Source organism: Hippocampus comes, unplaced genomic scaffold, assembly GCF_001891065.2.
Source record: "Hippocampus comes isolate QL1 unplaced genomic scaffold, H_comes_QL1_v1.1 scaffold487, whole genome shotgun sequence".
NCBI lineage: Eukaryota > Metazoa > Chordata > Actinopteri > Syngnathiformes > Syngnathidae > Hippocampus > Hippocampus comes.
Genome location: NW_017805352.1, coordinates 8,749 through 152,927, shown reverse-complemented (window position 1 = coordinate 152,927; position 144,179 = coordinate 8,749). Strand labels below are relative to the sequence as shown.

Here is a 144,179-nt window from a genome sequence, read left to right as displayed (position 1 = left end):
TAAAACACACACACACATACATGCGGTGCTACGTACATTTTACCATTGACAATGTAGCCATCAAGGCCCTGACATCACGATAGCTGCTCATGTCTGCTCACTATGGTGCTACTAGGGCATCACACCTCCATGTTGTGTGCTCTTGCTTTTGTCGGAATGTTGGGATATAACTTCAAACGGACGCCGGCATAGCAACAACACACGCTTCATTCTCGGATGTCTATTTTTAGCCTGTGATGAATCGGCAAAAGTGCACTTAGAAAGTTCAACTGTACAGTACATTTTCTTTTTGTATTGTTTAACGGAATAATACCACGATCAAACCAAAAGCCAACACAAGTGTTGGCGATGCTGGTGCTGTGGTTGACACCTCATATAGTTCTCGCAGTGCATGACTTCCATCTACAGTTTAACGCTGCTGTCATCAGCCTGTTTCACCCTTTCGTTAATTTTTTTTTTTTTTAAGCACAACATGTCGGAGATATCTTTGTGATGCAGTTTTGGAGCAAAACACTCAAGTGCACCTTAATTGTTTGTAAATATCCAAAATACTTAACATTTACTTTGTGTTTTTTTTTATGTAAATGTACATAATCGTTTTACCTTGATTATCCTTCAGACTACAATTATTGTATAAGTTATTCATTTTTGTATTGGGAAATATTTAAATAGTATTCCTTTTTTTCTTGTATTGTTTTATGAAAGGATTGTACAGCGAAACAAGTCACAGCATGCAGTTAAGTAAAGAAAACAACACATTTGCTGCATCAGTGATCAACTCAAAAACAGAGGGCATTGCTGCGACTTCAACAAAACAGGAAATGTTCCGCACTGACTACAAGCTGTTTATGCAATGAACTGCTCTCTTGCTTTGAAATTGTGAATAAAATGGTTTAAAAATTGTCTCCAAGGTGTGGTGATAACCATAGAATAGGAAACGGATGTTATTGCATTCATTTCAAGTTAGCTCTAATTCAATAAAATGAATTCATAACTTTCACCAAACAGATATTAACATGCAAAACGTATACCTAAAAGGCTCGAGGCTTGGTACACCCTGGGCTGGTCATGAGGCAAATTGCAGAGCACAAGGAGACAAAAACAAACACAACTATGGACCATTCAATGCTAACATGCGTGCCTACGGATAGTGGCGACTCGTGAATAACTACCTATGGATGCCATGAGGTGGCAGCAAAACATTGTTTGTCAAAATGAAACTCCTCAATTCATTTCAGCATAGTTCCTTGACAACAAAACGGTGCCAAGCAAAACATTGGCGTGCTAACCACTAGCCTACCAAGCTCCCCCACTTTAGGTCATATTTGTTCAAATAAAACAACCTGTATGCCACATATTTCTTTGCAGAGGATAAAGAATGTATCTCTCAGATGTTCTGTCTACGTGTGCTGCTCCACTGTTTGTGTTCAAATATCCATTGCGCAAAGGGTCGCAACCCCAACACATACATGCCATTCATTAGCATGCTATGGCTTTTTTCCCCATCAATTATTAGCATTAGCATTAAGCTAGCTGACTCCCCAGGCTAATATGCAGTTGCTTACAATACACAGTGCCGTTCTCTTTTAGATTGAGAGTAAATTTTGGAGTGGCGACAAACAGCTTTGAGCCTCCTCTTTCAAGCAATGCTCACTAATTCTATCTGCCAAGCAGCTGCCTGTTGCGGAGTGAGTTGAGCTGACTAACATCATGCAGCGCTCGTATCTCAAGCGTACACTCGCAAGTTAAAGCGGAAACTCGTAAATCTGTATCTCTAGGTGCCACTCTACAGGTAACAGGTTATGAAGTGAGGACAGAGTATGCGTTTTTGGACCAATAGTAGATCGAGGTTTTATGAGACCGGAGTCTGGAACGGATTAATTCATTTTCCACTCTTTCCTACGGGGAAATTCAAAGAGCGTCCAGCGTCCGAACGAATCATGTTCGACCTGAGAGGATCCAACTGTATCAACATTAAGGCTAAACAGTCCAACATCCTGTGTGTGTGTGTGTTGGGAGCAAAGAGGAAACACGGGCAGGTTTCAAGGGAGCCTCTTGTCTGAGTTTGTCCAGGGAAAGCTTTGACCTCAAAGCGGAGCGAGGCGGGGAGCAGACTGGAATGTCAGAAGCCGCAAAGAGCGAGAATGTCTGTCACCTCCAGGCACACAAAGCGAGACAAAAACATCATTTTCTTGAATGTTTCATCATTTTCAGAACACCTGAAGACAATGACAAGGAAAATAGCAGGAGCCTTGTTTCAACGTGCAAATATGAATGTTTTTTGCAGATGTTTCTGCTTTTTTTTTTTTCTTCCCTCCTCCTTCCCCATTTGGGATTGCAAGGTATGTGTCTGGGTCAGCCTGAGCGTTGGCCCTGATGTCGGCAGACTATCAAACAAACAAACAACTCGGCCAAATGTTTTATTCATTAGCCAAACACGTGCAAGCCCAGGTGCTCAAAAGACATCTGCGCAGGTGGGAATGTAATCCAGTTTAACGCAAGCGCTTTGCATCGTATGAGGGACTCAATCCATTTCCTGCACTTTGCCAATGCCTGGAATCAAGCAAACTAGCGATTTCGAGGAATCGGCTAGTTTGCGTTGGAAAGCTCTTCAGTGTGTGGAGCCAAACAAAAGATTGATGGCTTTTTCAAAGGCACAATCAGGATTCAATGGGCAAGCCTGCCGCGCACTTAGAGCGGACATTTTAGACAGCTGTACAAGCTCAAGCTGTAGAAGCCATCCAAATGGGATGATCATGAGCAGGAACACTGATGTTCTGAACTCAAGTAAGAACTAAAATCACTTCATATCTATTGACTAAAACAGAGCCCCAACAAGCCTATGTTGACATTTTGACTGTCACCTCTTTATCCATCACGATTTCAAACTCCTTTCCGGTATTATTTTGCCACTCAATGCAAGAAGTCTATTGACTTTTAATAGCGAACACAACATTGCCCAAACAGCTGAAGCCAAAGGTCAAATCAGTCCAAGTATATGGTCGCCCCTCAACAAGTCACGATTAAGCCAGTCGGAATCCAGACCAATTGTTCAATCGGTACGCTCACTGTCACATCTCAGTCAGTCTGGTTTTAAAATCCGCTTCAATCTATCAGGCATCGCGGCGTGACCAAGGCAAGAATCCTGCTGATTTTGAACAATACCCGATAAGATGGCAGAGGTGGCAAAAGATCAAATCAGTACGTGTTCACTGTACCAATCATAAAATCCAAATCAGGCATTTAGGAGTACCTCAGGGCAAAACATGTCGTCACTTTGAATAGTATACGACACAGTGGCTGTGACCCATCTTGAATTGTTTACATGCTCAGCAAGCACAAAAGTGAGTGACGTTGTCCAACCTCCACCAAGCAGCCCATGTTTTCTACTCCCCATGTTCAACAGTACTGCATTTATGTCCCACACTTAAGCGTGGAGCAATATGCGTGCATTCACGTGATCGTGCTGACATATGTGCTTCCCAGAGCCTTATGTCAGCACTTGAATGTTGGTCCAAGCACTTTTGCAACCATAAATCTGTCAGGGGCAGAACAGCTTACAGTAGGGACACGTTTTTACACCAATGCTTCTGGTGCCTCTTTAAAGATGGATTCCTCCGACTTCAAATAGGGAGTAAAAAAATAAAAGTTTTTCATGTACGCAAATCACTTGCAGGGTCTCAGGTGTCTATTTTTGTCCATTGACCTTGTTTGGTCAGGACATATCGGCCCTAACATTCAGGAAAGTGTATGCAAGTGATACACACACACGCACACGCACGCACACCCACGGAACAGGGCTGGTGAGTTGACAAGACATGAACAAGGGACACAAAAAACATGACACAATCTGAAACAAAATCATTTTTGACCGTCATCGAACGCCAGTGGAAATACTTTGAAAAAGTGACATTTTCCTTTCCACGCGTTTAAGAGTGAATGAGATCCAGTTTGTGTGGTGGCCAGGCAGTTGTCTGCCATAGAATGACATCACAGTTACTGTGATTATTGCCATTCCAGATTTTTTTAAATCTACTGCACTGTTACTGTATATCTCCATATAGCAGCTTGAAGACGAAGTCTTCACGAGCAGATTCTGGACCAGACCCCTGGGGTCTCGGAACACAAACTGAACCAAAGGTGGCCCACGCGCCCTGTTTCCCCTTCGTATTCTTTGTCTTGGATGAGGCTCTTTCCAGCCTCTTTACTGTACGGGGCCCAGCAGGGACATTTGACGAGACGTGGGCCAACATCATCATCGTCAGAGCTGGGAAAGCGAGGCCTTAATCAGACAAGCTTGCCCCCTTCACTTGTTTATTTATTTATTTGGGTCAAAAGGTTTATTGAAGCTTTGATGTTTCACAAAGGTGCGCATTTGACATGATGCATTGCAGCGTTATTCAAAACAGAACGGCATTCAAAGCACAGTTTTACGACATTGGCTCACGAAAACACTTACATTCAACGTGGTCATAGAAATTTATTACATTGTCAAAAACGAAGCCAATCCATTTATCAACCAAAAGATATTGTTCAACTATTTGAACTTCGCATGATAAGCATTTAATCAGACGCACCAGATGCACAAATAATGCAAACATTCGGAACATCCCCGCTATCTCCAAATGCAAAGAGAAGACCACAATAAAGTAAAATAAATTGCTGACTAAAATACATTAAATGGCATTAAAATCCTTTAAACACTTTATAAAATGGAAAAAAAACCTTGCATCACTAATAAATAAAAACTGAATTCATGCCTAAGCCTCGCAGTAATATTCTAAAATACGTGACATGTATTTTTGAACAGTGAGGTATGTAATTCCCACAAACTGATGTTTTGAAAAACACTGACACTTAGTGGTGATCTGAGGTCTATGCATTAAAAAAAATGCTTTGCTTTCATTGTGTTCACTGCAGTTTAACATACTTTGTGGCGAACAGCGCTCTCTATCGGAGTAACATTACTTCTGTGGCATTTTCTATCAAATGCACACACTTGTTCTACTAGTACTACAAACTAGTCGTTCGACTAGTGTGGTGAAGTGTCTTTCTCGTGAGAACAAAGCGTGTACGTACTAACAGGACAATGAATAAACGCTCAAGCGACCTTCTTTCCATTGCGTCTGCGACATGGACTGTGCACTTACACCTTTTCACCACAAGGGGGTAGAGGCAACTAAGCCATGCTGTGTGTATTTGAGATAGCCACCCCCTGCCGACAGCCTCATCTGCTCGATGACCTTGATGTCCTTTCCTCTAAGATCACCCCGATGCTGTCTCAAAGAGCTCTGACCTCAGTCCAACCCAAAGCATTATTTACAGAGCACTGTAGCAGATAAGGCGGGCCAACAAAAAAAGTGTTGAAGTTGCGGAAGCTTTCGACAGGGTTCTTGGGGTTGAATAGAGGGGAGAATGAATGTAGGTACTAAACAGTGGCTACATGCATGATATAAAGAACATCTGGTACAATTTGGGGTACATTGAACACCCGTTTATCGTAATTTGAAACCCGGTGAATTGGCTGATGGAAATCACAGCAATACCAAAACCTTCAGACAACTCCTCATTTATCACACGCGGAGTAGCAACGCATACAAACAGAGCATGCAACAATACTGGTAATGTATTGAAACATGGGTTTGCCATCTAAGTGGCTCCCTCTTGTGTTGTTGTTTGGAATAATTTTCTATGGTACCTAATTAGGGGCTCAATTAGGATCTGGAGTCGATCCCATTTGACCTGTGAGAGGCAGTTACACCTCGATCCTGGAGACAAACTATTCACACTCGGATTCACACAAACGGACAAGCTGGAGTCTTCAGTTAACCAACCTTGCATGATTTTGGAATGTGGGAGGAAGCCGGTGAAAACCCATGCAAAGCAGGGATGGAAGACTCAAAACCCACACAAGAGCTGCGAGCTGAGATTAGAACTGCGAGGCAGACATGCTAACCACTCCTCCATCATATTGCTTAACCAAACAAAAACAGGAGCCAAAAAAAAAAGCCCTTTCATACGAACTGAACTGAGGTCTCGTGAGATATGTCGAGGTCTACAGTGGTGGGACGCATGACTGTGCCTCTGGTTCTGGATTTTTCTATGGCTTGCAACATTGTCATATTCCGAATTGTCGGGTGGCGTGAATCCTTATGCGGGCAAGCATACAAAAATAAATGCGCCGCGGTGCTAATTCCACCGCAAGAGAACGAGCGTTTTTGGTTTCTTCACACTTTCCTCTGGGGAGTGCAGAGCAAACCTTGAGTGTTGCTTTTTCGACGGCTGAGGTGTAAGGGGAGAGAGTGCACTTGTACCGGCTCATATTTTCAGAAGTAGGTTAAATAGCTGAGGCCAACCAGGTATTAAAGATTGACATAGATATTGGGGATGAAAAATGAGCTTGTGTATTCACTGAAGACGAGGAGTGTCCTCAAGTGCCGTACCATGCGGCCACATTTTTCCAAGAAACTCGACTGTTTCATGTCATGGAAAGTCAGCACACACGCTGAGGCCCCGTGATTGGCTACCGTTTCCACATGTGCCACATGACAAAAGACAAAATGTGCCTGTTTCCATTATGTCGCTGGAATTCGCTCTTGAGTGTTTGAGAATGGAAGCGGGCGAGGCGGGGGGATGACGACAGGTTGGGCCTTCGGAATTAACAGAGTTGGTTTGTGTTTTAGTCTATTGCCCCCGTGAGAAATTGGAACTAAGAATGTTTATGTGAAGGCTATTAACTGTGGTCAAATTCCAAATGAATAAAACAAGGACTGCAATGCAGGTTAATAACATTACAATAAAATATGGTATGTACAACCTTTCATTTGTTTCCTGCGTTCAAGATTGTGGAGAGAGCTGGACCGAATTCAAACTAACTTCGAGTGAAAGGCAGACATCACCTTTGACTGCAAACATACAGACGCCGTTCACGCTCACATTCTAAACAGAATCTGTCCAAGTCAATGAGTGGACCACCACACACATTCATCATGACTAAATCAATACATATTTGCTTCATCATAATACAGAGTCAACTCACACACGTTGCGTTTTTCTGTCAGAAATAAACACGAGGAGAATGTTAGAAAGTATAAATTCAGAGGCAAATCCAAAAGTGCTCCGTTCATTTTGGCAGCGGGCTGGAGGGGCGTGGCCAGAGACGGCTGCTTGCCGAGAGCTGCTGCGTGCAGGATAAAATGTGGGGAAGCGATGCTTGAGGAGGCTCTGGTGCACAGTGGACACAAAGGCAAGCAAACTTTGGTGCGCGTGTCACTCTGAGTCCCACATGAGCTCTTCACGTCACTGGAGCTTTTCAAGGTGGATTTCGAACTAGGTGCTGCAAACTTTATTTGTTGCACACTGACAGGATTTCATTCGATGGACTGCAAGTGAATCCATTTAAGGTAAGTTTGTCTGAGTGATACGTTTGGCACAAGGAGTCACTTTGATCTTTGTGCATGCTCATGTTTGCTGATAAGATTTGCTTTGACTCATTACACTCTTTACTTTTGTCACATACATGTGCTCATGAACATGCGGTTATCTTTTAGTCTAATAATTATGTTAATTAGAGCAGAAATTCTCAAAATACGGTCCGTGGACATGGTGGTTCCCATAGAAAGTGGTCAACTGGTCCATGTAGCATTTTTGTTTGGGGGGGGGGGGGCTGAACAATTTCAACTGTAAAATATTCAACAAAAAATGTGACAGAGGTCACAGCTGTATTAGAGGTCACATTAGTTGTAAAGCTACCGTTATTTGGGTTTGAGAGACCTACTGTCATTAAGTGAACTATGTGCTGTGCTATGACTTCAATTGCCTTTCTGATATGGGTCATGACCTTTAAGCAGCCTTAACCTTTCAGAGCAGGTCAGATTCTCGAAAGCAAAGTATTATCGTTATTTTTTTTTCATGCCAGGTCACATAATCCAATGCTGAGGAGTGCATCTCCATCCTCACACCACATCCATCCCACCTGGCATTTGACATAAAAAAAAAAAAAAAAATGAGACTCGCATCACCAAACCGGCCAAGGGGCTTGTCCCTGCTGCCGCCGCTGCTACTACTGCTGCTCACCCAGAGGGCCGTTTCCATGGCAACACCTAACTCCACCGGCTGGCAGCAGATTCTGGACAAGTACCTGGACGAGGATGGCGAGTGGTGGGAGGCCAAGCAGAGGGGGAGGAGAGCCATCACTGACAGTGACGCTCAGCTCATACTGGACCTGCACAACAAGCTCCGAGGTCAGGTGTACCCCCAAGCGTCCAACATGGAGTACATGGTGAGCGGGCAGACAATCATCGTTCTCCTATATTTTTGTTGTTTGTTAGTGAGACTAATTCTTCAAAAAGGTACCAGCGGGTACTATGAAGTCGGTTGGGGTTCCATTGTAACATTTGAGAATACAGGCATCGTCACTGTTTTGTGGTCAGGTCAAGGCAATCAAAGTATTGCTTTGCCGCCATCTTGTGGCATGTTGCTATCAATTGCGGGTTTTCTTTCTTTTCTCCAGGACTTGGTCATGACACACTACTGCTAGATGCTTCACTATTATTCTCGATAGTCTCCACTTTGTTGCAGCTCTCCATTTTCATGCCACCGTCAGTCTCCTCTTCACTGTTGTAACCACGCAACATTGGAGAATTCAAAGACAAGAAAATTAAACACACATTACCTTCCCGTCATGCTGTGCCTTCGGATCATGCGCCACATTTTCCCCTTGGCTTTCCTGTTGCCCTCAATCTCCTCTAATATAATACAAGGAGCCTTGGTTTTTCTCCGTAGTTATTGTTTGTTACTGTGGATGGTTGCTACTGATGCGTTCAATACATCAGAGCCTGTCGCAGTTTCCCACCGTATTCTGAGGTGGAAAACAAAAAGTGCCCATTGAACTGAGCCGGTGCTTGGCAGTGGAAAAGCAGCATAAGTGACCCCAGTCTGAACTTGAGAAGTGTACTTGGGGGGCCATACAGCTCAGTGACCGCCACCAGAGCAGCTGGCACTACTCCCACTCAACACTTTTTTAATCCCTTCACGTGACTTTGGTTGGGTTTTTTTTCCAAAGAAAAAAAAGAAAAGTCCACCGCGTTGCCAAAAAATGCATAACTTCACTCGGATATGTTGGACCACTTGGTTGCCGTGCGTGCGTGCGTGTGGATATCTGCGTGCGCGTGTACTGGTGCACAATCTCCACGATCACTTTTCACCGTGCAATTAGAATCACGAGCGCGGCACCCCGGCTTGTGTTTTCCCAGCTGTCTCGCCCCCACCGAGCACGTGCACGCGCACACACACACAAACCACACACACCTCCTCCAAAGTCAAGTGCCCCACGCTCGGCCATCTGGAACGCTCGCAAACACGCTACACGTGTAACTGCCGCCTGACCGCCATTGTGAATGGCCACCAACGGGTCTGGGGCCCGTTAAAAATCAATACAGCGTCGGGAAAGTAATGACTTTTTTTATGTCTCACTTAAAGCGCTACGGAACAAAAGGCAGTATTATTCCACGGTGAAGGAAAAATAAACAGTTCCTGCTGGGGGCAATTGCTGGACTATGTAATTGTATAATTGAGAGTTTGGATTTGAGGACAGTGTGCGCGCGTGTGCATGTGTGTGTGTGCGTGCGTGTACGTGAATGAATTGGGACTTGGCAGGCCTCTATTTGAAGCACACTTTTGCAGAGAAATGCTGAGCCAGCAGCTAGCAGTGCATGGCTCCTTTCTACTGTCTCCTGTTACAGTTGGTTGGTTGGTCCCCCCGCCCCCCTTTTCTTTTCTTTGCTAGTTTTTCTTCTCAACATTCAGGGGCACCCAGGGGTGACTTATGGGGGAGGCGAGCACCAAGAGGACGTGAGGTTCGAGGAAGGGTTGGCAAAGAATAGGTAAACAGAAACAGGTCTAAAGATGATATACACAGATTTGAGAAATTGAAAGGAGAGAGGCTTTCCAAAGATTTGAAAGGCAGATGAAGAATCAAGTGAAGTGAGGAAAAAGTTAAAAAAACAAAAGCAATCATAGATTCTGGAAAGAAACATTAAATCAAAGTACATAGTGCAGTACTCTGGAATAAAATTGGATTTTATGCATATCATTATGTCCAACCGGGATACAATCGAGTCACAATTTTATTTGTGACCGTGTTCGCATTTGTGTGGTGATAAACAGCACTTCTTCGAGGGCAGATCAAAAATGGGAACGGCTTCAAACCTTCGCTTTGGTGGAATGTTGAATGAAACGAAATGACCGATTTAGTCACAAGGTAACTACCGCGAGGGAAAGTGCACTAAAGAGCCGTTTGCACTAAATGGGGCCATTCTTTGCCATTTCCAATGTTAAAATGCTATATAATAATTATTTCTATATTATATTGAAGCTTTTCCACGAGCAAAAGCAGGAAGTCAGACCTCCTTGAATTGTACTTCACAAACTCTACTTTGATGCATTTGCACCAAGCGGTACAGTTTGTTCTTGATTGCAGTCGATTGTTCAGAATCTCAAAATATTGGATCCGCACAGCCTTCATTTTCAGTACGACTTCTTTAGGGGGCCGTTTGCAGCGTGACGGCTTGGTGCGCTTGTAAAAGGCGGAGCTAGACAGATGTCCGTTGATTGACCGACAGAGGATTGTCTGTCTCCATTTGTGCTGCGATAAATGATGGACAGGTGTCCGTTTACGACGGTCATATTCAAAATGACGAGGTTCCAAAGGGCGCACGACTTTAGAATATGTTATCATACGGCATGTGAAGTTACACTTATTACTGCCTACTCTTGTATATATTTTACAAAGGAGCTATTTATGGCACACTGCACCGATAATACGCTATTGTCACACTCCTTTCCCAAGGCTAACATCGTTACTGCCATACTGCCCGGAAACTCAAGCCTGATGGGGGTTCACACTGTACTGTGGCAAAACAGAACTGAACTATGCTGGTGGAAATGTGCATTTAATTGTGCTTTCACAAATCAGTACAAGGCCATCATGGACCATTTAGTCGACGGCCATTCAGAATTGCATTAAAAAAAAGATATATTTTTGGGAAAAAAGAGCTGTTTTTGGTATCGCGAGTCTGTGGGGTATTTCATTTCGAAAAACTACGAAAACTCTTGCCAACATATCTGGCCCTCTCTCCCATGTTTGTCTCATTTTTGATGCCTGGTAAATTAAGCCCGCAGGCTGAGCATACCAAAAGTAATTTAAAAATATGTCTCTGTAGATTTTCTTGAGAAAGACCAAATACTGCCAACATCGAGAATCTGAATGAAAGGAAAACACCACAAGTACAGTTAAATAATGGGTGTTTCACGCTTTCAAAGCCTGTTCTTTGTCACGCGTGACGAACATTTACATTATTATGCCAGGATTGTGGCTTGGCTGGAGAGAGACGACTGCGTTTTGTATCAAAATGCAAAGGAAATGGAGCCAATTCAACTGCCAAACACTTGACATTGTGGCGGTCGATTTGAAAGCGCTTCATCTTGTTTCCCGACTTCCTTTTTTGGTCTGTGTTGTTGGAATGCTGTCACCGCTCAGAAAAGCTCACAGCGCCACTCTGCTGGAAGACTTCACGTGCCACTCCGCTCCGCCGGCACGCTCGTGCATGCAGATACAAATCCAAAAATCCCTCACACACATACGCACACACCCATCCATCCATCAGCTGCGTTAACGTCCGTTTCGGTATTAAACCGGAACCCGACTGACCCCGTGTGCCGATCACCTCTGAGACTGTAAGATAACATCAGTTCAAATCTCCACATTTCTTCCTCCCCCATTTCCCGCTCACTCTCCACTTAGCCCCCCTTCCCCCCTTATCCCCGTGGCTTCGTTCCCATTCTGTCACTATACAACACAGAAGGAAAAAAAAATATATATTTCTCAGAATAACAAAGAGTTCACACTCCTTAGCGATCCAAAAATCCTCGGTAGGGGACAGCCCCTGTGACTCTTTGACAATGATCTAATAAAAACAGAAACATTTGCTTTTGCCTTTAAAAAAAAACGAAACAAAAGACAGTTAACTTCGAGACAGGTTTTCAAATTTTTGTTTCCAAGCTCGTGGAGGAAGTCATGTCACTTGAGGAAAATGATTAAAAGTGATGAAAGACGGGTAAATTGGTCATGCATTAACATCCACAATTCAATATTCCTTTTTGAAAAGTCTGACACAGACGGTTCCTGTGGTTCCCGTGCGCATAAGGAGTCACTCGAACGACACTCAAATGGCCAACGGCTCAAATGGAGCATTCTCCTCACCCAGCAGGAAGGAAATTGACAGAGGCGCGGTGCCGGAAAAGTGAAAAGCAGCGGGTGGCTCCATTGGAAGTCCACGGCGGAAAATGCTCAAATGACCTTGACTCATATATTATTAATCATGAATGAAATTCATCAACGCTGCAAGTGTTGACATTTTCACGTTATCATGTCGACAACGTTCCTAGGAAATCACAATGTCTCATCAGCGGTGAGCTAATTTTTGGAACAGGCTCGTGGGCTACTGATGTGGTTCTTGGGGGCTCTCTGATGCCCACGGCCACTACACCGGTGACCCCTTTTCTTCAGTCTCACAAAGTTTGCCAAATGAGATCTTCAAGCTGTTTATTTGTCACTCTTAAACTAACACATAAAACAAAGGAGAGTTTAACACCGTATTTGATTTCTCCTACCTTGTTCAGGAATGGGACACCGAGCTGGAGCGCACGGCGGAGGAGTGGGCCGAGACCTGTCTGTGGGAGCACGGTCCTGCGGGTTTACTGCCACAGATTGGACAGAATCTGGGAGCTCACTGGGGGAGGTAAATAAAAAATGGCATCAATATAAAATCAACGTTGAAGCTGAGTAACTTAGTCAAGGAATAAATGTATTAAACAAAATCTGTTTGTATCAAATGTTTTTTAAAAATACAAAAACTGAGGGAGACAGCCAAGTTTTAATTGGACAGGGAGGATGTTTCTGGCAATGTGTACCCTTCCTCAAGGGTGGCATAGTTAAAAAAAAAAACTGTCATGGCAAGGATGTTTGGTTTGTGCTTGTGCGCTCGCTGGCAGCTATCGAGGACCAAGTGAAGGCTCGCAGGGGATCGAGCCTTTTCCCTTTCTCTGCATTCAATATTGCTTGGATAGAAAGAAAGACGGTGCCATCCGTCAGAGCCGCCGCTGAATCAAACAATTCATGTTGTCGTAGAATATGAAATGTCTCTTTTCATTCCCTGCAGGTATCGCCCGCCCACCTTCCATGTTCAGGCCTGGTACGATGAAGTGAAAGACTACTCTTTTCCTTATCCCCAAGAGTGTAACCCCTACTGCCCATTCCGATGTTCCGGCCCGGTGTGCACGCATTACACCCAGGTGCAGCTGCTACATCTGGACCCAAACCGTCTTTTCAGGATATTGAAGGCTTTATTATGATCAAAGACGTTTTTTTTTTTTTTTAATGCTCTGTGTTTTGCAGCTGGTGTGGGCCACCAGCAGTCGGATTGGCTGCGCCGTCAACTTGTGCTACAACATGAATGTGTGGGGACAGATTTGGGCCAAGGCCGTGTACCTTGTGTGCAACTATTCACCAAAGTAAGTCCATATGTTGTTCAAGTTGTTTTTATCGTGGCATCGAGTGCCCTTGAGCAAGTCGCTGTCCCTCCAAGCACACGGTTTGCAAGTCCCCTTTTTCTCTGACAACTCTCCAGGCATGTGTTTGATTTGGGAGCAACACAAAAATGTATGAAGAATTTCCCCTTGAGGGATTATAATGAGAAAAAAATGATTACCTCTGATCGTGTCATCATTCAAACTGAGCTTTATTGACTTTGTCTCGGCAGAATGTCCTATCCACTCTATAGCTCTGGATTCCGATGTCATTATGTGCCGGAGTTGTGGCCTGTGAGTGTCAAACAATATTTCAAATAGTTTTTGGTTGCTATGTGACCTAAACAGGGGGAACTGGTGGGGCCATGCGCCTTACAAACACGGGGCCCCCTGTTCCGCGTGTCCTCCCAGCTATGGAGGTGGCTGCAAGGACAACCTTTGCTATAAAGGTAAATGCAAATGTGTCCTCCAGAGGAAACTGCCAAAATGTTTGATGTGTGTCGATGTGACGATTTGTGATGTTTTATTCAAAGGCCACAATACCCACCTTGCACCAGAGGAAAGAGAAGAAAACAACTTTATCGAGCCGGAAGCCCCCCGTACGACTCAGAAGATCCGGCCCCGGGTTTCAAAGCCTGAGACTCCCAGTCTTCCTGCTCCCGCCACCAGGACCCCCACAGATGACCTGCCAAAGAATGAAGTGGTCAACACACAGCAAATGTGTACGCTGCCATTGCATTGTTTATCCCGGGTTTTGTTTCATTTAAAAAAAAAAAAAAAGACTTGCTCTTCAATGGTGGTCAAATATTGTTGGGTCAAAAGCAAAGCATTTATGAATGCTTGCTTGATTTGATAGCAAAAATGACTTTGAAGCACAAATCGAGCCCTTATGTGGAAATATGACTGACTCATCCTGACAGATTTTAAAGCGAGTCAACCGCGTCGAATGTAAGCACACTCAAATTCCTTTCTTACTCCTGTTTTGCAGCTCAGCTTGTGACCTGTGACACCAAACTTCGAGATCAGTGCAAAGGAACGACGTGTAATAGGTACGGATAAAACTATAAATGGCGGCAAGTCAAAGCCCTTACTTCCTCCAAGGCCAAAATTATAAACCCCATATTTCCCATGTGCCTGAATGTTGTCATTCAGGTTCATTAACCATTCGTACGTGAAGTAAAGATACTTTGATTTTTCTGGATATGCCCCAAATCTTGCAAACAGAGACAAAATTGCAATGAAAAATCTCCTTAGCAGACGTAGGCATAAAAGTGTAAGGAAGTACAAATTACTGTTTCTTTTTTTTTTTTTTTTTTTGGTGCGGTTTGTTTTTTATCTTCCCATCTCTGTGAACCCACAGATATGAATGCCCCGCGGGATGCTTGGATGCTACAGGGAAAGTAGTTGGGACAGTTTACTATGAAATGGTAAGTACACACAATGCGACACCGTGAACGTTTCCTTCCACCGTATTTGAAACCTGTCAGCTAAACATTCACATCTCGTTGATGTCATCTTATTTCTGCAGCAGTCCAGCGTGTGCCGGGCCGGTCTCCATGCCGGCGTCATCGATAATGATGGAGGATGGATGGATGTAACGAGACAGGGAAGAAAGGACTTTTTCATCAAGTCTAACAAGAATGGAGTCCAGTCACTGGGGTGAGACCAGCTCAAAGTGTTGAAAAAGACAAAAACTAGAACAACACTTTCAACTATAAAGTCAAAATGTAACATTCTCTTTGTCTCTCTGGGCAGGAAATATCAGAGTGCCAATTCATTCACAGTATCCAGAGTAGCAGGTCCGCTCCGAGTTTACACGTCACTGGTTAAGCTTTAATTTATCTTATCGCTCCATTTCTGTTGTGTCGTGTTGCAGTGAAATCAATCACCTGCGAGACCACAGTTGAACAACTGTGTCCTTACCAATGGCCTCCAAAGCATTGCCCGAGGTATTCGCCGCCGTAGCAGCCCCTCCTTGTGAATAATACGCATCTCACAAGGTTTTATACGTTCCCTTGATAGGTTATACTGCCCAAGGAACTGTTTAGAAGAGAACTCGCACATCTCCAGAGTCATCGGCACCAGAATATACTCTGATGTAAGTATTTTGCTCACGGAAGGATGCACACTGGAGCTTCATCGAACCAAATCGTGCGTGTCGCCCGTTCCTGTAGAAATCCAGTATTTGCCGCGCGGCGGTCCACGCTGGGGTCATCAGGAACGACGCGGGCGGTTACATCGACGTGATGCCGGCAGACAAGCGGAAACTCTACACCGCCTCCAGCCAAAATGGCGTCGTCTCAGAGAGGTAGTTGATGTTTGTCGAGCTTCAATTCATGCCCGGTGGTGTTTCAGGACTTAGGATGAGATCTCAACACGTAAAAAAATGGTAGAGAAATCAAAGTAGCCAATGTAGTGCCTTGAAATGAATTCAAAAGTGTTGCTTGGAGAGTTTTGCATGTTGGAGTAGAAACTGATGGCTCTCAGGTAAAGTGAGCACTTTCTTTGCCCACTTCTCTCCTTCGTGAATTGAATCGTTTCAAGGTACAGGCAGCTCATAACTTCTCCTGTTGTTCCTCTGGGAGAGCGGTATGCGGGCCTCTTGCTTAGAATTATTCATTTCTTGGCAATTACAGTCGAAGGAAAAAAATACTCAAGTGAATGCTCTGAGAATCACTTATCCGTTGATCAAACTTTGAAAATGCCAACATTCAGACACCTGCTGTTGCAGTCTTCTAACTGACATGATGTTCATGTGTTGCTGCAACAAGACATGTAAAAAGTCACGCCTCGCTTACATCCCTGGGCAATTCCAGTCCAAGGCTGAAATTAGACCAAATGGTGACAGAATTCCGGATTTTCCGAAATGGAACGAAAGACATGGAATCGGTAATCCTTAGGTCGGAATCGGGCTTTTCGAAATGTGGATACAAATCGTATTTGGGGGCATCTGTTTTCCGAAGCAGTTTGGGTCATATCTGTTTGTTTCCCGTCTGTCATCGGTGTGGGTACGTGGCGACGCCGGCGTCAAAAACCCAAAGTGCACCGTAATGCGCGTCCGTGTCATCTACGCCACTCAGCCTTAACCACACTGACTCTTGTCTTTCTCTCGTTTCCATCCAGTGTTCAGAATCCTCCCGGCGGGAAGGCGTTTCGGGTTTTCGCCGTGATTTGAGTGACTCCCTCGTGCGCACGTCAATAAGGACGACGTTGCCTGAACACAGAGCACATTCCCGCTTGTGAATAGTCGCTAATCAAAGCCTGCCGTCACAGTCGACGGCCGAAACGTTTCTTGCCTTTGCCGCGCTGGCGGGGGTTAGAGGTTGTCTCCATGACGGCGTAAACAAACACTTGACACGTACGTGAGGAGAAGCGGTGGGCACACACGCCAACCGCAAAGGATGCTCAGCTTTTGTGGGAAATAATCATGCTGTAAATAAATGCAAGTAGGGAGGTTTTGTTTTGTACATCACATTTGCTCGGATTGTGTGCCGTTTGAACAGCTCTCTCGAGAAGGATTTTATTTTTATGAAACAACAACAACAACAACAATAACAAAAAATAATGAAATAAAAGACATGATATCTCATTATAGTGGCACTTATATCATTTTGCTTGTCTGGCACATTTTTACTGGTGCTCTCGAAAAGATTTGTGTTCTATGTTGTACTTTGTTTAAAATGTGAGGAGGAGGGAAAAAAAAATCTATTTTTATATGATCACGCTCTCGATGTATCGGTATGGTGTATAAAGAATGCTGTTTTATGTTGTTATATATTTGAAATTTCCGCTGGCAGGAAGTATAGTCAACCTTCAGACTGTTTGATTGATGTTCGAGATTATTTTTGTTTGAATATTTGATCCCCGCCCATTCAACAAGCCATTTTGCTGTCATATCTGTAAAACCGATTATGTAACAGTGTTATATTGTGTATTACTCATAGACAAACTGTACATCACTTCCTCGCAGTTCATTTTACTTTGGTTTGTCACATGCGTTATAGTTCCTACCTCAGGCTATTGGGAAAAGTCTTTTTGCAATAAAATACGCCAATGAATATTTGTTGTTGATTATTGACTGAGTCTGATGATGTCTGAATGCGTGGCGACACGCTAGCTCTCATGGATGGGGTGGGGGGCTTCGACTGGCACTGGAATACACCGGCCATTGGGGGAACCCCCCTCAAATATTTCGGAACGCATCATCATCGCATGGATGTGGCGACTGGCTTGCTAATGACGCCAAAACTGGAGCCCTTGTTCACAAGCTGTTCTCTTTGCTCCCTTAACGTGTGACGGGGGGTCACGATGCCTTTCAAGGGTGGAAATGTGCTCTAAGAGCTCATTGCCAGGATGCTCTTTCACATTAGCTCCAACTCACTGGACTCAGTAAGATGAAATATCCTCTGGGAGTCATTGAAGTGGTCTGCCAGGGTCTGTTTTGATGACGACTGACTGCTTCCTTCACACGTCAACCCCCCCACAGGTTGACCGAAGGCTTCGGCACCTGTTCTCCAAGTATCCGTATGGATTATTCATCAAACCTTGGGGAAGTGAAGCTTAGAAATCCCAGCTTCCCTCCGGAGCTATGCCGATACCGCCGTCAATCCTCATTTGCTTCACAGCAGCAGTGGGCTGAAAGGAGTGATCCATATATTCTTGCGCCGTATTCATGTCTGTCACTGTCCGCAGTTTGTCGAATCTCCGACATACTCCTGGAGAACAACTGCTCAATCATACATGCTTTTGAGTGCGCATAGAGGAATTTTTCCACACGTTTCTACATCTACCTGAGGACTGAACTCTTGGAACAGCTCAGGAGAGAAATGGCTGCGGAGGGGATTGATCAGATGCCCATGTATACATTCACGCGATATCAAAGCGGTGTCAATATTCCCACGAGAGTGTGGCAACAGGGTGGGGCCCCGAAGGCATCTGAAAAAAGTGGGAATATGAGAAAGGGATTAAAACCGAGGGGAAAGGATAGAAGGGCCTAATCTAACGTTCACACACGTGTTCAAATCCGCTAACTCTGAGCTGAAATCATGCACAGCGAACTTTGAAACTTCTGACATTCCTTTGCGCTGAATGCAAGTAACTTAACGGGTGTCGATCCTTTCCGCTTGTTCCTGCCTTGAAGAAAAATGCCCCAAAGCTACTGTCGTCGTTCTAGTACTGATAAGATAATTTTGATGACAAGTGACTATTTCCTTCACACGTCAAACCCCCCGGGTTGACCCGAGACTTCAGCACCTTTTCTCCCAGAATCTGGATGGATGATTCATCACCGACCGCTGCGTCTGTTTGAGCGCAGCCCCCTTTGACCCCAAATTCATCACCGACTGTGTGTGACACCCGCAGCCTTTCGAGTCATTTCCCACCTCTTTGGATCCATAAAACATATGAAACACTCGAGCTGTTAGTCGAGAATCGCTGACTCACGCGCCCCGCCTCGAATGATCGCGGTGCGTCCGGGCATGGACGAGGACCCATTAGATTCACAGTGACAGAACCGCGGGCCCATTAGAACTGGGGAAAAAAGACAGATGGGATGAAAGACAAGCCCGCGGCCAGCGGCGACTCCGCGTGGTGCCGCCGCTGTTTTGAGAGTGTCGCCTAAAATGAGGAAGGCCATTAATAACCGCCTCACTGTTGCTGTCTGGCGCTCGGTGCGAGGCGCACGCATGGCGGCAGACTGTGTGAACGCGAACCCGAGGAGAAAGACATTGTATGTGCTTTGGCATTTGTGCACACTGTATGCTTGTGCAAGGCTTGTATATTTGCCTTTAATTGGGTAGAAAGGCTCTCTTTTCACATACGCTCGTGTTTGTTTATGCGCTATGTCTGTGCCACGGCGGTTGGGTGGGAATAAGATAGTAGCGATGCGTTCAGGGAACACCTCGGTGAGAAGTTACGGTTGCCAGTGGTAATGACTGTTTTCATTCTTGTCAAACCTTTACTTTGGCATATGAACAAAACATAAACTCTGACAGGAGGTTTTTTTTTTTTGCACCTCATGATCCAGAAATATGACATGCACATAGCCACACTGTGAATGTGTTTACCCAAAGATGAAGTGGGCACTTTGGAAACGGGGGGGGAGGAAGGGCTGGGGGAGGAGAAAAAGATCATTTTTTCCCGAGTGCCAAGGTGAGTCATATAATTATTAACTTATTTCAGACTTCCATGCTTTTAAGGCAAACCTCAGGCAGATCTTAGACATTTGATTCATATTAGCCATCCATACGCAACGGGACAAATCCACCCAAAATGTTGCCTTTACACTAAATTACAACTTCCATCCATCCACCCATTCATTGTCTGATCCGCTTCTCTTCGCGAGTGTCGCGGAGTCTATCGCAGCAGTCTTCGGGCAGTAGGCGAGGCACATGCTGAGCTGGTTGTAAATGACGAATTGAGTCTGCTCATTCAAATTTAACATCACGGACTTGAAATGTGTCTGTCAAAGGACAATGGCCACACAGAATCAAGTATGCAAATGCTACCGTTAACAGCAGTAGAACCAGTGTAGTCTAATCCTGTCTATGCGTTGGATCATTTGAGCTAATTTACAGCATGAGTCCATTGACATCTGTGGATGCCTCCCCAGCTGAAAGCAAAATATTTCCGTGAAGAACAAAGTTGACTTGTGCAGAATCCAATGCAACAATTGTATCAAATGGGGCCGACAAGGATAATAACGCCGACTTTTGTTTGACTCTGAGGCATTCAGTTGTTGATGGGTTGATTATTGTGCTTGTATCTTAGAGCGGTGTGCCATTGTACTGTCAGTCCGAACAAGCAATATCAGCAAGATGATTCGGGCTTTTAGACTGGTTATTATGGCTGGTCACAACAGTTCACGATACAATAACCTGCGCGCTGCTGAGTTTTCAAGCCAAAGAATAGGCATCACCCTCGAGGAGTCCACCCTTTAGATGCTTCCTGAACTCAAGTCTCATGAGGTCAAGCCAGCTTTGCAGAACTTAACAGGTATTCGACTTGAGGGGTTGCAACTTTTTACTAAATAAGTGAAGTATGATGACATGAGTATACGTCTAGTGTAACGCACTTTATGGCCAGTAAGTGACAAACATATGGGAATATTATTCTTTGCAGGTGATTCTAAATCCATGATTATAGCTGCTTAAATGTCACTGTTTAAATGTCACGCTGCGCGGCAATTCCAATGCCTTCATGGCCACGTTCAAACACTGCAGACTCAAGTCGGCACATGACTGAATCATCAGCCTTTTGCACACCAAGACGATACCGTACTCCCATTTGGCGGTGAGATTTTATTTTTTAGATATTCTGCAGGAGTGCCCATTCCCCGTTACGTGACACTTCATAACTAATTCATACTGTATATGTGCACGGGTGTATTGTAAACGCCGTAAGCACACGAGAAATGGTTTGAATCGATATTCCAAAGCAGCCCCGCTTTGACTGGGAGCGTTTCTCCGAGCCAGCTGCGCAAATGAGCCGGGACCTTCCCGTCGATCCTTCCAGATGGAGGTCAGCTGTGATTGTGTTGACGATCAAATAACAACAATACTGCGGCCCGGGAATGTGGCACCACAAAGCCGAAGATAACAGAGCAAACGGGCCGAGTTTCAAAGAGGTCGGGCCGATCAGCTGAACTGTGTGTAGAACAAGCTCGTGTTTGGAGAGGGAAGGAAAATAAATGTCAAGAGAGAACTGGAGCGGGGCGCAAGATGCTCTGCACGACAAAAAGGAACAGTTTGAAGTTATGTTGTTGGTGAGAAACAATCGGGCCTTGCATTGCCAATGGGCTCGCACACTTTTTTGGCAGTCGGTCATTATACAAGATACAGGACGTGGGACGGCTTTGGACCCTAAACTATGTTTTGTTGACATCCCTGCAAGCGTTGTGTTTGTAGGAGCAGGCACCTAACAATGCAACAGCTACGGTACAGGCAATGTCAAATGAAAATACTGTAGCGTAAAATGATTCATCCTTTGAAGACACCGGTGACTCAAAACAGCACAAAGACAGATCAAAACAAACAAAGCAAAAGGAGTTAACCATTTCTACGCTCGCTGGGCCGAAGTCGTGTGAATTTCGATGAGGTCTTGCGTGATGTCACATGCGACGATGGCTTTTGACTCCGAGTTCTGTTTGACTTTTGTGGCTCACGTTTGCAGAAATTTGGGGTTGAACGACTATCTGTGGCACATTTTGCGCTGGAGATCACAGAGTTCAAAAGTCAAAGAGTTGCAACAAACCAAGTGCCGGCAAAACACTGTAAAAAAAAAAAACATGGCGGAGGCTTGCTCGTGGAGTCTGACGTCATCACTGACCTTTTATATATTTACAGAGGAGGTTTCAGTTCCACTCTTTTTTTTTCCATGCTCACACATGAGGCGTTGTGAGGCCAGCCCAGGAGGTAAAAGAGTTGCTTTGTCCTAAACCTGGACGGTGAGCTCGAGACTGGTGCGCTTCTGCCAATCCCCAGGAAGAGCGCGTACAAGAGAAAAGTATCACCTGTTTTATATTAAACCTGTCAGATTAAATAAGAGGCCAACAGCATCGCCAGGGCGTGTTTGGGTAAATCTCAGGAGGACGTCCAAAACGGCAGCAAGGCACCACGAGGGCCGTTCAAAACCAATTAAAAGTAAATTTCATGACCACTTACTACCTCCTAAAAGTTTGGGTTGCCTTGGAAGCTGCTTACAATCGATCCTCTTTGCCATTTGCAGCTGTTTGGAAAAAGGGTAGGAGAGCAAACGCTCACGCGGACTGGACTAATGCATTAAATCAATCAATAAATAAACAAAACAAAGAAACCAAGCGAGGAATTGGCTAGCTGGCATCAGTTTTACATTACGAGGCAGCAATCTTGGCAGGAGAAGCAATAAACTGGCACTTTAGAGAGCAGGATCAATTTTAGCCTTCTACACAAGGTGCAATGATGCAACTTGTGTCACAATAACGATGTGTGCCCAAAAGTAAATGTGCAAAAACAACAACAACGGGAAAGCATGTTGGATAAATGGTCACGTTGTGTTCAAGTGACATGATGTCAAATGCAGCTCATTCCGCCTCATGACAATACATCGAGAGCAATACACTGCCACGGTCACATCATACCAGACTGCAGCTATATTAGGATATTAAACAGCCCCTGTCAAACGATTCCATCTATCACGGCAGACAATATTGCCCTCTACAGGGCGGACACGTTAGTCATGCTTGGCCTCTCCTTTTTTGTGTGTGTGTTTAAGCCGTGAGAAGAGGAACCAGCGCAGTGGGACTCTTACTCGGCAGCGGACCTCTTCCAAGGCTGAGCTAATCCCATTTGGATTCAACTGTACACCTTCAGCGATACCTACTTCTGTTGCTGTATATGCATTGTCTTTTTTTTTCCCATGCATAATAATTCTCACATCTATTTTTGGCGTGCCATGCATGGCCAGATGTAAACATATGCTTGATCTACAGAAAACGCTGTCAGCATCCCTGGGCCGAACGGTGATCAAATTGTTCTTGCATGGCCGGCATACGCATTCAACATGTCACCCTTTAGTCTGTTTGGGATGCTGGGGATCAGCATATATTACAGTGTGCTCCAGTTCCTGTTTCCATTCAGCAGCTTTGCGCGGTCATTGAAGCGAGGAGTAGACCGACATTCCACAGGCCACAATCAATAACGTGATCAGCTGTCAGAGGGAGCAGCGGAGGAGGGCTGCGGAACTCCGACACCCGAGAGACTGACTGGTTTTCTAACCAACGAGCAAACACAAAAACTAAACTTGAAGAGGTGGAAGGACAATTCCAAGAACTGAAGTGAAACACACGGACAGAAGTGTTATCCATATATGTTTGGTCCATTTTTCTTTCCCTCACGGCAACTGCCTGTGGTGGTTCAAGGTACTGCTCTTTGACGCATTGATGTGTCCCGCAAGCAGAAGCCACTATATTCTATTTAGTCATGTTTGATGATCAGTGAAGAGTAACTGCAGCCTGATGACCTGACTGGAAAAAGTAACTTGTTGACTGGAAAAAGTAACTGCCCATTTCGCAGTAACATGTTACTCGGTAACGCGTTCCTGGCATCCGTGCCCTGCACAATGGCAGTACGGTGTTATAATCTGGCATTAGACACCAAAAAAAAAATAAATAAATAATCATGTGAATGTGAAAAAGCCAAGATACAAGACAGGAGTTGAAATGAAGAGCGCTGGTTAAAACAAAACGGTCAAACAAATGGCCTGTTCACCGGTCCAAAACATTGACGAATCCAATCGCCAGGTCTCCAAATTAACTTTGACGTTAAGGAGGAGGGGGAAAATGGTGCGAAATGGCGAGGAAAACATCCCGTAACCTCTCTGGGGAGCGGAAGCTATTTCCTCTTTGTCCAAATGGGGAGACAACGAGTGTGATGAGCTCTGCTCTTTCAGCGAGAAATGCAAAAGCAGCAGAACATGTCTCAAGAGAAACGGCCCAGAGCTCGGAGTCACCGTGACATTGAACAGACCCCGATTTAGGACACAAAAGACCACCGGGAAGTGGATCCTCTCACCGATAAGGGTACTTTTACTTTTCTATTCATGGGTCCTCTCTGTCCTGCTTTGTAAGCAGCTGTTCAACTCGCAAATCACACAGGGGATCATTTCTATGTACAAGCGCCACGGTGTGTTGTTTGCGACTATCGACCTTTCTTTTGTCAATGGTCTCCATTGTGACGCAGACCCTCAAGAGAAGGTGAACAAGAGCGATGACTGACTCAGGGAAGGAAGAACAATCCTAATTTGGATCACAGTGTCTAGTGTCCAAAGCTGGAGTTCCATGCAGATGGTTGAGACGCTTGTCATTTGAGATTCAGGCATTAAAGTGTTTTTTTTAAAAAATGCCTGCGTTGAAATTCAAATGGAAAGAGACGAATCGTTGGATAGCGGCATTAAACCGGAATCGACCTTTTGTGCTCACTGACCTGAAGTCTGACAAGCAGTTGTCTCACGCCACACCCAAATTTAAATGATTTTTAAGACGTGACCTTTTTTTTTTCCTCCCAAGAAAATTTGGCATGAACTTGAAATCGCACCACTTTGGGGGCATCCGACTTTGAAGTTATCACTGCGGTGCCATTAGGCTTGCACACCCTCCTCGACTTGCAGTAAAAGGAGCCTTTCCCCATTACCCATTGTGGTGAAGGACACAGAAGCCCTCCAACCGTTTTTTTCAAATGATTTATTTCTTTTCTTCATGAAGTAAATCACAAACATGTCAAAAGAGAATCCTCTGAGATTTCAATCGACCTTAGCTGCTCCACATGGCATGACCAGCTGACGTCCTTCGAGTACACATGACCAAAGACCCACTTTTTGGCGAAATGTGCAAATCTACCTCTTTTTTTTACCCCTCTAGGCTTTAACATCTAATCAAAGCCAATTCCCAATGTACCTATGAACATATAACGGTGATGGTGGTTGCTGTAAAAAGCGTCAACATTACCACCACTCTGTCCAAGTGTAGGATCTCTTTCGATCGACCCTGCATACATTAAAAAAAAAAAAACATGCTGACCTGGCATCAAGATGTCTTCTCTCACTCAATCACTCCTGCTTATCTTTTTGTGTTCATTATTTAGCGGCTTGTGCTTGAAATTTTGCCAACTCGTGCTGTTGAGCTCATCATTTTGGAAATCAATCAATCAATCAATCAATCAGGGGTCCCATTATTGTGCAGTTTTGTGGCATTGTTGGCACTCTCTCTCCATTTAGACTGAAAATCAGCAAATTCCACCAGGTCTTGCTTAGGCCATATCACCTCCACCAGAATTGAATAAGAGCGCTCGGCATTTGTGACAACATTTATGAATAAATAAATAACATGAGCATCACTATTTCATCATCGGGTCCAGGCCTGCTAAAGTAACCGTCGTGAGCCATCGATGTTTTGGCCGACCAAGCGGATGCACGTTTGCCTGCTTTGCCCGTCACCTTGATGAAGGTCTTTCTTTCTTCTTTTGGGGGAGTCTCACACATCTGACCTTGTTGGCAGCCATTCATGTATGTCAGGGCCATATGCTGGGCTGGCTGTGTGTGCGTGTTCGTATGTGTGTGCAACTTATTTACCAAGCTCGAGACCGTTGCCTTAAGTTAAGGAGCCAAGGGGCCCACGTCCGCGGGATGGGATGTACAGGGGCCACTGGTACCAAACTGCATCACTTCTGTCTTCTTTTCATTGAAATTCAAATGTAGTGCCATTCGGGTCTTGATATTCTCATCATTTTCTTCGAGAGAAGTTGACGAGGTGCATGGTGGAAGCGGATGAGAGCCGCGTCACACAAAGAGGATTACGGAGCCAAAACAGCCTTGACAAATCTGAAGTTTGAGGACACTTCCGCAGAGATTTGCAGACTATCAGAGACAAGCTGTTGGACGGGTGGCAGATTGCTCCGCCCTTGTCAAAATGATACAAAGAAAGAGATGCAGAGTTGCACCTCGGAATACGTGACAGAATAGTGCTCCTCAAAAGGGCATCCGTGTGAGAAAAAACACTTTTTCAATGAAAAGTAGGCCCCGGCTCATGAATAAATGAAAGTGTGGGCGCTACAGGATAACGGCCAGCTTTCATAAAAGGCAAACTGTGGCAACCTTCATCGACAGTGGGCCTCTTTCTTATTGCACGATTTGAGAGTGTAAATGGAGGATGTTTGATCCGAGCTCAAGGCTGCTTATCTTACTCCATTCTATGAGCCATTTATCTTCTTTTTGTTTTAATCTATATAAGTAATGGCAGCCTGTCATATCAATACACGGTAGCTCAGCCATCTGCTGTCTAATGCCAAGAAAATTCCCAGACCATAATTCAACAAACTCGAGCCATTTGCTTTGGCTGACATCAAATGTGTCTTCTGTGCATTTATTTTAAGTGCTTTTTGATTGCTTGTCCGCAGCATTGTGCCTGCAGAAGCCGAACGCTGAGCGTTTTGTCGTCTTGGTTCTTGCAAAATTTATGTGATCATTTAATAGGGCACTGGACTATCTGCTTTTATTATTGGACAAATCAAATAACATCAGTTCAAAGCAGCCTCATGGAAAAAAAAAACTGCTCACACACGCGCACATCGAGACGGTCTAAAATTGCATTCCCCTATTAGCGGCCTGTCTGGCAAAAAATATGGAAATGATATTCATACTCATACAGGCAATAATAGAAAGGGAAGGTACGAAGCATGTTACAAATTAGCCACGACTCCAAGCTCTGTTGGACATTTGCACATTTCCTTTAATCGTGGGCGCGAAGGATCTGACTGAAGACATAAAAAGTTGCATTAGAATTTGTCTAAAAAAATAGCAACAAATTTTATAGTTGAGGAATCATTAATCATCTTTACCCAGACATACAGGACGTGCAGACATGCATTTTTTGACACTTGCCCATGCTATTGAAGAAGCTAAATTCACACTTGTGACCTACTGGACCGTCACACTGAGCATTTCCATATTGGCAACACAAGCGACAGTCTGTGGTCGTTAATATTTTTTTGTTTGATATTGTGCTCCTCTCATCAACCTTGATAAGAAGACCCTAACGTCAATTTGATGTTGTGCAGTATCATGCACAATCCCATCCACTCTATGGTCTCCCCAAGGGTTATCATCTTTGAATATGTTTCATGCAGCTCTTGCACTGGACTGTCATATTGCAATGAATTAATGACATGATTACAGTTGTGGACCCGCTCAGCACCTCGATTCGTAAACCCTTGCCTCACCCGCTGCTGTGTCCCAGTTGGTGCGGTCCAGGATTCGCGCGAGCGCCCCTGCTGCATGAATCAGCTGACAAAATGGTATCTCCCTCCTCACTCCCCTCTCGCCCCCCCATCCCCGAGTGGACGGCGTCGCTGAAGCCGGGCAGCCTGCGAGCTGACACGGGAGCAGGTTGCCCGACGCTCGCTTCTCCTCCTGGCGGATGTCTCGCGAACAGATGCTCGAGTGAGACGTTTCGCAGCAAAAGACGGGCTTTCTGTATTTTCGCAGCGTCCCCCACCCCCGCCCCCCTCTTCGACCATGGCATCCAACTTCAACGACATCGTGAAACAGGGATACGTGAGGATACGGAGTAAGAAACTGGGGGTGAGTACTGTTGCACTTGCTGACTAGCCAGCAGGAGGAGGAGGAGGAGGAGGAGGAGGAGGATGCGCTTTGGCATCAAGGGCATCTGGATTGGAAATCGGGTTTTAATTGCTCCCCTGGAGGACTTCCTGCTGTGAGGTCTTCGAGAGGAGATTAGAGCAAATGTCTCTCATGCTGGTGGAGTTCGGATGACTGACAGTCCAATGTAGAAACGACCGTTTTTATTATTCAGGAAGTTTACTGACTCCAAGTGTTTGCTTGCACGTGTAATTTGTTTGACAGGCATGAGGACATTTTCGATTACCATATCAATCGTACATCAGCCGTGAGGAATAGTTTTCCCCTGTCAGGGGCCATTTCAGTTGCAGTCCCCCGAGGGCCACACGGAGTGTATTGCTTAAAAAAAATGATGCCAAAAACAAAAAAAATTATGTGCATGTTGACTTGAATGTTTTTTGGATGCCCCCCCCCCCCAGTTCCCTTGAGGTTGTATTTGGTTTATTGTTCTGCTGTTCCTCAAGACAACCTTACATTGAAAAGCCACAAAACGAGGCACATTTCTGAATTTATTAAGATTACAAATACTTTGAATTCACATTTGAAGTTGATGAAGACTCTGCATAATATCACAGTTGTACTTTGCAGTGAAATCAGTTTATAATATTTTGCTTTGTTAGAAACATGACCGAGTCATCGTGCCATTCATGACCAGTAGAATGCTTACTCACATGCAAATCTCATCCTTAGCTCTCCTGTGTGGAGTTTTCAAGTTCTCCCCAGTGACATGAGTTTTCTAAAATAAACTCCAGCTTCCTCCCTTATGCCAAAATGATACAATGTAGGTTAATGATTGCGAGCGCTAACAGTATAAAATCTCACTCATATCAAATCAGTATCATGTAGTGTTCTTGTAATTCCACACCTCCGGAGCAGTCCAATTCTAAACACGCTGCTTAATGAATGCCCGTTAGACAGCGCCAATCAAAAGTGAGCATCATTCTTGTCTTGAAAAAGGCAGCTACTTTATTTGTGACCAGCGAGTGTATTTCCCCGCACAGACGACCTCCCGTGTTTTCTAATAAGCGTAACATTACAAGTCTGATCATGTTCCATTTTGCACCGCGGGCTACCGGTCTCATTAGTGAGGTCTAAGGTTGTAATTACTAACCTGGGGTGTACATCATCATTGTCACCAAGAACCTCTGCGTATTAGCAAGGCATCACACAGGTTAGATATAATGGCGAGCAATGGCTGGACTGCTTCAATGGAAATGAGTGACAGGCCGCCGAGTTATTCAATTATTTTGGCCAGATTGTCGAGCCATCCGCTTTTGCTCATTATGATGACAAAGAGGCACACCTTCCTTCTGTTGAGGTGCGATGATGGAGGCTGAACCGCTTCATTCCTCCTCTTTCCGACGCTCCCTTTGATGCCACAGTCACAGTCATCGTTTTTAACTTTCTCCGCATGGAGTGAGCGCAGAGCTGTTTAGGAGCAGACGGCGTTGGCTGTTAACATGCAAATCGGTGAATATAAAGTTTAAGGGGATTGATTTTTTTTGTTTTCCTGCATGGGCGATGAGCTGAATGCATTTCTCGGGAGCAAGTGAGGACGCTGGCGGCGTGGTCGCGTGGAGCTGTCTTTTCCCCACTTCCTACTCTCTTGGCCGTCTGGCGTAACGTCACGGAGTTGAAGCCCTGCCGACAGGGCCGCAGAGCATCACGGTGGCACTTTTACGCTTACGAGGTGTTATGCAAGTGTGTATTACAAAGAGATCCTGCAAAACTTCACTTTCACTCTGTGAAAAGGCATCTCGCACTCAGATCATTTCAGAAGACGCGTGATGATGTTTGGTGGGCTCCGCACGGATTGAAATCAGGGAGGAAAAACTACAACACTGATGTGACCTAAGTTGACTACGGTGTGTCTGTGTGTGTGTGTGTGTGTGTGTGGGTGGGGGGGTGTCTCCTAGCCAGCAAAGATCCAGCATTAACCCAAACATCATGTTTTATTTTCAAATGAATGGATTGCGAATCGGGAAAAATCATGATCATAATATTTTTTTATTATTCTAGAGTGCAAAAATATGATAAAGGAATTCGGTTGATTGAGGACAATAGCGGTTTGATGCCTCTTTCTCCAAAAGCACCATTACTGACAAAATTAAACACCCGCGCCGCGCAGATATTCCTCCTCAGCTCATCTTGATCCTCCCCCTGCTTTTTATTTCAGAAATGCAGTCACAAATTAACGCGAACATGGAAAATGCCGCTGATAAAGCCTACACAAATAAGCACAACTGACGACAAAGGCATCGAGCGAAACTTTTTTTTTTTCTTCAAATAATTGCAAATATTCCAAGGTAGTGTTCGTAGCAAATGAGAATTAAGTTTGCGTCCCAGAAAGGTCTTGGGTGTTTTCTTTTTAAAGGTCTCCTAAATATCACATTTCAAGGCAGTTGACCTTCTAATCCTCCCACCTTGCTCTCTAACGTAATGTTGTGCCATTCAAAATGTATTTATTTATTTAGCAGAAAGAACCCATGAGGCGTCATTACGAAAAATAAAAATGCATCGGCACGGTAATTGGTCATTAGTATTTTGCATTTCAAAGTTGCGACATGGCACTGATGTCAGCAATCTGTCGAGCCAAATTCAACGAAAATCTCGTCAGGCATGCCGACTTCTCCATCACCGTTGACAAGATGGGTTAATTAATCATGATAAATGTTTCATTAGCATGCGCATAAAAATGCACTTAATTCTTAATCAGTCCCACTGCTGCTGCTGAGATTGCTGCGCTTATATTAATGAAATCAACTTTCGGCAACTTTCCCGCCAACTTCAGAATCCTCTTGATATCTTGATGATTTTTGATTTGTGAGTGGGAAACTTCACGTTTTGCATCCGGACACCTGTTTTGCAAGTTTGCTTGATCCGGCACCATCGCCTACAAGCCGTGATTAACGCTCTGTGGCACTAGTAGCTTGTTAAGGCTTTCCTCCCATCATTTGTAATGCAAATGAGACTGAGCCTCGGAGGAGTTAAAAAAAAAAAAGAGAGAGATGGGTGTTCATGCTGTGCATTTTTCAGGGCCATTATGACGTGTTTTTCAGACCATGCATCCATTTTCAACCTCACTTGTCCTCACGAGTTGCCGGTGAGCTCGAGGCTCTCCCAGCTTAAAGGCGCGTAGGTACACCCACTCTCGTTTTCAGGAAATGGCAAAGATACTTGAGCAAAAGTTCACGTTTCGGAACAGAAAACAACCTTGCGAGATATTGCTTAAGTAAAAGTCTTACGATATCTGAAATTATACGTAGGGCGAACTTCAGTCGTATATAGCGAATGACAACCTAACTGAATCGGGTGAAAATATAGCAACGTGAAGGCAGCGATTGCTGAGGAGGAGGTTGGTGTATTCCATGACTTTGCCCAAATAAAAGTGAGTTTCCTGCTGAGAAATTGGAATGCACCAGAGTGGCGGCGAAGTTGCCGCGCCAAGACTTTTGGCCCAGCTCGTCCACGTCCGTCATTGATTGGCTCATTTCCAAACATCATCATGTGTGAAGGTCGAGGTCACGAGGTCAGCGCGCTATTCTGCGGAGCGATCAAATGATCAAACTGGACACTTTGTCTCCCCCTCTGCCGCCATTTATTTTCACCAACTTGACCGGAGTCGATTTTCTACATTCGGCAACTTTCTTTGTCTCGATGTGGGCAGAGGAGACAATGGTGCAGTGTTCTCAAATTCACCGTCGCTCTCACATATGCTGCTGCTTCTTCACCTTTCCTCCCGTTCTCTCACCTCCACCACCCTCCCCCCACCCGTGTCTCACCCACCGTACACCCCACTTTTCACAGCCTCTCATCTCTGCTATTTTATCTGTCCTCCTCTTTTCTTCCCCTTTATCTCCCTCCTCACCTTTCTGTCCTTCACTGCTTTACAGACAGCACAAAAGCATCCTATTCATCACCCCACACTGCACCTTCCATAACCCCAACGGGCTTTCCCCCCTGATACGCTGCATAGCCTCCCCCCCACACACACACACAAGCGCGCACACACGCACACAGACACACACACACAGAGGCAATTTGGCACGGCTCAAGAGTGAAGAATTGGCACACACATGCATCCAGCAAACAAGAAAACAACCTACTGCTAGAGGACAGTGTATAGCTTCTCAATTCATCTTAATCGCCTGGCTTTGTACCACGCGCTTTTCCTTTGCTACATATCTTGGCCACAAGATACAAAAGCAAGTAAATGGGGAGGAAAAACATTTAATCTGGCAGTGACACAGCAGAGGTCTCGGTGCGAAACAAGTGATGCTATCGGTGTTGCAGAAGCGCTGATGACCTTTGAGTCGTTTGACTTTCAGTCCAGGTACTCATTTGCCGGGTTTAGCGTCATTGGGCCGGATTGCAAAGGTCATCTTTTGAATATTTCCTCACAACTATGTCCAATCAGCCTTCGAGTCTCACATTGAATTAAATTACAATTCCGAAATTGGCAAACGCGGTTCTGAAATTGTTGCCCCCAAACATTGCTCCCAACAGATTCGTTGAGTTGTTACTCTTGAAGTCCTTTCCCAAGACCTCCCGTTGTTATCAGCTCTTTTTTTTTTTTTTTTTTAAATAACGCTTTTGTTTTTAGACTAACAAGTGAGTATTTATGCTCAATGAACTGTGGACTCAACATATTATCATGGTGTGCGTCTGCTCCCCTTTGTTGGCGCGGTAGCACCCGCCAAAAAACAAAGGGCAAAGAAACAGAGAAGAATGTGCCTATTGTCCCAAGAAGGCACAGCCGTTTAAGATAGGCTCTTGCCACGACCGCACGCTCACCATTAACAATGACAGGCCGTTCGGATTTGCGCACGTAAGGGAATTTTTCACCCCCGGAACTGTACTCTGAGTCAGCAGACTTGCAGCTGTTGGGACTTTGCTTTCCAAACAAGGACAAATGGCACTGAGGTGGTACAATAAAATCTGGACATATCCGTTTGAGAAATTCCTCCTGATCCCTGAGCTGCGGGCCACCGTTTTTATTTGCACTTGATCCTTCTGAATGCCAAGTAGAAGTGAACTGAAGAAAACCGCCTGGTTTCAAATAGCGATGGATTTTTTTTTTTTGGCATGACATCTCATATCAGCTCTGTTTTGACGCTAATGGAAAATGGGTTTTCAGTTTTTCTATCTTAAATGCTTTGACACCGTCTCCTCATTAGCATGCGGACGACACAACATTGGCGGTAAACGGGGGTTCAGTCTCTTGCTGAGGAATACATTATTGACAAGGATTAAACCCGCAGCCTCGTGTTGGGAGACTTCCCCGCCATCGGAGCCAAGCCACCCCGGTGGACTCATCAAGCGGGATACACTGCGGTGTGGTCATTTCGTGCTTTGTCACCAGGTTCTTCGATGAAACAAACACTTGACAAACTCCGCCATCGGAGCCAAGCCACCCCGGTGGACTCATCGAGCGGGATACACTGCGGTGTGGTCATTCCGTGCTTTGTCACCAGGGTTCTTCGATGAAACAAACACTGAACAAACGATCAGCCCTTATTGGCCCCGATGGATCGCATTTCTAACAGCATACAGGAAACACAATCCAAAAGTCGTCATTCTTATTGATCGATGCACCTCTCTTACAGAATCACTTTCTTGACTAAATCTGTCCAGTCCACACTGTATTTTAAAACTTCAACATGCCCAAATTGTTGACAAGTCATGAAATATCAGGGAGTTCCAAAAGGCAGTAATCTGATTTAATGTATGGGAGTGTTTGTTGGCCATAGATTGCCATTGTACGCAGTTATGAAAAGACCTCCTGCACTAAACCAAATGACATTCCAGCAAGTGACTTGCTGCTGAAAATAGTGCTTCCCTTTGCAGCTTTGAGCCAGATTTTCCATTTGGGACCTTTGCCCAAAAACAAACTCAAAAAGAAGAGTGTGTGTCTTAGATTTGCCTCGTGACAACAAACTTGAGAAACAATGTTATTACAGGAAGAATAATGTGTGGGTGATACTGATTTCACACTGTGAGTACAGCACGTTGGGTATCAAGGTGTCCTTTGGTAGGTGTTCCTAGTGCAGATATTCGGCTGGCAAATCTGCAGATCATCTCTGCAAGTTCTAAAATGTTAATTGCAAAGTAGGTTGGAAAAATGGAGTGTAAGAAATTAAATAACAGTGGACCAAGAATGGAACCCTGGGGGCACTCCATATGCTGATTAAATATGAAATGGTTTCCCGTAAAATAGCCAAGGAGCGTGTCATCTCATCTTTGAACACACTCGATTAGCATGTCATCAGTAACGAAAGTGCATTTCATTTTGATTACATTTCTTTCCTGTACCTCTTCTTAAGAGTCCTTGGCTCGATAACAGTCGCTCACAGTTTAACGAATGATGAATAATGTAGGCCGAGTGATTACGACAATGCGTTTTAGCTTTGACACACGCACACACACACACACACACACGCCTTCCCCCTGGGATTCACAGTTAAACTCATGTGTGCGTTAGTGTGCCTGTGCCCACATCACATTCTTGTATGTTTGCATGTGTGTGCCTACTGTAAAGTTGCAGACTTTGGGGTTACGTATGACATGACATATGGTAGGCGTTAATGGAAAGTACATCTGTTCTGGGAGGCGATCTGACGTCCAACTTATTCAGATTTTGAGGGCCAACTGTCACCAGAATATTTTTGCTAATGCTTTCCGGAACTTAAGTTGCAGTTAAGTCACAAAGTGCAAAACTGCTGCCGATTAGTAAAGACACTAAAACGTTAATTGCATGCCTCAGACAAGTGTAAAAAGAAATTAACTACCATCAATTGTACAAACAGAGAATGTTTAACAACAACGTAGTCTGACTGCGAGTCGGCTTACTTGCCACATGTAACTTCCAGTGCACAGTATATTCTTGGTCTCCTTTCACAAAGAGCAAACAGTTAATCCTTTGTGACACTCAGATTTTATGGCACCGAAAGACGTATTTTTGCCCGCGGCGATCGATATTAGAGGATATTTCAGGCAGGGATTTTTGAGACTGATCAAACAGTTTTGAATTCTGACTCACTGCAATTTGCAAACAGTCTACGGCATGACATTTGGGCGCAGTGAATCAAAAGAAACAAAAATACCCTCTCCCCTTTATTTTTAAATCACCTTTGGACTGTATATTGAGAGCCACTCCTGCTGTTACCTTTCATCAACCTGCTTGCCAAGCATATTCATGCGTAGCCAAATATAGCCTCAGTTCGCCTCTGTCTCCCTGGCTTTAATCCACTCAACATGCTAAACATTATCATGGTCCTGCTCGGGAAAAAAAAAAAAAACGAAATCCAAAATCTGTAAAGATAAAACCTGAGCTGCTTTACACGTGGGTAAATATTCTTGTTGCATCATGTAAATGTACCCACGCTGTTTATTTTTGACGCGGCACTAATTGTGAGGCCGTGTTTTATTCATGCGCTGGCAGAACCTTGACCTCGGGTTGTGTAAAAAGAAATTAACTACCATCAATTGTACAAACAGAGAATGTTTAACAACAACATAGTCTGACTGCGAGTCGGCTTACTTGCCATATTTAACTTCCAGTGCACAGTATATTCTTGGTTTCCTTACACGAAGAGCAAACAGTTAATCCTTTGTGACACTCAGATTTTATGGCACCGAAAGACGTATTTTTGCCCGCGGCGATCGATATTAGAGGATATTTCAGGCAGGGATTTTTGAGACTGATCAAACAGTTTTGAATTCTGACTCACTGCAATTTGCAAACAGTCTACGGCATGACATTTGGGCGCAGTGAATCAAAAGAAACAAAAATACCCTCTCCCCTTTATTTTTAAATCACCTTTGGACTGTATATTGAGAGCCACTCCTGCTGTTACCTTTCATCAACCTGCTTGCCAAGCATATTCATGCGTAGCCAAATATAGCCTCAGTTCGCCTCTGTCTCCCTGGCTTTAATCCACTCAACATGCTAAACATTATCATGGTCCTGCTCGGGGAAAAAAAAAAAAAAAACGAAATCCAAAATCTGTAAAGATAAAACCTGAGCTGCTTTACACGTGGGTAAATATTCTTGTTGCATCATGTAAATGTACCCACGCTGTTTATTTTTGACGCGGCACTAATTGTGAGGCCGTGTTTTATTCATGCGCTGGCAGAACCTTGACCTCGGGTTTGTGTCTGTGTGGGAATGAGGCAACCAGTGAATGTCACCTGTCCACGTGGGAGCTTTGTTTGTTTCTGTTTGTTGGGAGATTAGTTTGCACCAGACTCCCTTCCTCCCCTCTCTCTTTCTCATGGGAGTTCTTTTAATAGTAATGAGGCGACAGTTTATCTCTCTGCTTGGAGTTTGCTCGCCGCCCGGCTCCGCGCACCGTCTTGGTAACTTTGCAGCTGACCGCCAAGTGTCGCGGGCACCGCCGCCTTCACGTTTTGCTCGTCTCGCATCATTCCGACGAATAGAAATGGCCTCAAGTGTTGACGGCGACGGCTTTTTCATACTTCTGCAAGGGTGATTGTTCAGCCAGGGTATTTGGAGCAAGGTCTTTCCAGGGGGAAACGGAGCACACAATCGTAGCGTTGGCAGCGGCGCTGTGAGCGGATCATTCAAAGGTCACGCAGGAGAAGAAAAGGGCTCACGAGAGTCGTAAACAACTGAAAACAGAAAGCCGTTGGAAAAAAGTTTGCGAAAAAGGTCATCATATGCTTATTTGCAAGTAAATACTTTACATTAATTTGAAAATAGTCACGCATGATGCGTAGACTTTTGAATGCCATTTAAAATGTTTAAATAAATCCTGTAGAAGGAACGGATTATAGCCCCCCTTTTCAAAGGCCTTTAAAAATGTTTGTCCGACTGACTCGGCATAGGTGAATTGGCCACGTGTTCTCCATTCTCTTGATAATCGGGTTTCGAGTTGACATTTGGAAGCTGTTTGACTAGATGCTGGGAGACGGGATGTCCATGAAGAGCTCAATGCAACAGCTCATGATCCAAAGCGTACTACCTCATTTGTCAAACACGGCAGAGTTAGCCTGGCAGGCTCGGCGCGGGCATATGGACAAGCCCGTGGACAGAATAATAAAATAATCGACAACCAATTCAGGAATGTTCACACCCATCTCAGAGATGAGTTATTGAAGTAGCCGACACAACTTTTAAAAATGCAAAGACTGAAACAAATTGCACTGCCAAGTGTCAGTATCGAACCGCGCCAAATTGCACTGCTTGGTAAAATTGGAGCCCGTTGGGACTTGAATAAGAAAAGGACAAATTGATTAGCCGTGCATTGCTCATGACCAACTATTTTGAACTGCAAACCAACTTTTCCCCTTGCGATGAATACAGCGATGCATCCAAAACCCATCAGCCATTCATCATTCCCGTGGCAAAATAAAGCCTATTTGTTGCAATGAACTTTTCAGCCCCGGCGGTTTTCAGTTGGCCGCCCAGTCATTCCATTAGGACGCAGCACATTTAACAAAGGGGTGTTTAAAGTTCATTGCCCGCTCGCACGCAGCTCCCCTCTTATCTTCCCAGAGCAATATCTGTTGGCTGACGTGATAATGACATTCCTCTATGATTTCATGCTGGGACACACAGCAACACTGAATCGCAGCCCACTCCCCACAAAAGGCAAAGGCAGTGTCTTTTTTTTTTTTTTTTGTGAGGAAGAGAGACAAAAACAATATGACAAATTCCATTGGACACTCTTCTGTGACACCCAAGCGCTATGCCACAGTTTCTTCCTTCTCACACACGCATGCACATGCCCACACACACCCACACACACACACACCCACACCCACACACACACATTTATTTGCACACTGTCAAGTTAGTTCCAGTGAGGACACATGTCTCTTGCTTGTGAGCCAATGGCTGTCGCAGAGCGTGCGGCTTTCGCAGCGATGTGTATCAGAGGAGCAGACCAAACATTAGTAAACAAGTACCTCTTCAGAATTAATCCGCAAGAGGGGCGGTCTTGGTGGTGGTGGGGGGCTGCACCAAAGCGTGAGGATTACTACTTTTAGGGCCTCTGATTCAACTCAAATAGCTGCACAAAGCATTCTGAAAAACAGCCTTCATAAGTCCTGTTTCGTATTCAAATGTTTTTGTGGCGCAGCACGCGGCGGTTTCACAGACTTGATTGATAGGATAATCAGGTGGTCAGCTCATGATAATCAACCGAGGCAATTGGCGGGGTTGCATCATCTCATCGCTGCAAGAGAGCGGTCCTTTCATCCTCGGAGTGAGCATATTCTTCCTTAACAGAGGCTTGCAGGGTCTGCAGTACAAGCTTGGAACTTGACGCAAACATTCAGGAAGAACAGCACCCAAAATTCAAAGAAGTCAAAAATGGCACTTTCTTTGGCATTTGTAAACAACAGGAGAGCGAAAAAGCAGAAAGCGCCACTCACAGTTAAGATTGGCTGCAGGTTTATTGAAGGTGGACTTAAGGGAACGTATTGTAGCTCGAACACTATGTTTCACTGTCATGAGCAGTTAGTTAACTTTTGCCAATTACCGATACTAAAACGCCTTATTTGAAGCATATTTCATGCTTTGTGATGGCAAAAGTTCAGGGGTGCGCTGTCACTTTCTCACTTGTTGGTTCAAATAAAAATCCTCGAAGCCTCAGGCAATGCAAGTACCAACATGCTGCTGAACAAGCCTTTGCCCTCGCTGATTCCAAACGCGAAAACTATTTTCTTCCTTTGCGGCTGTAAATTGGGAATTTCTCCATTGTGAGACGAATAAAGGTTTTCTTCTTATTCTTATTATTATTAAGAACTTTGTGCTTTTGTGCATTTTGACGACACTCTCATCTTTTATGCATCGAGTCCAGTTGAACATTCAGCCTTGCTAAATGCTTCACATCAATGGACATCTCATCCAAGTCCATTTTTAAAGAAAATAACACCATACCAAATTGTCTCTCTCTCTCTCTCTCTCTCTCTCTCTCTCTCTCTGTGCCAAAGTCAAATCCGTCTTTGTGTGCATGTTATTGTCGGACTAGTGCATGGATTAAATTGAAATTGCTGCGTGTTTGGGTGTTTGTGTGCGCAGAGGATTTCCGAGTAAAGCAGTCATACATGAAAAGGTTTGGATGAGGGATGGCTAAAGAGAAGGCAGTTGTCATGGCGATGACTTAGAGGGAAATTATTCCTCTGTAATAATCTTTTATACATGCGTGCGAGCCCACCGCGGCCCCTTGTAAGTGTAAGCAAAAAAAAAATATAGATGGTAGCGTGGCTGTAATCAATAATGAATCAAATAGGTTGAAATAACTGGCGAAGTGAGGGTAAATTATGGGCTTGTGAGGCCCACGATGTATCCCTTTCTTCCCGCATGTGTCTATCTTCAGTAATCTGCGGTTTTATCTGACAAACCCAGCATAATAAACCAATAAAATACATCATCTCATTCAAAAGCACATCAAGAACTACCAAATCCAGCTTCTTTCATCTTAGGCAGCTGGATCAAGTCAAGGCTCTCCTTTGCCAAGAGCACTTTGAAACAGTCATTCGTCACATCTCGGCTGGATTACTGTCACGCACTTGACTTTGGAGTCAGCCAATCCTCCATGAAGTGTCTCCAGTTGGTCCAGAATGCTGCTGACCGCCTCTCGACTGGTACCCGTAAGAGGGAGCACATAACTCCTACTCTGGCATCCCGATACACTTTAGAGTTATTTTGAAAATTCTATTATTTGTTTGCAAATCTTGAAATGGCCTCGTCACGTTTGAGCTCTCTGAGCTCCTCCGTCTCTGCGCACCTGCCTCAGGTCTGCATGGGGCCATTCCTTCTAAAAGCATCATCCATTATGGATTCACGTATGGAGATACGTTCAATTGGAATTCCAACACGAAAAAGGCGCACTCTGCACTTGTGCGCTGTTTTATTTTGATGAATAATTCTGGTTCATTTGAACCTGGCACATTTTCCACTAATGTGGTCATCGTTGCTCTCTGGGTCACATTAACTCAGGACAAGAATTTAGAGATTCAAGAGTCGCAATTATCTTTGAAGCAATCAGTATTTCCTTCCTCTCCTCATTTCTTTCACGTCTCCTTTTTAGTTTGAGTTTCTTTTTTTCTGAATTGATGACCTGTCTCACAGTTAGTGATTTTTTTTCTCTTTAAAACCGTTTGCCCTTGTAGTCCTTGTCATACTGGACCCTTTTCTTTCATGATTTCATTGCCAGATGGTGACAGGGATCCTCGGTTTGTCTTTGAATTGTGCCCCCGAGTCACACCAAGGCCTGACCAAATGAAATCAGGCTTCTGAAATGACATTTTAGCCGCGGTTTGGCTCATGCATGTGAGATGAGAATGCCTAATCATGCATACAAACACGAGAGAGGAGTGGGCAACGGCAGAAGAGACACGGAGGATTCAAGGCTCGAGAGAATGTGAGCTGGGGGACTGTGTGTTCCTCTGCGTCTTCAGGAAGGAATAGGGGGGCAGTGATTGTTTGCTGCTGAGGTAGCACTGCGTGACACACAGACACACACACACGAGGATTTGGAATGGCCCAGATAAACTAATCTATGATTAACTGGAGCACGGCTGGCTCACCATCCTGCCAACAGCTGTAGTCGGGGGCGAATTACAAAATTACGGGATGTCCAAACATTTGACGCGCAGCGTGAAATATATTTAGGTACACGGGGAGGGTGTGTTGTTTGGCAGGTTGACCGTTATGTGTGAAGTCATCGGTGACAGCCGTACCTGGGGAGCGGCGAGCGGCATCGCAATTAAGGCCAACATATTTTGGGACCGCACAGGATAAGCTAACGGCCGTCATTGAGGTGGCCAAGAATCCTGCCCGTGCACACAAAGACAGGCTGAAGAAGTGACAACCTTTTAATACGGTTAAAAATAGCTCCATAATCGACATGCTAATGATGCGGGTTCCCATCAAGCCTCGGAGCGAGATATATTCTGATTGAAGTGCTCTTGTGCAAGGTATTTTCGACGAGTGCGGCAGCAGCCATCTTGAAATGAATCATCAGGAGGCTAAAAACCCCTTCCCACATATGTCAGATTTCCTTTGAAAGATCTAAAGAGGAGGCGGCACCTTTGTGCCTCCGAGGCAATGCCTTCACGTTTCAATATTCACCCGTACACTTGGGAGAGTCCAACGGGCTGCTGTTTTTCTTCTCCTGGGCGATTAGTCATTCACTTGAAGAGGGCCGTCATTGGAAATCATTCTCGGCTCTTTCGACAGCTCCTCACTTTGTCCCGAGAATGAGTGATTTGTCTGTTTGGCATGAATACGGACCATCAATTATTGAGGGGGGGTGGGGGGGAGACAGTTTCTCAATAATTGCACAAGTCTGTGAAGTGAATGAGACCTTGTGTTTTGGAAAGCACTTAAAAACGATGAAAGCCTCCAAATGGCTTGGAAATGAGACAAGCCACACCCTCTTCCATGTGCTCGATTCTGATAACACCCCGTAAGTGTAGCGGGGGCGGGGGCGGGGGGGGGCTAAACTGAGCTTTCGATGATTTACGGCCGCAAGCAACATCAGCAATACGGTACTGAAAGCAATCTTGTTCCGAACGCGCGAAAGGCTAAATCGTTAAGAAATTCGGTGGCTTGTGTGGAATTGAGTGTTGATTCATCGTGCTTTGAAGCAATTCACGCAAAACGCAGGACACGATTCAACTACAACCGGCACAGACCCTGTTGAGCTACTTGCGACTCTCAGACCGTCCAAAGAGGTTAACGATGTGACGTTTAGCGACGTCCAAGCAGACCGCCCCATACAATGCGAGCATCAAAACAGGAGTCAAAGCCACTCATTGATTGTTTATTTTCCAAGATCAAGGCAATGTCGTCAAAGGTCCACCCCCAGGATGTTTGCCTCATTGATTCCGCAGTGAAACCGTCTTCTGTCTTTGCTGATTTGAAGACTTCATTGACTGATGAGCCGAGTTGTCTCCTGGCTGCATCCTTTTTTCCTCCCATTCAGGTGAAACTAAGGAGGAGGCATCGCCCCCCACTTGCAGTCACGTTGAGGCCACAGCTCTCTTTTGGCGTGAGGCTCATTTTGTTGGTCGGGTCGACTCAGTTTTCGTGAACCCGTCCCTACCTTGCCAAATGGTGACTGAAGTGTTTTCCTTGCTCCAGACAGAGCTCGGCTAAAAGCGAAAAGATTGCCCTTGAAATGTTCTCTGCAGCTGGCTACTCTCACTGATGCCCATTTTACACGCTGGCAAGCTCGGCGTGCTGAGGTTGTTGTTTTTCCAACAGTGAAAAATCGTCCACAGATGCACCTCCGAGCTGAAAAATGGTTCCCTTAGCATTCAACCTACACCACGCAAGGTTTTAATCATAATGTCTCCATTTTTGTTTCAATGCTATCTTTAGTTGTTCAATTCAAACGTATAATTTGGTGACATGGCATCACCTGGTACCTGTCGTATCTCTCATACCTCTCGCTGGTATGAATCAGAATTAAAAAGTTACGTTTTCATTCCGGCTTCTTATTCAGGAGCGACACGCATACGTGCACCAAGGAAACTCATTAAACGCGAGTGTTGGAAAAACATATCTATCATAAATCATTCTAAGATTGTAATAATTAAGTGTTAAATTTTAATGACCCAATTTGTATTCCACTGTTGTGTGGGTACGTCCCATTGCTCAGAATGTAAATCTGCTCATTATTTTGGATGGTTTTGACCCGTTGATTATGACCCCCTGATTTTTTATTTATTTTTTGCTGTTCACTGAAATTATCGTCGCGCCGATTGGGTCACGTTGCTCATGTCAGAGACTTCAAAATGTCGGCTACATTTCACCAGCAATTTTGTGTTGTCCTGTGTGAGAATTTGAATGTCAAGCTTCAGATTTGAGGACGGGAGCCCGAAAGGGAAAGTTGCAGGGTTCATGTTTATTTGTTGAGAGTGTCATTGCCAAACTGACCCCAAAATAAGCACGGTATGGGCTTGGCGGACCTCTGCTCGCTCAGAATCGAATGCGTTCGGATTTCAACCCATCTGTTGCGCGATCGGGTTCTTTTGACCCATACGCCGCTCTTGAGCCTTTCATGGCTGGCCACCTTTTGAGCGATTGCGAACCGAACTGGAGGACGTGTAGAGCCAAATGGGCAACATTCCAAAGCGCGGGATTGTTTCAGTGGCCAAAGAGTCGACATAACTGTTGCTTATGTGGGGCATCTATTTGTTTTGCGGTTCTTCGCAGTGAATGTTGACCTCAGATCTGCTCTACTCATACAAAGCACATTGACGCAAGCCCAGAAAGACAATATGGACGTCGTGAGACTTTCTCGATAGCAGCGCTACTTTGTAGAGAGTTGTGGGTTCTCAGCTTGATGCGAGTGCGGGAGCTAAGCTAAGCCCTTCTCTCTTGGCTGACGAAGCACGTGGTTATACAAGAGGAGGCGGAGGCTGGAGCTCCAAATGTTCCACCGGGCGCATTTTATCTGGAGCGTCGGTGTTCTTTTTGTCGGAACTTTTGTTTTTAGTGTTTTGTGCGTTGTGTGGCTTCTGAATTGGTTTTCAGCGCGACACTGTGTGCCCTACAATGTTGCGGCATTAAATGAGTCACATCAAACCGGCAGAGCCTCATTCACGTCTCTGTAATTACAATCAGGGGAAGAGCGTCTGAAAAAGACCCACCGGCAGCCTGAGAGAAGGTCCGCCTCGACGACTGTGGAACAGACAAAATGAAAGCCTCCCCATTCATCGGCCCTCGTTCCAATGATGCGCAAGCTATTTTATTGAGCTTCCTTTTGTGCCGGTGTAATGACTTAATCTCGGCACTACTAGGGCAAATTACTTTGTGCTCCTCTGACTCGGGCTCCCAAGAGGATTGCGTTTAATGCTTAAAAAGCACAGATGCGTTGTTTGTTCATTGTCAGTTATGGAGATTCTCGGCTTGGGTTCCGCTAGAAGCTGGTTTCATTTTTGCGGGCGGTGTGCATGTTGAGTCGGAATTAAGATTCTAAATGGTCTTTGTTCCCTCGCTTTTTATAGACTGTGCGTGGACTGAGCCGCGGTGCTTCACAGAGTGTTGCGCGCGGTGTTTTTCCTGTTGTTCGCTGTTGATAATGGGCCTGGGCAACACTTAACTCGAATGGAGGCCCATCAAGGCAGACCGATAAGGACCCGGGGATCCACTCCAGTCAATTACTATTAACGTGCCAAGTTGAACTCAGCGGGCCTTTTATGAAGTACTGCAGCAGAGTAAACAAATTAATTGTGCGTCCACGGTTGCCCAGCACAACAGCGTGGCCCGAGGCAATCATACATCTGGCAGACTGATGGCAGCTGTCTCCAGCGGGAAAGAGAAGGATCATGCTCTTAAACATAGAAAAACACCATGGACTCTATTTCCTATCGCTCGCTCGACGACATTGTTGGATCTCTATCAGCTTTTTGCACATTGACCATTTGAAGAGTGCCCAAAAACGTTCGCTCTTCTGAAGATGGTCGTTAAAATACATTTCCCTGATCCCAGTGGAGAAAATTTACCATCAATTCATTGGAATTACTTAAAAGGGACAGTCACCTCACACACGCACAATTTGAAGACACTATTACGACCAAATGCAATTGCGCGATATCATGTACCTCAGTCTCCCACAGCTGATGTCATGTTGTTCTTTCGACCACAAACTAGTTGACAACATTGAAGCTAACAGCGGCTCTGCTGCTTGCAGCCAAAGTTTGCCTCATTTACATGAATAATTCATCAATTCCAGGGTCGATTTGGTTCCATACTTTAGTGTCACGGTTCTATTTTTGATCGTTTTCAACCTGATTGAGCAATTTGACCCACTATACTGTGTGTGTGTGGATGTGTGTATATATATATATATATATATATATATATCAGGAACCGTAATATTTGGCAGCTCTGCAATCATGGGCTGGATCTGCTGAAACAGGCCACAAGTGTTCAAAGATCAAACTGGACTGAGCGGTTCTCCACAGATATCACTCCTAAACATTGTTGAAACTTTTGTCCCTGTGATAGACAGTACAAAAACAAGAGCCGTAAAGACGGTTTAACGCATGAGGAGCCGAGCCATATTTGTCTATTGAATTATAATTTGATTGAAGATTCAAGTGGAAGTTGGATAGAAACATCGTTTCGCTTGTGCTGAGCTGTAAATTTGACCTTGAAGGCAAAGAAACCACACACTTGGTATTTGTCTCATCTTCAGCTAGTGGATAAGGCAGACTGATCCGGTAATCAATATGGTGTACAATAATCTGCAGGCCCAGTGTGACTGGCTCTGTGGTTGTGTGGGCATGTGTGCTGTGCTTTGCGCAATCCTTCCACCCCTGTGCTACGAAATGAAGCATAACTTGCGTCAAAGGATGTTGATCTAAGGCGCATCAAAAGATGTCGATGCTTCGAATCATATTTGATCCATGAATGATTTACTCATTGAATTTGGAACTTAAATGAATAAACAAAACCAGTCATCTTACTTTGAAACAATTCCCAGCGAATAAAAAATATTTTTGCTCATGAAACATGAATTCCTCCCATGGCCATTTTCATTTTTGATGACACTCATGAATATTCCATTCAAAAAAGGTTCACGTCATCCAATTTTAGGAGAAGGGATTTAAGTATAAATGAAAGCAATTTGCTCCAAATGTTTGTAAACAACACTGAATTGAATTTGATATCTATTTCATACACCGATTGCACTTAAGTCCAATTTGTTCATTTGATTGTTTGATCAGGGACAACCGGTTCAAAATAAGAGTCTTACTTGCACATTGCCTACAATACCATAAGACAACGGTTGTATTACGCCTCTTGAGCCAAATAACCTTTCCACTATGCATAGACACCCCCCCCACCCCCGCAAAAAAAGGCTTTGCACACAATTTTACCCAATATTTCTCAGTATCCATCTCATAAAAGCATAGAGCGTTTTGGCTTTATTTCAGGTCGTTAACTGCAAGCTTTCTCTGTTGGCAGATCTTCCGAAGATGTTGGCTGGTATTCAAAAAGGCGTCCAGTAAAGGGCCCCGCCGCTTGGAGAAGTACCCTGATGAGAAGGCCGCCTACTTTAGGAGTTTCCACAAGGTACAAATGACACGACCCAGCCCAGACGATAATAATTTCCCCATTTTTTTATTTTATTTTTTCATTGGATTGTAGCGGCATCCCGCAGGTACCCATCAGCCATTTCTCGAGCCCCACAAGCCAAAAGGACCTGATAGGACTTTTTCTTCAGCCTGACGACATCCTTTAACGCAATAGATATTGCCAATAGGCCCATACAACGCGTTTGTCCCCTGCGTCATATTTTCAAATGGGCCGTCCCGCGTGGCGACACACGACCCTCCACCGCCCCACGGGGCTTCTCATCTCATACAAACCGGTGGCCAAGTGAGCGATGGGCAGGCACACGCACCAGCGCGCTTGCTAGCGCTTCCCCACAAAGCTCAAGAAAAAGATCGTCTGAGGCCTTCATTTGACGCCGCTGTGATTTGGGCAGAAATAGGCTGCACTGGTGGCTGATTTACACACTCAACACAAAGAGGATTGGCTGTGTCCACCGCTTTTCTCCCCATCTCCATACTCTCCCTCTCTTTGCCTGAGTCGCTCGACACAATAACAGAAATCCGCAATCTTTTTAGCACTCCAAAAGGATGTTTGGGGGTTTTTTGTGCCTCTCTTGTGGCTTCCGGACAATTATATAAATAAATAAATAACAATAAAAACAATGTCATGCTGGAATGTCAGTGGCGCAGGCAAAACATTTTGGTGCTAATATGAGATTAAAGACAACACCTTTCACTGCAAAAAAAAAAAAAAAAAAAAAAAATGAAAGTCAGCTAGGATGTGAAATGGGACTCATCTCAACTGATTCAACTTTTTGCCTGAAGCTGGGAAGGCAACCAAATATTTTCCTTCCATATACTGCCCCCCCCCCCCACACACACACACACACACACGCGCACGCACGAGTCAATGGATGCTGGAATCCATGGCTCAGAAATTCCCTCAGATGATGCTCTCTTTGTTTCCGCTTACCTGAGGCCACAATATTGTATCTACACGTCCATAAAATATTTGGATACCCTCCTGGCGGGCGATAAGAACACCCAAATGGCATCTTTTCACATTTTTATTATTGTCTCATAATGTCTCCGTAACTTGAGTTACAATCGTAATGGATCTTTTCATAATTTATAGTATCAGAAACAGGAATGTGGGGTCGCCATGTCTTGTCTACATGAGACAGAGCCGGCTTTTAATCTTTAAGCTCTCCATTACAGCCCAGCTAATTCATTGCCAGCCTCTTTGGCAAAAGGCCTTCTGCAGTTAGTCCACGATGGACTGCAGTCATGGAAGAGGCCTCGTCGTCAAGGCTGAGTCATGTAGAACATAACAGCCTGGAAATATGGGCGACATTCAATCGAATGGAATCTTTTTGTTTCGTGCGGGATTTGTATGTATTTATTTTTTGCATTCTACATTGATCTCTTGGCTTCAGGGATTTAGATGCATTTGATTGCACCTTTTTATTATCTGAAACGGTAGATAGGGGATGCAGGTAGTCATACGGAGCCTTTTAAAACGTGCATGCACGTGTAAGCCTTGACTTCGAAAGAGAGACAGTGTTTATGTGCAAACGCCTCGAAACTACAATTGCACTTTCATCAGAGCGGCACAAGAGGGTCAATTAAGCATCACTGCCGCCGTTGTCTGCGCTCAACTGAGTTGTAATGTGCCGCTGTCAATTGTGCCCCGTTTAGATCACGGAGCTCCATAATATCAAGAACATTAGCAGGATGCCGAGAGAGACCAAGAAACACGCTGTGGCCATTATATTCTGTGACGACACATCCAAGACATTTGCCTGCGAATCAGGTGAGCCGCCCCCCCCACCCCTTTTTTTTTTCTCACAAGAGTTTCACATTTACAAAAACATTTTGGATGATTGTGATGATTTGTTTTCCGAATTTTAATAGAAGCACAGATAATGTGTGTGACCCACAGATGGAAGAAATTTAACACAACACCCGGTCCATTTCTTTATAGTTAATGACCTTGTCAAATGAATTCAGAGATATATATTTTTAAATGCGTTATACATGTTGGAGGCTCGTTGCTGAAAATGCACAAAGACTGGGAACTATGCACCCTCATCCTGAGCTGTGGAGACATACTTCAACAGTTTCCCACCATGTGGCCCAAAACGCATCCATGTAGGTTGCCACAATTTACACAACAGCCGGATGTTATTTTCTTCAAATTCACAAGCGAAGCGGTGATACCTCACAGAAGCCCTTTTTTTAAACATTTCCCAAATATTCTCTTGGTGCGCATGGTTTGTTTTGTTGCGTTCACCAGCCGCCGTATTTTTGCTCATAATGCACCGCCTCTGTTTGTTTAGCTCCTTTTCCACTCGGGCCTTCAAATTGCAGGAGGTACCGACAGGCCATAGTAACTCCGAAAGGGAGCGTGCGAATCGGGGGAAGCATTAAGTAGCTGCCTCCTGTGTGTAAATGTAGTTCTGCTTTCTGATGTCTGTGAATGAAGCGCTTCAGGCGCCAACAGACCATCCGCTCACCCCGCTAAGCTGCGCAGATACGTCCCCGCTGGAAACGCGTAATGCAATGGAGTGCGCCATGAATGAAACTGAAGAGACCGCCACTGATAATCACACGCACATAACGTTGTTTGACGGAGAGAGACAGAAACACGACGGCGCCGCGTTGGTGATGCACTTCCGGATGCGTTTCTGTTCATGTCACTGACCACGGGTAGGCTTCCCGAAATCCCACTGGGATTTGGAGGCAAGGAGCCGGCCGGCAAAGATAAACAACTCGTGCTTTAGCCTCATTTCATACATGGGCGGCTCCCAGCAGAAGCTCACAAGAGACAATTGGGAGTCTTCTCCGAGGAGAACGTGATCTGTTCTGACTCATCAGGAGAGAAAATTGGTATCCGCAACCAAAACAACCACAGAAACTTACTGATTTTGAAAAATGACATCATTTGTCCATAACAAGCCTGGCATTGAAAGAAAAAAAAAATCTGTCCAACAATAAATAGCATGTGTTGGGAATTTCATGTTGATATCTTTGTTGAAGGACCCTTTCCCACTGCCATTGAAAACAAGGGCAAATTCAGAATCCGTGCAAAACAACATCAACAACAAAAAAAAGATGACTAGCCTGAATGCATTGGATGCTAACCAGCAGCTATTCCAACGCTGTGCTGCCGTGTGGCCACATGCAGAGCTGGATGCGGAGGAATGGTGCAAGCTACTGAGCGTGGAGTGCCTGGGCAGCCGTGTCAACGACATCAGCCTGGGCGAGCCAGACTTGCTCGCGGCGGGGGTGCAGCGGGAGCAGAACGGTGAGTGCCCAATTAGGCCCCGCTTGCACGGACAGCCTTCGCGGCTCACTCTGCTGCGTAGAGCTGCCTGGCTGATGAGGACCACTTTTTGTCTATACCTGCCCCCCGTTAGTACATCGGTACATGTTTGTGAAGTATGCGCTGTGGCAAACATGAGCGTGAATCTGCGCGGGTCACAGGCTGCGGTCAGGGCTCTGCATGTTCCAGGCCCGAATGCGAAGTGCCATGCATCGCCGGCCTCCCTCGTAATGAAGCTTGTCACGGAGATGGATGAGATTATGCTTCCAAAGCTGTGGGAAATAAATGTGCTCCTCCCCCACACATTCCGCTCGCAGGAAATGGAATGGAGCTTATTCGCTTCTATAGTTTGGAACGAGGCAAAGGCAACAGGCAATCATCAAAAGTGTTTGTCCAGTAAAAACAAGCGTGACATTTTCGTGTAACTTTAAAGTCAAATTTCACGGGTCCCTAGGCATCGCTCTCTCGCAGCGACAAGACAATGGCTGAAGTACTAAGTTACAAGAGGCAAAGGCCTGCAGTCGTGTTTCAATTAGTAGCCCGCCTAACCCCACCGAGCTGCAGGAAGCCATCATTAGATCAGAGTCGCCTAAAAATACACCGAGCGATGACATTGCTATTTTCTATCCACTGCAGACACAGGGCTTATTTTGGAGTCATTGAGTGTAATTAGTGAGAAGCCATTTAGATTATTGAGAAGCCCCCACTGCCTCTGACAGCTAAATGGGGTAGAAGAGGGAGTGGGGGAGGGAGGCATGTACACCTCCCTCCCAAATCTGGAACCACTGCAAGGTAACTCATGCAACAATATATTCATCTTCATTGGATAAAGTTGAATTTGCAAGCACCGGAGCGGTCAATCGTTTGGGTCCACTTTTTATTCAGGACCAATCCCGGGGGGTCCTGACTTCATCTTTCAGCCGCGCCCTTCAAGTTACGCGGAATTGATTTTTAGAATCAACAGAAACAGCCAACTCAACAAAGTCATTCGTCTTCATGTTGGTTTTATTAACAATACATCAACAACAAAGAAACTCAAACAAGGCCAGCCGTGAAGAGGTGAATTTTTTTGGTTCGTGAATTACATGAGACGGAGAGACAACATTTGATCGAATATTAAGGCCCGCTGCACATCTCTCACTCTGCCAAATAATCCATCTCTCATCGTTTTTTGCTAATCCTTCCAACGTTTTGTAAGATTCCAACAAAGCCTCATTCCAGAGAGGTTTTCGTTTTTTTATGGAGGCTTTGATATTGACAAATACACAGCTGTTGCATTTTCAGGAGTCAATGAAAATATGCGTTGTGCAAAGGGTGACGGATCTGTTGACTATTGGGGTTTCTGCGGTGGCATTTTGATCCAGCTCTTGTGGCTTCAATTATTTACGTCCGATAGTAAATCTTCGAAGGGGAGAATATCCGTGTGTGTTTGGTGAGAGTAAATATGCTCTGACTTGTTCAAATATGGGACTCCAAGGTCCTGAGAAATTGGAATTTTTCAACCGCTGAAAGTATATCTTTGAGGGGAACTGCATATTTCATATTTTATTCATATGTTTTTGTAATCTATAAAAAATGAAAATAAATAATTACTCTTCAATTATGATGAAACAAACGCATCGGATTTCTGCTTGGACACTGGCCCTGGGGGTATTCATTTATTCCACTACGGATGGTGGGGAGGTGTCTATTTGTCAGGAGACCTTCATAAGGAACAATATTGGCAGCGTCGTACAATGATGTCAAATGAAGCTGGAGTTGAAACCAAGAATTGATGCAGACTGGATTTTCATCGTCAAGCGGATGGCATAATCACTAGATGAAGTGACATAGTCGTGACAATTTGAATCACATTATGTAGCGTTTTTCTGTGAGGATAACTCTTTAGAACCTTGGCGAGTCACTGTTTAATGTAATATCTTGCTGTTTATTTTTAGAGCGTTTCAACGTGTACTTAATGCCCACCCCGAACCTGGACATCTACGGGGAGTGCACCATGCAGATCACCCATGAGAACATCTACCTGTGGGACATCCACAACGCGCGCCTCAAACTCGTCATGTGGCCTCTCAGCTCGCTCCGCAGATACGGTCGAGACTCCACCTGGTTCACCTTTGAGTCCGGAAGGTGCGTGAGCGAGCTCTAAAAATACGTCCTGGCTATCTTCTGCGTCAGCGTGTATGATTGTGCTGTAGAAAATAAGTGCTTGGGAAGCGTCAGAAAAACTTCCCAACTCAAGTGGAATTGTTGAAAGTTGCCAGGATATCATCGTGCGCTGCGGAGGCCTCGGGGCGACGCGTTGACTCACCGTCCTCCGATGCATGCGTGTGTGCGTGCTCTTGCATCAGCGTGTCTCTCTGGAAGCGTGCAGTCAAGCGTGTGCTCCGAACAGCGAGCGCCGTCAAAGTGTGTTTACGTCCCCTTTGCTTTGCCGCGCGTGTGCTTGTTCCGGGGCGCAGGATGTGCGACACGGGCGAGGGCTTGTTCACGTTCCAGACACGAGAGGGGGAGATGATCTACCAGCGCGTCCACTCGGCCACTCTGGCCATCGCCCAGCAGCATGAGAGGATGATGGAGGAGATGGAGAAAAGCTCGCAGGTACCTTCGCACCGTTCGCATACATTTCACGCAAAAGGTGATTCACTCTTCACGCATTTCACTTTTTAACATGACATCTTGATATCTTTTCCCCACAACACTTCGAATGTCTCATGTTGAGTTCTGTCATCCTTTTGTCACGCACGGTCCAGTCAACACACTGAATTGTTGCACCTGATGCGTTCCTTGTCCGTCCCCTTGCAGGTGCGCTCTTCAGAGATGCTCAGCAAGTCCATTTCCCTGCCCCGCAGTGCCTACTGGCAGCACATCACGCGGCAGAACAGCGTGGGGGATCTCTTCAGTTACCAAGGTGAGCACATGAAGTTTGTTACTATCGTGCTCTTGTTGTTTCTTTTTGTTGTCATGGTTCATTTTTACGCTTGGGAGGACGAGAGTGTGGCTGGATGAGACTTGTGGGAGTTCAGAGCATACAGAGAGAGCTTTCCGCAACCCATACAAAAAATCAAATCAAATGAATTGATCAATATGCTGCTTACATCAGACCAATATACAGTATATGGCTCTGCAGACAGCAGTAAAGGGGAAGGAGAAAAATATGTTCTATGCACCTCCACTATTAATATCGCATTTGTGGAATATCAATTAAGCAGAAAAATGCACCCGTTTTTGTCCACCTTGGGGGCTGCCATTTTGCCTTGGGCTGCCACTTCCTGTCAACTGAAAATGACATCACAGCGCCAAAGGGCTTCGATAACGGTTTCATGGGTTTTGTCACACTCGCAACCAGAGCCCTGAGACATTATGAAGTCATTTTAAGTTTAAAAATATTATTATTATGATTATAAATTTCTCGATCATATTCCAGCAAAGGCATACCTCTTTTAAAAAATGCAAATCAGGTTAATGATGTACCTTGTGCCATCTAGTGGAAGAGGATTCAGTTGTTCTGCCTGTCACGGCACACCATTGGCAGGGATACGGCAAATGAAAAGCAAGTACACATTGTTTCGAGAAAATAAAAGAATAATTTTCAGAACAATTAAGTGAAATTGGATGACCACAGCACACCTGATGATCACTTATGGCATACTAGTGAGGCACAGTGGTTGGCAATCACTGTTCACGATTAGATTTTGGATTGATTTAGAGTACATTGGTGGTTTAGTAGCATTCGTGGTTGCTCATTAGCAACGGTCCCCAGTCCTTTTGGGCAACAACAGCTGCGTGACAGTGCACCGCTGCACACAAGATGAATATCCAATCAGCACAGCCAATTTGCTGAGTCACCCTCTGATTGCTTTTAAACAGGTCCAGGGGACCGATTAAGACACACTTGTTTATTTCTCAATATTTCACCACATCACTTGCAATTCCTGGATTATATATATATATATATATATATATATATATATATATATATATATATATATATATGGAATGCATAAAGATGCCAGGATAAAGAGGGAAATAAATGACTAAATATGTATGATTCGTTTGTCTTTTTGGGGGACTTTGTTGTTATTTATTTTAATTGTAATTGTTATGTATTTTATATATTTTGATGTTTTCAACATTTTTTGAGGGTTTGTGAAAAGGTTGCAAAGATGTTAACAGACAATTTTTACTTGGCCCAAAGAGTTTTCTTGTCACCATAACATTTTGAACATATTCAAACCTTAATTTAGTGAACAGTTCTGGGAGTGATAAAACTTTACCTGTACTTCAGGTTGCTCTAACGTGTGAAGCTGATGACTTCACGTCTGTCTGAATGCTCCCTGAAAAGAAAAAGAAAAAAGGAAGTGTACAGTGACTTTTGGGACACCATGTCTACACTGTAAATTTCAACACATGGGTGTAATGTTTGTGCTTTGCATTGGACAGCAACAACATGCTTGAATACATTAATAGATATTATAGATCACCTCTTCCTGTTTGTTCTATATGTGATGAGCACGTGTGATTGAATTTATTATAAAGGCCACTAAACAGCCTTGAAAGCACGGTGGGCACACATTAGTGCTCAAGGGCCACATTTGATTTTGAAATCTGACAGATGGGCCTGATGGATGAGGTTAAATATGATGGAATGTGTGAACAGATGTCAAATAATTTCTTTGAATCCCAATTTTACAAGATGCTTGAATGTGATGTATTTGAATAGAAGAGGTAAGAAAATGTATTTTGCAATGTGGTGTTCGGTTGGTTGTGTCAATAAAATAATCAGTTTATTTTTTTCCTTGAATAATTTAACTGAAATTAATTTCATATCAATTCAAAAGTATTCATGCAAAATGCAATCAATGTAATGGAAGTGAAATCAATGTTTTTTTAAGGTTAAGGTTTATTGATTAAGGTATACTTTTGTAGAATTGATTACTTTAATAACGTTTGCCATTTTTCCATCACGTTTGCTTTGAAACCAACATCATACTTCAACTTACCACAGTTAAGTACCACAACAAGCAGTCTCGCCTTTTTCTTTTTCTTGCAGCGAGCAGCATGTCGATGACGTTCATCCCTCGAGCGCAAACATTTCCCAACTTTTTGTCACGCGAGCCCGAACGGGAAGCGGAAGAAGGGAAGGTGGAAGAAGGAAGGCGGCGCCAGGAAGAGGCGCCGTCGCCCTCTAGTGGCCGAGCAGCAACTTGCAGCCTGAGGCCGCCTCAATGACAATCGACTGACTTGACTGGCCGAGGACACTTGCTGGAGCCCAACCCCACTGTAGACGCTCACGTGCAACCGTATGTCTTCTGTGACGTCATATGCAGATATGGTCGCCCTTGTTTTGTATGTCGCGTGACAGAAGTAGCGTCTTTCAAGGCACCATACTTGTTTAAATAAATGTCCTTTTTTATGTTAGAACCGGAATCTGAAGAACGTGTGACGTCACAGTGGCATGTCCAATAGAACACCTTATTAAAGCTAACATATCAGTCCCATTACACTCTATTTAAGATACAGTAATGTCTAAATTTGATTGTCACCATTCGCTAGATGTTTGTTGATTATTGTGATTGTAGTTTGCACTGGAGCCCATGAGCTGACGAAGTGGCCACTGGAAAGATCAATTGGAAACAGCAGTTCGAAATCAATTGGGAATGTCATTGTTTCCTTCCTTATCCACAGGTATCTTGCTGAGAAAGCCTAGTAAAATCAAATTATACGAAATATATCATAGAGTTGTCCGAGCCGGTCTAGTCCCTCTCCCTCCCCTTTTCCATTTTCTGTCCTCACGGAAGAAGTGCCTTCAGACCCATTGAGACCTCCTGTAACCTTCTTATTGTGGCTTGTTCTAGTGTACACAAAAGTTAGCACTGTCTCGCCTGTAACACACCTGCTGGCACATTCATATCTTTTGTGCGAAATGCAGAAAGGATGACACCATATCAAAATTTTCAAGGTCCTTTGGTGGCAATTTATTTGAATGTTATTATATAGTTTGTGTAGAAACAAAGGCCGTAGGACTGAGAGAAATGTACAAGCACTTCATTGTTCCACAGTTCCCCTCAAGTGTCACTTTATTTAATGTGGGCGTGTGTTGAAGAAAATCTGTAGACATCATGTTTGTTTAAATGTGTGGTCAGATTACATCGATAGCACTTTCATTATGTTTCAGTTTTCACTCAATGTAAATATGTTTTTTGATGACAGAGGTAATAAACTTGAATGTTCTCTCATGTAGCATTTGTCTCCCTCAACACTTTTTTTGTTTTATCCGGTTGGAACCAGTGACCTGGACGGTGGTACCGACCCCTACAAAGACAAAATATATTGTAGACAGTCACTGAATTTGTGAAGCGTCCTCTTAATTCTAATATTCCGGAACATGACGGAAGGGGAAAAGAACTCCAAAGATGGCTCTGTTGTTCCATGTAGTTGACGTCTCAGTAGACTTGCCCGCAAAGCTCTGCCGCCCACCACCGTCGCCATTGCTAGGGAGGTACAGATAATAAAGTTTCAGTGTGTTGTATGCGGAAGGGATAAACCTGTAAAAGACAAATCATTTTGTATGCTCTCTCTATATCACGGATTTTCACCTATCACAGATGGGTCTGCAATGTACAACTCCGATAAATGATTAAGTTAGCAAATAGTTCAAATGTCCGCTTGGAGGTCTTACGTGTGGGTGAGATGGGTGCAGTTTATCTCTGCTCTCTTCTCGTCTGATCTTCTTCCTGTGGTGTTCATATCATACTCTCATCCACCATTTTTAAGGTGAAAAAAAGATTCTAATGTATACGTCTGATCTTCTTCCTGTGGTGTTCATATCATACTTTTTCATCCACCATTTTTCAGGTGAAAAAAAGATTCTGATGCATAAAATAGTACATGATTTCTGATTAAAAAAAAACAAAAAAACAGCATACTTTGCCTACACTCTTACCTGCGCCTCAACAAGACGATGAGCAGCACCGTCAGTAAAATCAGTCCAGCAGTTGCAATCGCCAAGTAAATATACAGCATGAACACAGACAGGCTGAAGCCACCTGATAATGACATGACAGCCAAAAATGAGAAAGAACATTTTACTGCAAATGTGCTCAGACCGAATTTGATTTTTACCAAATCAATTATCTAGCACAGAATGTTTTTTGTGTTTCTTTGTTTGTTATTTCATCAGTGATACAGAGCACTGGTTGAATTGCGTAAAAATAACTGACATGTTAATGCTTATTTTTGTGTCCCCCTGATTTGGATTCAGGCTGTGAGTCGGCGTGGCTAGCATGCATTCATTGGCCACGAGGAGCAGTTTTGATTGCGCGCCATGAAATCTGCCTGGCGACAACAATCGGAGCAAATACGATCGGAATCCTGTGGCGTGGCCTTTTACCTGACGCTGACACCGTGACCAAGACGGTGTTGGTCTGCAGGCCGGCGTCCGTGCTGAAGCTGCAGCGGTACAAGCCGCCATCTTCCTGCGCCACAGGGGTCAGTTGCAGACTGACGTCCATGCTCTGCTCGCAGCTGACCTGACCGCGCTCGCTGTAGTCTTCGATCAGCACGCCGCCCTCCACCCGCTTGCATATGCCGATGATGACCCACGGTTGACCCAACGCCATGTGCTCCACGACGGCCTGGTGCACGCTGGTGCCGTTGTGCTCGTGATTGCACTCCACGGTTAGATTGCTGCTGGGTGTTGCCGTCACGTACACGTCCGCCTCCACGACCTCGGCGTCGTCTTCTTTATCTTCCTCTGGAGGCTCGTCTGCGTTCACGGCAAGCAACTTATTAAAGGAAACTCAAATTCAGCGTGATGGCAAGTAGAGAAACGTCATCGACGGTTACCTAAGTCCTCCACCTGAATGTTTCTGATCCAAGGGCCTTGGGGGAACGTCTGGACAGAGCAGTGATAAACGCCAATGTCCTGATGGGTGACGTTCTTCATGGATATGCTTCCGTCCATCGGGGTGCTTCTCAAGAATTCGATCCGCTCACGGTAATGGTAAGTGGTGGCTACTCCGTACTCTGGATGAAAAACGGCGATGGAATTGGTGTCTGGGTCTTTGGTCCATGACACCATGGTGAGGTTCCCGTCCCAGGGGCACAAGCAGTCGAGGATCATCCCCTCCTGTAGGTGGATCGTGACCGTCTCGATCTCCGGCGCGGTATCTGCACACGCTCCTTTATTTGGTTGACCAAAATCACAACTTTAGGAAGGGTCAAAGCCAGGGCTAGAATAGCTTGGGATTATACATTTGGTTAGTTCTGGGTTTGCAGGCACTCTGGAGGCCAAAATATTTGTATGCAAGCAATTCAAATAGATCTTACAGCTTTTATGATAGACAGGGCTTTGGTCTGGGAACAAAACCAGGAATGAGATGAGTTTTGCAGCAAATAAAAAAAAAAAATTCCACCAATAGGTGACTTCAAATAGATCTTACAGCTTTTATGATAGACAGGGATTTGGTCTGGGAACAAAACCAGGAACGAGATGAGTTTTGCAGCAAATATACCAATAGGTGAATTTAGAGGAGAAAATAGGGGAGTTGAATCAACAGTGTCTCTGCTGGTTGCAGTCAAGTACTGCACTCTAGTTGACCTCAAGACACAATTCATCAGTACACAATTCCACACTGCAACCGTAGGCTTAATGATCAGCATTTCGATTATCGGGCCCACATACTGGTTCTGATCAAACTTATTACAAACACAAACAAAATTAAGGGTATGGTAATTTGTTGTGTATTCCACCCCCCACAAAGAGTGAAAGGCACGAGCTTTGAATAAAGCCAATGAGTGGTCACATTCACAAAAGTGACATTAGAACACAGCTTTATTCTGAGCTGAATTACAACTGTCAGGATAATTGTCGACTATTTTTATTCTGACAAATGATTTACAACAAAAGTTAAATGTTCAGGAGAAGCACTGATGAGATGAAAGCCACCAACACTATATTGCATTCAAATAAATTACACAAATTCATTGAGTCAAAACACTTAAGTAACCTTGTGATTAAAATAAAACAAATCAGTCTATTTTGCTCCATACCTTGAAGAAAAGGGAGGAAGACGAGTGCCATGAAGTACCAGCGCTCCTTTTGTACGACTTCCATCTTGGCCCGGCCAAGGAGAATGAAAGCTGCATTGATGAGACGAGTGGCACGGCACCCGAGCTGCAACTTCCTGCTCGCTCTCGGCCCACAGAGACACAGCACACACTTCATATTAGCTTGCCGCTAGCTCTTTGCACTTGCGCACACACACACACACACACACACACACACACACACACACACACACACACACACACACACACACACACACTCTGATCTCTCCCGGGAAAATCTTTTCCGATCCTATATTGACCTTCATGACAAAGTTAGGATGACAACAGTCAAACATCCTGCCAAGTTACACATTAGTGTAATTTTTATAAACAATGAAACGAGACAATTTTGGGGCCTCTCAACAGCATCATCATTATAAACAGTAAAGTGCAGTACTAAAAAATACAATTAGTCTTTGACTTAAGTATATTAAAGAAGGAGTCGACAAACTTACAATGTTGCCCACTGGCACTTTAATAAGAAAATATTTGCTAAGTATTGTACATGGTAATCAATACACAAAATGGAAATCATGTGTTTAGCAGTTGGGAGAGGTTTTCAAGACACTTCAACAAATGGGCGAATAAAGGCTCCTGTTGGTTTTCAGCATCTGTGATGTAAAAAAGAAAAAGTCATGAAAAAAGAAAAGAAAGGAAGAAAAAAAAAAGGCTTAAAATGATTCATGAAAATCAGCGGCGGATATGAATCAAAGCGAAGGCGTACCCTTCTTCGACATGCGGTGGGCTTCCTCGATCCTCAGTCGAACCGCAGGACACTTCAGGGTAATCTTAGCCTTGGAGGAGAAAAGAAAAAAAAGATGGACATTTTGTGTTCAGTCAAAGACCAGCACAGTTTTTATAATTAGGACTTGATCACGTGGGGATAAAAAATGCCGGTCAGCTACATTCGAAAGCCTTTCCAAAGATTTACAGGGACAGTGGCAGATACAGCTTCTGCTTTTATTTCCACTTGGAGATAAAGCCCAAACTCATCCAGTGCCCGCGAAGGGGGTGTGTGTGCGTGTGGATGTACCCTTTGGTTATTATGGAGCAATGCCCAAAGTGCGGACGCTCCTATGCAGCACATTTCCATTTCCTTACTTTCCAGACAGCAGAAAAGGACCGTCATAGCTTTGTCTGGAGGAAAAGAAATAGAAAAGGTGTAAAAACAGACAAAAATGCACAAAACACGAGCAGGTATAATCAAACCATAACTGACAGACACAGGAAGCTTTCGAAGCAAAAGAAAAATATGGCCAATTTAGTCACCGCAACCCGAAACTGTAGCTGGCAATGTCGAAACAGAGACTCGGGGGTCCTTATTCACAGTTTTCACCGCATGCGTGCATCGTGGGCTTTGTGCCCTGAAATAAACTGCCGGCCCAGCCTAGCGTTGTAGTAGTAGTAGTCGTCGTCTCAATTCAGAAAAGCCAGCATCCATACACAAACACACACACAAACACACACACTAATAATTACGACTACTCTCATGTCAGTGGCATAGATAGTTGAACACAGATACATTATTCGTAGGCAATAAATAATAATTTTGAGAATCGCTGCCACAAGCAACCAAACGAGGTCACTGCTCATGCAGCTAATTAGTCCAAATTCTATTCCCCTTGCTCCCCTTTTTCATACCGTTGGCAATGACATGTGGTTTGTTGGCGGGACAAAAGCACAGGTTGTGAAGGGTGAGCAGCGCGGTGCGTCGATGCGGCGCCAGATCCACCAGCATCTCCAGCGCTCCCGTCACCCTGAGGATACTTTGCTGGCCGTCGTCCGAAAACGACAGATTGACCAGCAGCCTCAGCCACAGACCGATCAGGCTGCTGCAGACGCTTGCACCCCTGGCGCCACCCACCTTGGGCATGGGCACAGAGGTGAAGGCTTGCAGGAAGTTGTTCTGGGAAAAGAAAAGAAAAAAAAAAAAAGAAAAACAATTGGAAGCAGATAGAGATCAGTTCTCATACATTTTACAAATCTAGATATATGGATCCCATTCAGTTCTTCCCATTCAATCCTATTTGACCAATCAAGCGACAGCAGTGTGTCAGGCTCCACCCTACGACTAGCTTCTGACTACGGTGGGACAAATTTTACCTTCTGCAAGACGCCCCGACAGTCACGGGACATAACCAAGTTAGCCAGCAAGGAGAAGGAAAGCTTCTGGATGGCGCTGTTGTCAGGGGCGATGCCTGAAGCCAACTTCATGATGGAGTGCATTAGCGAGCCACTTGCGGTGCCTTTTGGTCCTGACGCGACACCAGACCCGCCGCCACACACAGAACTGCATGCTGGGACATGAGAAAAATAATGATTACAAGTCAATTCATTCATCAGATATTGTTGAAGATGTGGGCTAATCTCTCTGAATGTAAACATTAACTTTAATTAATTAAGGTAATGCCCTGTCTAATATAAAAGCTACTTTGGTGTCATCTTGGGGTGTCTTGATGCCAAGGAACTAGGTTGAAGTGAGGTGAGAAGCTTCATGCGTATCAATCCTGTGGCATTTATGGACAATTACAAAATTATTTGTGGATTTACTACTTGCAGCAGAGCTGAATTTGGCCTTTGCAAATAGCAGGGTAACACTATATGAAAGTCCTGTATATCCATTCTTTAGTCAAACCAAAATAGTTAGCAATCCTGCTAACAAAAAAACAAAAACAAAGTGAAGAACAGGGTTGAGAAGTATTACTTACTCTCTTCCTCACTTTGGAGGTAGCAGTTGATTGCTATTTATCTTAACGCTATCCAGAAGCACCAGAGTTGCGCCGAATAATATTAAAAAATCAAAAACAAAAAACGAGACGGCAGGCTGCACGGATGTCTGCCCGCCACACCAAAACATCTTTGCACGGCTGCACGCTGTCTGAACGTGTGTCATAAATAAAGAACAAGAGTTGAGTTACTGCACATAGACAAAATATTAACCCAACCTTTGCGGAAAGTGTCGACCACCAAGCCAAGCTCATTAATAACAACAGCAGTGAGTTTTGAAGCAATTATGGAGGTCATACATGTTAACTGATTGTTGCTCTCCGGGTGGTTGTTACAGTGCTATGACTTTAATCAATTTTCTTCTCTTTGGAGAAGTAACATAAAATAAATGAAGATGATTTTCTTTTCTATGCAAGCGTTTTTTGTTTTTGAAGCAGGTAACAGACTTGTTGAATGTTGCTGCTTGTTGGTGATGTTAATTCCGGCAGAGTAACATATGTATGCTAATGTTCGCCTCGGGCTCTCTCAACACCAGCCGAGGCATATCGTCTTCATTATGGACCTATTTCCCGCAGTCAGATAAATAATTTGCAGCTATGCGTCAAGGATGATGTCTTTTTTTCCTCCCACATTTTGGGAGGGATTCTCATCTTTTTTAATGTTGACATTTTTCTGGCTAAAACAATATGTGTCAAAGTATGCACGGATTAAAACAAACTGACTGCAAATAAGGCCTTAGATGAAAGGCTTGAGATGAAACATTCACTTTTCTCTCTGGAGACCCGACGGTAGCCGGAGGGCGGATGGTGTAACATTAAGCCTAACTGCACGCAGCCTCAACACAACCTGCTGTTCTGTTAACCCTTTGGGAAAAACCACTGGCTGACTTCAGTACTTTCTGATGCCTCATAGCTCTCTGCTTATATGGCTGAGGGATGCGGGGTGGGTGTCAATAGTGCCGGCCCCCGCTGAGGAAGCAGTGCCAATCAAATCGAAATCTACACAGCGCCAGAAAAGCGGCTCACAAGTCTCGCAAATAAAACCTCCGATTTCCATCGCACACGTGCCCTGGCGCGTACGCATCAAAGGGACCACAAGCTATTTATCAAAGTAACATTTCCCAGTTTCCTCCCTGCGAATCTTGACTTTTCTTCTACTGAAAAACTGCTTTTTCTTTCAAGCCTCTCGGCATGCAGACTTCCAATTAAACCGGAATACTAATTACTGAGGCAGAACAGAGAGGCTCCAAAAATGATCTCCCTCGGGTGTGAAATCCGCTGTCGCGCACACACAGCGAGACGGCCTCTCCTCGGCACACTGTGGGCATTGTGGCGCGCCGGTCTTTGCACTGGGACACACAATGCTCAGTGGTGAGTGCAGCGGACAATGGCCGCATTGGACAAATATGAAGCGAGGCACAGAAGAAAAACGGAACACATCTGAGACATATAGAAACCTTTGGGGCAGTCGGCGGTATAGACGCAGAGGAGCTCCAGCACTGCCTCCATGATGGAGTCGTCCAATAGGAGCCATGGCCAAAGGGCGTGCAACACCAGTGTGAGGCATGTATCTTTGGCCAACACCTATGCAAACGGGAAAACACAAAGCCCTCATACACAAGCACACGGAGGTGTACGGTTCATGGGAAGTTATATTTGATCATTTTGCCCCACAATGGATTTGAAATGCAAAGTAAAACAAGACACTCTCCAAACACATTCTGGTGCACCAAGTCATACTCAATGCTAACAAGGCACTTCCAGTCTACTTGGTGTGTTGCTTCCTTATTTTGTCATTGGCACTCAAATTTATAATCGCAGACTACAGACTGAGTTGCATCCTTTGCTTGCAGCCAGTCACCATGGCGTTGCTGCTCATAGGCAAGCCACATCAACCAGACCACTCCAATAACAAAATAAAGCTCATGAATACGCTTGATGAGTCACTCTTTTTATGTGGAGCCATACACGTTTTAGGGGGAACGCCGAGCCTAATTTGAAAGCACAGCGTTGGGTACTCAGAGCAACCATTTTAAACCAATTAGCAGCAGGGAATTAAAAGGCAAGACACAGAGGCTCACTTTGCATTCCCGGTTGCGGTAGATAGCACTTCGCAGGATCTCCGCAGTCAGCTTAACTTCCTTTAAGTAGCCCTCTTCCTGATGATGTGGAAAAAGACAGTCAAATTAAGCGCTTGCACAGTCACACACCATATTTGATAACTAAATACGTGCGGACAATGGCACCTCGCTAAAGTGGCAGATTCATGCAATTCCTCATCGACACAAAGTTAAAAAAAGGAAAAGAGCACAATCAAAGCCAAAATTACAACTAGATAACACAGAACAGTCTATTACACTTATTCATCATTATTTTGAATGTATTACCGATGTAAATTACACCTGAGGCTCCGAACATATCACCACCGTTTGGGGGAGCGTTACATAACTTTATAGCAATAGTCACAGGTTTTTTTCTTCCCTCACCTTTTTGCGGTGGGAAGGCTTGCCGCTTCGGACTGACTCCAGGTTGAGCTGAGAATGAGTCTGCTTCATCTGCTCCACGCAGCTGTCAATCAATCCAGCTGTAGCAAGCGCACACACACACACACACACACACACACACACACACACACACACACACACACACACACACACACACACACACACATGAATAAATGCACACATCAACCCACTCGTATACATCCAACGCATTGCACACACACAAAATGACAGAGATTACATAAATGCAGCATACTGAGGAATTTCACATATTGCCAAATAAAATAGCAGGGTTTTGTGAAAATATGAACACTAGATTAAGATAAATCATTTCACAACTTTTGACACTATCGATGTGAAACATAGCATGACGATTTCAAAATCACAAAAAGCTATAATTTAGGGGCAAACCTGGTTGGACAAGTAGGCTCAGCCTGAAACAAAACAAACCAACAAAGATTCCATGCCAAAATTTGCTTGCATTTGTGATGATTTACAATTCCCTCCACAACACACGCTCCCTTTTGTTTTTGGTTAATGCGCAGTGTTGAGTTAGAGCCAAAGATACCTTTGAGAATTATGGCCAAAAAGTCAATACGCTTCGATGTTTTTCTTCATTAAAAAAAAAAAAAAAAGAATCCATCTCGCCAACCTCTCATGGCCACGACACACATAAAGGAGAAAGCTGTAGCACATGGGAGATTGTTGTCACACGTAGGATCCAGCTGGCCCTTGCCAAGAATTCCCGTGGCTCCTTTAATGTTGCTGCAGGCTTCTTTGCAGTCTCCCTGATCAGTGTTGCTCTCATTATTTCACTGCACTGTTTCCTTTATAGTTCACATTAAAGCAGGCAGTGCTAAAATGATTCTACTTGGTCAAATTTAGACATCACAAAATTGGTACGGGTGCTTAGACATTTTATTTATTTGATTTACGACAGGATTGCGTTACAAAAAGGCTTGCTACCTGTAGCAGCATGGTTCTGTGCTGTAGCGCTGCTCGCCAGCAGAGCCATCAGAGCGCTGGCTGTCAACTTCTTAAGTGGATCCTGAACAGTCCTCCTTTCAAAACTCTAAAACGGAAAGAAAGAGCCCAACAAAAATATGTGTGTATTTCTGGACGTGTGACCAGACAGCTTAGTACATCCTGCTCCTCACCTGCAGCAACACATCACAAAGATGGCTTGCTGACGGACTGCTCAGCGCATCGGCTAAAGCGGCACCGTGGTCCAAATTCAAAGGCCTGGCCGCTCCTCGCCTTTTAGTCTCTTCTGCAAAAATGGTGGAAAGGAAATGCAAAGCTCCTTGGTGCAGAGGAGGGTCCACAAACTTCTCGTGCACGCACAATGAAAGTGTTCCTGCACAACACAAGAGAACAAGGAAGGACGAAGCCCAGAATGAATAAAAAAGCAGACAAATAAGAAAGCTGGTGGTGATCATCATGATCCATTATTTATTCAATAGATGGTATTGCAAGCTGATGGATCGTTTTATCCACACCAACCTGCCATAAACAAACCCTGCCATGAATGCAGAAAAATGGCTCAATGTTCATCTTTTACTGGAATCATTAAAAGTCCCTGCTGTGCCATCTATCTGAGGGAGCCGTGAGGAGCCGAGGTTGTTTAAGGACGACAATAGTAAGGGAAGACAAAATGCACAATTGTGATGCAAACACGGGGGAAAAAAAAAATCCACGTAAAGAATGTGTCTAGACAGAAAGCGGATTATTAGAGGCTACAACGGCACTCCTGCCACAACGTTTGTCCAAAATGACACACAAAGGCTTTCGATCAGAACTTGATTTTAATTTCAGTTTGGTTTGCGACCACTTCTTGTAGCTGATCCAAGTCATTTTTACTTCTTTACGATTCGAGTGTTCATGTATTGCAATGATTGTTCCATGCACCAATTTAAATATGCGTTCCCAACATTTTGTTTTCCTTTTCATCCAAAACGCAATTTAGGACCACTTGGTAACCGTGCTATTTGTTTTTTTTTTTTAATTTTGTTTTTGTTTTTACATTTATGATTGCCATTACAGCTTTTCCCATTCGTCGACTTTGAACACACGCATCTATAAGAGTACCTGTGAACATCCGCCAGTTTCTCCCCAGTGCGGCAGAAACAGATGGGTACACAGTCAAACTGTCTCTCTTCACCAGAGTAGCCATGAGCGTAAACACATCCGCCCAGCATGTGAGGACAGTGTCCCGCGTGCCTGCATCTGGGGTTTAAACATGGGAGGTTATGTCAAATAAACGGATACTTTTGAGGCTAAAATGAAGTAGGCATACACAGAAATAGCAATACAGTTTAGAATGATTATAAGGGCCACACCTAGTCCTTCCGTGTTGAGGGTGAGTACTGCCACAAGGGTGGACAACAATTGTTTCAGGAAGTCCAAATGGGCAATCAGCTCTGGGCTGAGTGAGACACATGACTGCAGCAGCTTGGAAAAGCCAGACAGGAAGTGAAGAAGCATGACCAGCTACGCATAGACAAGAAGAAAAAGAGACAATTCAATCCCCAATTCCGATGCCAAAAGTGAAGGTGTCCACAATCTGTCACTCGTAATGCAGTACAATATTATCTTGCATATTATTACACCAGAAGTGGCACGAGTAGGGGGAAAAACGGGAACGGACGCTCAACAAGCCTTCCATACTTCCTACGCTGAAAACTTCCCTTGACTGTCACCTGACTTTTGATGTCTTCTCTCTCTCCAGGAATGATGTTTGGTGCCTTGATTTCACTGAGGCATTTCTCAACAGGTCCAATAGCCACCAAGCTAAAGGAAAATTGTATATTGAAATGTATCAGCGGTATGTATCTGAATTTTAGTATTTGCGGTAATTTAGCTAATCACGACGGCTATGAATTTTGCCCGTGGCCTCTTACCCCGCCATCGCTCCCAAGAGCTGGTTCTGCCGGATGGCCGTCAGGGTAAAATCTGGCAAGATGGCCAGCAAATTCATCAGCAGGCCACAGTGGGCCACAAGAAGGTCAGGGGTAACCATGACGACCGGCTGTGTGGACGAGGGCCGGCATGGTTGGAGGTCTTGCGAGGCAACAGAGTCGCTGGTGTCAATGTCGCTTTGGCCTAAAAGAGATGTCATAGAGCCACTAAAAATGACGCAGCAGATTGTTGCGATTGGACCCTAATTGCCGTTGTGTTGTCTTGTGCCAGCCTGAACTTTTTTCGTTTTGTGGTGAAACAATTTTTTTTGCCATATCTAACTATTACAAATCCACACACTTTGTGCCAGCCTGAACTTTTTTCGTTTTGTGGTGAAACCATTTTTTTTTGCCATACCTAACTATTACAAATTCACACTTCATAGAATTTTCAGGAATTTCGAGGGTGCACGCTGAATGCTACCTTGCGCCATTAGCCTGCTAGCAGGAGCGTCCGCTGTGAAGCTCATGGGGGACACAGCCCTGGAGATCTCAGACCCTGACCCTCTGACCTGTGATAAACCACATGGATTTGAATGAAAATGTTCATTTGTATGAGTGTGGTGCACATTGAATGGAAAAGAGCAAGCTAACCGTTGTGCTTGACGTGGACAAGGAGCTGGGAGGTCTGCTGGAATTGGCAGTCGGTGCCGCTGCCGCGGCACTTCTCCAAAACTGCAGAGAATTGTCCGAAACTGGACATGCACAAAGAGCGCACATTGGCCAAGACTCATACAGCGTTCAAGGTCAAGGCATTTTCACAGCCCAGCCCCTTCATGCTTTGGAGAATGACATATTTAAACAAGGTATGGTTTTAAAAAGGTTTTATTAGTTTGAATAGTATTTGTTTATTTTATACTGCTCAATACCAGGTCTAACATTCCCGAGTAACGTCAATTTTGCCACGTAAAAAGTACTGAAACACTGAACAATTAGACATGTTCATTCACAAGTTTCGAGAAGATAAATGAAGTTCGCCCAAAAAGGATATCGTTCATTTTAGGTTCCCTGTGAAGTGTCATTTTGAAGGCCGAACAGCTGTAACTTTTCTCAAGCATGAGAAATAATTGCATTTCTGATTGGTATGGACTTTTTCCAAGCACTATGCTTAATTACTTTCTTCAGAATTCTGTAAAATGTGCCTACTATAGATATACGTATAGACGTGAGTAAAACCTACCATTTGAAGCACCATCCAAAGACGCAAGCTGACCGGCAGCACCAGCAACAGTGTTTTGGAGGTGAAAAGTGTACCTGCCTCTGTAACAGGCAGAGGCAGACAGAGCAACGTGCTGGAAATACTGACAGTGGTAAAGCAGAGCCTGGAGCGCAGGAAGACCCACCAAAGACGCGCCAGACACCTCACTGTGGACACGAGGATGCTGGCGGAGTGACAAACACAAAGAAAAGAAAATCTTCAATCAACTTTTTTTGTTTTAACGCAAACTCACCGTGATGCCCCGAATTGTGTTTTAAATGTTTTCATATTTACACCTTACAAAGGGCATGCAGCTTTTAAATCTTGATTAAAAAAATGTACATCCTCAAAGAGTAGATTATCATGGAAATGTTAACGCTAATGCTATCCTACAGTATAAAATATCCAGCTGATGCATCACAAACACAACACAGAAAGCCACTCTAACAATAACAGAACAAACCCACATGGATGGGAAGCATTTCTCATGTGCCGAGTGTGATGTTTTCAGACCTCTGTTTCAGTTCAAGAGAGAACTCAGAGTGACCATACGGTTTATTCATTTATTTGTTTCCTTCGATGAACACCCCGTCTAAAAGAAACCTCCAAAAAGATGCTATTGATGTTCTAACTTTGGTGGGAGTGCTGGAGGGGCCTGAGAAACCAGAAATGCTTCAATTCGAGCCGCTCTCCTTGCTCTGAACCCCGTGGGGCTCAACAAGAGAGGAAATGGGAGTTCGGAATAAAAGGTTTGAGGGTGTAAAGAAGAGGGATGGGAAAAAAATGAGAGAACAGTTCATGGTCCACAAAAAGCTTTCTAACTGGCTGGCAGAGCGGCTGACCTGCCAGTGGGAGTCCTCGGCCTCTTCTGCATTGGCAGGCATGGGCATCACCAGCAGGTTCTGGAGGATAAACGCAGCCTGGACAGACAACCACACAGAAAAGGAAAGAAGGGAATGGGCGCACACACTTTTCAGTTTCAAATGCATCGGCAACAGCGCCCTCTGCCAGCCTTTAGCTGCTAGTTCATGACTACGTTTACGTTGAAATTTCTCAGTCCAAACACTTTCAGCTTTTGGTTGAAACGTGAAATAATGAACTAAAAGTGCAGGAATGAAGGCATATCATATGATCTGAGCATCCATTCGGATTATAATCTGAATCTGAAATGTGGGAGTTGCTTTGACATATTATCCAGCATTCACATTAAATGTGTGTGAAGATTTTTTTTTTGTTCAAGCATAAGAGCAGCACAGCTCAACAAGTCCAACTCGGACAAAGAACAAAATGTGTGGTCCATTTCGGTAAGCTATTATTGTTCGCAGCTTGAACAACTGCTGGTTCCGAAATATTGCGTTAGGGCTTTTTCTGCAAGAACATGAGAGGCGAGATCAGACGCAAATGTAACACCAGGGGGCATGAATATGTGGTATCTTGAGATTGACGGGAGATGCTGTGAATGGTAGGTGGCAGTTATTGCTGTCAAATCTGGAGATGTTAGGTTTACTCTGCTGGTGAATTCATTGATGGGGATCTTATTATTCGATGAAAAACTAAACCTACGGTATTTGCCTTTTTTGTGCTCAAAGTGACATGGAATTATGATGAAGTGAGTTGCTTTGCGATTATTTTGTGGTGGGAGGTGTCAATGACTCCCTTTTTTTTTCTTTTTTAACTCACTTGCAGCAGGTATTAATCCCCATGCTCGATGAATCGTGGGGGCTAACTGTAGTTATTTTGTATATGTACCAAAACAAGAAGATGAAATAGTAAGTCATTTATCTACCTCTCTCCGGACCATGCTGCTCTCATGCTGATCAAGCAGGATGTTGAGCAACGTGCCCCACAGGCCTCCGCTGATGTTCTGGCAGCTGGCGCACAGAGCCTGGCACCCGCTCTCCACTGAGGACAGAGCAGCGCCTAAACCCAAACTGGCAAATCTCACCTGCGGGGACAATTGGGAAGGATGTCGAGAGAAATTTAATTAGAAGGAACCACACACATACACACACACGAATGAACAAACATCATGCATCTATTTTCTCTCCCACTTGTCCTGATTAGGGTCACAGAGGAGCCGGTGGCTATCCCCACTGACTGGAGGCGAAAGGTGGGGTGCGCACCCTGGATTGGCCGGCAGTCAGTTACAGGGATGAACAAACACCAACCGGTAGTCCTCATTTTCTGTATGGCCCCGATGACAACCCATTGAGACGGATAATGTCTCTTAGCTTATGAGTTGTGTGGGAGCTTATTTTTGGCAGCAGGGTGAGAATTGATGCGACTCGCTGTCGCACACTCCTTTTTCTTTGTAGTCTAACTTCTTGTGATGCTCTTTTGGGGTTTTAGCTTGTCCCCGAAAGCCAAGAGTCTACAAATGATCACTTTGTGACAGTTTATGAAGAAGAGCTGGGAGGGATGGCGAACAAGCTTGAATACTAAAGACTCTGGCTGCCTCGATGGTTTCATAAAATGCTTCAAAGGTTGTTTGATGAAAATGAGAGGAATGGGACAGCCATACCTCTTGATCCCTGTCCACCCAGAGTGGGACAAGCCAGGCCAAACCCATCTGAGAGGCGTTTGGTTCCTCGGCGGTGCTGTCGTTCCCCAGAGCCCACATGGAAATCATGTCCTACGCCAGACGTAAGGAAAACATTTGGCTGCTTTTTAATAATGTGCAGCCTTGTGCTCGCAGAATATCAATAGGAGGCATTCATTGCAAGGTCAAATTCAAGCATTTTCAAGATCAGTTTCAAAACTCTTCCACGTAAATATCTCGAGGATTATGTATCATTCCCTACAAAAGTCATTTGATCATTTGTTCTTGACATACGATACTGATCACTTAGTGGACTAACTGTCCAACTCAGCGTTTCACAACCTTTGGCTTATATTTAACATCTCATGGCATACCACCCAAAAAAACCCCAAAAACATCATTCCCTACAAAAGTCATTTGATCATTTGTTCTAGACATCCAATACTGATCATTTAGTGGACTAACTGTCCAACTCAGCTTTTCACAACCTTTGGCTTATATTTAACACCCCCCCCAAAAACAAACCAAAAAAAATGGATCCCCACTTAAGCATTTTATTATCGGTTATCATCCTTTCATATTTAATACACTTGTATATTGTGCAAATGGTCATAATTAATATATTATAATGAATTATTTCAAGTACACGATAACTTTGCAGCGCGTGAGAAAAGGCTGCACAAATCCGCGTATACATGCACAGCTCACCTTTTCCTTGCTCTCCGTCATCATCTCATGGGACAAGTGAAGCAAGCAGACCACAGCATTCTTGGTCACACCTTTGCCCATGAACGACATGGAGTTGCCTCCCCACTTCACGTAAAAAGAGGAGATCACCTGTGCAGAAGAGAGAGGTCTTACTATGGCCCTGTCACGCTACATGCTCTAAGATGGACATGCATGCCGCTCCCCGCTGTTTGACATGTCAACAAGCAAAAAATACTGGAAAGGACACATGTCGCTCTGTTGGATGTTATCATATGCTCATCACGAAGCCAAAAGACAAGCTTTAATACAGCCGAGACTAATTATGCTGTCTCGGTGTGCCATCAGAATGTGGGACTGCACTGAAGAGCAGATAAAGAGCGAATCGCTCAGGCAGTCTGCGAAGCTTTAGGGCCCTTCAGAGCCAAAAGGAACGCGCACAAAAGGTGTGCGTGCGACAACTGAGCGGCCGACTTGGGTTTGTGATTGTTGTGCGAGAGTGGCATACTCGCAGGAGGACACCAATCGAGAAGAAACACCCTTCACTCTTCGTGTGATCTTAATTTATATTCGCAATCAGCACGGACGAACTGTTGTGTTAACACGACAACCCGTTCCGCAGGGGCTTTAATTGGGAAAGACAAAAGGTCCGGACACACGGCTGCTGTGCAAGATGGTCCGCCGCTCCGTGTTACGGCATCATTTAAATGGGCGGTGGGACGACTGAACAGATGGAGCGGGCAGGCTTGATTAATCTCATCAGTATCTCTGCATTGTGCCATATCTAATCAATGTGATTTTTTTTAACCAATTCACACACACACACACACACACCCACACACACACACACACACACACACACACACACACACACACACACACACACACACACACACACCTCGAGCAGGCCGCTGAGATACTTGGCGCAGAGGGAGGCGGGCGACAGGTCAAGGCAGTGCGAGCTCCAGCCAGACTGGGCTGTAAGGCTGACGATGCCCTGCAGAGTCCTCTCCAGGCTGGGGAGGCCATAGAAGTGGGGGGCGTCAGACACCCGCAGACTCTGAAGGAAGCGGAGTGCCAGCTGGCTCTTGAAAGGGCCGGCAAGTGCCAAACATAGCCTGCAATGACAGACAGCCCAGACAAACCAGAAAGGACAGGCATGAACAAGTAGCAATGGAGGATGCAATCAGGAGGATCTACGTTCTCGCCTGAACCTGGTTTGTGACACCATTTTACCTGTCTGAGGTATGTGTCAGCTGACGTAGCAAGTTTTTAAAGAGGTTGGTGAGCTCTCGCTGTAATTTCTGGCTAACGTGATTCTTCACTTCTTCTGGCTCCTCGGGGTGTTGGCCTGGACTCGCAGTCTCCACTCCAGGCAGCAAATTAAGGAGGGACACTGTTTCCTAAAGGAGTCAACATCAAATTACTGTCGTAGAAAAAGATTTGTGTCCACCGGAAATCACTGTGTCTGAGCACGTGCTGCTCATGGACAAGGCATGCAGTCAATGAGATCTTTACAGTACACACATTCTGGATCAGAACTAAATCCATGCACATGAAGCCATGCTATTCACGGAGGTTTGGGATACAACTTCAGCCCACACACCCCCACGCACTCAAAGAATGTGGAAATATATATTCTTAGAAACTGGAGTAAAGGAGAAATCCCCGTTTATCTGCCTCGGTGAATTTATTACCATCCTTCCCCTGAGTCTGGTGTTCTGGTCGACACACTAGCATGAAGACAGCTCGACTTACCTGAACTAAGACACCGAGGCGTATACTTCCACTAACATAGCCTGTTACTGGGTCATTCAGAGTTCACTGCTGTGAGTGCAGTTTTTACCTTTCACTTTCATTTTTGGAGCAGTCTGCATTTTTGACAATGAGATAGTGTGTTCAAAGTCCGCTGCTCAAAGAAAACTGGACAGAGAAAACGTGTATCTTTGTTGGACTTTTTACTGATTGTATTTGAGTGGCCCTGCCGTAGAGACTATCTTGAGGACTACATTGTTGTGGGTCACCAATGCATGTAGAGAAAGCACCAGATGCTGTTGTGTGATTACAGAAAAGTGAGGGCGGTGTGTCTCACAGCAACCAGGCATTCAATCTGAATCTACTGTGGGTGCCAAGACTGGGGGGGACCTATTGCTTACACAAGCACGCACACATGCTCCCCCCCGTACAGGCAGACATATTAATGAGAAGCTGATTAAATTAAAAAAAAGGTAGCAGCAAGTATTTTGCTCCAGGCAAAAACAGAAATCCAAGCCCAGGAAGTCATCACTGCCGCATGTCTGAGATGGAAGCTTCAAACTGTGATGAGATTGTTCTTGTGTTTTTATTTCATTTATTCTTTTTTTTTTTTTTTTTTGTGCAGGTGTTAAATATTTAGAGGTGGTATTGTTGCTTTGATTACAGGTACAGTATATCACCATCTGTGCTGGAGAGAAGAGTTTAACTGGATTACCATAACAGAGGTGCACGCGTTGCTGCTTTGCTGGGCTTTTCTATCCCCCAAAATATGCTGCCTACCACCTCGTTGAGAAGCAGTTCCAACATCCAGCGCAGGTCCTTGTCCTCCGGGTCAGACCAGTGTGCGCGCGCATGTTTGAAGTATGTGTTCAGAAATGCAACGACGTATGCCAGCAGCCTCTCGTCCTCCACAGAGGCTGGATGGACCTGGAGAAATCTGCGGGGGGGAAGAGCAAAAAGACGATACACGCACATTTTAACATAAATCGGTCTGCTTGAAAATGTGTCAATGTTAAGGGTTAATTAATCATATCTCCCTTTCAATGCTTTAATAAGCATGTCGGAATGCTGTGCACTGTTGGAAGAAATTACCCTTCTGAGCCACGAAGACGTTTAATTTAGTGCCGTCCCGCACTGTTCTGCAAAGTTGCAGAAGCAGCCAAGATAATGGAAGTCATAAAGAGCATGCCTTAATTAGCTTCATTCATTCAGCTCAACAAGACACACTGAAGGCTACATGGGCAAAGATTTAAGACACTCCTGATTTAATTCAACAACAAATCAAGGCTTGGATGAAATCCCACAAATTTTCTGGCTTTTGGCTTCCCCACTAAATTCATGAAAAAAAAAAAACGGGGGGGATTGTGTTCAACTTCGGAGGTTGTGGACGAAATCCCACATATTTTCTGGCTTTTGGCTGCCCCACTAAATTCATGAAAAAAAACGGGAGGGATTGTGTTCAACTTTGGAGGTTGCAACGTGTGTTTGCACCTGGTCACGGCAGCCTGCCAGTTGAGCGGGTGTAGCGTTTCTCTACATCTGTGGGTGGCTGTGTAAGGGGCGGACATTGCGTCGATCATCAAGTAGATGTTGAGCCTGGAGAGGGCGGCGATCACAGAACTGTGTCCCGCCGCCATGACCACAGCCTGGACGCAGTCCTGCAGGGCGCTGGGAAGGTGGGTTGCTCGCAGGGATGCAACCTGGGCCTCCGTAAGTTTCAGGTCCGCATGGAATCTGAGGGATGAACGACAATGCATGACTGCTGCAAGCACATAAAAGCATGCTTAGACTGAGCTGCACAAAAGTTTGAAAAGTGTGAGGCAATCCTCCTCTGGAGGGCACCATGGAACTGCAGGTTATAGGTGCAGCAGTTTGGAAAAAAAAGTGTGAGGCAATCCTCCTCTGGAGGGCACCATGGAATTGCAGGTTATAGGTGCAGCAGTTTGGAAAAAAAATGGCGAGGAGACCATTTTCCAGAAAAAAAAAAAAACGATCAAGGCACAATGACAAAAACAGCATGCCATGCTCATCTGTTTCAATTAGGTCCCATATCAGAGAAATGAAGACAAATGAAATGCAAGATATCAAACATGTTTCAGGACAAATTTTTCACAGGAGGATACGTTAGAGAAGGGGCAACATCTCTCTTCATCTGGAATATGATGCACTTGGGGACCCGTTGAAATGGTCCTCATTTGAAAATGCGGTGAATGACTTTTCATTGGGGGTGAAACGTTGCAGACCTGCCTCCAACAGATGAAAATCCGCCATATACAGACCATAGACATTTTTTTTCCGATGTAAAGTTTTACCCCTCCCATGCAGTAAACACATTCGCATTTGGTAAAACACTTTTTAAACACACTATAAACACATTTTTACCTCTAACAGAAGTGCAAGTGAAAATGTATCCAAATACTAAAAACATTCTTATTCAAGCGCATTACTTGGCGCTGTTGGTCGAGCCACTGGGATCTTCAAGCAGGTTGTCTATACCACAGTGCCAAGCAACGTTCCAGACCACCTGCAAGGCTTGACGTGCAGGGGCTAACGTCAGTAGATCTGAGGTGGGCATCAGGACGTAACGGTAAGGGCTGACAGCATGATGGCTCACAGCCTGGAAAGGCATCTTGTACCTCGGTGGTAAAAGAGACATTTAAGTTAGACAGAAACTGTGATGAGCAAGCAAATTAAGACTGAGGACGGCGGTCTCAAAGTTTACCTGCGAACTACGCAGAGTGGGAGGGAGAATGCCGGGAGAGGGTCATCGTTGGGTGACTTGTCCGACCTGATATGCCCCAAAAAATGACCGTAAGAGCGAATTCCAAAGTTGTGAATGGATGCTTGTGATAGATAGGAAGCAGATGTTAAAACTCACCACATTCCCATGCTGCTTATTTCATCAAAAAGCAGTAAACTCATGAGGACCGCAACCTCACCCCTGTTGTTATTGTTTGCCTTCATGATTAGAGATGCTATGGAGAAGACAAAGCATACACAGAAATACATTTTGTATGCGCTGTACATGCTCAATGTGAATGTACATAACACATGAAAATACAAAGGCTGATCGCCTTCATGCCTCTATAATTCAGCTCAAAGGAGCGCCAAGACACTGAAACCACCCCCTGCTCAGCTCTCCAGCAACAATTGATTTCATCGAGGACATTTCTTATGCCAATTATTACACATGCCTATAGTATGTCACAACATAGTTAAAAGCGATGCATCTACAGATCGTTTCATTTTTGTATCCAAACCCACCCCACATGTACACAGTAGCAACCTGAGTTATTAACAAGGTGTCTTTCCAAAACAATGCACCTCGGAGCAGAGTGATGAGCAGCAGGTTGTGTTGTGCCAGGCTGTTCCTCAGAGATGGATCAGCGTACACCAGTTTTCTCAGGATACACACACAAGGCTCCAGCATGCAATCCAAGCTCTGAGCAGAAGGACAAAAAAAAAAAAAAAGAATACAATTAGTGTTTAAGTGTCAGGAAGAAAATGAGCAGTTGTCTCGCACACATAATACAAGTGAACTCCTTGACTGGCACCCCAAGTGACACGGTGGGGCAAGCGGCACCTGCCGACCCCTCATTGTATGTCTATGTCGATGCAGCCAAACACAGAGTCTGATTCAAGGCCAGGAGAGCTAAAAACACAGCCGACCGGGTCCTGTCTGACACTGTCACGACAGGCCATTTCATCTCTCCATCATAAAATGCCTCAGTGGATCTCGTCGGCATCCACTGGCAACAAGTGAACTTACATATGTGCATCACTGAGGTCATACAGAGGAAGCTATTATTTATTTATTGCACACAGATGCCCAGGATTGCTTCCATTTGGCTTGAATCACGACAGTGTTCCATGGTTTTTGGTTTGGGCTTACCTTATTACCGCTGACACTGTCAGTAAGGAAGGAAATAACTCTGTCAGTTATTCCAAGCTTCTTCAGGACTGGATGCATTGTTGTTGCTGCAGAGAAGGGAGAGTAAAACAATGCAGAGTTATAAACATAGGCTCAAACTGCAAAGCACAAAATGTAGTGGGAAAGCTGAGATATCAACGCAATGTTTCTTTTTTTTTTTTTTTTAATTACAACATGCACATATGATTCCAAACAAAACTTCGAACACGAGATCTTCTATTCAGTTCTGATAGGTGTGAACTCTTAAAACACCTCGCAAAGTTCGAACAAAATTACAAGTAAGAGCGAAATGGAAGTCCAACTACTGTTTCTTCAGACTCAAGGAACCGACTGGTTGATTGTATGATTGATTTGTTCAGACTACGAATGGACACAAACTACCCTTTGACTCGACCGGAAACTTATTTTTTTAAAGGACTGGACTAAATACAGGGGAAATGTGCTTTTAGGTGTGACCATTTTCGCATTTCACCTTGCAATTGTTTGCAACTGCACTCTGCTGCACTGTCTGAAAATTCAACCCTGGGATGAGAGCGAGACAGAGTGTGTTGTGAAACCAATTTAGAAAGCTGAGAACTTGAAGTAAGCAGGGGCCCAAGAAAGTAACCAGTCAGCAGTTTTTTCGGGAGGAAACATCAATGCTTCCCCTGGTTTGACAGCATTCAGGCATGTGGTGGGAAACGCCGATGCAAACTAAAAGGTGAGCCTTAAAGAGTTTATGAGAATTGCAGAAAAGAAGCGTAAGGAGTTTTTACGGGAAAGCTCACCCTGCAGAACCACAGACAGCTGCTCGGCAGCAGATCTTCTCAGAGCCACGTCAACAGTGTCTGAAGACAGCATGCAGAAGAGCTTCTCCACCGCCTCGACCTTATTAACAGCAAACATACAGGTACACGCCGCAACTTCAAAGTGTCTCATAAGGATCGGAATTGCAAACGCTTCTTTATGCATCGTGGGAGAAATTAACATTCAACCTCTCTGTAGCGAGGCTTCAAATAGGACGCTTGTTCCCTGACGGGAAGTGACCATTGAATTTGGAATACCGTCCATAGATTGCATACAGAGAAACAGAGAGACTGGAAGAGTCACAGAAAGGTATAGATGTGGACGCTTTGCAAATTAAATAAAACCCTGTTGTGAATGTCGTCACTCCGCTTCTTGTTAGAACACAGCAGAAAGTACAGAAACACTCAACAGTTGGACAGTTTCATGAAGGTCAAAGTTCACCTGTAAAGGAATAGGAATAATAATTTCGCCCAAAGCCAAATATTGACAGCTTTTTATGAGTACTGTAATGCCTATTTATACCTTCAGTACAGACTTGCTGTTGGTGTCAAGAGTGACGTCCACCAGGTAGTTGATGCAAAAGAGATTAGGAAGAGACGAGGTCACCGACTGGTCCAGCTGTGGCCTGATTGTTTTGGCATGATCTGCGCCAGTTAGGTGGGCCACGATGTGTTGAACCGCTGCTAGTCTCACCCTGTTTACAATGAACAGAGCAGTTCATTGAAAACCCACCTAAGAAAATAATCATCTTCTCTCAGCATGACCACATAAATCAACTTTAGTGTTGCCAGGAAAAAAGCTTTTTATCTTCATTATGGCAGTACACAAGCCTCTACAAAAGCATAATACTCCTCACATAATCGCTAACAAAAGTGTCAAGCAGCGCAGACAAATCTGTTATGTGTTCAAAATTCACCGGAGCTCATCGACTGGCCGGCTGTGAATTTCCATACCCATCAATATTCATAGACTGGGACCGAGTCGCTGTTTTACACAGACCTCGCAAAGCATTTAGATGACTTGATGAGCCGATCGGCCGACAGCAACAGACTGTAATAATATGTCCATCACAAAAAAGTCTCAAGAGCTTGTCTGGTTTGCGAAAAAAAAAAAAAAAAAAAAAAGACCCTGAGAGCCAACTAATCACTTTGCCTGAGCCGAGGAACAGAAGAGCCATGCTATTAGCATAGAAAAACACACACACACATTCTGTGCGGGAATATGGCATGCACATGTGTGTACGCACGCACACACAGACCCGTAGAGGGAGACATCATTACGAATGTTGACTCACGTGGGCTGTCTAGTGAAAAGAAGTCTGAGAGCTGCTTTTAACTTGGCTGTGCTTGGAAACGTGTCATCTGTCGCCGCCTCCGACATGTCGCTTAGCAGCAGGACACAGCTTCCCAGTGACTCCTCTGTGCTGGCGTAACCCTGCCACACACACATGCACACACACACAGAAAAGACACTTTTTTAACCAGTCTTGGCAGACGCTGAAGTGAACAATGGGGAATTCCTGCTAAGCAGCACAAGAGTAAGTAAAATATGCATCAGTTTGATTACGGGTGGTATTCATGTTGTCACTTGTTGACAGGACGGGCACGATTCTGAATGGCTCCCTTGAATTAAATCGCACTCGACAGCCTCGTCACAATGGCATGCATATGTAAAAGGGATTTTCAGGCATTCTGCTGCCTGAAATGGAACAATTAATAACAGCATCCCCCTCCTCACCCAAGAAGGACAAAATAAAAAAGGACGATGTAAATGAGACTCAGTAAACTGCCCTTGTTGGTCCACTAGTGCTACATTTGCACTTTTGATCACAGTTCTTTTGATTATGGGGGCGCCCCCCCAGCCCCTCTCCCCATTAATATCAGATCATAAATTTTGAGCATGATAGCGCTTTGTGAGCCGTGCAGTACACATACAATCTTCACGAGCACAAAACCTGTAATATGGCGATGACCCGGGAAAGTGCTGCAATGAATCTGTCCCAGGTTGATGCGGCCATCATCAATCGTCCCTTGAGCAGGAAGAGTAGGATATCCTTGGCAGTGGCATTCACCTGTAGATCACAGGTTAAGTGGCGGAGTGGCATTTAGCACTGTGGATAAAGACAGCAGGTAATGCAAGTGACAGACTTTTAAATGTCTAACGCTACGTGATGCCGACAGTTTAATGGCCTCAATATAATGTCGGGGAGCTTTACTAGGCCCGCGATGCGCATAACTGCCGCGCGGGCCTTTTGTTTAATTACTATTTCTGCTCACAACCAGGACCCTAAACTAACATCTCTAAGAAACTGATGGCTGGCCAGAGTGAATTTGCAATCAATGACCTTGCCCCAGGATCCGTAAAATGGCTAGAATTAACATTTTAAAGGGACACAGTGGGGTGTTACAGCAGACAATTACCAGAGTGAAGTCAAATTACCAGAGTGAAGTCATCTTCAAGGTCACTCTTAAGCTAGTACACCCACAACTTCACTGGTATCGTTCACTCATATGGCTCGTTATTCGAATGAAATGCACGGAGCGTCTTAAAATGGGTGTTGTGTAATGTAACTGCACTCATAAATGGTGTGGCCCCAAAAGGGGACCGTGGCAAAAAACTCAATCCTGGATCACGTTGGGTCATTCATCTATTAAAAACTGTGTTCTTGTACTGAAATGGTAAATCGCGAAGTGTGAAAAAAGCTGGATAACTTTTGTGGCTATTGCTGTATTCTAATAATACAGAGTCAACAGTACCACAGGGGCTCAGATATCCTTGAAATGCAAATAGTATTCTTGCTTTCGTACACGAATTGTTGAAAGAAGTTTAGGGGGAAAAGGCAAAAATGGTGCACTTTACCTTTTGGCATGAGCTCCCTCAGTCGCTGTCCTTCGGATGTTGTTTAAAATATGAGTCACAACGGGAACAAAAACTGATTCACTATTGGCCATCTTTGCTCTTCGCAAAAAATGTAATTGTGTTCTTGCTTTGATATCTTTCAATCATAATAATAAGTACAAAAAAGATGAGACATAAATTGTGTCCGTCAGAGTTCCGAAAAGGAATGTGCAAGACATGTCTTTTGACCTGAGTTACATTCAGTTACGTTCATGCGGATACATGTAGTTCAAAATGAACAAAATTTCTGCATGGACGTTGTACAATAATTCCTAAAATGTTCGGAATGTTGGCTTTGAGCAGTAGGGTTCTGGAGTTGATGCACAGGAAAGAATGAGTCTCGCCACTGAACCCTTGGCCTTAAAATAAATGACTGCGGGCGCAAATCAAACCAAATCTGTATCACAGATTACATTCAAAAGACAGAAATATTTGCCCACCTTCTCTGCAGAATCCTGGAGGCCAAAGGCGCTTATTTCATACAGCACCTTGTGGTGTAGGAGGAAGTTGACCCCGCTGCAGAGTCCCGATTCTTTTCGCGACATATTCTGAATGCCGAGGCACTCCTGTATATAAACACCATACAACTGAAACTTCATTTTTCAGAAACACTCAATGAAGCATGTTATTATTCATCAGTAGAAGCCACAGTTAATGCTTAGTGCACGTAGTGCACGGCAGTAACTGCAGTGGCTCCATGCGCGCCGGCTGTGGGTTGTTGCTTGAGCCTTGAATTCTCATTGAAACAGCAACTTACTGTCTGATAAGACAGCACGCTCTCACCTTGACGACATCTAATGCGCACGTGTAGGTTTCTATCTTGACAGGCAGCAATGGATGAGACAGCAGCTTGAGGAGAAGTTTCTGACTCTCCGTCTGGAGGACTGGACTGGGCTGGTCAAACTTCCACCTGTTGGCAAGCCACATCAGTTCCAAAGATTATTCACGTGATGAATCAAACGTGATAATTAATGGAATAATCTTTCACTCACAAATAGGCACAGAAATGAACACATTCCTTGACGACTGGCAAGTGTTCATGAAACGGAAGGCCTTCTATTGCCTGCTCCGCCATCTCAAGTAGCTCCGGCCAGTTCTTCTCTCCCTTTAGAAAGAGATCATACGTTAGCTTGAATTGGAGTGATGTGACCTTGTTTGTCCAAAGTTTTCTCAGAAGGGGACGAATACCATTTTTTTCTTCAGCTTTCACTCATTTTAAAGGCTAGTATCAAATAACTCAAATTTATTTAGCAATACCTATAAAAAGTCACAAAGTTACATGTATCACTCTGGAAACATCTTCTGGTTCCTCAATATGCGCGTCTTTAAAGTGTGAGGAGTTGTACTTTATTTGATTTCTATAACTCATGTCCTCTTTACACTTCCATAATAGTTTATTATGTTGAAATGTTAATTTACTTAATGTTAATTAACTTACTTTAATTTATTCTTGATGGGAAAATGTACTTTGGAGCTAACATGCATCACACCATGGACTGTGTTTGAAAATGGAGGTACCACTGTATAAGTCCAGTCAGTGTATAAGCAAGTTCATTTTACTTCAAGTATGTGACATGCAACTCATACCTCAGCCTGTACCTCCTTCAAGAAGCTGCAAGTGGATTCCATCCACAGAGTTGCACAGGTCACCCTCCTGTAGAGCTCATGGCTGTCAGAGTTTAACTGCTCCAAGTAGGCCACTGCAGTTTCCTGCATGCTGGGGAGTGCCATTCCAAATGACTTGTCCAGGCACAGGTGAAAAATAGCTGTTACTGCCTTCTCTGGGACATTCGCACTAGCCTGTGGAATAAAGCATCGTGGATTACGATCACGAAATCAACTATGTGCGAGGTTAGGTTAGCACACACACCTTTTCAGGAGGAAGAATGGTCTGCAGGAATTGAATGGTGAAGACTGCCGAGCCTGTGTACGCAACTCTGTGGTGAACTTGAGAACGGCTGCTATTGTCCTGATGGTAACTCAGTACATCTGCTAGTAAGTCCATGCAAGTTTGCAGCTTCTCCTTCTACAATACACAGAGGCAAGAAAGATGTTCCATCACATCAACGTTCATTTCACACACAATGCGCGGATAGTGGCTGACAGCCAACGCAGACATGAGAAATTGAATGTAAGGAAGGATTTTAGTGTTATTTTTGGACCAAATACAGATTCATCTCTCTCACAAGGAAGAAACTAGAGCAGTCTATTCTCAGACACTTTGTTCTGTTCGCAAACAGTAATTGATTAATACCAGAAGGGGGCAGTAAGTGTCCTGTTTATTGTTTGACTGGTTAACTAGTCAGTGCGTTCCCATCAGACAAAAAAAAAAAAAAAACAAGGACTGCCACACAAAATGCTCTTCACATAAATATAACAAAACAGGCCACAAGACGTTGAATGGCATGTATTAAACAGCAGAGGGCCTGAGGGCCCTCCTTCTTGACAAGTGTCCAGTATGAGACCAACAGCAGAGAAACATGATCTTCAACGGAGGGTTAAAAGATGGTTCTGAGGGGGAATAAAAATGCGGATATATAATACGAGTTTGTTGTTGTTTTAAAAATTGAAAAACAAAAAAAAAAAAAAGATCCAACCAACCATTTCCTATACTGGCTCTGGATTGAGCACCAGGCCCCCCCCCCCCAAAAAAAAAAATCGCCTCGTTATTAATTTCTATTTTGGGTTTCATATACATCCACATACACTGTCCACGTTCCCCAGCAAGTCTCCGGTGTTGTCGTCTCAGTTTTGACAATTCATGTAGCTCCACTGCATCCAGATCTTGGGAGAAATCCCATTATATCTCCGGCACGCACACTGTGTAAAGCCAAAACGGCAACTGAAATTCTTCGGCTCACAACATATTTGTTACTAAATGGAAAGTCGTGTAACATTCCGAAATTCCGTCTGCCTAACCACACGCATCAATTCCACGTTGGCTCTTGAGTAGCGTATGCCTACGTGTTTGTGGCAAATTGCCTGGAGGCAAAACCCAGTACACCATCCCCTCCCTCATTCAAGTAAGGCGCATCCATTCATCTGCATAAGCGGCTGTCACAAGCTGTGTTTTGACTTGCCAGCTCCATCCCCACCAGGCTGCGATCGTCCCAGACCAGTTCACAAATGCTGTCTCCAAGCAGGAGGACGGTGTCGAACAGCAGCTCCAGAACACGACAGAACACATGTGAACCATCTGAGAAATACAAAAGGATGGTTACAGAAATTTTTTTAACAAGTTACTGTTGAACTAAACCTAATTTCCAAAATGCTATTGCTGCATTTTCTTTTAGCCAGAATTGATTATTATACAAATATTAATTTTATCCCATATTAAAACAATTTATGGTTGCAGTGTTTGGTTACTTTGTTGATTATAAGAACAGGTTAGAAAAAAATCATAACTCTAAATCTGGAAATTGTCTTCAAATATCAACACTTGAATAGAGAAGTGAATTGGCCCTTCAAAAAGAACGTCAAATGGGAATTTTCAGATTTGATTTATCCCCAAACATCACCCTGAGAAGGGTTTGCTCCCATTAACTTCCAAAATGGTATCAACCAATCAGCAGCTTGTGCTCAAACTGTTTCCATCTGTCTTACCTGTCTGAAGCAGCGGTATGACATGCTCCAGGGTGGCAACAGTGAACTGAGCTAAAGTGAGCTGCTGCAACCCCATCTCCGGGTCATCTTCCAGACCCTGGTCAGGCAGCGCCAAGCGGCCCGCATCTGCAGGAGGTGTCTGTCTGGCTGTCTGTGCTGCCACTGCACTTCTATGGGAGCTGCCACTAGATGAACAAAAGATGGCAGAGAAACATGAGTCACTCAAGTATATAAAGGACAGACCTATGAGTTGTCAGGGGATCATGAAAACCAACACAAACAAGTGAATGTCGAGGCGCCGACCTGTTGGAACCTGCATCTCCATCTTGGCCATCACCCCTGACTCTCTGACCTGTTCCTCCGACCACAGATGGCCGAGGAGAGCATTCTGCCGCTGGGGAAGAAGCCTGTGAGTGCTGGGTCGCCTGTGCTTCTTGGGAGTAGGAGGAGTTCTGGGACACAGTATCTAAATAAGCAACACAAAGCCAACTCATTTATAACAGACTACTCAATTTGTTTTCTCTAAAGAGAATCCATTTTAATGCAGCTTCCGATGTGATAAAGTGAATGCTGTAGTTGCTAACCTTGTGGCCTCCACTGTAATAAACGGAGTGGTTCAAGTAGGAGAGGAGTGAGCCATTTGTCTGGATGTTCGTTATTACATTATTCTAAATCTCAGCTCATTGACCCATTCCTTTCACTTGAACATTAGAGGCGAACTCATGCAACAGATGCAAAATGCTGTCATATTAACTCACGGGCAGCACCTCCTTGCTTGGCAGAGTGGAAGCTGGGATCTCGATGAAAGCGCAGCCTCTGCCTCAGCCCCACGCAAAGCTGCCTCAGGCAGGAGAGCGCCTGCAAGTGGAGGTAAGATGCCTCACCTTTCCCCGACCCCAGCCTCAGAAGGGACAGAAGAGTCTGATGACAGGAAAAGACTTCATCAGAGAAGGCAATGTATAATGACATCAATGAGCGAGAATGTCTGTGCAAGTACAAGCGGGCGTGTACATTTTCTTGTTGGCTCGACTACTTTATGAGTGTTTGAGATGAGACAGTGCACTATTGGTCTTTAAAAACAAGACTTCAAGATCTGACGTGCAGAGAAAACTTGGAGTAAAGGTCACTATATAAAACGTAAATGAAGTTGAATTATTGACGATGCAATTTAGTGCAATAATTCGAAGCTAAAAAAAATACATGACGATATTGTCCTTTTCATGATTAGACTTTGGTAGGAAAAGTTCACTTGCACTGGTATTGCTTAAAAAAAAAGAAAAAATAATAATATTGTGGATTTCGTGGTATAGAAATGTGCTTTATCATACTGAGAGGTGTTTCCAGTATTTTGGGGACCCGACTGAATAAAATGAAATGGGCCACGCTCAGTACTGCATTTCAATAAGATTGTGCTACAGCGTGTAATTTTCGGGAATGAGCCTGTGTTTTATGTTTCACCCACAGCAAAACCTCAGAGTGCGCACCTTTGCAATATTGGGCCTCTGCAGGAAGATCTCAGCAGGGAAGTCCTGCATGATGACGTCACGCAGTAGCTCACAGGTGGCCCGCACTAAGTTGGGGTTGCTGCTTCTTAAAGAACTTTTTCAGAGGAAGTGAATTTGAAAAAAGTCAAAACATATCATCCACACAGTCGAACCATGTAGTAAATAAAATACATTAGCAATTGCAGTAAATTCATCAATCATTCTTACTGCAATGATTCTACGCAGAAATTCATTGTATTAGGCCTGCATTATCGTCATGTAGAAATACACAGATCTCCTCTCACCTTTCATTTGAAGATAGAATGTGTCTGTCAGTGTTTGTCAGAGTCAGCCACGGAAACACAGAGAACTTCAAGCACTTCACAGCCTCGTGCACTGTAAAAAACACTTGGATGAAATACCATCATACAAGATAATGGGAGAATTTGATAAATATACAAATAGAGAATTTGGAGTTCAAACATCTCGAAATGATGCCTCAAACCACTCAAAAATCTTGTCTCCAGCTCTGTGAGCATCGAAAGGATTCATTTTGCAATTATTTTCTTCTTCGACTTGTTCGTGACAGCTAAATGTGATGCTCACCACAGAAGGTCAGAGTATCACACAGCAAAATCCCCTCTGCTGTCTGTCTTCAAAGGCTGAGCATTGTTTGACTTTATTTTAGTATGATTTACTTTTAAAACCCAATGGTTAACTTGTCTTTACAATGGTGTGAATGAAACTTAGGAGTGTAATAAAATCACTTATCATTTTCTATCAGAATATTTGTTTTGAAGTTAGAACAATTGTTTAATAGTATCAATATTAACATATGTATGACTGACTGATTGTGTTCAACTTTGGAGGTTTTATTGTATGATGCATTGTGCAACAAAAAGTCAAAATCAGTGCCTGGTATCTTCAGAGGAGGTTGATCCACATGTTTGAGCATGCTCTTCTGGAAATATCCCCCTTTAGGAAGATGCTCATCGGATGGTAAATCTGTAGTTACTTCAAAGGTGACACCACATAGAATATTCCTCAATTAATCTTGATCATTATTAAATAGATTTCATAAAGAGTTTGTCAAAGCCTGCAGCACCTGTTGGAGGTTTATTGGGGAGGCCCTGCGTGAAGACAGGGGTGCAACCGGGGATTAGCTCAGGTAGCTGAAACAGCTGGTCCAGGGTTGCATCAATGACAGCTCGAAGTCTCGGTTCCACATTAGCAGACAGTTGGGAGAGAAAATCCTCCGCCTCAACATCTCTCAGCATCTGAGCTGCACTTGGATGCTTAAAAACAAGGCAAAACAATGAAAGAAACATGAAACAATGACAAAATGAAAGCCGAAGAAATGACCTTCTCTGTCTACCTTGGATAAAGTCAAGAGTAAATCCAAAACTTCTTCTTGCATGGGCACCTCTGGGAAATTGAACCATTCCAGGAGATACACAAACAGCATCTTTTCTTGAACAATGTCAGGGATGGAAATCAGGGAATACTCCAGTTTACACATGATGCTCTTCAATGCTCGAACTCGGATCTCGACCAAAGAGTGGCCTGTTGGTCACAGAAGCAACATATTCAATTTGAAAAAAAAAACCCATCAAGATCTAGCCTCTTGTGTTTGAATTTTGATCTCAGAAGCAGATACAAGTTCTGCGTTGATGAGTATTACTGACTTTGATAACTTTACCGGATTAGCTCAACGGAAGCGTCAAAGTATGTTTCAAGACTCGGACAAATAGGACGTAATATCGAACAAATGAGCCGCTGTACAAATTAAGTGAAAAGTATTTTTTATAGTTCGATAGAGGACAGGAGGTAACGATCACTGGTTTTACATAAAAACAGTTCACCAAGCAACCTTTCTCCAGCTAGCTCTTACCTATTTTCTTGATAATACCAGATAATTCCATATTCCGTGGTCACTGTTTTTCCAGCTGTTTAAAACAAGTGGTATCCAAGCCCAGACGAGGGCCAAATGTGCACTTTAGTGAGTCGATGTTTGGTTGGGTCACATAAAAGAAAGCTATCGGAGTTTGTTTTTAACATCGGAGTTTGTTTTTAACATCCGCGCCAACGTCACTCCACATCCGGGATTTGATGGAGATGCATTCATGGACGTCAAATGTGTAGGAGAAAAATAACTTTTCGTCCTTCCAAATCTCGTTTGCGAAAAACATGTTTTTAGGTACAACTAGGGTATCAGATGAGATCTGATTAAAAGAGTCAGCCTTTCTAGAGCGCTTAATCTATCGGAATCATCATAATTCCAATTCAATACCTTGTATTCTGCGATTGGCTGGCACCCAGTTCAGGGTGTCCTCGCCTGCTGCCCTAAGACGGCCTGGGATAGCCAACAGCACGCCCGCGACCCTTGTGAGGATAAGCAGTTTCGAAAATGGATGGAAGGATGGATGGATACCTTTTAGTAACATTGTGTAGATTTTTTATAGTCATTAATTATCATATTCGTCATTCTAATATTGCTAGAAATAATTCAATTAGATGATTGCCGTATTACAGTACTAATAATGGAAGGGTGGCGTTACTTTTCACTCTTACTGACACTTATAACCAAATTAGTCTTTATCATCAACTAGGCTAACGAGTGTTTTCACATGAAATTACACTTCAGATGAGATGTGTGGTTCATGATATGACAAGGTGATAATTAACACATTCAGATGCATGTATCACATGTTTGATGGTCACCTTGAATGTTTTTTAGTGGGGGGGAATTAAAAGTGCAGGATGCTTTCTTTTATAGTGCAAGATTATTTGGTTTTTTTTAAACATGCATGGATATTCACATTAAAGGGCAATTATGAACAACAAATTGTTGACTTGTAAATAAAACAACCATCCTAAACACCACAGGTTGTCATTGCAGTTCTTCTTTGCGCAGTCCCAGTGCTCCTGTTGTGGACCCGCAGTCCTGACATGCCTTCTGTTCCTGTTCTCCACTACATTGCCAAGGGTAAGAGAAACCACTGAGGAAGAAACTTTCTTGGTGATTGCTGTGACATCAGAAAGTGTTCGGTTGCTAAGTAAATTATTTTCAGTTTAATTAATTCGATACATTATTGATTCAGAGCAGATATTAAGGCAAGTAAATCGCGGCAATACCTACAGTATAAAATGCCACAGTGTATTAATCATTGACTATACTGTACAGTTAATAAAGGTTTAATGAGAGCAACTGTTTGAGTCTTTAATGATTAAATTCACTTTAACCTGTTTCTAGTGGAAAAATCTGTGTTGAAAAGGAGCAACTTTGATGTCAATCAACATGATGAAACATATTGTGTTCGACTTGAGAGGCTACACTGGATTGAATTTTTTTTTTAGAGATACAGTGTGAACAGTATTGTGTGACGTTGTGCCTGCATTCTGTTTTACTGTCTGGCTTCCAATATCAAGTGGAGTAAACTTTGTTTGTCAGGTCTAATTTGACTTGTAAAAACAAACTCATGTTGTGGTGACATTGGTGCATCATTTCAGAGCTGCCATCCCTCCTTGCTCCTTCTTCGTGCCTTCCTCCACTACCACTTTCCCTCGTGTGCCAGCATATCAAGAAAAGGTAGCCTGATCAAGCCTAATAAGGCCCAGTAATTAGAGTGCTAGCAGAGAGCCTGTCTGCCCAAAGCAGCCTCAAGCAGGGTGGGGAAGGACTGCCATACACTTGACAGTGTGGAAAAAAAAACAACAATCTGATGTTGAGCAGAAACCAAATTAGTCTGGCCGTGGTAAACATCATCCCCTTTATAAACAGTACTGACACTAATTAGGCAACCAACGTTTAGTTTGCTCGATCAACTTATAGTTGGGAGAGTCAACGTGATCTTTTCAGAATACAAATTAAAAAGACCTGTAAGCACAAGTCACCACACTGAATCAGACTCATAAACCACAAATAAGAAAGTTTACTCATTAGTGAATAGGCTATTTGGACATTGAATATTTTACAGCAATTATTTTTCCTCATACAGCTTCCTTGGATACAGTGTCCTGTCACAATGTGATCACATCTCAACGAATGGCCAGTTAGTTTTAACAAGAAATGAGTTTCAGTGCCATGTCTTCACTACATCAGTTTCTCCAAACTTTTTCAGCTGTTTTTTCATAACGTCCTAATACAACACATACTTTACTATTGACAAAAAAACAGAATACATTCATTTACCACCAAAAAAAAAGCCAAAACATTTTCTAAACAGTGATAATTACAGATTAATAGTGGCTATTAATATAAGTAATAGAGGACATTTATAAGAAAAAAAAATCAAAGAGAAAATCAAAAAAGAACATAATGGATGTCATCCTTCGACGTAGTTTACATGTTCAAAGTAGAAGGAAAAAGCAATAAATATATCCAGTCCAGATCTAGTCTCCTTGCTCTCTAAACATTTTTGACTTATATTTGATAAGTATTACAATTGTAGGTTATTCATACATACATACATACATACATTCATGTATCCCACGATTAGATACATTGTTTAAAATTTTAAATTGTATTGATTATCCAAGCTCTGGGGAAAAAACCCACATTTGACACTGGGTGATGTCAGAAAAATAAATGATAAATCCATCCATCCATCTTCTATGGTGCTTATACTCACTTGAGTAAATAATCATACTTATAGGTATGAATAAAGTAGTTACAACACACACTTTCTACTATTCCACAGAAAGGGTAATCATAATTTGTCAAAATGTGCACAATATAATATATGCAGACTAAGTAGATAAAATCCTTTATCATTTCACCTTTTGCCATATGCAGTGAATGTTTTTTTTTTCAAATTTTTCATTACATATATCAGTCTATAATTTTTGCACAAGTAGAATCAGGGTATATTTATTTTCCAATATATTCAAACTCAAATGGAATACAATATATGCCCAATTAACATTGAAAACAACAATTCTACACGTGGGAAAATATGTCTCTTCATGCTCACCATTGGTTACTGAATGGGACTATTTTTGAAAGGCGTCTATATTTTTTTAGAAGTACAATATTAGTATTTGTCAAAGTGTGCATCATTGAATGTGGCGCTTTTGTGTGTGCTCGCTCCATCCTAATGTGCTTGCTGTCCGCCTCAACTCAACAGGCAACAAAGGAAGAGGCCGGTAGCTCCTCAAGTGTGCTAACCTAGTCAGTCAGAAAGGTGTCACCTTATTGTGTCATTGTATGCGAGAATATATCACCGCGTCTTTTTGCTCCCTTCCCCAGACGTACCAACCGTGGACATGTAAACGCTGCCGTTATTCTTGTGGACCGGGACGCAGAATAACTCAAGGTAATGTGATATTGTTTAATTTCGACAAACTCGCTGATTGGCTTAGGTTGGTGGTACGCTAACGTTAGCCAAGGTAGCTTTCGGCAGCTATAACAAACGACCTTTTATTTCAGATTGGGATCAGTTTGTTTTTATCGTGAGTGCAAGTCACCGGGTAAAGGTTTATTAGACACGGGGATGTTTTAAAATGCCATCGGTAAGCATTTATTTACACTATGAGGACAAAATGTGCTATGCAGCTCGTCGCAGTAGCATATCTGGTAGTTTTCATGTGTTCTTTTGACACGCCATGTAAAAAAACAAAAACAAAAAAACATTACTTGCGTCGAATGCTCATTTAAGTTTTTTCCAATGTTTGCTAGTGTGATCTTACATTGGGGACGTTGTTGTAAAATGCTTACTTTCATGACTAAGCGAAAGGCAAGCCTCTAAATGCGTAGGCCGTGCTAGGCTAGGTCAAAACAAAACCTTGAATCTGTTTCCATAATGAGATCAGCTAAGGAGCGGCAGGTTAGATAAGCAACTAGTTAGTAACGAGCTGGTAATAACACGTTAGGTAAAACGGGAAGTGTTTGAGGTGTGATCATAAGATCTCTTTTTTTTTCATAGCATCTCATGAAAGGTGCTGGAAGTGGAACTTCACCCATTCAGTCAAGTCGAGTCACATTTTCTCTGCTCATCATGGTGAGTAATCGGTCTGCATCTGTCATATTAACACCTTTTTTGGTCTGCTTTTATCTTGCAGCGTTCGTGTGTCCGCGCGTGCGCGCTTAATTGTAATCTATCACCATCATAAATGCACTCAAAATGGTTTACCATGTCTTTTAAACCACTCTGTGGCAAATTAATGCGTATTTGAACCGTATTAATCTAAAAAGCTCAATAATTAAAAAGAGAGCAAATATTGTAATTGGAGTGTTTGGAAATGCCTGTGTGTGTGTGTGTGTGTGTGTGTGAGAGAGTGATACAGTGAGTCAATTGAGTCGGGTTAGCAGTGACATTTCAATGATGCTGAATTGCTAATTACTTGAACCTTTTACTTTATACAAGTCAAAATATTAAGTCGGAGTGTTTAGAAATGTCAGCACTCGATGCCATTTTGGTAGACTATAAATTGAATGTTTTGCAATCAGCAGTTATTAATATCCACACCCTGTTCTGAACCTGTTTCTAAAAGACCGTTGCATTCCATACAGGTGGCAAAAAACGTCCAGAACTTGGACTTGAGTCAACAAACTATCTGTAAAATAAACATGATCCAATCTAAAGCTGTCTTTATGCGCTTGCATACATATTAACAATATAGCGCTCACCTTTTTGCAGATAGTTCCGTTTATAATGATGTTATTCCAATGCCGTCACTTGTTAAAACGTAATCTGTCTGCATGTAGATATGCATGAGGTAAATAAAGATGGATTGATTCTGATCGTTTTGCTTGTGTGTGTGTGTGTGTGTGTGTGTGTGTGTGTGTGTGTGTGTGTGTGCGTGTGTGTGTGTGTGCGTGTGTGTGTGTGTGTGTGTGTGTGTGTTTCACTTTTTGAAGGGTTTCCTGGCTCTGCTGTATGCATGGCTTATGTGCGACGCGATGGGAGGATACTGTGGCTAGTACATTCATCAGGACACAAGGAGAGACATCTCATGCCCCCCTCCTTGGCGGAGGGCCAGTCAGAATGAAGAAGATCAGCCTGAAGACCATCCGGAAGTCGCTGAGCATAAAGGGCAAAGAGGACGGCGACTTTGCCATGCTCCAGCAGGCACCCGTGGCAGCAGAGTTCTCAAAGGACGAGTCACTTTTTGGTGGCTGCTACACCAAAGACCTTTCCGTGTGCGATCTGGGTGGCGAGGAAGACAAAGGTGGGCAGAATAAGAACCGTTCAAAGGGCGAAGGCCTGATGGGATCACTTAAGAGAAGGCTGTCCGCCAAGCAGAAGGCAAAGAGCAAAGCCGGGTCCTCCGCCATTGGCTCGACGGACGACGACGACACCTTCTCCTCCTCTTCTGTGCCCATCAGCTTGAACGAGGTCAAAGCCCAGAGACCTCTAAGGTCCGCGTCGCTACGGAGTCACCACTATAGCCCCTCGCCATGGCCTCTGCGGCCAGTCAACTCTGACGAAGCTTGTATTAAGATGGAGGTCAAAGTTAAAGCCATGGTCCACTCGCCTAGCCCCAGCCCCAACTTGAATGGCATCCGGAAGGAATTCAGCGATTTTCAGATGGACGGGCTCTTTCAGGACCAACCCGAATCCTTCAAAAACCTCCAGCAGCCACAAAACGGCGAGCTGCATCTAAACATTGACGACAATGACGTGCCTGTGGTGCTGGGGTTGACGCCCCAAGACTACATTCAGTACACAATGCCTTTGGATGAGGGAATGTACCCAGAAGGGTCCCACTCCTTCTGTCTGGACAGCGCGTCTCCTATGGAGGTGGCGGCGGAGGCAGACAACGGGTGTCCCCTGATGGATCGGGGACCGGAGGAGCACGAAATGGTCGGCGCGTTGCCTCCGGATCTTTTCATGGACACCTCGGTTAATAGTCTTCTTATCGGTTCTGCTGGCGTCATGCTTCAAAGCTCGAGAGGAGAGGGCCCGCCTCCCCTCTCTCCCCTCCTGCCTCCCATGAGCAGTAGCGGTCGTTTTCCCAGGACGTTCTCTGGCTTCGGCTCCTCGGACAGCCAGGTTGCCGATAGGGTTCGACACCACCTCAACTTTGATCCCAATTCGGCTCCTGGCGTCAGCCGAGTGTATGACTCTGTCCAGAGCAGCGGGCCCATGGTGGTGACCAGCCTGACCGAGGAGCTGAAGAAGCTGGCGAGGCAGGGCTGGTACTGGGGGCCCATCACACGCTGGGAGGCGGAGGAAAAGCTCATCAACTTGGCCGATGGCTCGTTTTTGGTCCGGGACAGCTCGGATGACAGGTACCTGCTCAGCCTGAGTTTCAGGTCACAGGGCAAAACTCTCCACACCCGGATCGAACACTCCAACGGACGCTTCAGCTTTTATGAGCAGCCTGACGTGGAAGGGCACACGTCCATTGTGGACCTCATTGAACATTCGATAAAAGACTCGGAGAATGGTGCTTTTTGTTATTCCAGATCCCGCTTACCGGGGTCCGCAACCTACCCCGTCAGACTCACCAACCCCGTGTCTCGGTTTATGCAAGTGCGCTCCCTGCAGTACCTTTGTCGCTTTGTCATTCGACAATACACAAGGATAGACCTTATCCAGAAACTGCCCTTACCTAACAAGATGAAAGATTACCTACAGGAGAAGCACTACTGACATACACAGGACAGTGGCGTCTATTTTGCACTTTTTATGTTCAGTGAGGTGTACAGTGGTCCCTCCTTTGTTGCGGGGCTTACGTTCGCGATGGTTGATATCTGCTAAATTTGGGTTCATTTTGTTGGGCTGGAATTTAGCCTCGATTAAACCATTACAACACACACCCACACAAACATAGCTCCCACCCTTCAAAACGCTTGGTACACTTCATAAATGTAACTTTTAAAATGCAAACTGAAGCATGAATACTAAAATGCGGATTATAGGCCGCATTCCTAAATTAACGTGAGCTGAGCACGCTCTGCGCCCTGGCAGCGGACGAGGACGACAAAATGTTGGCGAATAACGACGTTCAAAGTTTTTCTTTTTAATCTTAAACTAGCTTACCCTAACTAGCATCCCGTGTCTGGTGCGCTGGTGCGTCAGGGCAGTCCAGATGGAAACAATTCAAGCACGACCTGCTGATTGGTTCAGAACACAGGCTGGCTTCGAAAAATTATTGTGAGGGAACCGTGTGCTGCCTCTCTGAACACACACACCCTCAGAGTAGTTCACGACCATCAGATTTCCGAACACGCCCCGCATGCTCATGGTCTCGGTTTTTGTAAATCGAATTTCCCCTCCGCAAAAAAATAAATAAATACATTTCTTGACTGGTCCGATTTAGACGGTAGAAAAATTGCAAGAAAGCCTGCAAAATAGCGATTTCAAACTGCAAGAGATGAAGATATAATGAGAAATGAAAAACCGTGACGGATTGAAGCCGGAAAAACCAAACTGCGAAGTAGTGAGGGAACACTGTACACAAGGTTTACATCCACCTGAACCCTTTTGAGATGATGATTTCTACTTACAGGTCAACCACACACACAATCAGCCCCCGCGACTTATTCCAGTTGCACAATGAAATGCTGAAACAAGGCCTATAAGAAATTCAAAATGAACGGCAACTAGTGCATTGGTATGCATTTTTAAAATGAATTTGGTGAAATAAACGAATTTCTCATTGACCTTTTTGGGCTGAAAAAGCACCTGCAAAACCTGTCAAACTGATCAGTTTTGAGCATGTTCTAGTTCAGCATAATACATGAAAATGAATTCTCATGTTTGCATGCATTGATTGTTGTAGGAGACTCCTTGGATGCTTTCCTATCATGAACGCATCTTCGAAACCTAGCCACGGTGTGACAGGTGACAGCTGTTCAACCGGTGAATGTTTGCGGTCGAACTTTAGAAAGCACAACAGTAGACTAAGATCTGACGATTACTCGTCAATTGCAAAAACAAACGCCACATGACGATGAAATCATCTTTTCAGGTGTTTTGTGTAGAACATAATGTGCGGCGACATGTGTGGCATGCAGGTCGCCACGGTTTACGGCTGTCTAAAATGGAGACATTTTAAGCAATTTGGTCATGCGCATTGAGCTTTAAATTCACCTCTGGCTATGTAGAGCCATTCTATATTATGCAAGTCTGACGGTACTGATGATGCTGGATTTTTAATTCTTTTTTTCTTTCCGTGTGCTGTTTTTGGAAACGGCATTGTTTTACTCTTGTGCGCTACAAATAAGTGGGACCTATTATGCTTAATGGTGATTTAAGATACAATGTACGCTAAAGTATTGTTTCTATTCTTTCTTTCCGTGACTGCAGCTCATCCCCGAGGTCTCGTTTGGTGTTCTGAACTAGGCAAGAGCCATTTAGGACCTCTTTGAACATAAACGGTAGCTCAAGATCCTTTAGAACCACACGACCCCGTTTCGAGTTTGAACACGGTTTCTCAGTCAATAGCAAGAGAAAGTATAGCCAAACCTTTGAGCGGTAGTGCGTTTTGCTAGATTGGTTGTCCAAAGTTAAGCATAACAGGTCCCCTTTTCAAGTATTTTTTTGTAGAAGGAATACTACACAGCAGCTCGAGTGAAGAACCGTGCTGCTCATTCGCATGAAGTGAAGACTTCGACGGTTGACCTCAACGAGATAAGATGTCACAATGGGCTTTGCAACGTTGCGTAAACCCAACTAAAGCTTTGATGTGCTTTGTAATTACAAACAAGTCATCTAGAAGCTAAAAGCAGACCTGTCGTCACTCGACCTGAATCTGTACGCAGCGACGCTTGCGTCTTCAAGTCTGACCCAGCTCAAATGACTTCCCAAACCGGTGTGAACTCTGTGTGAAAGGATTTGGGAAATCCACGTTTGGCTTGATGTCCAGGTCTCAGCTCATGACAATTCCATTACAGTTGCATGGTTACCATGTGAGTTTCCCAAAAACAAAAGAACGCAAAACACAGCAGGAAAGAGGGAAAAGCACATCCAGCACTTCATTTCAAAAGTGCTTGATACGAATACCTTGAGAAGGAATTATGGTGAGGTCAGTTCTCACATTAGCGCCCGAGCATTTGGAGACACGGTTCCTCAGACAAAGATAATATGGTGTCCGTTTAAGTGAGCTGGAAACGTTCACGTCTGAGAAATGAGGAACTCGGAATGGTGTTGCATGTTAAAGGTAGTAGCGTTTTCAACCGTTTGTGTTGTATAGGAAGGAACTTGCTTCTGCTAACCTGTGTACTGGGGAAGTTGGATCTTGTTTTTCTTTTCTGATCTGTTGTTTGGTTTTGGCGACATTGACATCCTGCCAAGAGTTCACCGTCGCACGCTAGTCGCCATTTCTTCATGTACGCGTTTGGTTAACTGTACGCTGTATTTAGTTTGGTGTCATCCGATGTGTGTGGAACATGAAGGGGAAGGCACCAGCATCCCGCCCGGATCGGCGGATCATGAATGTGGATGTACTTTTTGATTGAAATGTGAAAGTCGGATGTTTTTGATACAGTGTTGTTTTTTTCTGTTTTGATTTGCAATCCGTTGTCCCGATATTGACGAGCGGGAACCCTTTTCCACAAGTGTCGCTGCTGTGATCCATCGTCGCTTTAGCTTTTTGACACCTCGAGTGTGTGGTTCCAGAGCTTGATGCCTGTGCACGCTGCCGTTCCGCACTTAAACATTTTTGGTGCATCCTGATGAATGAAGGTGATCGTTTACAGCATTATTATTCTTATTATTTTTGTAGATGCCCGTCCTCTGTCCATGTTTTGTTGACATCTCTCAAATATATTGGTACAAGACCTTGTCACGTGTTTCCACACATTTGTGCTGCTTACGGAAAACGATTGCCTTTCTTGTATTTAATAATGAGGGGTGGGGGGGGTGCTAGAGTGTGGCCAACATTGATGTATGTACACACAATGGTGTGTTGTCATCTTGGGAGAGCAATGCAGATTTGCAATTTGGTCAAAACTAGAGTTCACTTCAAAAGAGCATCAATCGCGATCGGGAAACACTCCGGGGTTACTCGTTCAAACTAGTTTACAAATCGTTTGTTCACTTTCCAAAGTAGACAGACTTTTGTAATTTCTTTTGTTAATCAGCAGTGATTTATTGCACATTTTGGATACAGTTTAAGAGTTTTTGTATCTGCCAGTTATAAATTATAAATAAAAAAAGTATATTCTAAAACCTATTGTTTTGGTTTCCCAGTAGTTTTTATTTTTCTTACTTGGACTTCTCTCACAGAGAGCAAAAACTGGACGTGTCGCATTGTGACCATGATCTGTTAAAAACGGATTCAACAACGTAACGTGAATTCCCTAGAAAAGGACTATTGGGCTCACACTGGACAGAAAAAAACGAGAGAACACTTATAATGGTACAGGAATGAACAACAAAACAAATCCCAATTTTTGTCATTACGATATTAATGATGAGTTTGTTCTCATTTTGTCTGTTTTTTCAGTTGGGCCATAATTGTCCTCTGCAGACTTTTCCCGCACCATTATGTCATCCATTAATGGATGTGTACTGGGACAAGTTTTATCCAGAAATATAAGAGAAAAATGTCAACAAATTTAAAAAGTCAGGGATTTTCAAGGAATCGAGATTTGATTTGCAATCCGTTGTCCCGATATTGACGAGCGGGAACCCTTTTCCACAAGTGTCGCTGCTGTGATCCATCGTCGCTTTAGCTTTTTGACACCTCGAGTGTGTGGTTCCAGAGCTTGATGCCTGTGCACGCTGCCGTTCCGCACTTAAACATTTTTGGTGCATCCTGATGAATGAAGGTGATCGTTTACAGCATTATTATTCTTATTATTTTTGTAGATGCCCGTCCTCTGTCCATGTTTTGTTGACATCTCTCAAATATATTGGTACAAGACCTTGTCACGTGTTTCCACACATTTGTGCTGCTTACGGAAAACGATTGCCTTTCTTGTATTTAATAATGAGGGGTGGGGGGGGTGCTAGAGTGTGGCCAACATTGATGTATGTACACACAATGGTGTGTTGTCATCTTGGGAGAGCAATGCAGATTTGCAATTTGGTCAAAACTAGAGTTCACTTCAAAAGAGCATCAATCGCGATCGGGAAACACTCCGGGGTTACTCGTTCAAACTAGTTTACAAATCGTTTGTTCACTTTCCAAAGTAGACAGACTTTTGTAATTTCTTTTGTTAATCAGCAGTGATTTATTGCACATTTTGGATACAGTTTAAGAGTTTTTGTATCTGCCAGTTATAAATTATAAATAAAAAAAGTATATTCTAAAACCTATTGTTTTGGTTTCCCAGTAGTTTTTATTTTTCTTACTTGGACTTCTCTCACAGAGAGCAAAAACTGGACGTGTCGCATTGTGACCATGATCTGTTAAAAACGGATTCAACAACGTAACGTGAATTCCCTAGAAAAGGACTATTGGGCTCACACTGGACAGAAAAAAACGAGAGAACACTTATAATGGTACAGGAATGAACAACAAAACAAATCCCAATTTTTGTCATTACGATATTAATGATGAGTTTGTTCTCATTTTGTCTGTTTTTTCAGTTGGGCCATAATTGTCCTCTGCAGACTTTTCCCGCACCATTATGTCATCCATTAATGGATGTGTACTGGGACAAGTTTTATCCAGAAATATAAGAGAAAAATGTCAACAAATTTAAAAAGTCAGGGATTTTCAAGGAATCGAGCCCCCCCCCCCCCCATCTGATTTAACATGACGACCGTATTCCCTTATACAGTATATGCATCTTAACATCAGAGTAATCAATCCTGTGCGGCTTTGTCCCCAAAATGTTGCATTTACACGCAAACCGGAGGGCATCTTCAGCAAGTCTTGGGTTCATGTAGTAGCTACCCTGATCATGTCATGTTTTGACTTGGATCTGCTGAAAACACCATCTGCATGGCGATGAGGAGGCAGCCTTTGTTAACTGCAGTGTCTGACAGCCCTCTCTCGGAATCTCAGGTGAAGATACACAACTGTTTACTCTCCCCCTGCCTGGCTCGCGATGATTTATTCATAGCACACTGGTAGTCGCATGTCATATGGAGATGCCTTTGCCCCTCCCTTCAGTGAAAAAAACCCTTCTCTGCGTTTCACTTTTAATTTTTAAATTGAAAACAATGTGCAAGCGAGGGTTCCCTTTCCTGGCAAAGTCCAATTTCAACCTCAGGATTAATCGGAACATATGATGAGAAATGGCAACTATTTTTCCAGATGTCGTGTTGTAGGTTACACTGTTGTCATTAAAAAAAAAAAAAGTTATTACACTGATCAGTTTCTGCTGACCCTTACAATCGGTTGTAAATAAAATGTTCAAATGCTTTACACAATTGGACCATCGAGTCTTGCTTCGAATGTGAGCCTGCCAGTGTTTCATCTGCTGTGCATTCAGTATTCTCTTAGCAGCCCTTGTTCAGGCTGTTGCATCTTCTGGAATCATTATGGCTAAAATGTACGGTAATCCTTTAGGTCGGTGATGGGCAACTTAAATGCTGCAAGGGGCCACTTTTTTTCACAAGTGCCACTTTAGGGCCACATAGGACCGCTCACTTAACGTACCAGATGTATGACAAAATTGACATTTTAAACATGGACAAAATACATACATACATGCCTGTAATCTATTTTGTTTGACAAAATTACGGATTGCTGAGCAAATTCCATCCCTGGGTGTCGTTCTCAGTTTTGAAACGGTTCACTCTGGAGAATCCATCCATCGCATGTCTGCCGGCTGAGATTAATGATCCAGCTCTGCCATCTGGTGCGTCGCGTGGTGCACCCATTTTTCACCTCCAAACTGGGCTGATGTCGACAGCTTGAATTAGCCGGGAAACACACACACACACACACACACACACACATATATATATATATATATATATATATATATGTGCATTTTTGTATGTGTGTATCTCTTTTAATGGTGATGCCAGGCAAACATGGGTGGGCCGGGGCAGTCATGATGAAGGCAGTGTTGCCTGCTGGCAACAGATGTCTTTGACTGAAAGGTGCAGCTTTATTAATGCTTGAGCTGCTCACACCAGCAGTGCTCAGGCCCTCTCCTTCTCTATTTGTCATGCATTAGGAGCCTCTAAAGCCCAATTAGCCTTGTTAGACAAGGGACCGCCTTCTCCAACATCAGCTCTCGACTGAAACAGACACCCGTCTCGGTGATTATAGTCTCCCTACTGGGTACATCGAATTTATAGTATGCTACATAGTTTTCTTTGAACACAGGTAATGGTTTCATTGAAAATACGCTTGCTTCGAAGGTCTTCAGTCTCTTGAGATAAAATTGGTCGGAAACCAGCCCCGTTTTATTGTTCTTTTACCTTTTTTATGTAAATACAGATCAAGAGAATGGTCTGATCCCTTTTTCCTCATCACATGTTTGTAAAAGCAGAAGGTGCAGACCATAGTGACTGAAATGGTAGCCATCAGCTTTGTTACACCACACCAGAGCAATTTTTTCTCAAAGCTCCAATCCTGCTTTGTCAGGCTGGTTAACTCTTATACTACAAAATAAAATCATTTGGCAAATAAAGTGAATGCCGCAGTGAATGGTAGTGAAAAAGAGCCATCGGTTCTGATTCTGTGGAGGAGCCACATGCCTAATTACCACAGAATGGCCATTCCAGATGGCCTCAGCCACAGGTTATCAGAGCTATACAAAAAAAAAAAAAGAAAAAAAAGCCGGGTCAGTATGACGTGATTGATTGATAACCTGTCAAGTCAGTTCTTGAGTACAGCAAGGTCATTAGTGTAGAAGGACACATCAGAAAATATTCAGTGTATTGATTTTCAAATCAAAAATAGATGCGAAATCTCGAGGTTTCAGATCAATTTTTGATCTGAAGCTCAATGTCATACAGGCTTGTTTGAATTATGTAAATTCATTGAGCATTTGAAAAGTCACGGCAGAAGGAGCCTGCAACGCAATCAAAGCCCCCTTCATTTTCATGATAAAGTATTGGCAGGACTGCTAGAATGGGGATTGGGAAATTACCTTGGGGAAATATGGATGGAAAAACACCAACCACAAATATTCGTCAATACATCATAAGTTAAATATTCTTGAAAAAAGTAAATTGATGCTTATTATGGGATTGAAAGCACGATTAATAAACATTGGAATCTGTTTAAATATGGATGGAAAAACACCAACCACAAATATTCATAAATACATCATAGGTTGGATATTCTTGAAAAAAGTAAATTGATGCCTATTATGAGATTCAAAGCATGATTAATAACATTGGAATCTGTTTAAATAATTAAGTAAAAAACATTTACATACTCATAAATACGCTTGTCTTTTCAAGTGATGCTTGACTTAGTCACAATCAAGCCCCCCCCCCCCCCCCCAAGTGATGGTTTGATGCTTGCTCGGTGATTAAAGTCATCTTTAGGGAAGAAGCGTGAGAACATGCCAAAATGTGTAAGTGGAACTTTGTGGCTGGGGCGCCGTAGCTGGAGTGCTACTAAGGAATAATAATGTGAGCGTGACAATGCACCACCATGTCTCAGCGGCGGGTCCATCCTTCACTCAGGCGGTGAGCATGGCACGTGCTGCCATTGAGTTGAACAGGTGGCGGTCATCAGGAAATGCACATTTTGATTTGGACACCAGCCTCCTTTTCTCCATCTACAAAGTAGTAGCTGGATGCTGCTGGGGGGCCAAGAGGCTGGAGGTTGAAGAGAGATGAAGTGGAGAGCAGGTGGCAGTTTGCAGTCCAACCAGAAATGGACTCTTTAGCTCAGACACCAGAACAGGACAAACCACACTTTCAAAATGGGATTTGTACCCAGCTGAGAGCAGATCTCCTTCTCCTTCTTGCTCCATCAGGAGTGAGTAGCAAGAGCATACATTTCATGGTTTAGTCTCTTATTGGGCCGAGGTAGGAAAGGCAGTTCCACACCAGATCCAACGGTCTGCGCTGTACATAGCTTTTTATTTTGGGGAAGTGACATGAAATTGTCCCAAATAATTGATGCATGTTATTGTTATCTTCAAACATTATTTTTGAATCAACAGCACCAGTGCTGGTTGCAGCCAAGTGTTGCGTCTATTTAGAAAATGACACCAGACGGCAAGTGATAGTATTGTAGTTTCCTCAGAACTCTGTTGGACCTATGTAAATGCCCCCCCCCCCACACACACACACAAAAAACCCCCAAAAAGTAGTCGTCGTTTTCCATTAGGGACCACTGTTGCTCACCTTCGAGTGGTGCTAAAACCTTTTCTTCTTCTGGCAATTGTCACATATCTGCCACATTCAAACTGTTGTGACAAGCTTTTCATCTTGCACCAAGCAGTATTCGATGGCAGCTGCCTATTGTTTAACGCCAGTTGTCCTTTTATTAGATAACATTTACCAGACAATTAATCCAGAGTTGTAATTTCTCTTTCTGCATCTGGAGCGGGGATCCATCATGTTCACTTGATATGACAGCGAGGCTCGTGGATCTCATCTCCTTAGTCACAGCTTGAGGGGAGGCGGCATTTGATCCAATCACTGCGATGTATGCTAATTACACTGCTTCACATCACTGACTGATCGTCATCACAAGCCAAATAAATATTTCGAGCCCGCTTGTTTCCTGGGAATAACAAATGCATCAACGTGTGGAAGTGTGCGTTTACGGTGTGTTGAAGCTGAAATGACCCAGCAAAATCGTGTCCGCCAGCCGAGGGAGGCGCAACTCAGGCTATTGTGTTGAGCGGCTCCCTGGCTTTGCACCATCTTGGCTGCTCACCCGACCGTCATCCAGAATATTAGCGCCGTAAATTCCAAGATCCAATACAAGAGTCGTATCAAAAATACAGACAGCCTTTACGCAGAGTGCCGATATCCGCGTGATTTGAGGCGAAGTGGATGGCCTCACTGTTTGAATCACTTAATCTGACTGACATGGTCTCCGGTCAGCCATATATCCAGTCCGTCCATCTGTCAGCCTGTCCCTTCTTCTTTGAGTTCACTGCAGCCATCGGCCCTTCTTCAAATCCTTCAGTCCTATTAGCCTTTGAGAGGTTTTTTTTTTTTTTTTTTTTTGCCCAATGTCCACCTAGAACAAGTCAAAAGAAGAATTCTTGTCCCAAATCTGTCGTCTTCATTTCTTAAAACAACAATACAAGTCCATCACACGATAGTGCTTACAGTAACACAGCATAGCAAATGAAACACAAATTCATAATTCAGGAATTAATGGATGAGTCACCGACACGTAATGCAAGGGGGCGGCCCCGCCAATTGTTTCGATTTGGTAAATAATGTAGTCTCCATCCGTAAAAGTAGCCACGGGCCATACAATAGTAATGACGACTGGGAGCGTGTTCAAGCACAAGCGAAATAATTCCGTTTGAGGAGGAAGGTTACATTTCCACTGCTGTCATTAGGAATTTCTGATGGGATTTGTTCAGATTAAAGAACGCTTTCCTTCATTTATTCATCTCGCAAAGTGGCGGGTCCTCTAACAATGTAATAGTTTAAGTGTGCAGTTAGGTTAAGACCGCGGGAAATGGCGGGACAGACGTTTGAGTGAACGATCCACGGTTGAGGCATGTTTGCTTTGGTTTTCCGGGGTTACTCCGGATTCCTCGCACGGTCGCAAAACATTCACATGTTCGGTTTATCGACAGCTCTAAATTGTCCACTGGCGTGAATGTGAACGTGAATGGTTGTTTGTCTATATGTGCCCTGCGATTGACTGTCCAGTCAATCGTGCAAACAGTTTTAGTACCTCCCGAGGAGAATAAATGGACAAACAAAGCAGAAAGTAAACAGAGCTGTTCCAAATGGGCTGCTGATTCACAGGGGCAGACAACATCACCGAGCGCTGATATTCTCTGCGAAAAACTGTCACGAATGAAGCACCGCAAATAGCGCCCAACGATTTAGTGAGATGCAAAACAAATACCAAGGAGTAAAAAGGAATGGAAACGTGCAATTGAAGGAGACGGTGGAGCTGTTGTAGCTTGCTACCAACTCACAGGCTTCTCTTTAAAGTCGACAATCTCGATTGATATTTAATTGCTGTCGTTAAAATGCGCGTCTCCCGGCTCTATGATTATCGTCACTCTTTTTCTCACTTTACCAGTCTGTTGTAGCATCAAGATTAATTCATGATAATTCATAATAATTCATGATAAAGTCCAAATTCATCCGGCTTCAGTGGAGTGGCTTCATTGGATTTTATATATGTGGTTGAAACAGGAGTATTGCTTTCATGTCATACCTTCAGTTGCAATTTTAAAGCTCTCTGTCCTCTACTAATGGTTTAAAGGTCAAAGCAATCATCCTGAATCAAAACCTAAAGCACTCATGATGCCGAGCGTGATGATCAAATTGAGTGCTTCCGAAAAGGGCGATTTGGTGTTTCCTGGTTACGCGAAAACGGGAAGAGAGGTCGAAGGTGCCTTGACAGAGTGGGGTGTAATTTGTCAGCAGAAAACAACAATGGACACATATCAATAAATAAAACTCCTGTTCCGCAAATCGTAATTCCTTTTAGAGGTCATACATACGGCCCTCGAGTGAACAATTACGTGCTTCGTGTTGTGTCCACTTACCTGCTAATTTAGCGCACATGTAATGACAACGTGTTTCGAAAAGTCCAAATGCCTTTTTAGATAAGAGTCATGGTGATGCACTCGTCTTGATTCCTATGCTCTGTAATCACTTCTACCACCTTTGGGAAGGTCTCGGTGAGGCATTTATCTCGAAATATTCCTGACCCGTTTTTATTCATTTATTACAGCACGTTTTTTTTTTTTTTTGTCTAAATCAAATCACTTTTTGAATTAAAGGAACTTACAAAACGTATTGTACGTCGCCAGAGTTGCAACTCATGCAAAACACAAACTGCAGTTGGATTTGAAAATGAGGGGGAAATAATGCGCTTTGCAAATGCGCATTTTCTCTCCTTAAAATCTCTTGAGGAGTCTGTACAGCCACATTTAGAGCAGCAGAACATGAAACCCGAAGAGGTAAAAAACTGTCATCCCCGGCGCCTGGATCTCGAACGAGTGGGGAGACGAGAGCGATGCGGAGTAGAAGTGGGAGGTCTTCAGAACTGCCTCGAAATAAATAGATGGTGGAAAAAGTAAATAAAGAAATAATTCCTCCCTTCATCACAAGGCTGCTGATAGCTATCTTCTGCCGCATGAATCTAAATAGAGCACAAGCAGCGTGGCCTCTGCCTAATTCCTTGCTTGTACCCATGAAACAATATCTTCTCCCGCTCATCCTCAATGCTGATTTATTTTTATGCCCAAGATGTTGATGCGCCCCCCCCCCCCACCACCACCCCAGGTGGAAATATCACCACAATAAGCATGTGAGTCATTTTGCTAAAGTGCCAAATTTCTGCAAAAAGGGTGGAACTCAGCTATGCAGGTCCTACATCACTTGTATCAGCGCAAGATTTATTAAAAAAAAGAAGTTACCATAAAAATATGGTCAAGGTGAAAAAAAATGATACATGTCTAATTAGCATGGGGCGGGGCGGGGGGGACCCATGGGAAAATGCAAATGAAATATTCCATATTCAACTAAACTATATCTGCCGTACACTGCGGTCATCTACACCCTTGTATTTCTTGCTATGCTTTTGTCGTGATTCTTCTTGTACTTCATTTTCGTTCCTTCTTAAAAAGACATCAGAAGAACACATTACGGCCTTCCGCTCATTGAAATCCTTCCGTCAATTAACAAAAGTAAGAAAATACATCTAAAGTACCCTCAAAACAAGATAAGCAAAGAGCCTTTTCATTGTTCATTGTGCAGCATTCACACGGAGCTTTTTTCTTTGAAAATGAATAACACGGTGGAACATTCAGCAGAAAGTGCAGTGCTGAAGGGTGGGAGTTACAGGAACTGATGAAAGAAGAATGACGTCCGAAGACTATTCTACAGCAGGTTGGAGATAAACATGTATTTGGAAGGTGCAAAGCACCTATAAATATCCTCTTAATCCTTTCAGCACCTACCGCGTCTCAGTGGGAATATGCAACCGGTGTGAATAAAGCTTAGTGCTAATGGCACCTGATGCTCAACTCATATTTGTGTAAAAGTTTGTTCAAAACCCGTATCATCGGGATGATGTTGCATTTCATTTCCACATATTAACCCTACAACTTCGTTACTATGTACTCTGCTATTCCATATTTGGAAGTTGTTATGCTCTGATGACCTGATTTTATGAAATCTGCTCAGGAAAAAAAGAAAGTATTGGGGATTTTTATTTTAATGGCAATTATTTCAGCACGTTTGAGTTTGACCCGTGAAGCTCTATACATCAGTCGCGAGCAGCATTGACATCCAAAGTATTCTTCACAGCACCAGCTGGTGCAGCACTTGTGCTCGTTTGATCCTTTGGCAGACTCCTCCGTCTCTTTTAAGATTATTTTTAGGATATTAGAACACTGGGATGTGAGGTTGCCCAAAGAAATGCCGGGTGGATGTGTCATCTTGCTTTCTGCCAGTTGTCGCATTGCTTCTCATCAGTTTTGCCAAAAATGTTTGCAGCGTCGCTCTCATGTTTTGTCTACACAAAGCTGTGTTGCATGTTTTTTTTTTCTGTGGGATGCATTCATTAGCACTCTTTAGGCAAGCAGGTCGTTGGCCAATGCAAACAACCGAAGCTGAAGCGATGCCTCAACCTTAATGAGCACACGACTATTTACATGATGAAACTTACAAGTATGCCAACATTTTTTTGTTGGCGTAAAGTTTGCAAGGAAATGCAAATAAAAATAAAATAAAACAGTTTTTTGTGATGATGTGTGAAATATCTGAAAGTCATTCAGCAAACAAACTCAAGGAAATCACAGATTGATATCGAGTGTCAATGAAAATCATTGTACAGACTTTAAGGAAGGTGCTTCCAAAAATTTTCACTCAGTTCAATGGGACAAAAAAATGAATGTGTGAATACTTCACAGCCTCGTTCCGCTAGTCCTTCCCGCCCGTCGATACCTGGCCCTGGTCTTGACTTGGTCTAAAGTCACAGACTTCAATCCCGCATTCCGTGTTGGTGCTGTTCGGCAGCCACCCGAGAGAGGTGGAAAGGAACCTTGGTCTCAACTCTTCAAAATCTCGTTCTGAACAAACTCTGAGATGAGAAATTACTTGTGGACAACAACACTACAGAACAAAATAGCGTATAAAGAACGACCTGTTGAAGACCTCTGAACTGCATGACCTTCCAGTGCTGCCATGACATGATCATTTCCGCACCATTGCTTTTCTATCCATGATCTTTTCTCAATTTATGACACTTTTGAGCCACCAGCAAGAACATAAATAAGAATAGCCATACTATTCACGAGGAGTGAAGTCTATCAATGAATGGCTTTCCACATAGGATTTAACCTGTCCAAAGCAGCTTTGACTTCTCATATAAATGTTCTTTTCTGACTGCTGGATGTCTGCAAAACATGTGGCAGTTTGTCTTTCGGTTGCGCACGCATTGGGGAAAAGTCTTCAGCTGTGAAGATTGACGGAGAGCATAAATCGACGCCTATCGTCTCGTTCCTTCTTTCCGTCTTTCCTCACGTGCGTGTCTGTTGTTTGCCATGTTCTTTCCCGTTCCGACTTTTGCTTTGGAGTTCTTTTCCCGCTGTGGTATTATTGTGGCACCTCCTTTCACATGACTCTGTGTCAAAGTCTTGACTTTCCTTCCCTTTGTTAATCGGCAGTAAACAACAGGGCTGTCTGGGGAGTTGTGCGTGGTGCAGAGACGTATTTTTACCTCTCCAAAAAAAAAAAAAAAAAGGAACCGCAATGGCAGTGCATGATTAAGGATGATACCTCTTACACTGAGCTGCACGATGATAAAAGTTGCTCAGAGATCCGTCTGACAGGTCAAAGCTTTGCATATGGCTAACTGATGCTGCCTCTGAATCTCTGTCATCGTATGCATGCATTTATTATTATTATTTTTTTTTACACACAAATAATGAATGTGTTGTCCTATTGTTTGCCAGCTATTAATGGTGAAAGATGTCGTGTCTTTAGTCGTCAAGCCTTCAGGAAATGTTTTCTTACCTATGAACTATATCCTCTGCATTTCTAATAATAACCAACAAATTCCAAAAAACTGATTTTAAATGAAGGGCAACAGTTTTTAACAATTGATGACATTGCCATCGCTTGTTCTACCAAGCGCTCAAATCCACAGAATACAGCCCGGCCGCGTTCAAAAGGAACGGATTCTTCGGGATAGCGAGCATGTGTGCAAGAGCGTTCGGGGCACTGTTTTAACGGATTAAATATGTGAATATTTAATGGTCACAATTCTCAGCACAGCTGCAGACAGTCGTCAGGTCCGCTCCTCCGGGAACCCCCAAGCTGTTCCTGCTGCAGGAAGGCGGCTGGAGCTCGGTTGGAGAGGCGTGCCGTTTCGTTTGGCGAATCTGCTTTCCTCTGCCATAAATACGTAGCGCTCGGCGCTTTCCGTGCGCACAGTGGATTGTCCCAGAGGGCTGCTGGAGACTTTGGCTTTCAATTAGCTTCTTCACCTCGCATCTCCTGCAGCTCCGCCGTTTGCTTGTGTTTGATTGTCGCCATCACGCTGAAGAGGTGTTGTCTCGATTTGCTGTCGTCCGTGCGGGGAAGAACAAAGTCCAAATGTCAGAGTAAAGTTGGACATACGCGGTGCCAATTTGGTCTGGTTTTTCTCTTGAAATTTTGCACACCCCCAAACTCCAGCCCCCGCTTCATTCATACACCGGATAATCAGTGTTCCTTTGCAACAATGGCACGGGAATGGAGATTTCTCAAACAACGCCTCCTGAATTAATTGTTGGTTACACTGTGCCATGCTGCTACGACGTCACACTACATTATTCATGTCTGGCTAAACAAAGTGAAATCTCTCGCCAGGTTGAACAGTCCAAAACGTCCCCCTCTTGAAATGAGAGGAATTCTAAAGAGGACTCTGGAAGAGGAGGAAATCCACGGAAGATGTCAAGGGCACCGTCTTTCTCCGCAGTCAGTGCATCAGAAAGAGCCTACTTCCCGCGTCAACGTTGATCCGTGAAAGCTCCGATCTCACTCATGCAGTCTATTGAAGCTCTCCGCTCTCGGCCTCTTTGCTATTTATTTACTTGAGCCATTGCACGTATGAGGCATTGTGTCAATCTTGCCTATGCTGTCTTCTGCAATTACCAGCTGAAAAAGATGCAGCTCTGGCCTGGAGGATTTCGCTCGGGTCTCCAAAACAAAACAAAAAAAGGCATGGACAGATGTCATTGTTATTACAGCAAATCCATCCTGGATGTTTTTTTCTTCGAGGCTGGTCTAGTGAAAGGCTAACTAATCACATCAGAGCATACAATTTCCCCTTCGATAATGCACCCTGAACCTGACCACCTATCCCGAATAGTTTAGATCCCACAATTTGTTCAGGCTGCATGCTTGCCGTGCAAACAGGTGAAAGGACACACACGTTACTCGGTACCAAAAACCAAATTTTGACGCGATGGCGTCACCACAATGTGAATCCCTTTGGGTGCGATGGGAATAATAGCAGCAGTAGAGGAAGGCTGCCATGTCTCCTAAATAACGGGTAGTTCAGGGAAGCGTTGATTTTCTGAATCGGGTGGCACAAAAGGGTCCGTGTGGAAGACAGAAAAGCAGGTTTGGAATTTTGTAAAAGCAAGTTGTCCTCATCACCCGCTTGCTCCGGCCCCTGCACCCTTTGAGCACTGATCAGTCAGTAAGTGGGCCTTCTACCTTTGAGGAGTCGGTTCTCTCTGGGCCTCCCGCTGAGCCCATCTGCGAGCGGAGCCCCCGTCACCGACCCCTGCGCTCACATTAGGCGTGCCCTGGTATCATGCTGCTCCCTCTCACTTTCTTTCTTGGAACGCCACTATTCCCCCGCACCATCTTCCTGCCTGCACATGCACCAATGTAAATGTACAGGACAAAGGTAATAGAACCCCGTCAAACACAAAGAACTCTGCAAATAGTTTACCCTGCACTCAATTACCTGCATTTGGCGGTGCTGCTTTCCGACATTTTCTTTCTAAAACGCCTTTTTTTTTCCCGCCCTCACCATCTTTTACTTGACAACCATTCATTTTTCATCTTTACGTCTTTTCATGTGCTCCTACCACTCTCCTTTCCTTGCCACCTCCAATATCTGACACAGTCTGACATACGCTCAAGGAGCGTTTCAGAGAAGAAGTATGAAAAGAAACTACACAATATATAAATCACAACTTGCATTGGAAATATTCCTCGACTTTACGTACGCTGCCGTATATACACCATTAGGACACGCTCTTTCTTCGGCCAGTGGTTGGCCTACATTCTTGAGTTGCAATTAGATTTCAACATTTTGGACAATTCTGTCGTTCCTCATTTATGGACTGATAATTATTTCCTCATTATGTCGCCTGAAGGTCGATAACTCGTTTCACTAAAATCAAACATCAGATTGAAGGCAATGAAGAAGCTTCCGTGTGTGGCCTTAGCAGGGCGGAAGAAATTGTCTTTACGACACTAAATGTTGCAACACATACGCACACAATGTCTGCAACGATTTTAATGAAAGCCAGACACCATAAGCATGATTGAGAGTGACACATGTTGCCAAGCTTTCTGCAAATTCCATTCTTTTGAATATGCCATTGTACGAAAAGCCGGGCGTCGGCAATGTTTGGTATCTCTTTGCCCATGAATTCAAATCAGCTTGACTGCTACACAGAAACTTTGGTGAATCTGATCAGATCTGTGAATATTTTCATTCCGAAATTAATGATTATTTTTAAGACACGGGAAGCCACTTTGATTCATTTTTTTATTAAAATCGTGCCACAAGTAAGTGAGAAAAAGCCCGTGCTTACAAAAAAATGACAGAGCTGCATTCATGCAACAGTAAATCGTAATTGTTCAGTTATTATTTTGGGGTGGGAATTCGTTCTCTGACTCATCTGTTCATTCTTTTACCTTTGCACGTCACTCTCCTTCAAAGAGTCTTATCTCACTTCAGTGAGGTGCAGAGTTCACCTAATTAACGTCAAACCCAGCTGAGATCCCGTATGACATCGGTGGGCCATGCACACACAATATTGCCCTCACCATAATCTGCTGTGGGGATGAAAAAAGAAAAAAAAAACAAACTATAACACATTGCATGGCTGACAGATCCAGCACCCATTGGCTTCCACCGCATTCCATTTTTTTTTTTCATGTCCTCCTCCTCTCAGTGTCACCGTGGCTGTCATATTGCCACACACCTTTCTCTCCTCTGGATCGGCTTTCTGCTTTCTTCATTGCCTTTTACTCTCGCCACCTGCCTTTGCCACCCCCACTGCATCCGGATGTACATAGCAACACCACGATAACACCCAGACCAAGACATATCTTATCGGGTTCTCCTCGGGTAATTTAAAGGTTTGGCACAAGTATTCCAACAACAATAAATAGCATTTCTCTTGGTATTAGACTCATGAAAGCAAAGCCCTAAGGTATGGGAAAAGCACAGCGTGCTTGAAATGTCAACATTAACACTCATTTTCATACAACTATTATAGGAAGTTCAGGTAAAAACAATGAAACGCGATTTCGACTCCAAAGGATTGTTTAGCATTGGCAAATTTATCTTTGCTCCAGACAGTGGTGCATCACGCTGAGTGGTGCTTTGTAAAATTGCTCATTTTGTATTTGTACTATAGCTTCCCTGCTGTATGCTCGGAAATCTATTTCCATTTCAATAATGTAGAATATTTTAGTCTTTTATTGAGCAGATGCCAAAGTTTTTGTTCCAGTTTCCCAATTGAACGTTGCTGCAGGCTCAAGGAGGTTGCTGCACCAAAGGTTCTCCATCCTCACCTATGAGGTGACTTCCTCTGCTTCCTCACTCCTACCCTCCTACACTCCATCGTGTCCATCCATCCATCTGATTGACGGCCTCTGAGGAACCTCTGCATAAATGACTGTGACACAGCAGAGTTCCACATCAGCTGGGTTCAATCGGTCTCACTTTAACAATTCTCTGTCGCAACCGCGCACTCTAATGCGAGTGGGAGCGGAGTGGGCAGTCCACAATAATGTTTTCATATCTCATCTGGGGGGGCCACTGATCCCTCTGGTACCGAATAGAAGAGGAAGATGGATTATCGAGTGTGTGTGTGAGAAGTGAAAGGGTGTTCAGTGTTTGGATTGTGGAAACAAGGCGGACATACACTGTCAGGTAACTGCTCGATGGGCGGAAAACTCAGAGCTACCCCTCTCTTAAATGGTTGATAATGACTAAAGATATGTGCCACGGGGAATGGGAAAAGGCTCATCGGAGATCTCGGTCCCCGTGATCCTGATTGGATCGTCGCGGGGGAAGTAAATACTCGGAGGTGAGCAAGTGAACTTTCATTATTGCACATTCTGTGAACCCCCAAATAACTCCACACGGGAGACAGAATGATTGATACTCTTCATCATGTGTACCTCCCTCCCCGACCCCCCTTATTCAATTCCAAATAACTGGGAAGCCGTGCCGCCCATACCGAGGACCCCCTCCAACTCTATTGATCCACAAACACCGCGGACCCTTACGCTTTTTCCCCACAATTCATCTGACAGAGTGGGTGTAAATGGAATGAAAAGATCAGAAGTCACGCAATATTAGAGGCACCATATTTCTACCTTGACTATTTATTTACACAACCACAGACGGAGGAGGCGTTTATTAGGGCTGAGGCCTTTAATCATCCATACATTTTCTATAGTGCTTGCCCTCATTAGCGCTGCGGGTTATTAGCGTACGTCCAAGGACCCGCCGTTGGTACGTCACAATGCCCAGCGTGGTGCAGAGAGATGAACCAAATTTCCAAACAGGCAAAACGAGGCTCGCATTGGCACGGAAATGCGCCAGGTTTTACACTTGAGCACTGCTGGGCTGTCTACGAATATACAGTCCTCAGTGTGAAATGTTTTTATTTTGTTTCGTGAAGGGCCACAGATGGATACACGGGTTTACGGCACCTGCTGCCATCTCATGAAAGAGCATTTAATTGTTTTGCCTTTCACTATTAGTCACTGGCATGCATATATAAAGTATATACACACACACACACACACACACACACACACACACACACACACACACACACACACACTTTTGGAGTAATTAGGTGGAATTAGATAATTTTCCATGACACTCCTGATGATTTCTCACGGCAAACTCGGGGGCCACAGCAAGCTCGTTAGGATTCTGTCACGTTGCGTGGTGGTGGTGGACCCCAAAAAGCGGGCACGAGGGAGGAGCAGGTTGTACTTGAAGTGTATTGATAAAACACAGAAAACTAAATCCAAAACAAAGTATCAAACAAAAACCATGGCAGAAGCTCAAAACTAATAGTAACAGAAACATGACCTAAACATGATAGAACAAACAAACATGACAGTAGCAAACAGCAACAAACAATGACCCGACCATGAGTGGTCGGGTGGGAGTCCTTTTATACAACAAATGACATAATGACCAACAGGTGTGCAGCTGCAGGGGGAGCCCTACAGTGCCACCTGCTGGTCAGAAACAGAATCATGACAGATTCACTGTCTGAGGTAATACTCAGGGAACACCACCAAAGTGGGATGGTCCTAATTTGCATCTATTAACACCTTCAGACGTATTCTAAGAATAGTTGGAGAACAACAGCATCAAAAAAGGAAATGTTAGATGAAATCAATATGATTGTGTTTCACTGCGAAAATGCACTTGCTAGCAAGTGGTTGACCTGAACATATGATGTGAAGTGAACTTCACTCATTTTATCACAATTTATGCATCACACACACACCATAAATGTCGGAAAATAATAATTTTTAAAAATGCCCATTCCATCGTAATAAGTGATTCCATTACCTCCCTGGCGGGGATAATTAGTTATTATTGTTATTATTAAAAAGAAGACCCCCATCAACCCCTCCCCTTCCACTGTTTATTCAAGTCATTATGGCTGTCCATTTCCTGAGGATGCTACGAGTCAGCGATCTTCTCCACTCTTGAATAGTCATCACATTTCCAGCCCCGGCTACTGGTATCATGCTCTCCTACCCGGATCAGAAAAGCCCGGGACTCTTGAGTGAAGCATTCCTAAATGCAGAAAAACCCAATGGTTGCGGTGTGTGTTTTAACAAGGGGATAGAGGGAGCCACGAACACGCAGCACGACGCCGTTGACGGGCTTTGCTTCGAGTCTGCGTACACTTCAGCAGCGGTGCAGCTTTATCACATCAAAGCCGCAGCCAATCGCTACATAATTCAGTAGAGAAATTGCTGCGCATAAGGTGAGCGCTAGGGAAAACACGGTCTTCATTTGGAGGAGAAAATGGAGCATTTATTGTGCACCATTATGACCTCGACCAAGGATGTGTCCCCGGTGGTTTGAATCGTTGCACCCTCGAAGGCTTCAAAGTAGAAACACGGGAGCCTATTTGAAGCGTTCCTTTTCTGACCACAAAGCATTTCACTCAAATGTAAACAACCACCATGGAAGACAGCCATAATGCATCATTTGTAGCATTAGCGGTACATTCAATTGATTATCTAAAAGCTCAAGTACAAATCCCCCAACTTTTTTTCCCCCTCGAGTTTTGAGTCAGAAATAGTCAGATGCATGAATAGACTATTTTTCTTCAGGTTTTAACGGCTCTTCACTTTCTTGATACCAGGCATGGCCTAAAAAAAGGCTGTAATTGCATGTCAAGATGGATGGAGGCTTGGACTCTTTACTGGAAGCTGATTTATTGTACACAGAGAGAGCTGAAATTGCTCAGGGGTGAATCACCCTCACTTAAGGCCGTTTCACATTGCACTTGGGTTGTGTGACAGGGACGCCCAGCGCAAGCATGTCCATACGCGGTATTGGTTGCTAAGCTACCAAAGAGGGAGTAGCCTGGTGCCATTTCCAGCTGGTTTGGAATTCAAGTAGTTACAAGAAAAAATCCCAGCTTACCTTGTAATGGGAAGGAGGTGACAGGTTTGTACGGCTATGCTATGTTTTATTAAGTTCTATTGATTAAAACAAAAAAAAAAAAGCCCAATTCTCTTTTATTGCCTTTTTTCCGGTAGCGCTCTTTCTTCAGCTGAAGAGGTATTTTTAAAAATGAAAGATAAACACCACGTTAAAAAAGATCTTGCCACGCCATTCTTTTGTGTACAATCTCTATTGTTGTTTTTGTTCAAACCGAGCCAATTATTTCAAATTTAACAGATTGGCAAAGTACAGCTCAACCCACACGCCCAACCACCTAACATGCACACAAACAACTGCAGTCTCTTCACCGGAGAACCATGATCAGGGTAAGCATTGGATTGATTGGATGGACGTTATCAGCAGAAGGTGGACTTCTTTGATGGTGTACGATTTGGTGACAGTCCAAAGTACCATTCTATTTTTGTTTAGTTGTGCACAAGAACAAAAGTTTTGCCTGAGCTGCCTCCCTTCTGTGTGTTGACCACCTGGTTCTCATCTGCCGCCAAGTTGTTCCCGTGCTGCTTCGCGCAGACGGCTTCGCTCGGCGAGCGGGAAAACTCCAAAGACGAGCCTGAGAATACAACATCTGGCTTAGTGTCCTTATCTTCCCCTCTGCATTCATGCCGCAAACAGGCATTCTTCTCCATTTGGAACGTCCTCTCCCTTTGTGACGGCGTCTGATGTGATTGATAATCACGGAGTGAGGGTAACTATCATCTGATGGAGTTGCTCATAAATGGCAATCACTCAACAGCAGGGAAGCACCAGTGTGAGAAGCCGTGACGTCAAAACAGATGACCTGATTAGACCAATTTGGGATGGGAGGATCGTCTCCAGTGCTCGCCGCCTCCTCCGCCTCCTCCTCCTTCCTCCCATTACCTCGCCGCTGCAGAATATTTGCTTTTTATTTGAATTCATCTCTCCCCCCTCTCATGGAGATTGGATTAGTGCCATGAGGAGAAAACAGCCTGACAGCAAAGACAGATGCACCGCGTTCATATACAGTCCTCCAGGAATGGGCTCATTCGTAACCTCTGAGTTTCCGTACATCTCTTTATGCTCCTAAAATACTGGGAGCCGAGGGTGAACGTAAATGAAAAATACATAATTCATTTTCCCACAGCTCAAGTGTAGCCGCCGTGCCAGAATACCTCACTTGTGCGTGGCAAGACAAAAAACAACTAAACAATTTATTAGCCATTTTATTGATAGAGTTGTTTTTTTTTTGTTTTTTTTTTTGTGTGTGTGGGGTATATCTTCAACTACACCCAGGATCCATTTTTTCCCCCCCTCCGAAATAAATTATGCGCAGCAATTCAACAAACGCCCACCTAGCATTTTCCTGCATTCCCTTTCAAAGGATGCACTCGAATAACAATGGGGGAGGATTCACATTTAAAAAAAAATGAAATCAACTGAAACCAAAGGAAAAAAAAAACTTTACCTGCTTCTCCCTTCCCAATATGATTTATGAGTCAGTAGGTGAACGCGATGTAATGATTCAGCGAGTTGATCAAGTGTTTGCGCGAACGCCGCGTGATCCAGAAATATTGCAGCGGAATAGAGAAGAGACAGCATTGCGGATCAATTACTGCATTGTACTTTGTGGCAGCTTAGCTGTGGCTCGCCGTACCACATATTCACTACATCACCGCCCAATCACCTTGACACCTTCAGCGGTATTGAGCTCAGCCTTTCTGATAAACAGTGGAAATAATTTCCTTCCACAGTGGAGCCGCCGAGGTCAAAATTTCAAATCTATTTTCTGAAGGTAATCTTTGGTTCCAGAAAAAAACTGCTGCTATCTTTAAGTAACATTTTAACATTCGTGTAAGTGTAAAAAGAAGTTAATGACTGTAAAAGCCACACAAAACTTGGCTTAAATGATGAGTGAATAATGCACACATGATTCACGATGCAGATGGGCCTGACGCATCAAAAAAATGTTAACGGCCTCACGTGTGTACAAAAAGTTCAACAGTAATATGAAGTGAAGCTGGATTCCTCTCTTAACACCCCTTCTTAAGGTGCATTTTGAAAGGCGTGTCAAAAGCTAATGAAAAAGCACCACAAACTGTAATGCTCGCAGAACTAAATTCAAACGATGTATGCCACGCTCTTATGTGACATCATGCACGACGGTATATATTCCAATAGTTTGAGGCATTGTTTTTCCAGAAATTTGGGGAATTCTAAGCTAAGGGGGATCCGACTTCCGAGGTTCCGATGTGCCTCGGCGAGAACGGCGTTCCAACCTTGGTCACATTTCAATATCTATCCCTGCACCAAGTTATTGGACTTAGGCAGCAGGAACGAGTGTAAATAATGAAGTAGTGATTTGGTCACAGGGCGCCGTATGTACAAAATGAGCAATTGCTTTTTTCCTAATGGGATGGGGGCCATTTACAGTGTCAGGTCAGAGGGGAAGAAAAGCTCCATGGGGGAAAACTAACATACAAACTAACTAACAAATCAGGATTAGCCTGATTTCAGGCAGGCAACATCACCACATTATTGCTTCAAATATTTTTGGCGCACATATCATCTTTCAAACCCATGACCTGCCCTTCCTCCCCATAAATAAATTCCACCGCTAAATGTTAGTCCGAGACACGATGCGCATGGCATTCTAGCAAATCTCAAGTCAAATTGAGCTGGCCTCTTTAATAGGCCGAAGGACGAGTGAGCCCTTCGCCCTCAAATTACAACCAAATGAAGTAGTGATTTGGTCACAGGGCGCCGTATGTACAAAATGAGCAATTGCTTTTTTCCTAATGGGATGGGGGCCATTTACAGTGTCAGGTCAGAGGGGAAGAAAAGCTCCATGGGGGAAAACTAACATACAAACTAACTAACAAATCAGGATTAGCCTGATTTCAGGCAGGCAACATCACCACATTATTGCTTCAAATATTTTTGGCGCACATATCATCTTTCAAACCCATGACCTGCCCTTCCTCCCCATAAATAAATTCCACCGCTAAATGTTAGTCCGAGACACGATGCGCATGGCATTCTAGCAAATCTCAAGTCAAATTGAGCTGGCCTCTTTAATAGGCCGAAGGACGAGTGAGCCCTTCGCCCTCAAATTACAACCACCTACCTTGCTCCGCCTCACCTCAAGTGTTTTGTGTGTGCCAATGTGTCTGCGGCGACAACGATCTGCTCCTTTAATCGAGAGAAAATCTCGTTCTCGATAATTAGCTGACAAAAGGAGAGAAACCTCATTTAACTACGAGGCCCGCCGGAAAAAAGAAATCAATAGAGCGGACGTGTAACAGCGAACACGTTTTGCTCTATCAGGGGGATGTTAATGCCAATTTAAAAACATGTCAGCTCAATCTGATGTTCTTTTAATCCATATATGCTGTCAGGATGCTCGCTAATAAACACACCCGGCAAATGGGTTGTAAACAAGAGCGTGCGTTCTCCCCCTTTGCTAATATTTGCTGAACGCCCGTACAAGGTGCAAACATTTCGCTTGGAAACTGTCACTGACTTCATTTCTAACGTTATTCCACGAAACCACGTGCGTTTGGCCTGAGACGGCAGCCCTGGGAGCGGATAACGCACGCTGACAGAAACTCCACGGATTTGGTGTGTGACACGTCCTTATTAATGCACTCGTCAGGGATGTATCACGCCTGTGGTCAACATCCTGCGGCGGTGATAAAGAACTAATTAAAGATGGTAAAAGGTGAATGTAATTTTGCGGGGATCTGTCAGTAATTGGGCACATTAAAGAAATACCTGGCGGGGTGCAGAGCTGCGGCTTGGATTTGTGGCGAGGCTATATCCCGTGCTCATGGGAATACTGTATTATGATCGTATCTCAAACTAGCGCATGCCTAGCAGGAGGGAGGGTACCACGCCCTACGTCTCTCAGCGGGTGGGAGCCCTGCTTGTTGGTGGTGAAAATAGGATTCTTTTCAGTCGACTATGCATTGCCTATACAGGGACATTGTTCTAAGACACTGAGAGATCTATCGCTAGACACTCATTACGATGACAACTAATAGTAGGACTCGATTAAAACGAAATCGATTTCATTAGACGCCTTGGAAATAAAGGATCGATCACTATTTCTTGGTGGTTTTGTTTTAATTTCAAGCATATTCACGACCGTCATGGAAATAGAGATCACGTACAGGCTGGATGGCAATCTGTGCACCTCCACCAAAACCTCCATCCGACGCATCCATGAGCTGCAGTATGCAGATGACTGTGCTCTCCGTATCCACTCACTAGAATCCTTGAAACAAGTGCAAAATGTGCTTTCCTCCATTTCAAGCATGATTGCTCTTCAAATAAATCGTGAGAAAACACAGACAGTTGTGCAAGAGTCATTCACCTAAACTCACGTGCCCACCTTCACTCTTGACGGTACAGTGTGGTCATCCCCTTGTCTTGCCCTCCCATACCCAGGGGGCATTCTGCCCCACTGCAACCAGTCCCGGATACGCAGCGCCTCCGGCTCAAAGTCTGCTGGCATAGGCTACGGCTCACCTTTGACCCTGAACAGGATAAATGGGATGAAAGGGCTGGCTGGTGAATGATAAATAACTCTTTGCATCTAATTGCATTCACTTTGACGGCTGCAAAAATAAATCAATGAAATCCAAGCGGCTTTATGAAAGTTTCACTTGCCAATTTGTGATATGGTTGGCATCATTCCTGAATGAATTGAGGATAACTTCTAAATACAGTGCAGCTTTTTGCCTTAATGGAAGTTCAGACTATTACAGCTAATGGCAGCTCTTATGTGATTCTTTTATGGCTTCTTGAAATGTCCTCTAGTCTTATTACCTTTTTTTTTAAGTGTTATTTTTCCCCCGTCAACATTTTAGCATATTTTTACTCGTCACAGAAGTTTACAAAGTTTCAGAGGATTCGTTTATTGTTTAATTGCTCCCCGAGGAGACAAGTGGCAGCCTGGATCTTAGCTCTTCTTGCATAATGAGTAAGAATGACAGAGAAGGGAAGCTGAATGTGGCGAAAAGGTCACACTTTTTACACAAACAAATAGAATTAATGAATGAAAGCAGTTTGTCATTTGTTTCGGCCCTTATTATTCCCGCCTCTTTGCCGTCATGCTTTCCGCCCCTTTCACTGTATCGCTCCACCTGCTTATCAAGCTTTCCGAGTTCATATCATCACCAGTACGTTGACGTGCCGCTTCAGCAGAATCCGTCTCCGCTGTGCTGAATTTCCTCAAATTATTTCAATGGAGGCAAAAATCACGGAGGAACAAAAGCCGAATGACATTTGTACGCGAGGAAACAAAAACACAGTCGTGCAACACAGCGTCAAACCTTTGATTCTTTTGCTGTAAATATGGTTAAAGTCTGTTGTTGAAAATGAAGTGGACCCGGGCGAGGCAGCACAGATTCCAGAAAGCACCACCAAAAAAATGAGAAGCAGAAGAAGTCGAAGAAGCTAGGTTAACTGTTCGCATTTCCACCGACAACGCTACTCCGTGTCATTTTTACTGTGGTGAATGAAATATTATACCAACGCTCAGCCCAACTCGGTGTTGGCCACACACAACATTTGCCGTTGTAAATATTGAAGAGGTGTAAACATTATTGATTGGTGGCCTCAACTGTTCTCCGAGCAAGAGTGTGGAGAAAAAAAAAATCACTCAACGCAGCCCACACCGCAACATGGGAAGACAGGATCATCTTTCAGATGTATTTGAGAAACAGACCATTACTGATTTTGATGGACAATGTGGGGGGGAGGGCTCAGATCCGTCCCGATAACCTGTTTGTACCATGACAAAACGTGTTGCTTTATGACACATGGTCGTGCCCCGTTTTTTTTTTTTTAATGGAAGGGAGGAATCTATATTGTGAGAGATATTTATTTTGTTCATTTGGATATGAATGGACCACACCAGATTTGAACGGATGTTTCATGTAAGGCTGTGCAAATGGAAGTCATTTTTTTCACAATAGTGCTAACAAAACAAAGACCTCTTTGGTCAAGGGAAAGATTGTCTCCCGCAAGTTCAAGGGAGGAAGCAGCAACTCTTATTGTCTTTTTTCTTTTTTTGGGGGGTGGGGGGGGGGGACTCCTCTGGAATGACAATGATTTCTTCTGATGAAGAGAGGATATCTGACCGAACAGCTTATTTTTCATTCTTATTCTTTGTGTTTAGAAAACTTACACGACATTGAGAAGAATAGAGAACACTTCTAAAGAGGAGAATCATGCTGTCGATATTCTGGGATTTCACCTGGAGGGGCTCCTCCGCCGACTCAGTGCAAGTGTGTGTGTGCGTGTGAACGTGAGTGTACATGTGGAACACTGCTAAGTTTAGACTTGTGTATGTTTTTTTTTTTCCCCTCACAAACACATCTAGCTCATTATTGGCAAATGCAAAGGGTGAAATATTGACAGCGTTTGCGTGCCCGCAAATGTATTTCGAGTGTGTGCGCGTGCGTGTGTGTTTGGCAGCCACCTGGTTTTATCTCAGTGTGCTACCAAGGAGACATAAGCCATTTCCACCTGCCTCCTTGTTCCAAATGTCTTTGTGCTCCAAATAAGAGGGAAAAGACAAAGTTGTTATTTTTTTTTTAATTCATTGCAAAGTTCCCCAATTAAAGACTGAAGGAGAACTTTTCCCAACTGTTCCCTCCACTAGCACAGTTTTATTTACTGAATATATTAAAGATGAATGCATTATCATGAGCAGAACATTGTTTTTTAATGATGTTGTAATCCGGCTCTTATATTGGAGCTCATTAGATTGGACAGGTGTACCTAATGATTTGTCTTGGGGGGGTAAAAAAAGCAGCGATGGGATTTGGAACTCACATTCATCCATATTTCTTTATATTTACCAAGTGGGTGCGGTGCGTTGGTCCTGATGATTTGCTGGACATTTCTTTTTTCTCTGTAGTTTTAGCCCCACGTGTCCGCAGAGGGGTTAAATTCCTACGTTCTCTTGTTTCTTCAATATTCTGGCTCTAAAACCTCGCAAATGAGACCCGATCAATTCATATTAAATCATGTAGTCAGTGGACTTGAATACAGTTAGCACTAATATGGCAAAGCAACTCCATGACGTCAGAACCTAAAACAGTGTTGCCATGTTTTCAACAGTTGCTAATACGGTGAGAGTATAAAGCGGCCCGGCCGTTGTCTAATGAGGGAGCGCATTGAAAAGGTGTGAATGGGAGACCTATTTCTTCTTTTGGTTTCAGTCTGAAGAGCTCTGTTTGTGTATGCACGTGGCAGCTTCATGCCTGTCAGATTGCATGAAATGCTGCAATTAGCTTCAACGCGTCTGCAAATTGGATTATTCATCCATGCTGGTGCTATGAAATGAGTGTGTTGGTACAAATTATTGTTCTTCCTCAGCAAATGTAAGATATGATCCTTCGATTAATCATCATTAATCAGGCACGCAGAGTTTGCCAACATAGCGCATGTCGAATTGTAAGCGTTGCGAAATTGGTAAACTGGGCATATCAGAACATTTTGTCAAAGCTATTGTTCCGATTCAGAATCTGACCAACATTAAAAAAAATAAATAAATCCTGATAACCACCACACCCCTGCTGACTTCTTCTCAGTTCATCAGTCCGGCACTTACTTGTATTAGCCATTATATGCAGAGGATAAACGATATATTGTACTGTATGAATGTGAGTGTTGACTCACTCAATTAATAAAAGGGATAAAATACCGCAACGGATGCTCATTAGCATTAAAATAGGAGCCTTAAAGGCTAAGCAATGTTTTCCCTTTATGTTTGTCTCTTTGCTTTTATATTTAGTGGAACAGTAAACTTTGAAAGGGAATGGCATTGCACAGGTTGGAGCTTTTTTTCAGATCAAGCTTGGCAATAATAGGGGATTCTTATCAATTTCCAAAAATGCATCTTTTTTTTTTTTTGTCATCAACGTGTGAATTAAAACCATTCGTAGTTGCATATGGTGCTACAACCTTAGCATTCATTCCAGAGCTAGAAGTGTTATTGTCGATAATTGTGCAGATTTGCGGTAATATAAACATTGTGTTGGCTAATGGTGATGTTGACATAAAGACCTTTGCTAATATGGAAGCCAGATGGCTGGCTGGCCAACTTGGCCTTTAGGAAGCTGATGATCGGGCGTGCTTTTGTGTCTATTTGCATATAAGTGACACAAAGATAAATCTATCTTCTGTATGTTTTTTTTTTCCAATTCACTTGAGACAAATAAACCAGTAACAACACCCATAACTACCACATATAGAGTAGTTTTATTGATTAAATTGGCTTGATGGCACTGCTTTATTTGACATCTGTTTTTTATGTTTAGCTGGGAGCTGACAAATGGTCCATGTGTGTGTCGCGCAGGGACTGATTGTAAAACTAATTGGAGGTGAATTTGATGTCCGACTATTTGTCGATATTGAAGTTGCCAAATTGTACATCAATCATTGTTCTTCTGTACATTGTATGAATATGCTGCCCATACAGTGTTTTGTGTATCGCGTTAATTCATTTCAAATTGTACTGCTGGATTTTAAAATGAGGTCACGGACGGTGAAGTGGCACACTCACTTCATTCCAATGAAAAATATCTCGAAAGGTACTGTGGTTTCGGGTGGCACGGTGTCGACTGCTAAGCACGCCATTTTGGTTGTCATGATTGCAATAACGAATGGGCAGCAGCAGCAGCACCTAGCAATAATTTAGAGCTTGTCAAACTAATTCCTCAAATGAGACACTTTGTAATTCGAATGGGGTGAATTCATACCTTAACATCTGAGCACATTTTGTGTTAGGGTCTCTTAGGTTTCTAATTGGAGACGATTTGTACGTCGTTCAACAAATCTGGTCGTTTTGCCGGTGTCAACAAGCTTGTGTTTACTCACGTGTGTTTGCTCGTGTGTGGGATTACGCAAACATAATCACACTTATGTTCACAAAACAATGGCCCAAAAAAAGAACACATTTGCAAGAATCATCGAGCAAAGCCCAAATTATTTGTTTGCATTGGTCTGTGAGGCATCCTCTGCCAAATTTATGCCACGGGAGAATTCAGAGTGAAAATAAGGGGCACTTTTGAAAGTCTTTTTGGCTTTTTGGCTCGTCGGAGCAATCAAGGTGCACCACTAAGGATGGTGGTGGGCGCGGTGAGTTGGTGACTACCGGCATTTTCCCTGCAATCTGTTCTCAGGGTGAGTTTACATTTTGATTTAATAAGGCCCAAAGGCATGGCGCCGAACAAGAATCAATCACGGAGAGCTGCGGCGCACCAGGCTGTGGCCAGCGTCAAACATAGAAAGTGATGACTTGCTGGGGTCAGTACAGCCAGGACTAACTCACTTACTCCCGTCACCACTCCCTCCGCACGCACGCACGCACACACACAGACGAAGCAGCGGTTCAGTTGTGTCCAGCCATATCCGTCGTAAAAGGAACATTTATCATCTATCCAGCAATGAAGGACTTTGTCTGACCGCGTGATTGTTTGAGACTTCAATAAAACCGAGCCCCTTCTTGCCATGTGAATGAATGCAAATGTATTTAAAGCGCTGAATCACATGCTGCCTGGAGATATCAGAGCCTGCAGGGTCGCACTTTCTTTCTCTGTGTTCCACTTCTCATTACCTAGCTCCCTTGATATGGCCCCCAAGCCTCCTGATGGAAAATTCATAATTGATTTGGATTCCAGGCCCTCATTACCAACAAGTGACTCTCTACCGGTGTGTGCAGATTCAGTTCCAGAGGGCCAAGTTCTTTGGAGTGTGAGTTTTAGCTCCTCTTCTGTCACCCTCCTCTGACACGCCGTGTGTGTGTGTGTGTGTGTGTGTGTGTGTGTGTGTGTGTGTGTGTGTGTGTGTGTGTGTGTGTGTGTGTGTGTGGGTGGGGGGGACTGCCTTATGGACACATGCACACAAAACGGTTGAACTACTTTGTTGCGCATGTGTCCAAAGGAAATGCACCCACAAACACATGACAAATTGCTGTCGAAATTGGAAACCGTAGATGCTGCAAAATGAACGGCGACTCTGTTTCCGACTGACCAAGGGTCCCGATAGTTGTGATTGTCTGCAGGTGAAGAGGTCATGGACTGAGCGGCTATGATACTGAAAACGCCCTGCCCATGTGACGGCGTAACGAGCCTCGCATCCTCGACCTCGCCTAACGGCCCCTGGGTCATATTTACCAAATGGCGTTTGGGCATGGGTGCAAAAGAGATGGATAGACTGAGTGTCTGCTTGTTTTGACCGTCACCTGCTTATAACAAACATGAAGGATTTGATCACAGATCCATGTCAGGGCAAGGTCGCGACCAGCATTTTTTCTAAGGTCGAGAGTGAATTTTTAAACAACAGAATCCCCTCTCCCCTTCTCGACATTTGTGAATGTCGATGAGGGCTTTTTGGTGTCTTTTCATGCACCGCTGAAGGGGCCGCAACAGGAGGGGGCGGCGGTCGCATCCAAATTGCGAGGGAGGATGGCCACGGCGGTAATGGCCGCCAGGCTTGTCAGCCTTGGTGATACAGAGCATGACACTGCGGGGATAAATACCTGCGTGACAAATAAATGTGTCGGCGTAGCGGTATTCATCGCAGGCTGTGTGCGACGTGTGTCCTTATGACAAAGGAGAGAGACATTTGTCAGTCGGTTTCGCAGATGTTCCCGTGGCGCTTGTGATGTATGGTCTCAAAGTAATTGGTTGCAGGGGGGAGGAAAAAAAAAAAAACACATACCGTCACTGTGCCATGAAAACATTGAAAACCTTGGCCACCTCATGCAATTAATCTGTCAAGATGCTACGTTTATGTCCATCTAAAGACGTTACATTGAACAACACAAATAGGGTCATCCTATCAAATCTAACTGAAGTGCAAAGGGGCAAATCTGTGACGGCCCCGTGATGTGAACGGAAGCTGATGCCCAGAGAGACGTCGACTACCCAAACTAGCCATCCAGTTCCCTGTGGCATGCGATGAACCGTCAATTAGCCACTCACGCTGGCGCCTAAGTAGCGACGCCAGAAGCCAGAGCCTTCTAACGACAGACACCTCTACCACCGCTTTAATGACTTTCCCCACTTCGTGTTTTATTTTTACATCTCCAGTGCTCAGCGCAAACTGCAAAGGACACCCTGCGAGCAAAAATGATCAATTATGCATGCAATGAAATATGTATATCTTTTGTTTATTCGACGGGACTACTCTGATATTTCTTTTTCTTCTTCTTTCTCTCAGTGAATTATCAGCACGATATACAGAGGGCATTTGTTTGATTGCGCGCACGCCAGACAATGTTGATCTTGGACAGCTGTGATGAGCATGACCCATGGATGACTTCATGGGTATATCACCGAGAGACCAAGTCTTGTCGGTGGCATTTTCACCGGTACCTCAAACCGGCCCGAAAATCCTTGTACAGTCAAAGCTTTTGGCGGACCGACGGCTCACACGTTGAACTGAGAGAAAATAGATATCGCTGTTTTAGAGCGCTTGAGGTTGCGGGGATTAGAGTGCGGAACACACTTCAGAGCAAGCGAGAAACAATGTAGCCTCATTTCAAACACCACCTGAGGCCTGCGCGCTACTCATCCCAAAAGGCACGGCGGGAAACAGCGGTGGCTTGGAGCCGCTTAAATATCATAACTTCTTTCAGTTCCAACGCCACCGTATCAAATTATTTTGCCCGTAAAACATCCAACACAGCGGACCGGTGATGGTTAAAATAATTGATTTCAGTCATTGCTAAAATGATGACAATTGTGTGGAATCGGATATTGAAACAAGTGATGCAAGCAAGCGGCGCATGCTCGGCTTCGACCGCAGTTGACTTGCTGTTGATTCAGTGGCAACTCGTTTGTTGTCTCACAAAAGGAAAATATGAGAGCGGCTGAGGGAAGCTACAATCACGCAGACATTCACTGTCGGCAGCGTTATTGTGAACTAATAAAAGAAAAACACTGTTGTAAGGTGACGATTTTTCAACCATTTATTGATGATCATGAATGCGAGGTCTTCAGAAATCAGCCAGAGAGCACAAAGTGGAAGGAACATTTTTTTGCGTCTAAAGCTGCAATGATCTCTATTTACTACTACTACTTGTGTTAGAATGTCACTAATGGTTTAAATTGTATCTTTGAAAATCGCGAAAAGTACCACAGCGGTCCCTCCCTTCTCACTCTGCCCACATTGAGCTTTTTTAACTAACCTTGTGGCCCAGGTCATTTCTAGTATTCCTCGGTGTGAGTGTGAGCGCCTCCTACTGCCCAAAGACAGCTGGGAGAGGCTCCGGCACACCGGCGGCATCGTGAACAGAAAATGGATGGATGGATGGGAAAAAAATAATCGAATAGAGCTCAGATAAGAAAAAAAAAACATTTCAATCAGAGTTTGGAATGTACCAAAATGACTAAAAAGTCAAGTAGGTGAGTTTTGCAAGGCACTGTACATTCTGGCTGCTTACTCTGCAGTGAAAAAGACTCCTCAGCGCTCTAGCTCGAGAAGTAAAGCCAAAGGATGAAGTGGCTGCTTGCCCCGTTGTTTGTCTCCCTGTGTATCCATGTGATCCGACCCAAAGGACTGGGACCTGACCGCTGACCCTCAACACCACGTAGCCACATGGAGACAGAGAGGACGATTAAAGCACCCTAATGGAGGGGGAGAAGTGACGCCAATTAGATTAAATGTGCCAGATATTTACCGGGCAGAGAAGCGGAGGGCAACTTAGACATGGATAACATAAGTTAATGGTCTCATTACAGCATACGATTCCTCTAGTCCGTGGAGAGGGGGTGTCATCCGTCATGACATGAACACAAACATGCCGACTGCACTTAGCTAAGGGGAAAAAAAGTCCTGCTCCGAAGCCTGCATGATGTTTCAATACAGATTAATATTTAATATCAGGCCACACGGACTATGGGAGAGAAACCAGAACATGCAACTGCCGCGCCCTTTGAATTATTAAACGTTTAAAAATCATCTGCGTTCCCCAAAGTCTTGGTTGCATGAATGAATGTCGAGTTGTTAAAAAAGCTGCGGAAGGAGCCACCGCCCCCGACGGAGTTAGACAAGGTAAAGCTGCTCTGCATTCCGCTGCACTGGGGTCATCATTTAGGCTTGTAAGAAAAAAGCCCGCGCATCCGCCAATGAAGAAGCCACAGAACGCCGATCCCAAAAGATGTGTGACAAGAATCTGTTTTCATGTTTTGATGCTATCTATCTTTCACATTTCATCATTTTCCAGTTTTTCACGACAGAACGACATTTCTTGGTGTGTTTGGCCTTGGTGGTCTTTTGCAATTAAGAAAGGATGGACATCGAGCCAACTTCAAGGTCATCGTTCCAAAGCAGGAATTTTCCATGTGAGTTGAGAGGGGAGTTCACATCACACAACATTCACTCAAAACAGGATTCTAAAGCAAGTAGAATGTTGAAATGAAGAGTGAGAGTGAGCAGATAAAAAAAACAAAAAAACAAAAACGAATAAAAAATACCCCCAAAGAGTCCAAAGTTGCGCAAAATGTATCAAACATTTGGAAAAGTAGGGCATCAACATCAGGAACAAAACACAAAGGCAACGGCGAGACATACTGATGACGTAGTGCGAGAATGAGAAAGAACCAGGAGATTGAAACGGGGAGCCAGACGCAGCCAAAATGACACCCACTCCAATTATAAAACAATAAACAGGTGAATTCTGAAAAAGAGAGGTGCAATCAAATGAAGGCGGGAAGTAACGCTGACAACATCTAAACAATAAAAGGCAATCACGACAATGCTTAAATGCACCTGAATGAAGTGCAGGCAACTTTTAAAGAGTGAAAGGAATATTATCTACGTGCCCCATTTACATTCAGACCACATTGGTGGTAAGCAAGATTTTCGACAACATGAGCTCGGATGATAATGAGCTGCTAGATGAAGGCAATGAATGTGAATGATTACAAAACCCCAGTCCCTTCTAATCAAGTTTTTCTATCAGATTTTGTTTTTTTTCTAAAATCAAAACATTTTAGGGCACATCAGTTGTATTTAACTTTTATTTACAATGTATTTCATGTTTAACAAAAGGTTTTAAATACACATTTTTACACCACTTCATGTGAAAAGCATTTATGTGAATCATTATTTCACGTTTTCTTTTTTTATTTCAATACATTTACTGGCTGAAATGTAAAAAAAACAAAAAAAAACAAAAAACAAACAAAAAAAACACCCCAATGATGAACTGTAGATAATCTTCCATTTCATCTGCCTCTGCCCTTGCCAGTGGGAATGGAGGCAATCGGGTGGCCACAAATAATAATGACATTCTCTAACAATGGCTGAAGGGACACACAGAAAAACAAAACTAAAAAGAAGCGCGCATCATTCCTGGGCTGTAATCATCGGGGAAGAAGATGATGTTTTTCAAGGGAAGTTGGGCAGAAGGACCATCTTCATCTTCACATCATTCCCAGCAAGGAGCAGATGGTCACATTTTCCTCGTCTCTGGTTTGTTTGTCAACAAATGTTCATCGCTTGCTCTTGTTGACTCTAATTCAATTCTGTCTATGCCAAGAGGGCACTATTTAAAAAAAAACATTATCCCATGAGACCATTTCACCTCGTCCTTCCAGCCCAGAGCCCAAGTCCTTAAAGATTGAGCCACAGCCACCCAATAGTAGGAAATCTCAAAACCTAAAATAATCTGGTCTATGGCGCTGTTTACATTTATTCCATGCTGTTGATGTAAAATGTGTTGCCATGGACACATCTCTGAGAATATGCACTGACCAATTCATCAATGTGTGTGTGTGTGTGTGTGTGTGTGTGTGTGTGTGTCATCCTCTGCTTATCAATGCACTGCAGAGGATTTGATTGCTTCTCGATCCCGCCCCTCTTATTATGGTCATCGTTACAGTGGGAGTGCAGGGGGGGCGGTGGGGGTGGGGGGGGGACGCGAAGGGGACGGCGAGGAGGGAATCCGCTCCCAGCATCATTCAGAAAATTCATCGGGGGCCTCAACAGGGAAATGAGATGGATGGAGTTTTTCTTCCCTCCTTTTTAATAGAGTCATGGAACTCCGCACAGTGATACGCTTTCACTCTATTTTACCTTCCCTTGATATTTGGCTCCATCTCGCAGATGAAGGCCCCCGTTTTTCCATTTGGGAAGCTGGCGTCTGGAGATAAAGCCACCGAAAACAAACACACACAAAAAAAGCAGGAAGATGGGATGCTGAGAATGAGTCTGATTAGAAATGACTCTGACACAACCTTTGGCGGTGTGTCAGGCGTACAAGGTGAGGCCAGTAGGGACTCTGGGGTTTCAATCTGGCTTGCAGCCTTGCGGTGTGGAGTTTCCATGTCCTCCCCGAGCTCACGTGGCTTCTGTCTTTGACTTGCTTTTCCTCTACGATTAAAGTGACTCACCTTTCTTATGGGATAGGAAATGGGACTGTAGTTGAACAATTGCCATTAAACAGCCAGCCCCAAACATGCTCGGGGACGGCAGAATCACAAAACGTCACCTGCATTCTTTAATAGGCGAGATCTTCCTCTTTTTAAAACACCAAGATCATTTCACCCCTCCCCCCTCTTCCACAAAAATGATTATAAAGGCATAACCCGCCTCACATATCATTCGTACCTATTAGGGGCGCTGAGTGATATGAATGCTTTTTAATACAGAAAAAGTGGTTGCTCATGAGGAAGGAAAAAGAGTCAGCGCTGCACTGCATTCAAACATATTGCAGTGTGGGGAAAAAAAAAAAAAAGAGGAACTTGTCATCCGTCATGTGAAATGAAAGAGGCCACGCATCACCGTTGAGCACCTCCGGCTCATTACCTGTGTGTGCGCGTGTGTGCACGTGTGCACATGGAAGATGACATGTTTGCCATGATGTAGCCCTTCATTACCACATAATCGGTGCGGTGATAAAATGATTATGGTGAGGCTAAATTACATCCTCCGTGCGATCGACTTGTACTGCCTTGACTGGAGGCTTTGTCATTTTTATTCACATTTTTATGAGGCCAAATTTTAATATTGTATTTATCGGCGCATGCATGAATTAAATCCTTAATCTCATTTATTATACATAAAACAAGCTCTTGACAAGTGAAAAGGGGCAAAGTTCAAGATTGAATCGCCAATCTCCATCAATAAATCACCATACGATGCAAAACGAATCCTTTGCGATGAAAATTCCGTCTCGCATCAGATTAAAAAATAAATAAATGCATTGTGGATTTAAAACATTAAATGTGGAATTGTAAAGACGCTGAGTGCGGCTATTCCAAAGTAGAAAACAGAATTGCTCCTCGCTGCGCATCTTTTCTTTCCTCACTCTGTGACACATTAAGACCGTTGTTCATCTCTCAAACTCGGTACATCGCCCGTCGTCGTTTTAAAGCTCAATTGTCACTTCTTGCTCAAGATGAGACCGTCTAGCCTGGGGTGAGACAGTGACATTATCACAGTAATAAATGCAAAAATGGAAACTAAATGTGGCTACGCTAAGGCCGAAGGCGATAATCACACTTTTTATAGGAACTTGATATTGGAGTTTTCCACTGAAGGTAAGAAAGTCACATGTATAAAATAACACATATGAAAGGACATTTGAACACCCTAAAATATTATTTGAAATTAAAGCAAAAAGGGTGTCTGTAGAATTCCAAGTTTGCAAGAAAAAACCAATCAAAATTAGTGGCACTTTGCGCTTCTCCTTGTATCGTCCTTCACCTGAGCTCAAACGATGCTAAAGTTTTTGTTCCTGTCCCGTGTCTTGTTTTGTCCCCGAGTAGAAGTCGTGACTGCGCCATGGGGGGTGCCGCGGTTCTCCAAAATGTCCTCGTTATCGGCTTGTTTTACATCCTTACAGATGTGCCATCAAACTTAATGACAACCTCAAGGTGAACATGATTATAGATTCACGTCTGTGTTTAGCAGTGGGCCGCAGTTGTCGTCGGGCATGAAATGGTTTGATGTGAAACTCTAAAGCTGCAAAAGATACCATAAAAAAGAAAAAAAAACTATACCATAAAACATAACATGTTCATTTAAACAGCCCCGGCATACATTAGTTTAATGAGGTTTTTGCTCCTTTAAGCAGCATAATGTACTGTTTACTTCCAGTAACAGCTTCAGCATGATTTTAATTGCCGCCAGTCTTTTAATTCGGCGACTCTATAGCATGGCTTGCTAGTTCAATGGGAAGCGAGGTCACGACTTCATGTGGATGTCAGGATAATAAAGAACAATTGACCGAACGAGCGATTTTTAAGATGCGCTAAAAGTCATGCAGACCCGCATCAGTAACAGGAAAATATATTTTAACACCAAATTAATTCAAAGATCACAAGGTGAATGCAACTGACCTTTGGCCTCTCCAAGAAGAAGAACATGCATTTGTGATTTTTTTGAGTTCCAAGTGCGCACCTTTTGTTGACAAGGATTATGCAGTTGTGTGACATGCTGTGTTGGTCAGCTTGAGTACGCCGCGTACTAAAGGAGAAGTAGGTGTTGCCCTGTGAATAATCTTTGGCTCCATTGTATAAAATAAAGAGCAGCTACAATGATTACAGCCTGCTGTGGATGAATTCAGAGCTGGAATGACAATAGCGGCGTCAATTAACTCAGTCCAGGCTTCAATGTCATCTTGAAATATGTTTGGAAGTCAGGCCCAGGTTACGGGTCAGTTAATCCCTCCGTGTCCCTCGGCGGGCCTCCCTCAGTGCCGAAGCCCTTGCGAAAGAGCAAACTTCATCTGCAGCAGGTGCAGCCCTAATGACGCTTTGATGCCATCTGTCAAATCCCATCACTTGCTGTGATGCCTGACATTTCCGTTCGTGGCTCCTAGCAACAGCTCGCCTGCCACGTCAAAGCTACATGCTAACAATAATTGAGGGAAAACAACTCAAAACAACAACGGTGACGCTAGATTTTTCCATTCGGATTATTCACCACAAGCAACATTCGCAAGGTGAGAAACAGTTCCTGAGCGTCTTTCCACGTTGGACTTGATCTCATGGGTGCATTTGAATATTTGTCTGCGCGGTAGGAGTAGAAACCGTCATTGACAGCTTGCTGATGAATGCGTCAAACCAGAACGTGCTCTGTAGACTCTCTCCACAGCCCCCGACCTCACTAAATTGTGCCGTTTTTCCTTTTTATTGTTATCATAAAGGCCGAAGGGTCGACACTTCCGGGTGAGTACCTAGTCATTATCGCACTTGCACGTGAAGTGTGCGGCGCTGCCTTGTCCCAGTCAGAGTCAAGAGTTAGCTACCAAGTGAGTGCCTTCATGCTCGTCTGTGACGCAGACGGAACTCACTGTTTGTCCTTGTGCGGTGTGTACAAAAGAAACAATAGCAGCGCCGCGTGTGTTTGTCTTCAGTATCCGAGGCCTTCTGCGTCCTCTGTGGGGATGTGGGCTTGAAAAGGAATAGCCAATTAGTGGCTTTGCGTGGAGAGAGGGTGCTTTGTTTGGATTTGGGTACACAATTGCAAAAGATACGCAGTGGACTCTTGTCTTCGGCACTGCCAATGTCTTATCAGCGCATAAAGCAGTTGAACAAACAGACAAACAAACAAACAAACAAACAAAAAAAAGAGATTAACTGTAGTCTTAACCGTAGTCTTTTTCACCATTATTTTTTTTTTTCCACATTGATCTCAGCCCCCGGTCGTCATACTGGTGATTGGTCCAGTTGTATCACTTGCGTGAGGCAGGGCTGCCATCTCAAACGGCAAGACGAAAAGAGGAAAGTAAGTCGTGTAACGTATGCTCGGCATATTTATCACGAGGTATTTTCACTGCGAGATGTCCCAGACATCTGGGAAGTGTTTTCAATTGCATATGTCTCCGAAACATGACCATAACGAGAGCGCTTGACTCAAAATAATGGATCATGTTTGCTTCCCCGGTTAAGCATCTATTTCCAAGGTATCCCGCCGAATGCCGAGGCAGGGCTGCCATCTCAAACGGCAAGACGAAAAACGGAAAGTAAGTCGTGTAACGTATGCTTGGCATATTTATCACAAGGTATTTTCCCTGCGAGATGTCCCAGACACCTGGGAAGTGTTTTCAATTGCATATGTCTCCGAAACGTGAGCATAACGAGAGCGCTTGACTCAAAATAATGTATCACGTTTGCTTCCCCGGTTAAGCATCTATTTCCAAGGTCTTCCGCCGAATGCAAAGAGCAAACAAGAGTGACGTGAATGGCCGACAGCAGTTCTGCTCATAGCGAGCGTCAATGTTGTTAAAGGTTTATTCTGTCCCCCGTTGGCCTCTAATCAGCTCCAGTCGGCTGCAATTAAACACACGGTGGCCTGGGAGGACGGTCTTTTGCCCCCGTGGGGGGGGGGGATCGGGGGCTCTTGAGGGTCCACCTTTGCGTATAAATGCCTTGAATGTCCCAGGAGGCAGCGAGCCAGGTCTGACTTGGCATTTTGTGGAACCTGAACTGTCGTTCGACTTTCGTCACAATTGCAAGATATAACGGCATGATCAAGTATTAATTATCAGGAGGTCAATACTTTTGTACTCAGTCTAAAAAAAGTGGTCTTGTTGCACGAGCGTGGTGTTCATTTTGAGGAGCCCAGCAATTGGAACACACTTGCCGTTTAAAAACATTTTTTTTGAATGCCATCCGCGTGGTCTCACGTGTGTTCATATTCGTTTAAGATGGTAAAAATATGTGATCATTTTTCAGACATTTTGCATTCTCAGCACCACTAAAAAAAGTGGTCTTGTTGCACGAGCGTGGTGTTCATTTTGAGGAGCCCAGCAATTGGAACACACTTGCCATTTAAAAAAAATTGTTTTCAATGCCATCCGCGTGGTCTCGCACGTGTTCATATTCGTTTAAGATGGCAAAAAATGTGATCATTTTTCAGACATTTTGCATTCTCAGCACCAAAAATCAAGATCAGTACATCTATGAAAACACTTGGACTGACCTTGGCATTCCCCTCGTCCAAATGCCAGTGGAGCAGCTCGGTTAAGTGAACGATGAGAGACAGGGAGGAAGAGGGAGGGTGAAAAAACAGCGCAGGATTATTCTGAGGGGATGCAGACATTTTGATTTCCCAGCAATAAACATGATGGCAAAAATATTTTTGGGCAAGTCGCCGCGGCTGAGGAGGCGATTCACTCCTGAATTCACTTTGAGTGGATGTCTTAGCGCCTTTGCGATCCTTTCGTGTACAGTATGCGTATGTTTGCTCTTTGCCACAGGCATGCGAGGAGGCAGGAGGGAGGAAGAAGCGGAGAAAGAGACATGATGCTGAAGGCTTTCTGAGTCAGCCATTCGCCCCCACCCCACCTCAACTCTCTCGCATCACTTCCTCGTACCTTTCACCTGCTTCGTGGCCTTACGCCTGCAGACAGACGTTGGCCCGTCTTAGCCTCCTTCCTCCCGCACTCCCTCCCCGCTAGGACAACAAGGTCTGACTGCTCACCTCTGACAACAAAACTGCACCTTTTGGAGGTTGTTCACCTCCCCTCAACCAAAACAGCAGATGATGCCGGTGGTAACCTTCACCAGCTGCTAAGATTAATCAGCGAAAGAGCTCAAACTCAGGTAGCACCAAGGAGACCACCATCAAGGCTGAATAAGGGAGGTTTTTATTTTGTCATTTTCAAGTCATTTAGCCATTAGCCTGAACTGCTAATCACGCATGTACACTGAAACAAAAATGGTATGTTAAATTTACACCATTTTATTTTGTCAGGTGGTCACACAATAGAAACATCTGGATTCAAGGACTTTATCTGGATCCAGATGACTTCATTTTGTGCAACAACTTGACGAAATAAAATGGAGTAAATGCAACACACCTCTTTTTTTTTTTTAATATGTAGTAAAATAACTCAAAATTGGGTCAAAAAGGGACTGCACATACTGTACTGGTTGTAAGTGTCGGTACCGGTTTGGATGTTTTTCGCAATCGCAGCACTTCTGCGTTTTATGTTAACAAGTCAACAGTTTGATCTCTTTCAGATGCCATCAAATAAAACGACCACCGACGTTGTTTAATATCTTCAGGGATCCGCTCTAGAGAAAGACAGGTCATTATTTTGAGTAGGATGTGCCACTCACTCCATGTTTTTATTCCCTCACCATATTTAGCTGGTCCCTCGCTCATTGTACTTGTTGTCCCTGTCTTGTTTCATAAATAAATGCAGCGTGGCGCTCTGGCCCGCTTCCTGTCCACAATGGTTTTCGCCAGCAGTGTGCAACGCCGCTCCTACGATTTACATCTGTGGGAAATGTGCATCTGCATCACCTGTCACTTTTTCGGGGAGCACGCCGAGCGCCGCTTGATTGACGTTTGGATCGGCCTGCCATGAGGGGGCCGTCTGGCACGGTTCAGCAACCAAAATATGTGAGATGAGGGAAAAATTAAAACAAACAACAAAAAAAAAAACATTTGTGAGCAAAATGCGACAAGGGAAAAGGTGATGATTGAATCATTTGAACTGGTTTTGGTGAAAATCTGGTGCCGTTTACATTTTTCTGAGGCGCGGCATTTCCTGTTGCAAAGCAACGTTGTATGTGTCTATGTCTTCCCTTTTAGGTCTCTTTTTTCAATCTGTGTCTGTTTTGGCGCCGTCTTTCTTGTGATGTCAGGATGACACTGAAGATTGGCACAGTAATTGCTCTTCAAAAAAAAAAATCACATTTCTTGTAAGTCTGAGGTGTGCGGATCTTGAAAATGATGTTATTTTATGCCTAGATGGCAAGCAGAAGTACATGGACAGAAGTTGGCAAAAATAATCATCCAACAAACTGCTTCGGATTTTGTCACACCAACAGATTCTTTTTTTTTTTGCTTTGCTTTCTTTCAAAAACACAGACTTAAGGTTGTCTCTTCCAAAGTGAATCATTTAACAGTCGCATTCTGCTGTGTAAGCTGAAAGAATCACAGCTCAAAGTCAACCACGACGTGAACAAGTCTCACTCTGCAGTTTATTTGCTTTAATTTATTTATCAGTCGATGCGACGACACTCTTTGACAAAGCGAGGCCATGTGTGTGTGTGTGTGTGTGTGTGTTTTGATGGTGAATGCAAAAAGAAGGTGAAGTCACAAAAAAAATCACCTCAGAGAGTAACATTACGCCTGTTTGAAAATGTGTTTCACGGATACATGACGCTGTTCTCTTTTCCAAAAGAGTGGAAACTTGACACTTTTGTGACAGTTACCATGGCAACGGGGGAGAGGGTCTCATTAGGCTAGTATCAGATAAACGTGTTTTTTGGATGGAGGGTGGAAAAATGAGACTGGCATCATTCTTTGAGCAGCATTGTGACAGAAATCAACATGAGATTTCCTATTTTGCTCCAAATCTTCAAATAAAATAACCAAGGGCTGTTATTATTAAACATATTTGACTCAAACTGACACGTTTTCTCAAGGAGGGTGATATGTCTTCTGCAGTGGATCTGCTAGGCTCTGTCAGTCATTTTTAACAGCATCACAGTACTCTGTCTCTCCGACAGCTTCTGCAATATATTTTCACACACTTGGAGTTTTACACCTTGTAATATTCTAACCCGACATCATAATCCTTTATGGAGAGCCATCATTTCCGCAGTGTGTCTCGATTTCACATGCTGTTGCTTGTAATGTAATGTAACGCCAAAAAAAAAAAAAGAATTTGTATGATCATATTTATAGAGAAATTTAACTGGAGAAGCTATATCGCAGAAGGTATTTTAATTTGATGGTAAACGCAAGCAAATAAGAAACTAATACTCAACTGGCATTGCATATTTCTTTGTTAACTACATGAAATGTCCCCAAGTCACAGCATAATTGAAAGTAATGACAAAGCAATGCCAGAGGGATGATCTGGGGGGTGGGGGGGGGGGGTTCACGGAGCATCCCAAACAAATCATTAGTTGGGAAACATTGCACTCGATTCAGCCGGGAGAAAAAAAAAAAAGAAAGCTGCTCTATTGAGGGCTCACCTTTTCTATGCAAATGGTTTCACTTTTACGCGCTCATGGTCACATAAACAGCACCAACATTCATAAATGTTTATCGTGTCATAAAAACTATGATTATCAGTAAGAAGGAAGTGACATCTTTTCTCTACAAATATTCTTTAACGAACACGACAAAGGTCACTGTTACAAAGACTCATAAAGTCGCCTAACCTTTTATTTTTAATCTTCACGCCACCGTCCCGGGCAAGATCATTCGTGTGCAACTGGAAGAAACTAAAGGTTTGCATTACTCCACCCCCACCACACCTCATGCCCTCCACCGATCCGGTGCAGCAATCTTAGAGCTCCGGGTTGCGGAAAGCTGGAATTATTAGGAAGGCAGAGAGAGAGAGAGAGAGAGAGGACTTTTATTTCGGGGAGCTTCCGGGATAAGGAGGAGGAACTACCTGGGGGCAATGCCAAAGAGTGAGAGAGCATTCACAGCACAAGGGACGAGTAATTAGGGCATCGCATTAGTCTGAAAAGAAAATGGCAAAACCGAAATCATTGAATTGTACTGCAAGGGGATACTACATTTCGTAGTATAGTGTAAGAGGAGATGTCAGGAGTTCAGTGCCTTGCTCGAGGGTGCTTCAACAGTTCTCAGGAAGTGAAGTACCCTCACTCTCTTCAGTTGGCAATTTCCATATTTTCATCTGCAGAGGGTCTTGAACCTGACGGTCCTTCCCCACTGAACAACCACCACCCCTAAAACCACTTTATGTCAGCTAGTTGACTCTTGCCCTTTCACGTGCTATACCCATGACGACAAGGATCTTTATTTTGATTTTTTGGATAAATGGAACCGAGGATGGATCAGAAACTGTTGTTTTAAAATTTTGAAAGAAATAAAGCCTCAGCTCACACGATGAACAGTCTTGCCATCGACACAAAGTTTACATCGCCGGTGAATGGTGTTGCAACATTGCAGATGCAACAGCCAATCTAAAATGACTACCATTTTGCCACCAAGCCAATTCTAAAGTAGTTCTTAGTTCTGATCAGAGTCCTGAAATTAAATGCAGAAACTGCCACTCACCACAATACGTTCGTTTCGACACACACCCAGAAGTACACCTGCTCTTCCCCACTTTGTGGTTCTTTTGGACATAGCTTTGACCTTTTTTTTTTCCTTTTTAATCGTGCCACCGTCCCCACAACCTTACCTTTTCCTGATCCAAGCCCCCTGGCTGTCAGGCTCCCCCAATTATAAGACTGACACCCCCCGCCTTGACACCGGCCACCAACTGTCTGCTCCACTCTGCACAGACAGGCAAATCCAGTACTGTATACTAATCTTCCCTGTTGAAGCATAAGACAATACTAGTGTGTCTTGAGGCTTGACGGCAAATGAGTGGCGACCACGACACAAAGGGTGGTGGCGCCATTGCCTGACAGGACCAATTTCGATTTTTGTTTTTTCATTTTATCATCACCCATGTTTGAATTATTCAATGGCATCTATTAGTATACGCCGTATATCCATTTAGCTTCGCCCTCCTATGCATGAGTTCCAAATTTAGTGCTACGCCAGGGGAGTGACTTTTTAGTTGTTTTATATGGCGAGGAGGAAAGACAACAAGGTGATGATTTGAACGAGTGTGGCAATGTGTCACATTCTAATCCCCCCCACACGCTCGGTGCCTATCAGCCACTCTCATTTGTCACTATTAGCCGTAATGTGAAAGATTCCTCATCTCATCCTGGAGGGCTAATTTGTTGGCTTGCCGGACTGACACCGGAGCTTCGGTGATGAAACAACCCGATGCGCTTCTCCCTGACCGAGTGCGAAATTACAACCTTTGAGTCCATACTGACACCCTAAGCATATGGAAATGAACAGCTCTTAATTTCGGAGAGTTACATATGGTGACAGCCGTATCTACAAACGGGTTTTGGGACGGAGATGGAGCTCTTTCTCTCGGCTCCTGTTTTGCGCCTCCCAACCCCCGGCTGTACACTTTGACCTCCCGCTCGTCTTTGATCCGGCGTCAGAAGACCTCGCTCCCCACCATCGCTCGGCTTCACTCGGCAAACTCTCGCGTCTCGCTCTAGATTTGGGCCCCGAGTCACTCGGTGTGAGCTTCTGACAGTCTGTTTGAGGCGGCTCCACGGTAGAGAGAATATTTGCTTGTAATTCTCTTCAACCAGACAGAAACCGGCTCGCACGTCCACGGATTGGCAGTTGTTTGTTATTGCGATTCAATTGCAAAATGTAACAGGAACAGAGGAAAGAGCTCTGCCATTGGAGTCCATTTTTGTGTGCTGCACAACTGCGACAGTATTAAAACAGGGAAACTATTTGTGACGACGTGACCGGAGCATGCGGATCCGATTGCGTTTTTCATGGGTTGAAAGAACGTTGCCATACAAACGGTATGCTGCATTCCAGTCACGCTCGTGAGGCAAATGACAGGTGACTTGGCATCGTGCATTTGCACAAAGACCAGACAGGAACAGGCTGCCAAATGTAATTGTACGCATCAATTTCAAAATGCCAGCATTGCTGTATATTTAAGAGAAAGAAAATTATACAAATACAAAACGTATACACAAGACCACGAGAACTGTCGTCCGCGTCCAAAGAGGAGGCATCGTTTGACACAACAAATTGAGAGAACTATTGCACTTTTAAAGCTTAAAGTGAACATGAACAACACAGTACACCAGACACATCAATCCCTCAATCACGAGTCGACAATAAATAGTCAACTGATTACATAGTTACAATTCTTGGCCGAACGTTTCTCTGAGCAGAGTGGAGAGGGAAAAAAAAAAAATGGCGCCTAACACGCTCCACTCTACAGGCTAACGAGTCATGACAACCTTCAATCAGGCCTTTATTGACTTGGATGAAAGGGCGGTAAAATGCTAAGATTTTGCCCCATAATTAGTATTTGTGCGGCCAGCTTTCAGAGTTTGCCTTGGCGGTGAGGTGCGTGGACTCGAAGCAAAGGCACCAAATGTGCTTCCTTGCCCTGTTATATGACTATAGAACGTTTGTCCAGGTGAATCCTTAAGAGATTATCATTCATTATTCAAAGACAATACATACACTAAAACCTCTTAATGGCAACTCTTAACCGGGAAAGGAACTATATTATTTAGTTACCTCGGTAGGTGTTTTATGCCAACGCTTCGCTGCACTCGGAGAGGACAGAACTGCATCATTTCTTCCAAACAATGAGTCGAGAACAACTAATACAACCGAATGAGTCAGGATAACATAATAGAAAGCCAAGTCAAAAGCAAATTGTCATGCTTGACGTTTGCCGTTGATCATAAGTGTTTTTAATTACAGGGCTGCTGCAAATAAACTTGACCCAACGGATGTTTTCTATAGTTGAGTGGGAGCTGTGTCAAAAAGCAAAAAAGGTTGTTTAAAAAGCACACGGTGACGCAGATACCTACCCTGCTGGTGTTTTAACAAGCAACTCGACACAGTTTGTGGAACGATTCTCTCTCTGAATGGGAGCACCGGAAAATTGTTCAAACAATAACAATGGAGGTAGGGTGGGAAATGAGCAGTAAATCAGCGTGTAAATGTGGACATCCACTGATCTTTCTCTGCCCCCCGCCGATTAGTTTGAAAACATGGTTGGTTTATCTCTGAAGTCAGCCCGTTCAATACAGGGTCAGGCCGGGACTTACTCTTTACTTTCTGTTTGCATTTGTCTTAAGAAGTGTTACTTATGGATTTACGGTCCCACACTCCCTTGCATTGTAAACTAAACTGTACTGTGAAGTTGGCCAAAAAGCAAACACTTGAAACTTTTAATGCTCTGTCACACTGTTGGAGGGAATATGTTGAGATTTTTCGGCACCGTATGCTCCCTCATTGCTGCAAATGTGATGCAGCTCACACCTTTTTTTTTTTTTTTTGGTGCCTAAACAGAACATGAAGCTGAGTACTTGACAGTCACATCCTGAATGTGGTCTGATGAGAGCTCAGCAGTGGTAGCATAAGGCGGTGGTGGTGTGTGTGTGGGGGGGGGGGGGGTAATCGAGGGGGGTGGAAGTCGCATGTCACATCACCCCGGCATGTGACATCTTGTTGGGCCTCGCCACCGCCGCCTTGTTCGAGCTCCCCCTTGCATTAACTCCCAGCTTGGAAGAGGAACATGCTCCTTCTATGCGCTCAGCGGACTCCTTGTCTGTAACACAGCAATGCTTTTGGCATACCAATGACTGAAACTGGTAGGAGATTCTCCTCTTCCTCCGCTTGCTCGGTGTGCTGCCAGCCACCCAGGTGTGACTACGTGACGGAGAACAGTTTTCACAAGAACTCTTTCCACTCGGACATCCAGTACAACCGCTTGTTTTGTATTGACCTCAGCATTGGCAGAAGCTGCTCTTGTTCAGATGTATTTATGAATTTGTGATACAGTATATTTGAATGTGTATTAGGGGTACTTGAACCACAGATACAGCAGGTGGTGCTGTGGCTTGCTGTTTTTTTTATATTTGGCCCCATAGGCTACATTTCATAATGAATACAGAGTTGATGTTTAATTGTAAAATGTAGCCTAATGGCGCCACCCACGCTGTGTTCTTTTTCTGCTGTGTGGCAGTGGAAGGACTGTAGCCATAAAGAATTAATGTGGCCAACAAATTATTTCTGCCTAACTACTTCTCATAATTGTTTTTACCTTTTTCACGTAGCTACGACAATCAAGTAATTCTATCGCTGCACTCTCAAAATTTCATTTTATTGTCAAGTTTTGCGAGGGTGGTAGTTGGAGGACCCCCAAAAAGCAGGGAGGAGCAGGGTGGACTGAGCGAGATATATTAAGATAAGATAACTGAAGTACTCAAAGTCCTGAAAAGCATAAGGAACCAAAGTAACAAAAACCTTTGACAGAAAACAAAACGTGACAGGAGTGCACAGGCATGCAACACACACAACTCCCAACCAAGATGGACACAGCCAAGGGAACTAAATACAAGCAAAGTGACGAGACAACGAGAAGCACCTGGACAAGTTACAAAGGTTTGAGGGAGCTGATTGGTCAACACAAGACCCGAATGACGAGAACAGGTGGCGCCAAAAAGGGCACTTGAGGAAACATAACATTTATGCCTGGATCGATGACATTTATCTTGTAATTATTCTACTTGATTCTCACGCAAACTTTATTCTTGTATCTACTATGTAATTGTCATAAGTCTGACTTGATTCTACTATTTACATTATTCTCGTACCTACGACAGTCCTGTAACTCCGTTATTCTTGTATTCTTACTTTAAACGTGTGGTCAGGACGCTAATTTCGCGATTCTCTAACTCTTGACTTGTCTGTGAAAAATACTTTTGACTTTTTTTTTTGTACTCCTCTCATTGAATGTCAGTGGTTTAAAATACACCATTGGGTATACCTGTATTGAAAATGTTTCTACGGCGACAGACTGGAGAGCAGCCCAGGAAATATAAGAAGATACATTGAAATATGACAGCAGTACTTATCATTCAATCATGTGCTAAATAGATAACATTCCGCTATCTAGTTGTCCACATGGGGGGAACTTGAGTGACACCGTATTAGCCTAGCCTGCTTATAAGAGTCGTGATCCCCACTTGGGCTGAGAGGGTGTGGGTGCTGTATCCTGAGGTTTGGCTGCGATATACTGTATGCCTGGTGTTTTCTTTATCAAACAGCTCAGCCGGTTGCATGTCACAGCAGCTAGGTTTGCTTTTGGGAGCACCTGCTGTGCCCCCCACCCCCACCCTCTCCTTCCTACTCACGGAAATTACTTCTGGAATCTTAATTAGACTCTGAATTCTGCTTATCACAGCTTTTTGTAGTGCTCCGGAGAGGTCCTGAAAGTCTTTTTTTTTTTTTTTTAACGATGCCTGTTAGCAGCGATGACTGTATCACCAAAGCAGGGGTGAACATAAACATCGCAAAAATGTCTATGACGCATATTCATGAACATGGACACAACAAGCTTAATGACTGAGCTACACGCCTCTATGCTTTTT

General features: G+C 43.9%; 6 protein-coding genes and 1 long non-coding RNA gene across 12 annotated transcripts in view; 4 read left to right on the top strand and 3 right to left on the bottom strand.

Moving 5' to 3' along the window:
- Positions 1-905, top strand: part of pi15a (peptidase inhibitor 15a) — a 4,950-nt gene extending 4,045 nt beyond the window's left edge. Inside the window, exon 6 of the mRNA XM_019871880.1 lies at positions 1-905. This exon is cut by the window's left edge and continues 396 nt beyond it. The gene's annotated coding sequence lies outside the window, so the exon portion shown is untranslated.
- Positions 1-14,223, bottom strand: part of LOC109517009 (uncharacterized) — a 35,014-nt gene extending 20,791 nt beyond the window's left edge. Inside the window, exons 1-2 of the long non-coding RNA XR_002168463.1 lie at positions 14,135-14,223; positions 12,673-12,791 (exon numbers count right to left, since the gene is read on the bottom strand). This is a non-coding gene — a long non-coding RNA (uncharacterized LOC109517009). The remainder of the gene's footprint in view (positions 1-12,672; positions 12,792-14,134) is intronic.
- On the top strand, positions 7,187-17,645 carry crispld1a (cysteine-rich secretory protein LCCL domain containing 1a). Its single transcript, XM_019871877.1, has 16 exons — positions 7,187-7,403; positions 7,919-8,281; positions 12,682-12,800; positions 13,221-13,353; positions 13,457-13,572; positions 13,936-14,036; positions 14,121-14,309; positions 14,576-14,636; positions 14,948-15,014; positions 15,116-15,246; positions 15,343-15,386; positions 15,464-15,536; positions 15,610-15,685; positions 15,762-15,895; positions 16,711-16,781; positions 16,812-17,645. Exons 2-15 carry the CDS (start codon positions 8,006-8,008, stop codon positions 16,760-16,762), a joined length of 1,572 nt encoding a protein of 523 aa, XP_019727436.1. The 5' UTR covers positions 7,187-7,403; positions 7,919-8,005; the 3' UTR covers positions 16,763-16,781; positions 16,812-17,645.
- Positions 17,646-27,444: 9,799 nt separating this feature from the next.
- dok6 (docking protein 6) lies at positions 27,445-55,356 on the top strand. The gene is made up of 8 exons (XM_019871887.1): positions 27,445-27,696; positions 45,707-45,814; positions 47,494-47,608; positions 48,983-49,102; positions 51,058-51,247; positions 51,580-51,718; positions 51,923-52,028; positions 54,171-55,356. The coding sequence occupies exons 1-8, from the start codon at positions 27,631-27,633 to the stop codon at positions 54,347-54,349; spliced, it is 1,023 nt and encodes a 340-aa protein (XP_019727446.1). The 5' UTR covers positions 27,445-27,630; the 3' UTR covers positions 54,350-55,356.
- Positions 55,068-58,389, bottom strand: cd226 (CD226 molecule). The gene is made up of 6 exons (XM_019871886.1): positions 58,172-58,389; positions 56,966-57,301; positions 56,511-56,885; positions 56,064-56,166; positions 55,800-55,854; positions 55,068-55,611 (listed from the first exon to the last, which is right to left on the bottom strand). Exons 1-6 carry the CDS (start codon positions 58,344-58,346, stop codon positions 55,564-55,566), a joined length of 1,092 nt encoding a protein of 363 aa, XP_019727445.1. The 5' UTR covers positions 58,347-58,389; the 3' UTR covers positions 55,068-55,563.
- Positions 58,390-58,679: 290 nt separating this feature from the next.
- On the bottom strand, positions 58,680-87,398 carry rttn (rotatin). 4 transcript variants are annotated; one of them, XM_019871881.1, is made up of 49 exons: positions 87,203-87,398; positions 86,687-86,874; positions 86,417-86,606; positions 86,227-86,325; positions 85,617-85,707; positions 85,312-85,426; positions 84,586-84,748; positions 84,131-84,293; positions 83,828-84,012; positions 83,305-83,420; positions 82,095-82,250; positions 81,812-82,024; positions 81,217-81,329; positions 81,008-81,134; positions 80,665-80,790; positions 79,281-79,397; positions 78,621-78,760; positions 77,849-78,020; positions 77,308-77,407; positions 76,502-76,587; positions 75,934-76,051; positions 75,488-75,584; positions 75,332-75,397; positions 75,057-75,245; positions 74,101-74,343; positions 73,390-73,546; positions 72,091-72,257; positions 71,753-71,972; positions 70,858-70,986; positions 70,132-70,242; positions 69,397-69,555; positions 68,453-68,530; positions 67,593-67,794; positions 67,007-67,107; positions 66,837-66,924; positions 66,356-66,557; positions 66,155-66,245; positions 65,795-65,945; positions 65,544-65,681; positions 64,613-64,812; positions 64,422-64,527; positions 63,441-63,538; positions 63,036-63,113; positions 62,412-62,538; positions 60,332-60,525; positions 59,870-60,134; positions 59,262-59,365; positions 58,953-59,022; positions 58,680-58,839 (listed from the first exon to the last, which is right to left on the bottom strand). In XM_019871881.1, exons 1-49 carry the CDS (start codon positions 87,231-87,233, stop codon positions 58,760-58,762), a joined length of 6,720 nt encoding a protein of 2,239 aa, XP_019727440.1. In that variant the 5' UTR covers positions 87,234-87,398; the 3' UTR covers positions 58,680-58,759. The 4 variants fall into 4 exon arrangements, with proteins under 4 accessions (XP_019727440.1, XP_019727442.1, XP_019727443.1 ...); XM_019871883.1 differs by having other exon boundaries at positions 73,393-73,546; XM_019871884.1 differs by having other exon boundaries at positions 84,595-84,748.
- Positions 87,399-90,407: 3,009 nt separating this feature from the next.
- On the top strand, positions 90,408-97,431 carry socs6a (suppressor of cytokine signaling 6a). 3 transcript variants are annotated; one of them, XR_002168464.1, is made up of 3 exons: positions 90,408-90,626; positions 91,236-91,310; positions 91,823-92,070. XR_002168464.1 is itself a non-coding variant. In XM_019871888.1 (3 exons), exon 3 carries the CDS (start codon positions 92,190-92,192, stop codon positions 93,906-93,908), a length of 1,719 nt encoding a protein of 572 aa, XP_019727447.1. In that variant the 5' UTR covers positions 90,410-90,626; positions 91,236-91,310; positions 92,171-92,189; the 3' UTR covers positions 93,909-97,431. The 3 variants fall into 3 exon arrangements, 2 of the variants coding, with proteins under 2 accessions (XP_019727447.1, XP_019727448.1); XM_019871888.1 differs by lacking the exon at positions 91,823-92,070 and adding an exon at positions 92,171-97,431 and having other exon boundaries at positions 90,410-90,626; XM_019871889.1 differs by lacking the exons at positions 90,408-90,626; positions 91,823-92,070 and adding exons at positions 90,646-90,822; positions 92,171-97,431.
- Positions 97,432-144,179: the final 46,748 nt, after the last annotated feature.

Coding starts and splice junctions, on each gene's coding strand:
- crispld1a (XM_019871877.1), top strand. CDS start 8,006: ATGAGACTCGCATCACCAAACCGGCCAAGGGGCTTGTCCCTGCTGCCG. Junction 8,282..12,681: donor CGTCCAACATGGAGTACATG/GTGAGCGGGCAG, acceptor TACCTTGTTCAG/GAATGGGACACCGAGCTGGA. Junction 15,387..15,463: donor CACAGTATCCAGAGTAGCAG/GTCCGCTCCGAG, acceptor GTCGTGTTGCAG/TGAAATCAATCACCTGCGAG.
- dok6 (XM_019871887.1), top strand. CDS start 27,631: ATGGCATCCAACTTCAACGACATCGTGAAACAGGGATACGTGAGGATA. Junction 47,609..48,982: donor GACATTTGCCTGCGAATCAG/GTGAGCCGCCCC, acceptor GGCCACATGCAG/AGCTGGATGCGGAGGAATGG. Junction 49,103..51,057: donor GGTGCAGCGGGAGCAGAACG/GTGAGTGCCCAA, acceptor GTTTATTTTTAG/AGCGTTTCAACGTGTACTTA.
- cd226 (XM_019871886.1), bottom strand. CDS start 58,346: ATGAAGTGTGTGCTGTGTCTCTGTGGGCCGAGAGCGAGCAGGAAGTTG. Junction 57,302..58,171: donor CTTCCTCCCTTTTCTTCAAG/GTATGGAGCAAA, acceptor AACCAAATAAAG/GAGCGTGTGCAGATACCGCG. Junction 56,886..56,965: donor CATTCAGGTGGAGGACTTAG/GTAACCGTCGAT, acceptor CCGTGAACGCAG/ACGAGCCTCCAGAGGAAGAT.
- rttn (XM_019871881.1), bottom strand. CDS start 87,233: ATGGAATTATCTGGTATTATCAAGAAAATAG. Junction 76,588..77,307: donor GCTGTCTGTGGTTCTGCAGG/GTGAGCTTTCCC, acceptor CCTTCTCTGCAG/CAACAACAATGCATCCAGTC. Junction 73,547..74,100: donor TGGCAGGCTGCCGTGACCAG/GTGCAAACACAC, acceptor TCCCCCCCGCAG/ATTTCTCCAGGTCCATCCAG.
- socs6a (XM_019871888.1), top strand. CDS start 92,190: ATGCATGGCTTATGTGCGACGCGATGGGAGGATACTGTGGCTAGTACA.